Genomic DNA, 121,896 nt, shown 5'->3' on the forward strand with positions numbered 1-121,896 from the left:
CAATAACATTTTCTCAGTTGATTTGAGAGTTAGTCATTGAGGTTTTTGCAATGTAAAACAGTGATTCTCTGCTCATCAGTAATCATGATCCCTCTTGAACTATGGAGTCCGACTATTGAAGTTTAAATTCTGGTGCTGTCACTTACTACTGGAATCACCCAGGACTAGTAACATAACTCTTCTAAGAATCTTTACATAAAAATATTAGAACAATGTTCTATTTACTTAAGAATAGCCCAGGTAATGCTTCTAATGACTGTAGAAGCCAGCAAGATGGTTCGGTGAGAAACCAGTAGCCTGCCTGCTGCCAAGCCTGATGACTTGAATTTGATCATAGAGACAAACATGGCAGAATGAGAGAACCAACTTCTACAACTTGTCTACACACACACACGCACACACACACACACACACACACATACACACACACACACACACACACACCATAAAATGTAATTTAAGAAATAATATATCATGCTTATGTTGTGAAGACTCAATGCCTTTGACTACCCGCACCATTTAGCCCTTTCAAAAAATTAAAACAAAATTGAAGTTAATATTTTGTAAGCTTATTTATATCAGTAAAACTTTTTATCATGTATAACATACGTAATGCTAATAACATGCCATTTATTCATTTTTATATTCACTTATTAAAGTTGTCACTGGTAAGGTATGATTTATCTGTCTGACCAAAAAAAATATCTTTTCCTTTTTCATTTCTTCTATTAGTACAAATCTCCCAAGTTGCCATTGTTGTTTCTAAGATAAATCCATTGAGCATTGGATCTTATATGTTTTGCTTTTCATACTCTTTAGCATTTGCTTTTATTGATGTTGTGTATTGTATCGAGGCCTACAGAGTTCTTTTTGCTGTCTTTCCTATTTAAAAAATCAAATGGTGTCTTCTTTATTAGAAGAGACTGCACATAGCAAATACATTTATGAAATATTTTTATTTTGCTAACTCATATCTTCTTTTTAAAAGGATATGTAGTACAGGTTTCAGTTTGTTTTTAGAATATATTTTGATAAAATACCATAATATTACAAGTATTGCATAGTCAGCTTGACAGAGATAAAGCACTTCTGATTGAGATATCCGGTGTTTTCTATCAATCCTGGGCTTTGCCTTTTGAAGGGTCCGTGAGCCTGGATTGGCAGCATTGCTGCTGGTTGCTTACAATGTGGTGATGTGTTTCTTCTTCTGTCAGGAGCTGCTGATATGACAACTTGAGGGAGCAAATGGTGAAATGAGAATTAGATAGACCGAGCAGTTTTCTGTATGGAATTACATGCCATGTGCTCAGTATTTAGGTCACAAAGCATATTAAAAATCAGAATGAGAAGAAAAAGTCTCAAATTTATGTAAATGAATTCTTTCTAAAAGTAAGAGAGAAAATACAAACTAGAAAGCAGGCTTTTCCTTTTCTTGTCCTTTTCCTTCCCTCCCTGTTTCTCTCTTCTCTCCCTCCTCCTCATTCTTTTTTTTCTTCTTAATTTCTCTTTTTCTCTTTTTTTCCCCTTCAATAAAAATCCAGGTAGTAACTCCACACCTTGAATTAGATAGCAATAAAGCCATCACATGTTCTGAATGCAGGGCTGAGGTAGAGTGTAAAGCCTGTTGGATGGCTGATCAGGAGAGACAAATGTATATGCCAGAAGGAAATGTTATATGTTGGCCAGCTGAGGGTCATTAGGGTTTGAGGCGATCTCAGTGCTTACAAGGAACAGAATTCTGAAGCCTAAGTGCGGAGAGGCGTGTGATCCAAATTGGTTAAAGAATACACAGCCTGATGTAAGAGAGAAATGAAATCCAGTGGTTCTTGGACCCTTGTAGGGAAAGAAGGTACCCATCAGGGACTCATACAGGGGAAGATACATGAATTAAAAAACAAGCATCTACCAGAGGTAGGTTGGTGTAGTGAGCAAGAAGCGAAGAACTACAACCACATGAGACACACATACTAACTCAATAGTTCATTTCTAGTTACATCTCCTCCATTTCTGTCATCAAATATTCATGCTACAAGTTAAGGGGAAAAATCAGGAAATTGAATGCCCCAGCATTGTTAAAGGAATGGCCAGCTCAAAACACTAATGAAGATGCTTCCTCATGTCTGGGAACGTGGCTCAGTAAGAGTGCTCAGTTTGCAAACTGGAGCTTGAGTTTGAATCCACAGCATCTATCTAAAAAGCAAGGCATAGAACCAGCTCCGGTGTCCTCAGAACTGGAGTTAAGGGTGGAGAATCCCTGAGGCTTGCAGGCCAGCCAATCTACCTGAAAAATGCAATCACTGGCGTTAGTGAGAGATCCCACTTGAGAGGAATAAGGGAGAGCATTAAGGAATCTGAATGGATTCCTATGAGGTGAATAAGTAACAGAGCCAGACACTGAACATCCTCCCTCCTTTGCACACATGCACGTGAGCACACATATCCACACACATGTGTACACATACACATGTACAACACACACACACACACACACACACACACACACACACACACACACACACACGGGCACACACATACTAACACAGACACATCCAGAGAATGAATTATTCCTCAGTAGTCGAACTAAAATATTTTTATTCTTTCAGTTTTAACAACATATTAACAATGCAGAGGAAACTTCTAGAGAGATGGCATTTGATAGACATATAACAAAGGCAATGAAAGTTATTTACAGATGCAAAATGAAATTTTATAGGAGTCACATTGAAAAAGTAAAGCAAAATAGGTGAAAATAATTGTAAGATTATAATTTGCCAATTCCAATACAGACAAACATCATTTCAAGTCATAGTCAATACAAAATTATAGCTGATATATTTCGGCTGTATATATTTTAGGAACGCTGACACCTTGTCTGTATTTTCACATATAATGTCTCTCAGTTTGGAATAACACATTCCACATGCTTTACAACTCCGTGTTTCAAGTGGTCACTGTACTAGACAGCTCATCTCAAGGGAAAATCCAGACACTGGGCTATAATTTTTTTTATGTAGAAGTTTTGTGAAAAATTGGGAAATAGATTTCGCCATTGCCTTGTTAGCCAGATACTTACTGACACAGGCAGGACAAAACACCTGATATTTCCTTTTGTCACATGGGTAAAAACTGTAGATGAACTGGAAAGATATTCTATTGTCACAGACTGCCACTTCCAGGGTAACAGCTCTTATAATGTTAATTAATTAACTCAAAATGTGTAGAAAGCATAGAAACTAAATTTTCCAAATATCTATCGTAGAGGGACATTTTCATTTATATTATTGGCTGTGAGACTAGCCTTTAACGGCTGAGCCATCTCTCCAGCCCGAAAATTTCATTTATAAACAAACCCAAAATGTCTACCATAAAAATTCATTAGTGATATATTTATATAACCATATATTTATATTGATATATCATGTATGTAAATATTATATATAAATATTATATGTATATATAAAAGGACATTCCAGTGTAAGCTAACCCTCTCCCACACATTTCTATTACTTTTTCCATTCTCATGACACTTAATTTCATGTTATTGAAAGCACTATCTTTTCCTAGTAGATTTTCTAGGAAAGAAATGGCATGGAAAGGTGCAGAATTTACTTTGAGTTTGTTTAATAAAGACAAGTATTGTTGGCCATATAGGCAGACATATTGAAATATGTACTAAGCCCATATTAGTATGCCAACGTTGATTGCTCACATCTGGAAATCTGCCTATTCAGAGCCAGATACTCCTATAGAAGCACCTGTTTCCATTCATCTCTGTATATACCCACTGGAGGCCACCTTCACCCATCTTCACTCAGGCTCTTCCTTTACCCAAACTACTGGTTTCTTAAATGACAACAGCTATTTTCTTTTTCAAGGGTCTGGAGATATTAAAATATTTAGTCAGAGATGAATGAACCTTTAAGCAATGTTATAGAATGTCCTATAGAGCAAAAGAACTGTGTTTGATTCAGGTCCAATGTATAAAATGCAACACAAGAAATTAAGACCTAATTAGCTGCATAAAAGTAAATTGATGGGTTTAGCAATTCCAATTTCTGCCTCACATCTTGTCTACGCTATTTGTATTTCATAACCTTTCTCTATTATGTGCTCATTTTATTTCCTGATACTTTGATGAATGCCTTTCTTAGCTGTAGGATATTTCTGGTAGTTTCTTTAGAGTTGCAATGTATAGAATCTTATCATCTGGAGATAAGAATCCTGTGATCCTTTTTCTCTTTCCTAGATGTATCTCCTTCACTTTTTTTTATTGCTGTAGATAAGACTTCAAGCACTATAATGAACAGAAAGGGGGAGAGTGGATATCCTTGCCTTGTTCTAAATTTTAGTGGAAATTCTTTGAATTTTTCTCCATTTAGAAAGATATCTTGTTGGCCACTGGCTTGTTGTATGTAGAGGTACGTCCCTTCTATTGGTTATTTTCCAGAACTTTTATCATTAAGGGATATCAGATTTTATTAAAAATCCTTTTTTGCATCTAATGATTTGCTTGTGTCGTTTTCATTCTTGAGTCTATTTATGTGGAGTTTCATTTATCTAATCATCTCTGCATCTCTGGAACCAACCCAATTTGATCATGGTGGATAACCTTTGTTTTTCATTTTTAAAGATTTCATGCAAGCCGGGCGTGGTGGCGCGCGCCTTTAATCCCAGCACTCGGGAGGCAGAGGCAGGCGGATCGCTGTGAGTTCAAGGCTAGCCTGGTCTACAAAGTGAGTCCAGGATGGCCAAGGCTACATAGAGAAACCCTGTCTCGAAAAAACCAAAAAAAAAAAAAAAAGAAAAGAAAAAGATTTCATGCAATATGTTTTGTTCATATTCACCAGCCTCTCAAGCCTTTCCAAAATATAAGCCGTCTCCTATGCACACCAATTTTGTGTCCTTTTGTGTTTTTTTAGACCAAATCATGGTGCCCAACTATTCTTGGATGTAAGGTCTTCCTCAGAAGTATAGTCATCCCACGAGGTCCTACAATCTTAGAGAAAACTGTCACTCCCTCTCTCTAGAGCTAACAGTTGTCAGTAGCTTTATATCTATGGCTAGACAGTATTTCTTATGTGTTCTTGAATTTGGTTTGCAAGTATTTTAGTGGAAATATTTGTAGCCACATTTGTCTTTACTTGTTGTTTGCATTCTGGTTTTGGCATCACAATAATAGTAGACTATAAATCTAATTGGAAAATCTTCCCTCATTTTCTATTTTGTGGAATAATTAGAGGATTATTGATATTAGGTCTTCCTTGAAGGTCAAGTAGAATTCAGCGCTGAATTATCTGGTCTTAGAATTTTTAGGCCTGAGAGATTTTTAATTGCTGCTTTTACTTCATTGGATTTTATGGGTCTATTTAAAATATTTACTTCATCTGATTTAGCTTTGGTGGGCCATATTTATCTACTTATCATTCATGTCTTTTATTTTTCACATTAGTGGAATATGGACGTTTAATCTATGTTCTTATGATTTGGTTAATTTTTCCGTATCTTTTGTAATGGTTCATGTTACATAATGATATTGCTTTATTTCTGATTTTATTAACTTGGATTCTCTCTCTTTTGGTTAGTTTGGCTGAAGGTTTATTAGTCGTGTCAATCTTTTCCTAGAGTCACCTGTTCATTTCAATGACTCTTTGCATTAGTTATTGTTTTTCTAAGATTTCAGGCCATATTTGAAAAGCATTTTAAAGAGTTTTCCATGTATTGTTTGCATCAGTTTCTGTTGTACAATAAGGTTAGTTTAGGATTATGACTTGTATTACTTGCCACTTGTTTCTAACTGGACTGATTTATTTTTGTTGTTGTAGAAGTAGTACAGGTGTTAAGTAGTGTTAAAGTAACTTTTATTTGCCAGATGTAATTGTTGTCTTGTAGCCTTACTGCTCCACCAACTGACCTGCCAGGATCTTAACTCTACTGCATTGCCTCTCAACTGATGTCCCACTCTCTGCCAACTGACTGACCACAGCTCAGCTCTCTGTGCCGAACTGCCTTTCCTTGTGTTCTTTTAAAACCCTCTTTTTCCTATGCTGTTTCTCCTGAGAGTTGGGAGCACACAATCTTGTCAAATCTTTCTCTGATTTGTCACTTTGTCTATCCCTCAATTAGACCTCATTGGTTGGGATTAAAGGTGTTTACTAAGAGCATGTCTATATTCCAGCCAGAGGGGTAAAAGGCATGTGACATGCCAGATCCCACAGATCTAGGTCTTTGGGTACAATTCCTTTCCAGAGCAGCCATGTTGCTGTATTAAAATTCTTTTACAAAACATTTTTAAAAGTAGGTAACAGTTGCTTGCTAACTGTGTTTTCTACACATACATTTCCTTAAAGCACTTTTGAGTAGATTAGACTGAGAAATCAGTCTAGTTCAAAAATATTTATAAAAAGTATTAGTTTTACCTTATTATTTTCTTAATTATTCTAACTTTTCCAAAAACATTAAACCCTTAATAATATAAAACTACTAGAAAACTAATATACTAAAGAGGCCTGAGAGCTCAGTACTAGGTTATAGCTCGTCTTGTTTTGTGTGTCATTTGTCTACCCATATGCATAGATCTATTGTACCTATTTAAAGACTTAATTTTGGTCTCTGGGACTTTTATCTCTGATCTGCTATTTTGTGCAATTTTTATGGTTCTATAGCCAATATTGACCTCTGCTTCATGTTTATATTCAGAATTCTATTAGCAAACGTCAGGTGATATAGTTATCATTGCTACAGCTAATATAAAGACATTTACTCCTGGCATTTTTTAAATGAGCTTAAAGAAAGAATAATCACATTGTCATCACTTTTAATTATCTTAATGTATGCCTCCTACACAATTAAAATTCTCCATTTTATTTTTATCTTAGTAGTATTCTATTTAATTTAAGCAAAATGTTAAAGTGCACAAAATTTTAAAAAATATTTCTCTCTTTTTTTTTTTTGTTTGTTTGTAAGACAGTTTCTCTGTTTAGCCCTTGACTGTCTGGAAAGTTTCTTTATAGACCAGGAAGTGAAGGTCTCTTAAATAAAACTGTGTGAGTCTGACCATTCCTCACCGTAACCTGAGGAATGGTGTACTGGAATTAAAGATTTCCTAAGTCTGTGTGAACTGGCTGAAATGCGGACACACCCTTAGTACACCTTTAATCTCAAACAATGAAGGTAAAGTTAGCCAGTAGAAAGAAGCAACAATATTTAACAATGATGTCTAATTGAGAGTCAGACAAAGGGATGGATCAGAGAAAGATTAGACAGAATAGGATATGCTCAGCTTTCAAGAGAACAGAGAAGAAAGAGGTGACTTAAAAGAGAGCAGGACTGACTAAGAGATAGATGAGGTAATTTTACCAGGAGAGTTTTATAGGGACAAGTTATAAAGAGAACAAGCTAAGCACAAGTGAAAGACATATGAACCAGAGAATGAGGAGGAGCCAGAAAATTACAACAGAATGCTAGAGTTAGGTTGAGGCCAAGAAGAGCAATTTAGTCAGAAGGTGAGAGAAGCAGTTTGAATCCATCAACTTAGAGAGTAATTTGATCCAGAACAGCTGAGGTAAACTAGCCAGTCAGAGTTCAGAAAGAACTAGAAAGGATGAGCTTATTCAGCAGTAAGTCTTAGAGGTTAAAAACATTCTAGACCTAGATTAGGTTGTTCAGAAGCTACGAGATTCCAGGACTAGGCCTAGCTTAGCAGATGGAGGCAGTAAGCCTCTGATAGGGCAATTACATCATATGAATGTAAGATACTTTTACAGCCTGGGATTGGAATCAACTCAAAGGCATAGACCCAAGAAATATGCAAATATTTAGACAGTCCTAGTTATTAACTGATAAATATTATAGGAAAAGTGAATCTTTTCCAACTCCCACAACTTTTGTGGATAAAAAACTAACAAGTAATTTGGCTTTTTTGTTTTGTGTTGTTTTGTGTTTGTTTTTGCTTTTATCATGTCAATCCTCAGAGTTATTGTTCAAGTCAGATGTGGAGCTATGAAAAGTCATGCATGAGGCTGGAAGCTCTGTCAATAGGGATCATTCACATGCTATTTAGTGATAACTTGATGCTAGTTACTGTGTGGAGAATTTTTTCTCTATATATAAATCCACTCCTTCACAATGGCTTGAGTTTTTCACAATCTGGTAAAATATTTCCTCCAGAACATGATTATAAAGTCATTAAAATTTAATGAATGACAGTAAGCCATCATATTTTTATTATATATTATTTACTTGGTCACAGTGATACGCATAGATTTATTGTCAGTGGTTATAAATACTAAGAGGCTGGAATCACTGGAGAATCTCTGTGGCTGGCTATCACACCTAATGTATGTCTTCGATAAATCTGTAGAATAGAAACAATTTAAGCTTAGCATTGGCTACATAACAAAGACACTGAAAATGTAGATCAACTTGTAAAATGCTTTCCTTACATAGACCAACCCTGAGTTTGATTCCTGATACTACATAAACAGAAAGTGGTTGTACATACCTATAATCCCAACACCAAGGCAAGTATAGCCAGGAAGTTCAGAAGTTCAAGGTCATTCTGTCAGTTCTTATTAATTTTTATGTCCTTGCAACATACATGTTCCTACAGGTATATTGGAATCCTACGGGTGCATTGACTGGATCAGAACTTCCAGTTGTAGAAACAACTTGAAAACAACATGATCACAGCTGTCATAGTTAAGGTTTCTACTGTTGTTATGACACACCATGACCAAAAAGCAAATTTGGGGAAAGGGAGGTTTATTTGGTTTACACTACTGTATCGCTGTTCATTATTGAAGGAAGTCAGGACAAGAACTCAAGCAGGACAAGATACAGGAGGCAAGGGCTGATGAAGAAGTCATGGAGGGATGCTGTTTACTGCCTTGCTTCCTGTGGCTTGCTCAGGCTGCTCTCTTACAAAACCCGGGATCACCAATCCAGGCATGGCACCATCTACCTTGGGCTGCCCCTCCACCATTGATTACTTATTGAGAAAATGCCTTACACTAGATCTCATGGAGGCATTTCCTCAATTAAGTCTCCTTCCTCTCTGATGACTCTAGCTTGTGTGAAGTTGACACAAAACTAGCCAGTACATCTAGGCTAGGTTCCTATCTGTCAACATAGCAGACTATTGTTAATGGTGTTAGAGGTTGGCTCTCTCACAAGAGGTAGGTCTCAGGTTGGACCAGGCATTGCTGGTACATTTCCTCAATCCCTGCTCCATTTTTACCCCTGTACATATTATATGCAAGATAAATTTTGGGTCAAAGTTTTTGCGGGTGGATTGTCGTTCCCCGGCCTTCACTAGGAGTCCTCTCTAGTAGGAGAAGGTCTCTTTAGGAGCCTAGAATAGCTGTCCTCAGATAAGCTGCACCCAGCAGCTAACAGCCAAACACTGAGCATCATGCAGGTGATCTTGTGGAAGAGTTGGGGGGAGGGGGTAGAAAGACCAGAAGGTGACAGGAGCTCCACAAGAAGACCAACAGAGCCAACTAACCAGGTGCCAAGGGGCTTATGGAAATGGACACACCAACCAAAGACCATGCATGGACTGGACCTAGGCCCCCTACACATATGTACTGGACAAATAGCTTGGTCTTCATGTGGGTCCCTTAGTAAGGGGTGTGGGGGCTGTGTCTAACTTGGATTTTGTTTCTTGCTTTTCAGTCACTTCCCCATGGCCAGGCCACAGGGGAAGAGGGTGCATTCAGTCCTGTCACAACTTGAGGAACTGTGGTAGGCAGGGAGGAGAAGAGCTCCTCTTTTCTGAGGAGTAGGGGTGAGAGTATGGGAGAAGAGGGAGGGAGGGCGGCATGCGAGGAGAGGAGGGAGGGAGCTACACCTGGCATGTAAAATGACTAAACAAATAAATAAGAGAAAAAATTAGCCAAATACAACAACTATGGCAACTAAACATATGCTTTATACATTTTCAAATATGCTGGTTATGATTAAGCACTGAATGACCTTGATGACACCAAGATTTATTTTGCTTAAACGATAAGAACGAAAATAGCATCATTCAGGGGCAGCTATAAATGTTACCGGGTTTTCAGTTTGAGCTTTTGGGAGACTATGTAAAATTGTATTTGGAATTGGATTAGCTTAGATCACAAAATGAATAACTTGTGTACAAGTTTATAGCCAAATTATATTAGTTCTCATTAAGAGGAACAATTCTTGGAGCTCTCAATACGACATTCTTATGTAAATCTTTCCTGTCTGGCTAATGATTTCTTTGTCTGCTTTTTAAGGTGCTAAGATATCAATTAGTTATTCTATTGTTATGTATCTCGTCAGTGTAAGAGCTGTCTTTATTTTGATTATGCACTTCATTATTTTAAGAGATAGAAAATGATTCTTAATGCCTTCCTAGCATTTATTTATTTTTTTACTCCGATTCTGTATGAGCTTTCTTTTTTCATAATAAGAATAAACTCAAATTTTTCAGAAAGCAAGTGTGAAATATAAACAAGAAACTCCTGGAAGAATAATTTAAACACAAGGAAGTTATTTGTTGTGTGTCAAATTTTACAGATAATTTTGTTAATTATTCTGTGTAAACTGTCAGATATTAAGAATTTTTAAAAAGAGAACATAAATTTGGCAGGGTAGGGGGTTGAAGGGACTCTAGCGAGAGATGGAGGGAGGAAATAGTGGATGAATATGACCAAATATGAAATTTTCAAAGAGTAAAACAAAAAGTTATTAAAATGATTGAAACCAATGAGACCAAAGGCTACTTAAGAAAACAACAACAAAAGAAAACAAAACAAAAACCAACCAACCACCAAAGAATCCACAGCACACAGAAGACCATAATGCAATTTTCAAAATTCTTTTGTGGACAAACTAATACATACCCCTCTTCCACATCTAACATAAACCTTGTGTTTAAAAGAATTCAGCTGAATTTAAATGTTTCATTGCTTTTATTTTTCTCTCTTTTTTTTCAAGCCTTGCCTCTGCCCATTTAAATTGCCTGCCTTATTTAATGCAATTAAGATTTTGGCACATTTACAAAGAGTCTCAGAAACTGCTGTGAACAGAAAAGCATATGTAAAGATGTAGGCATTATTTTTTTTTAGTGAATTATAATGCAAAAGAGCTAAAATCTACCAATACTCTCTTGGAAAAAGTGGATGCAGAGAGGTATTCATGCAGCTCTAATTGGAGATGCACAGAAAACAATGAAGCTTGAAGCCGTGCAACAACCATGCCTAGCCTCAAATAAATACATTAGAAGTGAATAAACAGAGGGATGTGCCTGTGAAAGGTGATAGATGAGCACTTTATAGAATTTCACATTATAAGCGATGCTACGGCTGAGAAAAGGCCATTATTTAATGATGTTCTATGAGGCAATGTTTTGTTACCCATTCCATGCACATCACTAGAATTTGCTCATATGATGTCACGGTGCTTTTCTGTGGCACAGTCTTACTGTTGCTTCCAGATTCAGGGCCCTCATTTGGACTTGCCAGTAGACATAGCTCATCATATATACCAAGGGCCAAACAAACAGACAAATTAGACTCCTGGGCACCTCACAAGAGTCTCTATACACAAAAGACCATATTAATAATTAAAACAGAGATAACTGTCAATACAGTCTGATAGAATATATTATTATGACCAGATCTCCCCTAAGAGACAATTCTTTATGGTGATTTTATATCTTTTGTGAAATGTCTTTTAGGAAGATTATTTCAGTCACTCTTAGACTTTTGTTTGAATGGGATGGATTTAAAACATTAGAGTAGAATCAAGAACACTTTAGTAACAAAAGAAGGCAAATAATTTTATTTTAATTTTTTTCTTCTTCTTTCAGGGTACTCAAAGTCTTCTAAGAATCAATTCTAAGCTGCATATCAGAAACTTCGTTCTTAATATTTATTTTTATTTCATGTTTGCATATATGTATGCATGTGCACTGTGTGCAAGCCTGGTGTTTGTGGAGGTCATAAGTAGTCATAAGTAGTCAGACAGTTGTGAGCATCCATGTGGGTACTAGGACCTCAACTCTCGTCCTTTGTAAGCGCTGTTAACCACTGAGCCATCTATTCAGTAACTCCCCACTTTAACACACACGAAAAGTTTATTTACTTTTATGTATACATGTGTGTGCCTGTGGAGACTAGAGAAGGGCGAAGGATTCCTAGAAACTGGAGATACGCTTGGGAAAAGCACTTGTGAGTCACCTGATGTGGGCTCAAGGAGCTGAATCTGGTCCTTTGCAAGAGCTACAAAGGTTCTTGACCACTGAGCTTTCTCTCCAGCCCATATTTTTAGTTTTTTTTTTTTATATGGATGCTCCATCTAGTCTGACTTTAGTTAATTCCATGATTAAGAATGCCCCTCATCTCCTAACTCCTGTGCTTTTTAGTCATTTTATACCATGTGTTTAAAAGCTGCTATTGGGAAAACCAAACAAAACAAAACACCTCACTAGGTCCCACAAGGTAACTTAAAACACATGAACACATGGTTGTCTGTCTGCTGTGCCTTGTGAAGGACTTTTGCCTCTGCATAGGTATGTTTATCATTTAAGGAATGTCTGTGTTCTCATCTCTGCCATTCTGCATTAAAGTTGATAGGTGCATAGATGAACCATTGCCCTAAACGTGGAGTCGCCATGGATTCCATGCAGAACCCTTCAGAGACAAGCAACAGAGCTACTGTAACAACCACCTTGTCCTTCTCAGCAAGGTGGACATCATCAGACCACTTTGTAGGACCACCCTTAGTACTGGGACTTATTAGTTATATATATTTCTTGACTATTGCCTAATTATTCCTTTATATGAATCTGAACCTAAAGCCAGTATCTCAAAGGATGAATTCAGGCTTGGCCTCACTGGAACATCTATCATTTCTTCATTTCCTAGTTTCCACATTGAATTAAACACTTATTATTCATCTCCTTAGTTATTATATAGTCTATTAAATTAGTATATAGTGAATTAGCATATAGTATACAGTATATTATATTAGTATATATTATACTGAATTAATATATAACATATTAGCATATAGTATATGGTATATTGATTTAGTATATAGCATATTGAATTAGTATATACTATATTAGCATATAGTATATAGTATATTGAATTACACTGTTATGGCAGTCAGAACTTGCGCATTTATCCTAAATCTCTTATTGTACCGTCTCTATGTTATTCTATCTCTTTAGAGCTCACACATGAATGTCCATTCTTATATATGTGTGTATACATACATAATCTGTGTAACTATACGTATATGTACACATTATCTCCCTAAATATGTATATAATATGTACATGTATACATACATGCATGCATACATACATACATACATATATACATAATCTGTTCATTGCTTTATCTTCAGGACCTATGATATCTGGCATATACTAGAAATTCAATGAGAACAATATTTTTAGCAAGTATCTATTGCCTGAATAAATACAAATTAATTTAGAACAAGTTCAACCTTTTGAGAATATTTGATTCTCTAGAAATTTCCCTAAAAATTTTCAGTATTAACAAATTTCAAAGCTACATGTGATGGCACTTATCTATAATCTCAGGACTCTGATTGCTGGGTCAGGAGGATCACGCATTCAGTATTATGATTAGTTACGTAACAAATTCTGTTCTAGCCTGGGCTATATAATGATGTTTCAATGCAAGAAAAACCGAACCAAATACAATCAAAATGGGAATCAGGTTATTCATATTACTCACTTGTAAAACTCAGTGTTACCAACTTTATGGAAGAAGTAGAATAAACAGTTGTTTCAACATTAGTTGTCTTAACCTATTTAAGCTCACAAGAAAATGCATATATATATATGCCTCCTTAGACTGCACTGTTTAATTTATAGTCATATTGAGATAAGTTTTCTTCAAAAGATATATTATCAGTAGCTTAACACTATTCACAAAGATATAAATTCATACTCTCCCAAGAATAAACACTTGTTTATTTCCTCCCAAAGCTCTAGTACATAGCTTGGCCTTTGGCTTGAGAGATAAATATAATTAATATCATTATAGCAATTAAATTAATTCTAAAGTTCCATAGAATCCTAGAGAAAAATATTGGTTTTTATTTACTCATAATAAAGATTTTACAGACATAGTAAAACTATACACCATGGAAAAGAACTGAAAGGCCATTTAGTGACAGAATTTATAGGACTGTGTACAGTTTTATATTATGGGATCCCTGTTCAATGTCATATTTCACTGTTACTTCAGGGTTTATTGATTTTTAAAAAAATTTTTTACTAACCATTGGTGTTACCTCCAGAACCCATTTCTTGACTGTGCCTTCTTTGGTTAACTGCTTCCGATCTTTGACTCATTTCACTTCTTTTGGACCCATTTACATTGTAGTTTTCTTTCATCAAAGCCCTACTTATTTTTCAGTGAATAAATCCTGTCTTCACAGTAAGCCTCTATGTGTGGTATGGCTCCGTGAGGGCATATCATGATGTCTGTTTTGTCCAACGTTTTATCTCCTATTATTATCAAGTTGAATCTATTTATACTAAATAGTTATTAAATTGAAGAAAGATTGAGCGCATGATAATAGACATCAGTTGCCCCGACATGAATCTTCAGATTTGGTGTTTGCAAACCCATAGGCTTCATATTGCAATTGTTTTTGCATATATCTCTGCCCTGAAATCTTCTGCCGAAGTTACTGCTTTCTAGATGGCCAAGTCCACTTGTAAATGTCTCCTATGCCTTCCTTAGATGTAGATCTTTTATCTTTCTTCCTCTATCCTTTCTCATTTGACTTAAGAGATCTAAGGGGCATGATCAAGTGACTGATTTTTTTTTTGCTGTAGAGTTTATGAAAATCTCTTCACCACTACACAAAAGAATGCACAACATGGCATTTCCTGGTCATAGAAAAATTGTCATTACTCAAAATAAAAGATCCTGTTTCTCCCATATGATCCTTTAGAGTTCACTAGAGCACAAACCTGAGTTCTGTGCAGTGTAAAGAATAATTCCTTTACACAGATCCTGATTTCCCAGGACAGTGGTAAGCATTTAGTTGAATCCTGGAAACACTGTATTGAAGATGCTTTGTCTTTTTTGTTGACATAAAAATGTGACCTATACTAAGCCTGACACAGGGAATAGAAGAAAACAAAACCACAAGTGAGCCAAAATTCCAGATATGACAAATTTGTGCAGGGCTAAACATAAAGCTGTGATCTCAGAAAGATGGTGTGAATCAGGGGATGAGAAAGTTGTTGTGAGACTGTGTGCCCTAGTAATTTCAGGCACTACACCCTTAGTTTCACCAACAGGACTGCCCAGGCATGATCGGAACAAGGACAAAAATAGACAGGAGAAAGCCTGAGTGGGGGTTAACCCTATACAGAGAACTGTGGGCAACTAAGGAAAACTGAGAGTCGAAGCGACAGTCTTCCCCAAAGAGGAGCACATCAATTGACTACCCAGTCAGTACCAAGTGGTCAATCCTGGAAGCACACACACAAGTATCATTGTATAGACTTAGTAATACACACACACACACACACACACACACACACACACACACACACACACGGATATATATGTGGGAAGGGCGTATGACATATACTATAATCTCAAAACGTAAAATATATAATGAAAGAAATCAAGATCTAAAACAATTGTGGACTCACATGGCATTGGAGGTTATGCTATCATGCCTTGAATTAGGCCAGGGAAAATGAAACTGCAACACCAGTGAGATGCTAGGTGGAAGGAGGTGGGAGGTGTGCGGAGGTCTGTGGATCTCACCCCCTACTCCTGCTTGCAGATCAAACTCTCTTTTTAAGAACTATGAAGATTGTTAGACTCCTCATATTTTCCACTTTAAAAGTTTAGGCAAAATTTTGATTAGTGTAGCCTTGTTCAGGGACTTGGAGAACAATAACAAGTAGGTAACGCTGATGGCGGTTGCTAAAAATTGATGAGTGTTAGGAGATAGGAATTTGATCAAGTCTTTTCCATTTTTTATATCAGTTGGTATTCTGAAGGAGGGCTATTATCCTCATTTGCAAATGAGTAAGCTGAGAAGATGCTAATTAAACGTGAGTAGCAATATCAGCATTTTTTTCAGCAAGGCCCTCGATGCAGAGAGGAATCTTTTAAGCACAGGCATACAGGAAAGGGCTTTCTGAATGAGGGACACCTGAAGAGAAACCGGAAGTTAAGGCAGTGAAGGATCTGTGCTAAGAGCAAAGACTACATTAAGATAGTAAAAAAAAATAAAGTGGAGAGAACAGAGAAGAGGGACTGGGGGAGGTGTGAACCAGAGATAGAAGGAAGGCAAGTCGTAACAAAAAATTAGGACTTTTGGTGTGCTCACAAAATGCCAAGAGAAAATGCCTAAATTCAATTCCCACACTTGAAAAATCGCCAGGGCCACAGATGTTGCCTCAGTCAGTATTACAAAAAACAAACACTCTTCACCATTCTGGACAACTGCAAGGCTTTGGATTTCAGAGACTGTACTAGGAAATATAGCCTTCCTTTGCTTGTAGTTCCCAAAGCAGGAAGGGAATTTGCATAGAGACATATTTCAAAGACAGTTAAAGAACTTTCCATGGCACTGATAAAGTGGGGCTTCTCTGAGTATTATGTTTCAAAGAATGTGAGACACTTTAAAGTGCACTGAACAAAATCATTGAATGTCTTAAAGAAAATCTTGTCCATTGCATATTTTGGTGGCTATCTATTTTTAAAAGGCTTGCATCTTTATCTTTGATTTGTTTTTTGTTCCTTGGTAAATGAGAGAAACCTGCAGTTTAGCAAATGATTGACATTCAACGCTACTGTGCTGGATTTTGTAGAAAGATTTTCAGTACTTAACTGCTCTATGACCAAATAACATTATGGCATCTTACAAGTTCATTTCAATTATACTGCATCCATCTAATTCTGATTTCCATCTTTGGTGATTTTATCTTGCACATTTTTTATCTTATTGTTTAACATCATAATCCTGCTGTGCACTCATCTTGTATTTCCTTAAGATTTTAGCTCTTCAGTTTGCAGCTGAGAATTGAAATTTTGCTTATTCTCAATGACATTACTTTCTTTTCTTGTTATTTCTGGCTTATTTGCTCATGATGTTGGTCACTATAACATTTACATTAAATAAAAGCCAGTGGCCAGAGTATTATCAACTACTATCCTCTGTATGTTTTGCCAGGGTGGTGTTGAGCCATTATATCATTTTATACCTACAAAACATAATGGGAACTAGTATACCTACCTTCTGCCCCAAAATAAGAGTTAGGCAATCCAGAAAATATGGCAATATGTATGAAATGGGAATCAGAATTTCAGTTTAACTCTTGTAGTTGGAAAGATTTTTGGCTTAATAAATAGACTATATCTTCTGTGGGAAGTTTACTTAAATCTTAATCCTCAAAGCCTACTTTTAGGGCATGACCACTATTAATGGAATATAGTGTGTGTGTGTGTGTGTGTGTGTGTGTGTGTGAATAATTGATGATATCTTTTGATTAATTCAATAAATAGGTCCTATAAACTAAGTGAAATTGTATCAGCTATGAGAGCTAAAAACATAAGCCAAAGCACTTTGGCCTAGAAGAATGTAAAGAAATTTCTGGTTTATTATGCTGAAAAGTCAATGGCATCAACCGGTTACCACAGTTGATTGATAGGGCTGAAAGATTTTGGGGCCTTGTCTTTCTATATTCAAGGCTCAGTTTTTCTGCTTGCCTCCTTCCTTTCAGTTTGGGAGAACCAAGCGATTGCCCCAGGGAGGAAGTGTCTCTGCAGCCAGAGCGCACATCAGCTTTATAGCCTGCAACTCTAAGAAAATACAGGGCATCTTTGCCAATAATTCCCAGAGAACTGTCCTGAAAGGCTTCAGGCAATATGTTCCGCTTGAATAGATTGTCACATCTACTTTTGCTACATTTTCAGTTTTTGTAAATCACTTAAGTAATCTCCTCCACCAGCATCAGCTCACACAGGTAGAAACAGTAGTTTACTTATCTCCTAGTCTTCTGGTTCTTTCTCATTTTCCTCTAATTCTACTCGGTGGTCTTTGGAACAGCCAATTCATTCATACCAAAGCAAAGCAGAAGTAAAAAGAGCAAAACCCAGATCATGAAACAAACAAATAAAAGCTTGAAAACTTAACCTTTCTTGGTCTATTATGCTTTTGTTTCTCCAAAGGAAACATATAGATGAATCTGTTCCCAGACAGGGGAGCCATACTGTTGGCCCGGACAAATCGTCCAGGAGAATGTGGACATGTGTGTGCTGACAATCTACAGTTCTGCTTTTTGATTCAATATTAAAAACAAGTTGATGTCATTTTCATTTGCTTAATTTTTAAAACTAAAATATAATTATACAATTTCCCTATGTTTCTCTTTTTTACTACAACTTCTCCCATGCTGTTGACACCTTTTGCAAAGGCATTTTTTTCCCTCATAATTCTGGTTTAGCTCTGTTTAAAGTTTTACCAAAGTCCTTCGGTGTAGGGTGAGCAGGTCAGCGCTGGTTCAGGGATGTGAAGGTTTTTTTTTTCACCTTGATCAGAAGTTAATTCTCACATTTCCAAGGAACCCGATCACAATCTGTATAAACCTTTCAACACATATAGTTTTCTGACACAGAGTTGTCAGAATTAAACAATGTGAAGCATCTTGATTTGTAAGTCCTCTGAGTTAAAACATGGAGGCTCTATTGTCTGACTTTGTGAATCTTTAAACACATTGGCCCAGGTAAGAGGTATGATCGATGTTGTATTTCAGGATGAGTACTTGAAATATCGGTTAGAAGGTTGGCCATGTCAAGACAGGTGAAATGTCATGTCTCTCTCTCTCTCCCTCTCCCTCTCCCTCTCCATGTTGAAGAAGAATGATCAATATTAGATGTATTAGTGGTAAAACTGTCATGTGTTAACAGGTAATGCTTTAAGGTTACATGGAAAGAGAATAAAAGACAATTTTAAAAGTTTGAGCTTAGGTGACAAAGATATATGGTGGTTTCTTTCATTACTGGTTTGAAATGCAGCTCCCTGATGCAAATTTTCTGGAGTATAAAATGTGGCTATTGGGTAAGCAAGCAGTGTAAAAAATTTTTTCAAAATATAAGGTTCTTGCCATTCTCAGTTGGTTAGAAAACTGTGCTTTGCTGTTTGATTGCAAATCTCTGGGCAGCAGTCAAATATCCAGACACAGCAGCCATGCATATAGAAACAACATGGATTAGCAGTGGGAAGACTTTATGAACAAGAGCCTCAGTGTATTTTGCTAGAAAGCTCTAATAAATCAGTTCTGTAGGAAACCTCTGTCCTGATACAACGCCTCCCCTCAAGGTAATGCAGCTGTGCTCCACATTTATCACTTGTGTAAGTTTTAACCTCTGTAATTCCCCCAAGTCAACTTTCAATACATTTTAGCTTGATGATTTATTTATCATGTCATTAAATATTTCATGAAAAATATCTTCTTACTCAATATCCCCTAAAGTCAATTTGGATACAATATTTTTATTCCTTCTTCAAGTAGTTGTTCTTTCAACCTAAAATTAAGATGACTCATAATAAGACAAAAGAGCAAGTTTTTTTTCCTTTTGGATCTTGAGAGCAATATGATATTAATGTTTTGTTTATAGGAAAAAAAACCAGCCACACCATTTTTATTTAAATGCAAGTCAAATTTTCAGTTCTATCAGGCATCCACAGAGAGTTTCTCATCCTGACCTTGTAGCTTACCTCTTGATGTGAATTCAGAAGGAGGGTTGAGTAAGTTTATTGTAAATAGCATGTTCCATTATGCCATTAGATATGGCTTTACTATTTAAATAAATGCACTATTTAAATAACCCACATCAAACTAATCTCATTCAAAACAGCCAAAATGAGCAATCTTTCAATTAATTTTATGCTCATTCCTGATAAGGATTTTTGTCTGCACCTGATCTGAGAATAATTCTGGATTACACTAAAAATGGCATTTGCTTGGAGTTAGAGTTTGTTATTGTTACAAATTTTACTTAAACAATTAGGCATAATATCTCCTTTTTTGCACAAAGGCATGTGACTTTGGCATTCATTTTAACATCAGTATTTCAAGCAACTATACTCACAGAACTGAACCTGTTCAGGGGTCCATCTCATGGTGCTGGTTATGTCATTAACTATTATATTAAAATTACTTGGCAATGCCTTTATTTTTTCCTGATTCCAAAGTGTGAGCATCAAAATTTATACTTTGAATGAAACTTAGATATTCTGGTTTATTTTAAAGCTCTTTATGTGTATTATCCTATGCCCTGTTTATGCTCCTTTTGGCTCATAAATGACTGTTTGATTCATTCAAGTCAAGATGTCAGTTTTAGGATGAATTGAGTGGGTCAATAAAAATGTTTTTATTTAGCTTGGAAAATTTCATCCCTAAGAAAATAATATTATTTTAATGGAAATTTATTGACAAGAAAGATAAATTATTGGGGAGAAAAGCAAATACTGCTTCTATAAAGGCAATATTATAAGGACTGCACTGCCAATGATCTGTCAAGCATGTTTATGAATGCTATCCTTCTTCAGAGGAGAAGAGAAAGCTCAGTATTAGCTCAAAAGCATTCAGTTTGAAATACTGATAACAGGCATCAGAGTAAGAGATTTATAACTGCCATTATTTTCTGGGTCTGAAAAAGACATTACACATCTAAATATATGGTAGACCATGAGGATAATAGTCAACCACAAAAGGACACTTTATCAATTCTTCATTTCTAAGCATCACTAACAACTAACACAAGCAAAGTTGCATGTGAATGACAGAATTGGCCCCTCTCAGATATGTGTTACATACTACAGGCATCTGAAGTAAAAAAAAAAAAAAAAAAAAATCAAGGTTCCAAGATGGCAGCACACATCACACACTGTATCTGATCTACTGCATGGAGACCAGGGACCTGACTGGCAGCCATAGTCTGCTAAAACCAGAGAACACTAGGTAGGTGGGATCCTGCACATTGCAGACCACAGGTGGGCCTGGCCATGGGTCATGCAACAGCCCACAGAGGTCCTGAACCCACTCTACAGATGCTGGAATGGAACCCACCTGTGGACTGCAGCCGGCTAATAAAGCCCAAACTCAGTGTGTGGGATGGTGGAACACTGGAGCTCTTGGCCTGGGGAAGTCTCGGGGAAATGGGTAAATCTATTTTTGGACCCCCCACCCCACGCCAGTCTGTGGAGGGCCCTGGGGCCACATGGAAGCCCAGGTGGCTGGGACCACCTAGCCTAGCCAGAGTGCGCGCAGCTCAAGGTCAGAACGGGTCCAGATCAGAGCGGGACACACAGTGGACTGAGGCTGCAGACTTGGGCATATAGAACCCAGCTTGGACAGTTCCCACAGCCTGGCAGGATCTCTCACACTCTAGAGGGGCTGGAAAGCCCTGAGGTGTCTATACTCTGGTCTGAAAGGCGGCCACAAGTCAGTGGGTCTGACTCAGGCAGCAGCTTAACTGCAGGGCCACAAGGAAGAGCAGACGGCTGGAAGCAACTTGGCCAGCCAGAACGTGCACTGCCCATGGTCTGAATGTTCCTCGTCTGTGGGCCGTAGCCGACCGAGCCTGCAAACTTGGGCAGATAGAAGCCAACTTAGACAGTTCCCATTGCTCAACAGGATCTCCCACACTCTCTGAAGAAGCTGGACAGGCCTGAGATGTCTAGACTCTGGTATGAAAGGCAGCTACAACTCGTTGGGTCTGATCTGGGCAGGGACTTGACTGTGTTTCAGAGGGGAAATCCAGGTGGCTGGGACCACCTCCCCAGCCAGAGCATGTACTGCCTGTGGTCTGGGCCCCAATACAACTGTGCTGTCGTCTGAATCACAACAGTAGTGTGAAAGGGACCTGGCAGAAGCCTACCTCTGCTGACCCAGTCAGGAGCCTAATGTGTAGAGCAAAGTCTCCAGGAGGGGAAACAAGGTTACTTGCCTGTTCCAGGGAAGAACTCCTTGATCCCCACAGGCAAGGACATGCACCTATAATCACTCACCAACTATCCACTCTTAATGACCAGTAAAGGATACCAGAAGCTACCTCCCAACATCAGAAAAAGCAAAATGACTAAAGGACAGTGTAAGAAAGCAAAAAACAAAAACCAAAACAATTCAGCATCTCCAGATACCAGCTATCCCAAAGAAAGCAACCCTGAGAACCCACCCACAATCGAAATACAAGAAAATGACCTCAAATCCTTAGTAATAAAGATGATAATGGAACAAATGAATAAAATCTGTAAAGAAATGTAGGAAGATACAACCAGACAGGCTGAAGAAATAAAGGCCTGGAAGAAACTCAGGAAAATACAAACAGATGAGGGAAATCAATAAGGCAGGTCAAGATCTGAAGATTAAAATGGAAACTACCATAAAGGCACAGACAGAAGAAAAATGGGATCGAGAGGCCTTAGAGAATAAAGCAAGCAACTCAGAGGTGACCTTCTCTAACAGAATCAAAAAAAAAAAAATGGAGGAATGAATCTCAGGAGTAGAAGATACAATCATAAAACTCGAAACAACCATCAAAGAAAATGTTAAATCCGAAAACTTCCTGACACAAAACATCCAAAAAATCAAGGACACCATTAAAAGAAGACACCTGAGAATAACAGGCATTGAGGAAAGAGAAGACTTCTGACTCCAAGGCCCCAAAAATAACTTCAACAAAATCATAGAGGAAATTTTCCCCAATTTTAAGAAGGAGATGATATAAACATACAAGAGGCCTATAGAACACTAAATAGAATAGACCAGAAAAGGAAATCTTCCCACTACATAATAATAAAAACACAAAATATAGAGAACCAAGAAAAAAATATTAAGAGTGGCAAGAGAAAAAGGCAAAGTAACATACAACCATCGCAAAAACATATCCCACAAATTCTCTCACCAACATCAAAAATTAGGGACTTAATAGTCACTGGTCATTAACATCTCTCAATATCAATGGTCTCAGTTCTCCAATAAATGTCACAAACTAACTGAATGGATGCAAAAACAAGATCCAGCATTCGTTGGCATTCCAGAAACACATCTAAACCACAAGGACAAACATTACATCAGAGTAAATGGCTGGATAAAATGTTCCAAGCAAATGGTCACAAGAAGCAAGCTGGTATAGCCATTTTAATATCTAATAAAATAGCCTTTCAACTAAAATTAATCAAAAGGGATGGAGGGCACTTCATACTCATCAGGGGTAAAATCAACCAAGATGACATCACAATTCTGAACATCTGTGCTCCAATTACAAGGGCACCCATATTTGTAAAAGAACTATTAACAAAACTTAAACCACACATTTATCTCCACACATTAATAGTGGGAGACTTCAACACCCAACTTTCACTGAAGGATAGGTCATTGAAACAGAAACTAAGCCAAAAATAACATCATTAACTATTGTCAGGAATCAAATGGATCTAACAGATATTTACAGAACTTTTCACCCTAACACAAAGGATTATACCTTCTTCTCAGAACCCCATGGAACCTTCTCCAAAACTGATCACATAGTAGGTCACAGAGAAAACCCCAAAAGATACAAGAAGATTGAAATAATACCTTGTATCCTATCAGATCATCATGATCTAAGGCTGGGCTTCAACAACTACAGAAATAACAAAAAGTTTACACACATATGGAAACTAAACAACTCTCTACTCAATGACACCTAGGTCAGGGAAGAAATAAAGAAAGAAATTAAGGGTTCAATGAAAATGAAGGAACAACATACCTAAATTTGTGGGACACATTGAAAGTGGTGCTAACCTGAGCTGTTCAAGTACTCTGAGGTGCTGGACCTGCGCCGTCTCTACTCCAACGACATCCACGCCATGGCCAACACTTACGGCGTTGAGGCTGCACTGCTAGTGATAGAGAAGGAGATTAAGAATGTGTTTGCTGTGTATGGCATTGCGGTTGATCCTCGCCATCTCTCCCTGGTTGCTGAGTATATGTGTTTTGAGGGTGTTTATAAGCCTCTCAATCGCTTTGGGATCCAGTCAAGCTCCTCCCCTTTGCAGCAGATGACATTTGAAACCAGCTTCCAGTTTCTCAAACAGGCCACCATGATGGGATCCCATGATGAACTGAAGTCACCTTCAGCCTGTCTTGTAGTGGGGAAAGTCGTCAAAGGCGGGACAGGCCTGTTTGAGCTCAAGCAGCCCCTAAGATAGCAGCATTGTCTGCCCAGCCTGGAGGATCTGGGGGTGGGCACAGCTGGCAGTTCAGTGACATAGCGAAGCGATGACCTTGGGCTCCAGAAAGCTACCGGCCGGGGCTGGCCTTCACGCAGAAAAGGCTCGTCCTTGCCTTTCCCATCTCAGGATCAGTAAGAGGCTTCCCAAGCCCTCCAGGATGGCTGTGGCTTCACTTGTGCTCCAGGAGCCCCCAAGAAAACCCTGACAGAACACCAAGGACTGCACAATGGGACAATGACTGTACGCCACGCTTGCTGTAGGATTTCCAGATGCCACCATTGCTATACACAGCTAGTGGCTAGGGAACATTCCTAGGGGCCCCCGAAGAGCCAGAAAGGGCACGGAACCTGTTTCCCCATGCCTGTCCTTCCTTGCTGAAGCCATTGGAGGAGAGTTGTCAAAGACAGAGTGGTACAAAGCACTGGTCCTGCTGCCATTGCTGTATGGTGGCATGTAGACCAGACTGGCCCCACAGCCAGAGCCATCTCTCTGGAAGCCCAGCTGCTCTCTACCTCACAGAAAGCCCTGATTTTCCCACTGGGGCTACTCAGCAAGGCCAAGCAGTCTGTTCTTCATGCCTCTGCTCTCCACTTAATGTCAAGGTCATAGTCACCCCATAGGCCCTGTACTTGTGGGGTCTTTGAGGCATGCAGTGGCGGTCCCTGTCTGGGCAGGAGAGGCGGAGGGTTTGGAAAGCAGGCCATTTCCGGTTTTGTCCACTGTTACTCCAACATGCACTGAATAATACACATGACTGGGACTGGATGTCAAGAGAGAATCAAAAAAGAAAAAAAAAAAAAAAAAAAAAAAGAAAGTGGTGCTAAGAGGAAATTCATGCACTAAGTGCCTTTATAAAGAAATTGGAAACATCCCACTAAAGCAACTTAACAACGCATCTAGAAGCCCTAGAAAAAAAAAAAGAAGCAGAAATACCCAAGAGGAGTAGACGTCTGGCAATAATCAAACTCAGGGTTGAAATTAATAAATTAGAAACAAAGAGAACAATTCAAAGAATCAACAAAACCAGGAGCTGCTTCTTTGAGAAAAAAAAAAAAAATAGACAAACCGTTAGCCAAACTAACTAAAAGGCAGAGAGACACTATCCAAATCAACAAAATCAGAAATGAAAAGGGAGACATAACAACAGACTTTGAATCAATAAAAAGAATTGTAAGATCCTACTTTAAAGGCATATATGTCACAAAATTTGAAAATCTAGGGGAAATGGACAATTTTCTTCATTGATTCCACTTGCCAAAATTGAATCAAGATCAGATAAACAAATTAAATAATCCTATTTCTCCTATAGAAATACAAGCAATCATTGATAGTTTGTATCAAACTAGTTTGAATCAAAAGCCCAGGGGCAGATTGTTTCAGTGCAGAATTCTACCAGACGTTCAAAGAAGAGGTAATATCGATACTCTTCAAGCTACTCCAATAGATAGAAATGGATGGAACATTACCAAATTCATTCTATGACATCACAGTCATGTTGATACCTAAACCCCACAAAGATCCAACAACAAAAAAAGAATATCAGACCAATTTCTCTTATGAACATTGCCACAAAAATAATAATAATAAAAAAACCTCACAAAACAAATGAAAAACATATCAAAGATATCATTCACTATGACCAGGTAGGCTTCATTCTAAGCATGTAGGGATGGTTTAATATACAGAAATATATCAACATAAGCCACCATATAAGCAAACTGAAAGAAAAAGAAACACATGATCATCTCCTTAGATGCAGAAAAAGCTGTACCAGTACTATGCTGTTTTAATTACTGTTGCTCTATAGTACAGCTTGAGATCAGATATCGAGATTCCTCTGAATGATCTTTTATTGTGCAGAATTGTTTTAGCTATTCTGGGTTTTTTGTTTTTCCATATGAAGTTGAGAATTGATCTTTCAATTCCCAGTCTTCAAAAAACTGGGTAGGTATTTTGATATGGATTGCATTGATTCTGTAAGTTGATTTTGGTAAGATGGCCATTTTTACTATGTCAATTTTCTGATCCGTGAATAAGGGGGATCTTTCCATATTCTGATGTCATCTTCAATCTCATTCTTCATAGATTTCAAGATTCTTTTCAAACAAGGCTTTCACTAGCTTGGTTAGAGTTACTCCTAGATATTTTATGTTGCTTGTGGCTATTGTGAAGGGTGTAGTTTCCCTAATTTCTTCCTCTGCACTATTGTCTTTTGTATATAGGAAGGATAATGACTTTTTAGAGTTAATTTTTTTTTGTCCAGCCATTTTGTAGAAGGTGTTTATCAGCTGTAGGAGTTCTCTGGTGGAATTTTGGGGTTCACTTATGTACACTGTCATATCATCTGCAAATAGGGATACTTTGACTTCCTCCTTTCCCATTTCGATGTCCTTGATCTCCTTTTGTTGTCTTATTGCTCTGGCTAGAACTTCAAGAACTATATTGAAGAGATATGGAGAAAGTGGGCAGCCTTGCCTGGTCCCTGATTTTAGAGGAATTTCCTTGAGTATCTCTCCATTTAATTTGATGTTGGCTATTGGTTTACTGTACATAGCCTTTATTATGTTTAAATGTGTACCTTGAATAATGAGTCCCTTTCTTTCCTAAGCTCTCTGATTAAAACTTTTGCTGTCTCTATTAAATTCATATCTGTCTATTCAGTGAAATTAGTATATGTATTGCATGGATATCACTTGCTAAGAATGCATACGTGTTTATTCAGTAATAGTTATAGTTTTCTTATATTAAGTTACTCTAATTTGAGATATCGGTTTTAGTGTGGAAAGTTATGAGGCATGTTTCATGAACCCTGCTGATCAGTCATCTTGAAAAAAATTCAGTTACAAGTATTTGGTTCCTATTTGAGCATAATACAGAGAAAAATGTTCATGTGGTTAATGACCTTAACATATCAGCTCTTTAATAAAAATCAGAAATGAATATACACAATTATAAGTTTCTATAAGGGAAGAAAATCTCCCAATAATTACAGTAACGTACAGGGAGGTAAAGTGCCCTTGCTATGCTTATATACATTTTAGTGGCTCTTGCAAAGGAAGTTTGCTAAAATTCCCTCAAATACCCATGTGGGTAGAATGTCAGGTGGATTTATGACATGAATCTATGTTTCTTTAACTAGTATATTGTTTTAGTTTTAAGGGTTCATGACTTTTGAAAATCACAAATTTAAAAAACTATAATTTTATATTTTCTCACGCACCCATTTAAATAAGTTGAAAGTATACTTTGCATCTACTCTATTGTAGGTATTTAATTAGGAATGTATTTTTTGTGACACAACGTACTGGTATGATTTGTGTTGGTGTTCTGTTTTAGACTTTTCCTTTATAATATGAGAAGATAAGCTTTTTTGACTGTTTTCATTGTTAATTCACTTACTGTATGCGTCTGTCTCCTTACCTGTGGGGGCCACACACACAGGGATACCTATGTGGATACCTATCTGAGAATTCCCATGTTAGTTCTCACCTTTACCCTCCAAAACCATCACAGTACCCCATTTTTAAAAATATCTACTGCTGGTTTCAATTTATATTTCTTAGCAATTTTCTTCATTAAGGAATTTATTTAATCACTTTACAGCCTGGTCACAGGCTTCTCCCCACTCTCCTCCCAGTTGCACCCTCCTATACCCAACCCTTATTAAGGGGAGTCCCCTCCCCCCACCCATGAATACTAACACACTCTGGAACATCAAGTGGCAGAAGGACTAAGCACATCCTCTCCCACTCAAGTCAGACAAGGCAGCCCAGCTAAGGGAAAGGGATCCAGAGGCAGGCAACAGAGTCAGAGACAGCCTCTGCTCCAATTGTGATGGGACCCACATGAACATGAACACCAACCTGCAAATATATATACTTTTCAATTCTCACAGAATAATTTCGACACATTTTTCCTATCTTTCCTGTTATTAAAAAAAAAGGTGTCTGCTTTTCTTATAATACTCACTTCCATGATTACTTCAGTGACCATCTTCTCATTCATTATCAATGTTCTGTTTATTTAGCATTAGAAAACAATACATTTAATTATCTTGTGTCTTAGTCACTGCTCTTTTGTTAGGTCAAGAAAGAGTTGCACAATGGTTTACTATCATGTTAATATCAATAGTTCTTCAAAGGAAGGGCGTGCTTTACAAACATGTATAATTCTAAGATAAAAGTTGCCATTCTGTTTTACAGTTTCTTATTATTACATCATATACCATATAAATAAACTAAATTGGAAGCTAGAAAACAAGGAAGAATTGTTTATGACCTAGCCAGATAGACACAAGAACTTCTATGGAAAGTGAACCTTTACACAACACATGGACATTTGACATAATTTAACATGAAGAAATATAAAGAATCTTTTCATTGTGATTCATAACATTATCTAAATTGACAACAAAAACTAGAAGAAAAATATGAAGAATGATTTGATTCTAATAAATTTAAAAATGACTTAAAATTAATGTAATACTTCTTAAAATTCAATGATGTATAGAAATAGTTTTAACATGTTTTATTTCAAGCTAGATAAGCTTTAAGAAAAAAGGAATGTTAGCACAACACATAATATTGATACTTTACTCAGCTATTACATAATTTTGAAGCATGCTTGGAACAACTTGCACACATGAAACTATAAACTACAGATACTATTTTGTTTTGAAAATAATCTACTCAAACTCGTTCATTAAAAAAAAAAATCGGAAAACTTGGCAAAACATTGTCTTTGACTAAGCCTTTGAATTGGATGTAATTTAGGAGAAGTGTTTCTTTCTGATTCATAGAAATTATCCTTGAAGATCTTGAGGGCATGTCACATTTTTCTTTTACTTGAATAATAAAGTTTGGTGCAGATATTTTCTATTATAATAAATTATTGAAATGTGGCTTTGAAAATCTGATCAGTTTGAATAAAGTCGAGATCCTACTTATTTCATTAAATAAGTCAAAGCCACAACTTCTGTTGTTTGACACAGATAGTTTAGGAAAGCACGTTCTACAACATAAATAGCATGTTGCTTATTTTGCTCCTGTTATTATTCTGTTAGGGCCTTGGTTTCTGTTCCTATACTGCAATGCTTACTAGAGATGGCTGAAAGGGGGGGGAAAGGCTTCTTTTGATTGATAGAGTAGGATGACTCTGGTCACGGTCATTTGGCTCTCTGGATGTGTGGTGAGGCTCTTGTTAAGGTGATAGGACCGGCTAGTAAAAGAGAAATGTTCCTGTGAGGAGACCAGAAAGCAAAGAAACTGCTTTCCTTTGAAACAAGTCCTTCACTGAAACCCATTAGGCTGTGCAACATAACTGACTAAATATAATCATGGACACAGAGTCTTCATGACCAAGTCACATCACAAAAACCTTGTCTCTGAATATTGTTGCACTGCGCAGCAGGCCTTTAAAAAACAGGTTTTATTTTATTTAAACTACAATCCAAAACAATGCTTGAAATAAATGAAACTCATATGCCTTATATATAGATGTATTGACACACTCTTTTCTAGGGTAAATATGTACTTGGAAGAATATAGACAATTATTTGCTGGTGACAAAGTATAAGGGTATAAGGAAAGTGGTGAAATATATCAAAAAAGAGAGAAATATCTCCTTAGTTTGTTTTAGGTTTAAGGTAGCAAACTAAGAATTTATTGGATTGCTATGAAGGCCTAAAAATTAACTATGGTAGCATGCCAGCAAAGGTGGGTGTCAGTGATTCTTTTTTGTATTGCTATATATGAAAATTTCACCTTTAATCAAGGAAGAGTTTGTATCTTTTATTTTTGGAAATGGGTCTTTGTATAAGGATTTGTGGTTCTACATAGGAGGCTGTGTGTAGAGAGGGAAGGCTAATGAGGTTACAAAAAATAAAACAGGTCCCTGGGACCTACGGAAGGCAGCCTAATAAAAACTTAGCATGAAGATCTTATTTGAAGAAGTGATGCTTTATGGAAAAGTCCGTCAATCGTCCAATCATTCAAGACTGCAACACTGGCGGCCAAGATGAGTCATACAACCCTTTCAAGCTCTCAGTGTGGTAGATGCAGGAGAGGCAGGTACCTCTTACTTTTAATACACAGATCTTTGCCTGTGTTGGAACTCTACTTCCAAGCCTGAGGCTTAAGGCAGGATATATAACATCATATTGGACTAAACTGAATGGAACTTCGGGGTGACAGAAGGTAGATGGTGGTATTCTGACTGAGTGGAAGGCTGTAAATTTGCTGAAGCTCCAAATCTCATTACTGAAAAGATAATTCTGCTTAAAGCCATATGTGTATGACATTTTCTCACCAAGAAATGGAGATTATTTCCTATCCCTGTGGGTTTCTTTTGTTCTAGTGGCAGGCCCAACTTGAGACCAACTCAATGGGAGAGAGTCAACCTCTGGCACTATTAATAATTCTTTGATATTCTTGAAGACAGCATCATAGCATAACTGTCTTTTGAGAGGCTTCAACCAGCAGTTGATGGAAACAGGTATAGAGGCTCAGAACAAGTAGGCTGAGATTGGGGAGTCCTGTGGAAGAGTGGGGAGGAAGGATTGAAGGAGCCGGAGTGGTCAAGGACACCACAAGAAGATCGACAGAGTCAACTAACCTGGCCCCATGGTGGCTCACAAAGACTGAAGCAATAGTTACTAAAAAGCACATGAGAGTAGCAAAGACACTTTATCTCACTGTATGTCCTTGTAATGGTGAGATAACTTTTTCCTTATGGAGATTTATAATCATGTACATATCGTATATCTTTTCTGATTTTTATTTAATTTTTAAGATTATTAAAGAGTTTATATGCTAAGGTAACTGATCAGATCAACTTAATTTTTCTCTTTATTAGCTCAAATAGAAACCAAATACTTGTGACTGAAAAAAATTTCAAGATGACTGATCTGCGAAGATTATGAAAAAAATCCTCATAACTTTACACATTTAAAACACCCCAAGTCTGGTGCTCTGTGACCTTTCCCGGTGTGTTGTTGTATACTGTGGCCTGTGGCCTTGGTCCGCGGAGGTGCTTCAAAGCCTTATTAAGAATGTCTGAGTCCCAATGAAGCCCTACTAGACCCAGGTTTACCAGGAAATTTGGGTAGGAATGGGGCTAATGACCTTCATCCTTTATAAAATCAGGAGTGCTGATAAAAGAACTAAAGCTTTGAAAGGCTCCAGCCCTGCACTTGCCCATGGCCCTCATTAACTGCTCCATGTGTCCACTCAAGATGAGGCATGTCGACTAAGCTTAAGCAAACTGTGTTAGGTGGACATGCCCCATCGCTGTACACTTGTCTAAGTACCACTACAATGTGGCATTAATAAATGTGAGAAGCACACACACACACACACACAAACCCAAGTCTGTGTAATTTAGTATAAGAAAACTATTATTATGACTGAGTAAATGCATATAAATTCTCTACGCATATGTTGGAGATGTGCAGCATGGTCTTCATGTGGGTCCACTAACAGTTGGTGGAGGCGCTGTCTGACCCTGCTGCCTGCCTTTGTATCCCTTTCCCAAAGCTGTGCTGCATTGTCTGGCCTTAGTGTGAGAGGAAGTGCTTAGTCTTACAGTGACGTGATTTGCTGGGGTCGGTTGGTACCCTTCTTTGTGGTGAAGGGGAGTGGGAATTGGGGAAGCGGATGTGAAGGTGGGGCTGTGAGGAGAGAAAAGAGGGGTCCGTGATCAGGCTGTAAAGCGATTAATAAATAAAGTAATGAAGAAAACGGTGAAAAGACAGAGATCATCTCCCAGGCTAGGAAGATAATATCCGTAAAAACTAAAAAATATTTTATGCAAACAGGAATGCACTGTGCTATTTGAATTTGATATGCTACTCAAGGCAATGCTAGGTGTTATGAACTGAAAAAGAATACATTAATCAAGATCTGTCCAATCGTTAAATGTATGTAGAAAAATTAGACACATAGTAAACACTGATAAACCAAAAATGAGAAGTAGACAATTCATGTCTAATGATGGTTTTAATATTATTTTACTAGTAACAAAACAAATAGTTGGAAAAGTATAAATTATGCAATATTCCTGCATGATACCATTAACCAATTTAACCTAATAAGAGCTATAACATTCATAGGGACAATACAGAATATATAAGATTTTGAAGTGTTCAGAAGCATTTTTATAACATACCATATGCCTAACCACAGAATTCTCAACACAATAACAAAATCGAACTAAGAGTATACAGAATACAGAAGCCTGAAATTTTACATATGTGAAATTCCAAATTATTTGGAAACATCTCACATCATTTATAAGCAAGCTATGTATTAAAGGAGAAAATAAAAAGATGTACAAGATATTTGACATAGTAGGAAAATAAAATCCTGGTCAATTCAAATGTGAGCATTACAGCAAAAGAAACATTTATAGAGTTTTATGATTTCGGTACTTATATTAAGGGAAACTGATGTAATTTTCTGGGCTTGCATCTTAAGAGATGAGCAAAATAAAACCACAATGAAAAAAACTATTTGACTAAAAAGTAGAAAACAATAAAATAAAATAAGTAGACAACTTTGCAAAGATAGAATTAATGAAGTAAGCAACAATCAGGTAGAAGGACAGTATAAACGACCATCAAAATAACAATCCCAAATATTCAGGATATTAATGTACCCAGACCAAATTGCCTAACACCTCAGCTTTCACTGATTTTTTTTTTCAACCATTTGGCTTAAAATATAACCATCATGATTGGGTCTAATGTGTTATGGGAAACGTTTTATTTCTAGGAATCTCCAGTTACATTTCATATTTGTATTAGGAAAAGAAAGTGTTATTTTGGTGTCAGGTGCTTTCTCACAAAGAGGTATTGGAGAGGAAGTTGGAGATGTGAGAGACGGTACCTCTGTTGGAACATTGTATCACCCACAGGTCCAGAACACAATCGCTATGTGACCTTGTGCTATCAGCACAGATGTCTTAACTTTGCTGCTATTGTCTAGAGACAGAATTGGTATACACTCTCAAGACGTCTGTAATTTTCCTTCTCCAGCAGATGCAATCTCATAGAGCTCCATCACGCAGAGATTCACATGGCTAAGTATTTTTTATCCTATAAGACCTCCTTGTAGACTGCACAATCAGGAAGCGCGTAGCTAAAACAATAGAGCCCTGCTACCAGGTGCTAGTCCTGTGCATTACAGAGAGCGGGCAACTCCCTAGGCAACCCCACAGCAGTGATGTATGTAAAACCAGCAACAGAATCTGCTCTCCGATACCTGGATGATACTATCTCCATGAGCTCTGAGGTGTCTTGCCCATCTTTAGTGTTCCTTATACACATTCCTATTCCATTTTGTTATACGTTATTTTTTTATATTGAACTTTACTGTATTGAATGATAATGTATTTATCATATTCCCCGCTGCTGGAATTCTAGCACCTATTGAAATCCAACTAGGGGTCATTACAACCATCTTAGAACTGTTACAAAAACTTTAACAATGCTTCATTGGTCTGCTGAGATTTCTTGACGTCCTGTTCCTACAACAGTGCAACAGAGACATGTAGCCTGTTGGTAGAAGCCAAACATTTAACACATATAGACACAGAATGGCAGTTGTGGCCACTGGTTACCACAACTTATCATTTCCACTTAATACTAATATTTTAAATCTTTCCTATTTTCTGTAGAAGTCTTTGGGATTATATTCATTAATTCACCCAATGATCCTGGAGAATGGCACTTAGAGTGAGGATAAATCAAATACTTTCTGTTTCACTGGTTGTTTCTGATAACTATATTTTACTAGGCAGTGAAGCTCAGTATGAGTTTTTCATAGGTATTGGTATCCATTTTGTGTATCTGTGCATAAATAATGTCAAAGGATGACAAGAACTGACCAACTGCATCAACATCATCTGGAAGGTTTTTGAATGCAAATTGTCATACAAGTTCCTGGCCCTGTGCCAATGAATCTGTGTGGTAATAACCAGTGCAGTGATTCTTTGTAATGGTTTTATTAATTATTTGGCAGCGTTGTAGCTGAACATAATGAATTTTGGTCAGTTATTATACCTTATTACGCTCTTTCATCTCCCTCCCTTTCATGATAAAACCTTTCTTCTCTCTGACAGTATGCTTCCTTTGTCTCTGTCTCTCTCCCTCACACACATCTGTGTGTGTTTGTTTAGCTGATTTTAATTATAGTCACTTGCATGAATATGAGTGGTGATTCATTACCGAGGAAGTAACTTATCATCGAAGAATATGGCTCCTCTCTCTATCAACATTAACTGCCCATAGTCCCTCAGGAATAGCTGGGTCTTGCAAAGCTCTCTCCCATGCCTGACGGGATGTTGATGCTCAATTTTGTGCAGTCTGTGTGCTGGCAAGAGTGAGTGTAGTACATGCATGCATTCTAAAGCCATATCATGTCCAGAGGATACAGTCATCCATCCTCTGACTTTTATAATCTTCCTGAGCATTGAAAAAGGAGATGCAGGTGCACCATTTGTGGAGGATCACTCACCAATCACTTACTCTCATCATTTTGAATCATCATGAATGTTGTCATTAACATCTGTCCACTGCAAAAGGAAGCTTGTCCGAGGAAGACCGATAGAAGCACTCATCAATGGGTGTACACACACATATTTAGAGTCCTTGACAACGTATCCATTTTTTAGAGCAACAGTAGTGGGTATTATGAGCTCCTCAGCCATAAAATTGTGATTATGTTTACCAGTCATGTGTTCCGTTATGTGCTGTGGGCTTCAAACCTAATCAGAAAGCAATTGGTTGCTTGATAATATCCAGCCCACTATTATACCAGCCGGCATATCTTGCCACTGGATGATTATTGTTGCTGACGGTGTCCACTGCTACAAAGTATAGATGATGACTTTCCCCAAGGCAGCCTGCATAGCACCTTCTAGCACGGTGGAATCTAGCCAGTAAGAAAGAAACTTTCAGGTCAGTTTTTCTAAGTCCTGCAACCAAACTGTGTGGTGTCTTTAGCAATAGGGCTCTCACGTCTCATTCTGGTAGACAACAAGTAGCAATGACAACATTCAGCATTGGGAACCTCTAGGGCCCTACTGACCCACACTTCTGGAGATGTAGTCCATATCTGGACATCGATGGGGTAGGGAGAATTGTGGTGAATAGTCAATGGTTTCTCCCAGTCTCATTATCTGTTCAAGTAAGGTGCATACTTTGAAATAAAATAAAAAAATTCCTCTGCCCTCTGAAAGCACCAGGAACACATTCTGTGCGCACACATTCATTCATGCAAATGCTCATACTCATAGAATAAATAAAATCCTTCTAAAGAGAATTCTTCATACATGGTGGCAGTGAAATATAAGAGAGTAATTTCTTTATTTTTCAAAATACAAATAGAGTTCCATTTTTCCTCTCTGCCATGCCCCTTCCATTCTGCTTCAACACTTCCAGTTCCTGGAGAAATACTACCCACAGCATGACAACAAAAATGCCACTTTCTTCTAATCCAAATAGAACATGTTATCTGCGAATCATAAAAGTAGCATGTCTTTTCTCATAACAGTTTAGCATCTGTCATTGTCAGAACCTTTTAAACCAAATGTCTCATAAACAAAACTAGAGAAATTTTACTGATGCATAAATTTCATGCACTGCTTTATGAATAGGCTGTGCATGCATGTGTATCACTTGTGAATATACCTTTACTTTTATTTAGTACATATTTTAGGGTATGGAAGATCAAGGAAAATGAATATTAAGAACTCATATATATTTGTGTCTAACACTCTGTGCTTTCATGATTAGCTTAGTTCAGTGTGCGGTGTGTGACAAAGTGAGGAGAGAGCTCACTGGGACTAGTCTAATGTCTCACACTTTCATCAGACTTAATGCTTAGAGCTGTATTTCTTACCCATGCCTAGGAAAATAGAAAATATTCTGGTGTGTATCAGCGTCGCTGAAAGTAAAATAAATTAGTTACCCAGCAAAATGATTTCCCAAGTATGATTTCAGTGCATTGTATTACTAGACTCTGCATCTAGGCAAAAATGATTGTCAGTTTATAAGTAATTTTTTAAATGTTAGATTCAAAAATAGAAAAAGGCATCAAAATGATAATTATATAATCAGCAAGAACAGGATTTCAAAGCAGCATTTAGTGACAGAGCTCTTCTCATTTCTGCTCCACTGTATTCATTACTCTTTGAATAGAGTGGCTGTGGTGATTCCTCTGGGAGGCAGAGGGTTTCATTCTGCATGGTTTGTACTATATGGAAAATAAAATCAATGTTCCCTTTCCACAAACTCCCTTTCCACCCAGTGAGGCAAAGTGTTTTATGCAAAGCATCTGCGGCATCCCACTAAGGAAATGAGTTCTGTGTACTTCTCAAAAAACCATCTGTAAGGTGAAGAATAAAATGATGGCCATAGGAAAAATAGTGGGTTTTCCTGAATTCAGGCCTATTACATTGTTTGCAGAATTTCTTCTCCTAATCAACAATTGTGTGTGTGTGTGTGTTTGTGTGTGTGTGTGATGTATGTATATATATGTATGTATGTGTGTGTATGTATGTTTGTGTAAGCACGCATATGTGGTATTTGCTGGTAATACATGTACATAAGTGTTTATATGTGCATGTACCCATGTGAATTCATTAGAGGCTGGAGCGGGATGTCAATGGCCTTTTGGATCAATCTCCTTATTGTCTTGAATCTGCTTTTCAGTGAACTGGAATCTTACATTTTGGGATAAGCCAGTGAGCTTTTGAGATTCATCTGTCTCCTATCCCTGATGCTGGGATCCCAGGGCACATGCAGTTATGGTTAGTTTTTAACATGTGTGCTAGGGAATGGAACTCAGGTCTTCAGGCCTTCAAAAAAATCACAACTAAGCCACTTTCACTGGCCCTAGTTCATTATATTTCCATGTTTTGGAGGACAAAAGATACGTATACTAATGTGCAATTATGTAAGTTATGTATATTGTCTGTCTTGAAACGTTTCTCTGTTCTCAGAAAATAAGCTGTTCTAGAGTAGAGAAATTGTTCAGTCAGTAAAGTACCCCAATTTAATGCCCAGAACCCACATACAGAAGCCAGGCATGGTGATACTTGGAATCCCAACCCTAGGATGGTGGAGACAGGTGGATTCATAGCGTTCATTGGGCAACCAGATTATCCAACCCAAAGAGCCCCAGGTCCTAGTAAGAAAACATATACTTTAAGAAAGTAGCTGTTTCTTCTGAATTGACCTCTGAATTTCATTTATCCACACATGCAAATCTGTATAGTCTTTGGTGAGCCTCTATTCTCACTTATTTGACCCTTCTGACTGAAAATCAGACCAATCAGTTTAGTTTTATTATTCTCTTGGAATTTCCAATATTGTAGGCTTTTAAAATTAAGATGTATAATTCATGTTTTAAGTGAGTAGAACTCTTGGTTCACAGCAGACTTTCAAGTATCCAGTGTTCTGTTCAGGTACATAAGAATGGGTGACCCACGACTGGGATAGTCCTACCTCCTGCTTAGCTTAGTTTTTACCTTCTAAAAGGAGACTTCTTCATAAACAGTCTCCACTAGGGGAATATCTGAAGACTCTAAGTAGCAATGAATGTCAGCACAATTTGATCACTGACCCATTACCAGCCGCAAAGATAAATGGGCACTATGGGAGGGAGGAGCAGCTAGCTTATCACAGTGGTTCAGAAAAGGCAGCATGAGCTCATCCTTGGCAAATGCCAGGCTAATCATCTTTTGATTATATTGTATGAGATCTTGAGAACTAAGTTTTTCCTGACTATAATATTCTGCAGTGATTTCAATTTGTTGCAAATGCCTTATATTTATTTCTGACTGATTAGGAATTGCCAGTGGACTCCTGTCAGTTAGCCTGAACTCTTTTAACATAAGATTTTAACTGTTGAATGAGAAATAGACACCTGGCTTGCTGCATGGATGTTTTCATAAACTGGTTGTCACTTAAACTTCAATGATGCATATTGGATTTAAAATATGAGATAATACGAAATGAAATAAAAAGTCTTTGGAACTCAGACCATCACTGTAAAGCCATACATGTACATGCTTTAAAATTCAAATGGCATCTAAGGATTTGAAAGGAGTTATCCTTCCTTGAAAACAAAACACAACTTGAAGTGTCTTATGAGGTTCTCCAGTGTTTCCAGAATGTTTATGCCGTTGTCTACACCAAAATATCAGTATTCTCATCATCTTTATGTGCTTTCTCGGCTTTAAGTTAGCATTCAGTTCAATCTCTTTTGTCAGTGGCAATGGAAGCATCCATTTTAACTACATAATTTTGGGAATTTAACAAATGAATAAACTCATATCGCAACAACTTCAGTCAAGTATTTTCATTATACCACAAAGTTTCCCCATTCCCATGAGTCCCTCTGTGGGTTTCTGAGTAGAATGTATATAATTTGTGTCTGGGCAGTTTATCATGTAGATATGTGCTAGGTCTTTTCGAAGTCCATCAATGTCTTTGTAATTCTGCTAACTTTGATATTTTTGTAGGTGAATAAAATTCAGTTGTGTATACATACAACATTTTCATTATCCATTCATTAATTGACAGACATATAAGCATCTTCTTTTCCTTGGCTATAGTGAGTAGGACAACAGTGAACATATATTGGTAGATGTGCCTGAGAAGGTGGATAGAGTAATTAGGATATGTTCCCGGGGTGGGTAATAGCTGAAGAATAAGATACTTATCGTCAATATAATGCTAATGGAGCAAAGTTAAAAGGTCAGGAACAAGACAAGGTTGTGCACTTTCTTCACTCCTATTTAATACACTGCTTGATTTCTGTCTAAAGAAAATAAAAGGATTAAAAAGGATATGAACAGGAACAAATCCACATGTCCCCATTAGCATGTGACATGATTCCTCTATAATAGACCCCAATGAATCCACCAAAAACTCTTAGAGCTGATAATCACTTTCAGCAGAGGTGCAGCGTTCAAAATCTACACACTCAAATATTCTTCCTATACAGCAATGACAAACACAATGAAGAAGAAATAAGGAAACCACCCTATTCACAATAGGCCCTAAAGTAGCACATTAAGAATAAGGCCCCAAAAGCAAACGAAAGATCTCCCAAATGAAAACTTTCAAACCCTGGAGATAAATGGTGGAAGACACTAGGAGATGGAAAGAACTTCCATGCTCACAGGACGTGAGAATGAGTGTGAAATGGCCACTTTACCAAACACAACCTAATGATCCAATGAAATTTCAGTAAATACTCAAGGGCCATTTTTCATAGATATAGAAAAAATGCTTAATAGTTTTATGTAATTAATAAAGGCCAAAGAGAGGTAACATAATCTTGAGGAAACGGATTGGTAGAAAGGATAACCACACCTGATGCCAATCATTCAGTAGTGCCATAATAATAAAACCAGTGTAACATTGGCAAATGACACATTAGCCAATGGAATTGGTCAAGTATAAGTCTATTCAACTACAGGTACCTGTGTTTGACAAAGATCTCAGGATATACATTGTAGAATACAGCCAGCATCATAAAAAATGCTGCTGGGAGACCTGAATATTAATGTGAGGATGAATGAAATTAGATCTTTATTTTTTGCCCTGTAGAAAACTCAAATTCAAATGGATGAAAGACCTAAACATAATGTCTAGTGTAGTTCCGTCTATATCCGTAGTTAATGACTCTGCACAGGATTTCCCTGTCATAGTAAATGAGATCAACAACCAATGAATAGAATTTTTGGAATTAAAACATGTTTGAAAAGCAAAGAAAACTATCAATCTCATAAAAATACAGCCTTCAGAATTAAAAGAAGACTCTTGGCCAGTGATAGATCTGACAGTGATGTGAATATATAAAGAGTTCAAAAAACCAGACACCAAGACAACAGCCCTGTTGAACTGAGAGACCTATTAACCCCAACTACAAAACAAAACTTAGCGTCCTCAAAGGGAAATAGAAATGTCTAGAGATAAATTGAAAAGAGTTCAACATCAGTAGCTAATTTTGAAATAAAGACTAAAAGTATTTTAGGATTCCATTTCACCCCAGTCAGAATCTGTCCCCAAGAATACAAGTGAGAACAGGTACTTTTATGGAAGTTAGGAAAGGTCAGTTCTTTTATGTATATATGTATATATATATGTGTGTATATGTATATACATATATATTTTTTTATTAATTTATTCATATTACATCTCAGTTGTTATCCCATACCTTGTATCCTCCGATTCCTCCCTCCCTCTCATTTGCCCCTTATTTCCCTCCCCTATGTCTGTGACTGAGGGGGACCTCCTCTCCTTGTACTGCTCATAGGGTATCAAGTCTCTTCTTGGTAGCCTGCTATCCTTCCTCTGAGTGCCACCACTCAGTGAAAGGTCAGTTCTTATATTCCATTGGTAGGAGTGTAAGCTAGTGTAGCCACTTTTGAAATCAGTCAAGATGTGTCTCAGAAAACAAAACCTAAAATTACAACACACTTCAATTACACCACTCCTGTGCATTTACCTGAAGGACTCTGTACTCTGTGACACATATCTGCACATTGATAATTTTTGATGAATTTGTGCATTTCGATTATGCAGTACCCCTGTGACAATAGTCTCTCCTGAAACCTACCTTATCTTTAACTCACACAAGCTTGCTAGCTTTCCTGTTACGTATGTATAATAAGCAGTTTCCTTCTGTTTGCTTTTAATTTATTTCTGGATTTTCTGTGAAAACCGCCCCTTGATAGGCAGCTTAACCTTTGGCCTCATGTAATATTCAGCTTGGCAATGTCTGTTTTAATTTGTGCTTACATAGACTTGTTTCATAAAATGCACCTTTTACTGAGGCAAGAACTCAGTCTCTCATCTTATTTGTTCTCTCCTGATTTTCTACTGTTCCTTTATATTCAGACTCTTTTGGTCAGTCTCCATTTATGATGGACCAAGTTCTTTCATAAATTTTTTTCTCCTTGTTCCTGCACATATCCAAAATCATATCCATTTTTTTTTGACTTCTCATTGAGTCAGTTTCTCACCGTAGAGCCTTCAACTTCTAGAGATTCACGTGTCTACGCCTCCAGAGTGCTGGAATTAAAGACATGAGCTATTTTCTTCTGAAAAGTAATTCTCTCAGAGGATAATCTTATGAATGATTTTCATTTTTAGTTGTTTCCAGGTTTTAGTAATTGACTCTAATCTGGTTTAATGCATACATGTTAATGACAAGTTTTCAGTAGTAAGGAAGACCTGTCACTCTTCAGGATGGTGTGGTAATACAGAGATATAACTTATTGGTACTGGATATGTCTAATTCAATATCTATAGAAAAGAAAATGACCAGTGTTTAAAATATAGAATTTATACATTTAAATTTATGCATAAATTTGCATAATTTAAAAATTATAGCCAATTTGTGCAAATAATAGCAGTTTCTAATGAACTAAAAGTACTAACAATGACAGTTGTGTTATTGTGTTCATCTTAGCTTTATAATTTTTTAGTAGCTTATTATTTTATTTTGTTTCCTTAAAATTATTGCCACTGGGATTTTTGTGTGCTTTTATTTGGCTACACTTCTTTCAGGGGGTGGGAGTTAGTGTTTTATGTTGTTTTCTTGATTTTGAAAAGTTTGTTGTTTTTTGGGGGGGGTTTTATTTGTTTTTTGATAAAGTTTGATAAATAAAGTTGAAAGCATAGGAGGGAGAGAGGATAAGAAAGGACTTGGGGTAAGGAAAGAATACGATCAAACCATATATAAAGATAAAATTTGCTTTATAAAATAAAAAATAAAACCTCAAAAATTAAAAATAAAACAAAATCCTAATCTACTAATGTCACAGGATTCTAGTCTGACAGCTTTCATATACTGTTAAATATTTTAAAATGTTAATGTTTAAGGAAATGTTTGCTAGTTTGTACATAGATAATATATATACATATATGTAACATATATGTATCTTAAGTTTCTTTTTTAATCTTTGTGAGTTTGTAGGAAATACATCTTTGAGAGGTGTGGACTAGTGGAAATCACGTCATTGGGAGTGAGGTCCTTGAAGAAATTAATGTAGTTAATTTACATTAGGTACCATTTGTTTATATTAATTTGTATTAAGAAGTTGCCCCTTGTCTGTTTTGAGACATTAACACAATGGAAAGTGAGACTGATTCCTCTCTGCTCCTGCTTTGTCTCTGCTTCGACTCTTTTGCTGCATTAATAGTATTAGGACATTTGCCCATAGGACATTACTTAAAACAAGTAACTAACTAACTAACTAAAAGCTGCTAGGACCACACAAACTCATCTTGTCAGATTCTAAAACTCCAGGAAATAACCATTCTTCTTTACACAGTATCTATTTTGTGGCAACATTACATAGTCAAATATAATGGAGAAAATCATAAATGTACTCATAGTAACTATAGGGAATCCTATATTCAACTTGCCACTTGTGGCTGTAGGGTGGTTATTCAATGCTGAATTTGCAGTTTCTGTGAAATGAAGCAAACTTAGCACGAGAGGGCTCATTCTCAAAGGATAAGTTCAAAGTTAACATCAGAGAGTGTATCTATATCACTATTTAGTGAGCATGGTTCCATGTGCAGACAGTATAATACCGTAGAAATTAAATGCTTTGTCTGAATAAGCTTTAATAGAATGTTTCCATACCTCTTTAGACTTCTGTGACCTATTTTTGAGTGTATATAATTTCTTAGAACTTTCCACGTTAACTACAAAATCATATAATAAAATACTTCTGTATTTAAAAAAATCTAAACTTCAAAAATGAATAACTAAATTATGATTGATCATTAGTATTTTAACTGTCTTACCTATCAGATTTCTCATTTCATGTATAATTATATATATATATATTTCACACATTAAGATCAATCTCTGCATTTTATAAACAGTAGAAAAAGATGAGGGATTTAGTATGACAGGTGTTGATTCAGTAAGCTCCAGTGGAGAGAGGATTTTCTCCTTGACTGTGTGCCTAATGTTTTTGGAAGGCACTGAGCATTTGCCTGAGGCCTGCAAACACTGTACTTTGGGTTCACAATGCTGAAATACATATTATACAATACTTCATGTGTACTTGATTTAAAGTGAAAGAAAATCTGTAGGCCTTTTCTTTGTTAATATACAACCTGATTCAACAAACTTTGACTGAGAGTTTTGAAATGATTTGCTGTCATAAGTAGGTCTCGTGGGCACTGATAGCTGAAACAGGAGGATACTTTATTCTTATTTTATTTATAAGTTATTCTAGTAATCTAAGATAGCATTTCCTGAAGTGAGAGTTGCTTATTAGTTTCATTTATAATTTTGCTTTTTATCCCCTTATTCCATCACTAGTATTATGTTTATAGTTTTAATAAGTAAGAAATATTTCCTGCACAGCGCATTAAAATATCTGCAACAAGCAACTTCTATTCTTTCCTCAAATTTTATTTTGTTGGCTTAATAGGAGCCTCTTTGGCAATAAGGGGTTTTGTTGTCATGCATGTATGTGATGGTTGAACTTATAAGCATGGTGGTATTTACCATCGTTATGGAAACAAACCTCTGGACTTGGTTGTGTTGTCTAGAAAGGTTCACTGAAGTGGAAAGATCAACCCTAAATGTGAGTGTTACCGTTGGATGGACCAAGGTCCAAGCCGGAAAAGGAGGAGAAGAGTAAGCTCAAGGTCGTCGGTGTCCATTTTTGATGATGCAAATTGACCAGTCACTTTCCATTCCTCCCAACACGTCACGCCTTCTGCCGTGATGGACTGGGAGCAGCAATGAGCTGGTTCTCTTTTGAGTGGCTTCTGTTCACTGTTCTGATCTCAGTGTGTACATTGAGCTAACCCTGCTCTCATGTCAGTGTCAGTCTTCGTCTTTCTGTGTCCATGTGAAAAGCTATGTTCCTTTTCCGAGATCACATGTATAAAAGCGTACTTTTAATCACTGAAACTTGACAACACGCTGTTTTTGTTTGTTTAATTCTCTTACTTTATCTTTCTATATGGTTATCTTTTTTTTTAAAACTTCGGACATTTGAAATTTTTGAGCCTTGATGCGTCCTACTGACTGACTGGCCTTTGCTACTTTCTACTTGGGACTTTTTACATAATACATATTCTGCTTCTGACCCACATTTGAAACTGTTTCCGAACTGCTTACTGAAACATTGAGTTTAGATTGTATTATGCTCCGAAAAAGCTTTCAGTGTCCCCACATTACTGAGTGAGAGGCACAGTAAACTTCCCTTTGTCCTAGACAGTAGTGGAGGAAGGAACATGGGTTGGGGCGGGGGGGGGGGGGGGGAAGGGACATGAGGGGGATGGAGAAACAACTGGACAGTTCTGTTCCACAGTCGGCTTGCCAGTCAAAGCAGCCTAAAGAAAGTATTTTTTATAGAATTAGAGCCTGCAGGTCTTAAGGAGAACTATAACTAAGCCAGTTATACCAAACAGGGAGTAAGATACTGCTGATTTTCTACATCTTTAAAGGGAAGCTGTGCTCAGAATGCCTAAGATGCCTGGGCAAAGAAAATTATCTTCATCTATAGACTCATCACAATAATTTGCTAAAATACAACATAGATAAGTACTCCTGAGTTACTGGGCAGCGAATCAAACAGGTCTCTTCTCAAATGGTTTCAAATAGTTGTTCTTTAAAAAAAAAAAAAAAAAAAGCTGCTAACCTGCACTACTAGTTCACTCAGGCATTTAGGTTTTATTCCTTCTCAAGTCTCTGATGGGGTTGAAGACCATATAGTTTGGCTTTATAATCAAGTTCAGTTGGTTAGTGGATAGAATCTTAGATTTTATATCAAGATAAAGGATTTAAGCTAATAGAGATGAGATATGATATATATTGAATTTCATTCAGAAATGTAGACCCAACAAAATAGGAAAGATGTTTACTTCAAGTTTGACAAATACAAATGGCCAAATCACTATGAATGTAACACTTATATAACTCATGATTGCCTCATGGTTCTCTCTGTTGTATGTATTTTGTTTTATTCATGTGTAATAAAATAAATATATATGTTTAAAAATACATAAATCTTTAGAAATAAATTTAACCAAGTAGATCAAGAATCTTTATATTGAAAAATACAATATTAATGAAAGCAATTGAAGATTTATTTTACCAAACAGAAATATATCCTATATTCATAGGTTGAATAAACAGATTTTATAAGTAGACTGTTCATGTAACCCAAAGAACTGTATAGATTAATATAATCTCTACATAAATTCCACTGATATATAAATCACATAAATATAATGAAAAAACATTAAAAGTCACATTGATCCATAAGTTTCCAAATAGCAAAGGCAATCTTTAGCAAAAAAAAAAAAAATCTAAAGGCAACATATTATCTAGTTGCAAAATATACTCCAAATCCAGAGAAATGAAAATTGTAAAGTCCTATTATACATAGTGACAAATTAATCTATTCATCTGTGAAAGCACCTAGAATTAACAGAGACATTTTCATTTGTTTGATTTTCAACGAAAATACTAATAACAAAGTGAGTAAGCATTCCCTTCAATTAATATTGTGGAAAAAACATCCACATATAGAAGAGTGAAGTTGAATTTTTAAATTTTAATTAAATTTATTTATTCAAATCATAGATCTGATAAGTAATAAACATCTAATATATCTAAAGAAGTTAAGTAATGACAAACATAAAACACAATAAAAAATGATCCAAGATGAGAGAAAGCCTGTCTCAAAAGAACACATACAAATAGCCACCAGGAATGTAAAAAAAAAAAAATGTTACAAATCATCAAGAAAGGCAACATTGTTATAATTAAAACGCCTAATTTTATATAGATGACAGGTGTTTATGTTAGCAGAAGTGTGGTTAAAAAGAAAACCATTCTATGCCCTTGATAGAAAATAAGTAAGATGTTTATTATGAAAAGGTAGTCAATGAGTAAGAAAACATATTACGTGATCCTACTGCTGGAAATAAAAAAAAAAAAGTGTAATTCAGAATACTGAAGAAACCCATCTCAGCTATGGGTTCACCATAGCCAAGATATGGAAGTCACCCTTAGAATGTAAAACAAACAGATATGCGTATAATATGTAGTAAATGTAACAATGATCCTCAGAGAATCCCGTATAGTCATCAATATGACTAAATCCTGTTACTTGTGAAAATGCATATGGATGTGTTTTACTGGCTGAATTGGGGTGGACTAGTTTGTGAATAAAGACAAGTATATTTGCAGTATGCAGCATCCATTTGGACATCTTCTAATGTTACCATGTGCCATGATTAAGACTCAAGAAAGTTTTAACAAGTATCTCTCAATTGGTTTACTCAATAGTCCGTCATGAAGTAAGGTTTGGGTGACTACCAATTAATGAACCAGCTGAGCCACTATGTGAGGGCAAAAGTAATACAGAAGACCACTCTCCAAAATGCCACCAGCTAACCTCATGACAATCTTTCATTCAACTGAAGTATCCTAAAAAATATATTATCTAAAGTAATAAGGGAGGCTGCAAATTGGCATCTCATGTATTTTTGAATGTTAATTCCCTTTGCCGTTAAAGATAAAATTGCTTATATGATAATACATCTGAATTGTATATATGTTAAAATTACATATTTATAATTTTTATATTCTAGCCTTACATGTGACCTCATTGATAAAGAAATTTTTATTAAGATTTGAGGAAGTTAATGAGAGAAATATTTGGAACTGGTAGACACGTTTAGGTGAACATTTGATAAATTATTTTGATAAGCAAGTGGTTTTCCCATCTGAGTGACTTTTAGGCTCAGAAGGGAGCAATTTGCCATAAAAAGTAATCTATTGTCCTAAGAGAAGACTATTGTTCAGAAGAATGGATTTTGAGGAAGTTCTTGGAATCAAGTTATTCACAGAATTTTCTTTAGTATGAGGTCTTGTTTATAACAATTGCTGAGACCATTCTGGGTCCTTATTCAGATTGGCATGGGGGAAATGCAGGCAGGCTGTTTTCAGCATGGCTAGAAGATTATGCTCCAATTTGAAGTTAATTGGAGCCAATATTATGGTTTATTTTCTGTTTGTATAGACATGTAGAGAGACAACGATTTTTTAATGAAATTTTAGTTTATTCTCTAAAGCTATCAATGGTTTTCATTTACCAAAATACCTTTTTCAATAATTATAATTTCATAAAATGTTAAATTTTATACTGTACCTTGAAACACACCACACATGTGCAAAAAATAAAGTCAATAATCCAGTTGAGGAAAAAAAGCCCTTTTGTTTTTCATGATATAGAAAATTTCAATTTCTATGTCAATATATTTAGTTGAAACATAAAAATATAATGAATAGACTATAAACATGCATTTATAAAAGGCAACCTTTGACATAATTAAAAACAAACCAGCATTGTACAAATATATTCTGATCTATAAGTGCATTATTACTGAAATAGGACTGTACGTGGTGATAGACTCTTCTGAGTCAGAACATTTATATCAGCAGCCACAAATATTTTCAGTACAGATGATAATCCGTGGAACTATTAAGCAGGTATATGTGACAATTGTATATTTAAGATGGGTATATAGGGATGTTTATTATAACTAAAAATGAGAATGAGACAACAGATATGAATATGGAGGGTTTTATTTGAGAGATAGATAGATAGATAGAGAGAGAGAGAGAGAGAGAGAGAGAGAGAGAGAGAGAGAGAGAGAGGTGGGGAGGAGGGAGGGAGAGACAGACCTGAGAGAAAGTGCAGAAGAGAATTACAAGAGTAAGAGACAAAGTGAGAGCAATGGATGGACACCTTTTTCCTTTCACCCTGGGCCTCTGGTACACATCTAGTGGTGAGCAGGGAATGATGTCAAAGATTGATGAGCCCTTTATGCCAACAGTGTTTTTTATATACATTTATTTTTCAGACAGTATCCCACATTCTAAGCAGAAAAATGGAAGACAAGAGGGCCAGAGCATGCAGGAGTTGTCTCTTATGGACAGATCTACAGGCTTTTTATTTTAGCTTTCATTTCAGGGATGGTTGGCAAATGTTTTCACTTTACACATCATCCAGGCACCTGGCTCAAAACATCACTCTTACTAAATATGAGAACACTCTTTTTTTTGTTTGTTTGTTTCGCAAGGCAAATTAACTCCAGTGTGTTTCAGCTGCTAAGATCTAGTTGCTTTTTTTTTTAGATAAAGAAAAGTGTTCATTAAAAATACTCCCAAACAAGAATGTCTTTTTTTTTTAACATAATCTGTTGCTTTTATAGCATTTAAATGTATGTGCCCAGATAGTTAAAATATTCAGTTTCACTAAAAAAAAATGTGACTAAAAAATCATTTGTAGAATGCATGTGGGTATAAGAATGAACTCAGAGAATAAAGTAAACTGCGAAAGATGTTTATTTGCTCAATAAATGTACAAAAGATTACTTCAACTTGTGCTTATATTCAAAACAACTTTTTTACTTAAAAGTTGAAATACAAAAATTTTTACCAATTGACTGACTTTCCATTCATTTCTTGAAATGTATTTGGTGATTTTATAGCCTGTGTATGAAAGATAATAAATGTTAGGCCATCATTTCTCCCACCAAGTTGTCTGATATGTGTTGGACACATTGGCTCACAGGTGTTTTTCAATTTCTAATTACTGAAATTTTAAGGCCAACCGTAATTTGCCAAAAAAAATCTACATTTTGAAATGTGCCCAGGGATGTGCTTTAATGAATGTGTGAAAACTGCTGGTCCAATAAGTTAGCATAGTATCAGATCTGTTATGATGTGGAATGCATATGTGTGCATCTATGTGTATGATATGGGTTCATAGGATATATTAAAAAAGGCTGGAATAAAACTTGGGTAATTTCCAGAAGCTTTTGAACAGAGTATCATACCTTAAGGTTTTGATTTTTTTGTGAAAGGCTTATGTAAAGATTGAGTTTCCAAGCAGGGAAAAATGTCATCAGATTGGGCTTCTATGAAGTGATATCTGATGTCTCCTTAAATACACTAGGTCTTCATGTGGCACACATGTATGGCATTCTCATCATCAGACTCTCAGTGTATCTCTTAGGTCCAGCATTATATTAATGCTACATTCACAATGATTTGGCCATTTGTATTTGGCAAACTTTCCTATCTTGTAGGGTCTAAATTTCTGAGTAAAAATCAATATCTATCATATCTCATCTCTATTAAGTTAAAACATCTATCTTGATCTAAAAACATCTTAACCCCCAACCAACTAAGCTTAACTGTACGACTAAACGATCTGGTCTTCAACCAACCCCATCAGAGACAACTGAGTGAACCAGAAGTGCAGGTTAGCACTTCCAAAATGAAAAAAATGACAGAGACAGTTTTTTGCCTGAACTGTCACCTAAACCTCTCTATAATGTTGAAGCATCATCTTTAGCCTTCTAGCTCAATATCTCTGTCAGACATATTTGCAAGGCAGGAACTGTTGAGGACTTGCTTACCCTGTCTTGGCAGAGTTTGGCCATCAACTCTGACTGCATCTAAGCTTGCCCATTTTTAGGCAGAATTCTGTCTGTGGCAGTAATGAGCACATTTTGCCCAGTGGCTGGTTTGCCACATTTAAAGAAAACTACATGAGGAGGTTCTTTGATGCTCATCATCTTCTTTGAGGTAGGCTGAGGGTTGCAAGGAGTTAGCTTGTCTTGTTGTGAAAGAATCTTTAGAATAATAAAAAAAACATCTTTAAACGCCATATTCTGTCGGTCTCTGAGGCTTTTGAAGACCTTATTTAACTATTTTACCTTATGTATCTATAGAATCATTTCATATGTCTTACTTCTACGCACACAATGCAGAGAACTGTACTTAATTGCTCTGTACATCCTGCACACCACATCAATTATAATGTTAGAACTGTATAATGCTTGTGAAAAATTATGTTTTTATTAAAAAAAAAAAAACCTGAGACTGATGCTGGATCAGACCTGACAGGATTCATTCCTCTCAGTATGCTACATGCTGACATATGCGTCCTCCATGTTTCAGCCCCAGGCACCTCAGTTGCTGTTACTCAACAGAAATGGACAGCTTCCAGGACAATGTTGTAGAAAACATCTGATCCCAATTTGTCCAACATTTTAGACTGTCCCACACAGGACTCCTATTAAGCCTGGAATTTTTCAACATTTAGAAATTGGACCACAAATGCTATCCCTGGTTTACTTAACGATTTTCCTCAATTTTGGAGGGAGGGGCCCTTCAAAGGTATTATTTGCCCTAAGTCAGCCTGAAGAAACCTTAAGATAACAATGTCCCAGTTCCTCAAAGAGGGGTGGGGGTGGGTTGGGTAGGTTTCTGTTTGTTCTCTTCAGCTACAGATGCTTATTTTCATTGGGAGGTGGTTTTAAGTTATTATTGGTCTTAGACAGAGAAAAAACTATGTTGGACTCAGGGACATCTCTCTTTTCCTTAATCTTTCTTTCATAGGTTAGGAAATAGGAGCTTAAAAGAAAGAAAGGGGCATATAAAAATATTGAGGGAGAGTAGAACAAAATGTAGGTTATTGAATCTACTCTTCAGCTCAGTGCCTTAGTTGTTACTCACAAATAAGGTTATTTTTAATACATTGGTATAGAATTTTGTATATTGGGCTGGAGAGATGGCTCAGAGGTTAAGACCACTGACTGTTCATCCAGAGGTCCTGAGTTCAATTCCCAGCAACTACGTGTTGGCTCACAACCATCTATAATGTGATATGATGCCATCTTCTGGCCTGCAGATGTGCATGCAGGCAGAGCACTGTATGTATAATAATAAATAAATATAAAAAATTTTGTATATTGATGCAAATTAAGGTTATGTCAAATACTAGTCTAATTTTATCACAAGAATATCTACCATTCTTTGTTTTCTAAGAAATGATGTAATCCTAAATAGGACCTAAGCTTAGTGACACATAATGATGCAGAGGAGTATAAGATTGTACACAGAGAGAGAGAGAGAAACTTCGCAGAATACAAACCTTGGGATAGAAAATCATAAGGTGAATTGAGTATAGATAATATTAATATTAATACAATGACTTTTTATATATCAGTGGTTTTTTTTTTGCTTTTGATTATCTTATATTTAAGACAATAATTTATCATTTTCAGAGGAGACTCAGAGAGCAGGGTTGCACAAGCTTAGCTTCTATAGAGTTTTGCATATCTTCTTTTATTGTAGGTGAGCATTAAAATATAAGGCAAACCCACCCTAACAAAACAAGAGCCATTCGAACGCTCTATTAAAAACTCTCACTCTCTGTGTGACTCTGATAATCCATAAAGGGTATCCTAGTTTCGATTTTATTGCTGTGAAGAGACAGCATGACCAAGACAACTCATGAAAAAGAAAACATTTAGTTAGGGCTGGCTTACAGTTACAGAGGCTCAGCCTGTTGTCATCATGGTGGAAGACACTGAGGCATGCAGGAAGACATGGGGTTGGAGGAGGCAAGAATTCTACATCTTGATCCAAAGGCTGAAAGGAGGGAGGAGACTGTATTCCACAGTTGGTGGAGCTTGAGAATAGGAAACTGCAAAGCCATCCCACATAATGACAGACTTCCTCCAACAAGGCCGCACTTCCCTAATAGTGCCTCTTCCCAAGGGCCAAGCATTCAAACACGTGATTCTATAGGGGCCAAGCCTATCCAAACCACCACAGAGGGCAGTCATGTTTTCTGTCTATTCGCACAGGTATTGCCTGTTTTTTACTCAACAACTTGAAGCTCAGAGCAGGCGAATGACTTGGCTAACTTAATACAAATACAATATGTTAGAATCAGATAAAACAGCTTGATCCTATAACTCTATGGTTTGTGGTGTAGGCATTGAAATAAAAATAACACCTATTATGTTCTCATGTGTGGCTGAGATATGTTTAAGCAATCCATATGGAGGTAATTTATCTTATGTGGGGATTAAATATGAACTGGAGATCCTGAAAATCAGATTTATATTTTTCACAAGTGTTGATGTTTCAGATATATTCCTGGAATAGCTTATAAAGCCACTAAATACAGTGAGTATAAATACTCTTCTTCTTATTTATATTTTCCCTTTCTATTTCCTTAGAGGCATATGAATTTAAATTCTATATACATCTAGTAAAAAAAGTTTTAAAATAGTTCATCTTGGTTAGAACTATATTTTACAATCTTCTGCAACCAGAAAGGGAGAAAAAAAAGTGTGAATTTCCCTTGGATTCAGAACAGGATCCCAAGAGGCTAATCATAAATGTGAGAACTCTTTTTGGTTTCATCCTTTGTCCTAAATTATTCATGTGGATTTTGCATTCCATTCCATACTATATCCTTGCTTGTTTTAATAAGAGCTGCTTTAAATTATTTACTATTGAGGAAACAAATATCCCTTTGTTGTTTTATATACATGGTTCTATTGCCTTCTGTCAGTTGAGGGAAATAAAACTAGTCATGGTTACCCATGCAGCTGTTGACAGAGAATATTGTGAGACTATTATACGTTGCCAAACAATTTCTGGAGAATTACCTGAGTCTGAGTGGCAATTCATCATTTAAGTGAGAAAGGCACTGCATTAAGTTATTGTCACATTGATTTTTGTTATATTTTCCTCTTTTTCATTTCAAAGAAGAATGGCTCAATTTTAAGTTTGAGAGCTCTGTCCTGTACATTTCTTACAGTAAGCCCTGCACAGTACGGGGAAGCGGAACATCAGAAACTTTTTTTTCCTGGAATATGATGTTATAATTGAAGAAGTTCAGTATGATATATTTGGATATGGCCTTTATCAATGTCTAAAGGGCCATCTGTTAGAATCCTGGCTCCTGGTATTGTTCTTTGGGAACTAGTGGGAATTTGAGAGTTAGAATTTGTGAGAAGCCCTTTGGTCAATCACAAGTGTCGCAGGGAGGCCCTGTGTGAACACAGAGGAAGGGGGTACAGGTTATCCAGATGAGACTGATAATCTGTGGTCGGATGGTGGGGGAGAAGGACCCCAACTATCAGAGGTCTAGGGGAGGGGAATGGGGCAGAAGAGGGAGTGTGGGTGAGAACAGGAAAATAAGAGCAAGGGGATTACAATCAGGATGTAATGTGAATAAATTATAATAAAACAAAATAAGGTAAATGAAATCCACAATCTGAAAAGACAAAACAAACCAAAACCAAAAATGGACTATAGACTCTCCTGTCACTCCTTGGGCTCCTCAGTAAAGATGTGACATTTCCCTGCCATTAAACTCCTGTCACTTTGGTTCCCAGTTGACCCTCTCTTAAAGCCCTGCATATTCTGATACCAGCCTTTGAATCTTGAGAGCTATGAACTAAGTGAACTCTTTATTACTTACTTACAAATTCATGAGCTTCTGGTATTTTGTTATAGTAATGTACTAATGGCACTAATCTCATCAGAAACTATGTGTGCGGGTGCCATGATAGACAGACATGATGAAGACGTGATGAAACTATGTGTGCGGGTGCCATGAAGGAGATAGAGAACAAAGAATAGCTGACTTGCTACAATTAAGACTTAGGCCATCAAAATGATTTCATCTTCTGAATGGGAAATAAGAGAATAATATAACGTCAAGAGATTTTAACCATTAATAGATGTGACCAAAAATCTTACGTGAGAATGACCAAGTTAAGTGTGACATATGACATGAACTAAGACATAATACAAAAGCAGAGGTGTGGGTTCAATCCCACTGTCACAAATAACTGGGCTGGGAGGCACACGCCTGTGCTTTAAACACTGGGAAGTAAGGCAGTAGATCCAGAAATTTACTGTCTGCTTTGTCTGTGTAGCAAGTTCTAGGTCATTAGGAGTTCAGGAGACCTCTAACACACACACACACACACACACACACACACACACACACACACACACACACACACAAACACACACACCACATATACGTGTGTACGGATACAGGAGCTACAATGATGACATTAGTGTAATACTGAGTCTTTTAATTGCTTACATATTGTTCGAAAGGCCAAGTTATATTCTTAAGACAGTTTTTTCTCTTAAAACATTATAAAATAACCTGAGGGAAAGGTGGTTCACACTTTTGATCCTAGCACACAGGAAGCAGAGGCAGGTAGATCTCTGAGTTTGTGGCCAGCCTCGTATACAAAGTTAGACAAAGTCTACAAAGTCAGGAAAACCAAAGGATACACAAAAAAAAAACTCCATCTCAAACAAACAAAACTACTCAAAACCAAACCAGACCAAACAACAACAACAACAAACAAACAAACAAAATAAAAAAAGAAAGAAAGAAAGTTATTTTGAAATAAGTATTACTATGTGTGGGAATTGTTTGCCAAACAAAGGAAACTGTGTTCAGTGAAAAATGAGAAGTCCCTAAATTGCTGTCACTTATCTTTTATTTTGCTTTGTTGCTCCTGTCAGTCATTTAATCTGATTCCCTACTTCCTCCACGTAGGAGTATTATCATTTGCTTATCCAGGGCCATTGTCTCTTACAGGAGGAAAGCTGGTTATTTACTAAGCTACTTCCTTAAATGTGCTGCAAGGGGACGATTTTTCTCAAATATAATCCTCTAAAGAAAAACAAACAAACAAAAAGTAATGTAATGCCTAATCTCATTTCCTGAGCCCATGAAAATCTATTGAGCATTTTACTTCTAACTCCAGGGATATCATAATACAGGAAGAAAAATACATAAATAAATGGAAGTAAAGGATTCCGCATGTGTCTGCACGCGCACGTTCAGATACCGCTCAACACTTGTGGATGCAGAAAGCAGCTTTGAGAGGCTGCTAAATAATGAATCAGGATAGAGAAGGAAGCTGGGAGCAGAGCACTCTGACCTGCTTTGCAAAAGGTCACAGTGTTCTGGGTACAGAAATTGCCAGCGTCACAGACATTAAAATGTAAAGAGTAAGGCAGGATCTCTCAGGAGTCTGGATATGGTAGACTCATGCCAGTGAACTGGCCCATGCAGAATTTCAAGCCCCACTCCCCCCTTTTTGCTTCTTTTCAACAAATTTATCTCCACACAACTAAATGAAGCATGGATGTAACTATTTTTTCCCCCAATTTGTTGTCTAGTTTCCTGGCAAAATTGTACATGGCCCAACCCTTACTGGTGATTTCTAGAATATTTTATGCTGTACTGACTTCTGTGCCCACACATCAATGTTGCTGAAATATTGAAGATTTATCATGCATTTGAAGTGCTCTAGCTTATCCTTGGAGCTATACACTTTGAGAGATCTTATGGGTATTCTTACTTAGGCATTTCTTTAAACTTGAACTCTTAAAAACTATTTATTCACATAGAAACAAACCACAAAAATTGTTTTTATACTCACAGATTCTGTCAAGTTTATAAATTGCCTAGAAAATATTGACCACTAATCAGATACTGTATTTCTTCCAGTTTTGTTTTTTTTTTCAAAAACAGTGTTGGAGATGGCAAAAGGTGTGCTCTAAGTTGATAGAAACTTGTTACTCGAAATTCAAGTTTGAGGATAGAAACAAGTATCTGCTGTGATAAGGTCTGATAAAAGTATAGATATGTGGTTACAAAGAAAGTTCAATTGCCCTTATTGCAACTCTTCAATTATAAAGATCGTAGGAGTCAGGAGGGATTGAGGATGACATGGTGCAATCAGTCAGTTAAATGTGGCTCCGTTAGGCCCACAGAGACTGGAACAGCAAGTACTGGGTCCGCAGGAATCTGCGCCAGCTCTTCTGCTTATGGCTGTTAGCTTGCTGCTTTTGGTAGATCCCAAACAGTGGGTGTAAGTGTGTTTCTGAATCTTTTCCTTGCTTTTGGGACTTTTCCCCTCCTTTTATGTTGCCTTGTCCATCCTTAATTTGAGGGATTTTGCCTTGTCTCATTGTATCTTGTTTTGGCCCGTTAGGCTGTTGTCTCTTGGAAGCCTGTCCTTTTCAAAAGAGAAAAATGGAGTGAGAGTGTGGATCTGGGGGAGATAAGAGAATGGGAGAGAGACTGAGAGGAATGGAGGCAGGAAACTGTGGTCTGGATGTATTGTATGAGATAAGAATATATTTTCAAGGGAAAAAAAAACCCAACAAACTCATGGGAACCTGCCAGATTGTATACCACTCCCTCGTCACCTCCCGATCCCACCCTCCCTCCCCATATTCTCTCCTAATAAAAAGAATAATGTACAACAGTTCAGTTGATCAGCTCGGATTTTTCTATCCTATAGCATACCAGTATTTAACATACATTAGTAAAATGTATATTCTTTAAATCCAGGACTCAAGAGTGATAAGAATGCCATTTCCCTTGCTGTCTATTTTCTAATCTTCAGCTGGTGGAGATTTTGTAAGAAAATGCACTCACTGCATTTGCTATATTAACAAGAATACTTTGGTACATCAGTAACATGCAGTAACATTTGAAAACTAAGATGGATGGTTTCTTAAATATCTGAACATCATTATCTTTCTTATTTAGCTGAATATCTTTCCATGTTGGTTAATCACAGCAGTTAGTATTTGACTTTGGTAACCATCTCATTAGGAAGGAGGAAAGAGAAAAGAGAACCCTACACAGTTTATATAAAACACCATAGAAGGCAGACTAAAAATATCAAATTGGTTTTGTGAAACTTTATCTGAAAAGTAGTATTTTTTAAGTTAACTTCCCTTGGAGCTTTCTTCCTATAGCTCTTGGCAGATTCACAGCCTTTCAGAACCTGTTTTAGTTAAGAGGTAAGGTGGTGGGGCTGCACACCTGAAAGGCAGATGACCCACGTACAAATGAAAGGTGGGACACCACAGCATGAGAACAAGCCAATGGCCAGGGATCAAGGCCTCAGGCACCGTGAAGAAAAGGAGAAAATGACAGAGGCCACAGAGACAGGTGCCTCAAGATTTCAAAGATGTCACTTTCATCATGGTATACAAGAGAAAGAAGAAAGGACGAATGTTCAAAGCATCTTAAATTTTTTTTGTTGCTCATACAGCCCTGCCTCCTATCCTTTGATTTGACTGCTACCAGCAGTGCACTTTCAGGACCATGAGTGGCTTTAAGATCACAAACTCAAGGTAGTTACAGTAAGTTTCTTAGTGCTTAAGAACATGGAAAAGAATTTCAGTGAAAATCATTGGCTTTTGTATTTCTTTCCCATCCTTCACATTTTCTATTTGCCAAATTTTTTCTTATAGATAAGGAAGTATTGCAATAGAATTGAAGAATAAAGATGAAAGTTGGTAAGATGAAGAGAAAATTCCCAGGCAAATGTTCTCTGTATCGGTAATATCAGCAATTCATTTTGAACTTAGAAAAGAAAACTATTTTTATACTATAATTTAATCATAATATTTATCCTGTCCCTTTCCTTTCCTCAAGCCCTTTTATATACCCTTCTCTACTCTTCCTTAAATTCATGCCCTATTTTTAACAATTCATATTACGTGCATATATCAATTTGTATATATACAAATAATCTAAATATAACCTGCTTGGTCAATATAATGTTAAGTGTGTGTATGTGTATGTATGTGTGTGTGTGTGTGTGTGTGAGAGAGAGAGAGAGAGAGAGAGAGAGAGAGAGAGAGGGGGGGGGGAGGGAAGGAGGGAGGGAGAGAGAGAATTTAGGCCTAAGTATTTGGCACTGGACAAACAATTGGTATGCTCTTCCTTGGGTATGACCACCTCTCCACCTCCTAGTTTTAGTGAGTTGCCTGTAGTTCTTTCTGTAGGATTGAGGCCTAGTGGGCTCACCAAAAGACCTGGTTCCTCTCCAAGTTTAAATCAAGAAAATAAATAGCTGACGCGGGGCTGGGATGCCTAGTGCATTTGCTACCTAAGGCTAATACTATATCCAACTCATCTAGTCCTTGTCAGTCAAAAATTTGCACTTATTCGCATCCTTTCTTTTAACAGGATGATAACTTCTGACATGAGTTAAGAAAAATTAGAAGGTAAAAATATGTTTAAAAGAGGGCACTAAATGGTGTGAATCTCCAGTCTCTAATATGCAGGGTTGTAGCTTTGGGAAACCACTGTGAAGGAACTTAATAATTAGGCAGAAGCAAGAATTGTTAGCCTTTGGCCCAGCTCAATACACCAGATTGTTGTGGCCCTATGGATGAATTTTAATCTAGCAACATGGCTGCTCTGGCAAGAGATCACATCCAAATCCTTCTAGGTTTATATGATCCAGGTGGAATACAGACATGCCCTGGTTTACAGTATGATCTGGATGGGATACAGATATGCCCTTAGTGCACATCTTTAATCCCAATCAATGACGTTAAGGTTAGTTTATAGAAGGAAACAGCCATGTTTTAAAGTGACATCTAATGGAGGGACAGACAAAGTGAGGAATCAGAGAAAGATTTGACAGAATGAGTCAGAGATAGGATACACCCAAGTCTCATGAGAACAGACAGGAATTAGAGACTATTTAAAAGCAGTGCAGAGAGAGAGAAAGAGAAAGAGAGAGAGAGAGAGAGAGAGAGAGAGAGAGAGAGAGAGAGAGAGAGAGAGAGAGAGAAGAGGATATTTTTGTTTTTGTTTTTTTATTTGTTTGTTTGGTTTTACCAAGAGTTGATTATGAGGACAATTTAATAGGAACAGGTTTCAGAAAGCACAAGCTAGACACAGATGAAGGCAGAATGAACCAGAGAATGAGAAAGATCCAGAAGATTAAAACATTTTGCCAGAATTAGTTTGATATTAGCAAGAGCTATTCAGTCAGAAGCAAAAGAAGCCAGCTTAAATCAGTCTGCTTGGCAGGACATTTAGGCCCACACAGGTGAATTGAACCAGCCAGCACAGAGTTCAGACAGAGAGAGATAAACTTGGGAACAGCTCTCATTTCATTTCCTCTCCTGAGGAAATAAAAACGACATTTACATCTGGGACCCAATGTAGTTGGAAAGGAAAACACAATGTGACTGGAGAAGGAGAAGAAAGCCCACTAACAGTGCCGGAAGGAGAGGACATCTGACGGAAAAGTCTCAGAGGACAAGAGATATCTACCGGCGTGCTTACTTTTTCAGATCCTGTAGAAAACAACACTCTGGGAAGCTTGAGAGATTAATTACTCTCGTCATTGTGAGTGAAAATTTCCTCAGATCATCCCATTCTCATTCTCACTCAGTGCTTTAGGGGCTTCGTTCACTTGTGTACTTCACCATCTCATACAGGAAGATAACTGAATGGTGACCTAGTTTTCTTTTCAACCTATAGAGGACTGCAAGAAATAGATAAAAATCAATGGAATCAATCCTATTATTAACTACTTAATCACATACTTTCTATTTATTGAGCCTCTTATACAGAAAGCAATTCTGATATTAAATGGCCTTTACAATTTAGCTCTACTTATCGGTATGATTCATGTTACAGAGTATGTTTTAAAATGAAGAGCAGCAATTTTATGGACAACCTGGGGTTTTATTCCTCACAAGGTTTCTCCTGTGATCCAGGTTACAGTCCACCAAGAAATCAGCCTGTGCTTCACCTAAAAGTTAAGATGTAAAGGATGGTGATTCTGAGAAGATAACGGTCATCATATGCAGTGGTAGGTAATGCTCATCACTTGAAGTGTTAGACAGTGGCCGCCATATGCAATGTTTGATAATCTTGATAATCATCATTAGATACAGTGTTAGATAGTGACCATCAGATGCAGTGTTAGAGAAAGACGATAGTGTTCGATCATGTGTTACATATTCATTGTTAGCTCATGGTCAATCATATGCAGTGTCAGACAGTGGTCATCAAATGCAGTGATAGATAGTGTTCATCAGATTCAGTGTCAGATAATGGTCATTAGAGGCAGTGTTAGACGATGTTCATCAGACACGGTGTTAGAAAATAATTAGAAGCAGTGTTAGATAATTGTGCATCTTATACAGCACTGGATAATTATTACATCAGATACGGTGTTAACGGGCCTCAGCAGCTGGTACATCCTCCCATCAATCGGTCCTGACAGTGAACAGAACTATTACATTCGTCACCAGTGGCTTCATAGCGCGCTTTACAGAGGAAGCCATTCCTGAAGAGCACTTCATGGCTGCTCTCCCTCCTCTTTTATGCCACTTTGATATCTAGTCAGGTATAAAAGTTTCCAAGGGTTTTCCTTCAAGCTTTAACCTATGCACACAGTCTAGTGTTTCAATTGCCATGATCAATGTCATTGATCCTTCAACAGCTACCTCTTTTAAGGCTGTACATCTTCAGGTCTTCTATTTTATATTGAGACACTTATAGAAACTTCTTTTTCGCATACTTATAACAGTACTTGCTTTCATTCTGATCCTTAATTGAGAGGGCTATTACATATTGATGCCAAGTAGGCAGGATCTAAAAGCTGTGGTTAAAATATTGGATTATATTTGACTATCTTTGAGGATATTAATTGCTCCTTTGTCAGTGGTACACTAAATATTCATTAAATTCAGTGGCAAAATAGTTTTTGTGCTCACCATAGTCAAATACCTATTGAAGGCTTGTCTTTGACAATTACATAGAGGCTTCTCCTGAAAATTATAGAGGAAGTAGTAACACTAGGACTGTGCAGCTGATTTACTATAACTCTGTTGGAAAATTTGTAGAAAAGATATGATCAACATATTGGTTGACTTTCCAGCTCAAGACCATAGTATACCTGAAAAAAGTGTCTGGAATTATCTAAAATTATGTATCTTCTACAACTAAACATTTGTAATTTACTAAAATATTAAAAAGTCAAATTTTTTCTATTAACAACTAAATATCACAATAATACAAATAACTGTGCAGATTCATATTAAGCTTTGAGTCATCAACTTATAAAATTCTCCTCAATAAGAGAATAATATAATTGATACAGCATTAATAACTATCCTTATAGATAGTTATTTCCTCATTGTTGTTATATAATAATATCTGAATCACCAGTCCTTGATTGCTAGACATAAGTACATAGCATTTTATTATTTTACAAACCCTATAATTTGATATTTTAACTGCTTCTATAAAAACCATATCATTTCCAAGGGAACGGTTCATTTCAACATTTTGCTTATAATGAGATTTAGTGGTAGATTTTTTTTTCTTATAAAGTTTTGTGGGTGTTTTTTTATGTTTGAAATATTCTGTTTCTGCTGCCTGGCATTTCATAAAAGAATTACCCATCAAAAACAGTCAATGTTTATATGAAAGAAATACATTAGGAAATAAATCTATATATTTAAAAATATGACTTTACACAACAAAGCTTCCTGAAGAGTTTGCATTTATTAATCCCTCTCCTCTCCAGAAAACAATGGGCCTAAGCTTCTTCTTTGAACATTGACAGGAGAGCTCTGCTTGTCTTTGATATTTTCATAATGCTGGCCCTACTGCATTTTAAGAGTTTTGCTTTCATAAAACTATCTTGGAGAGTAATGTGCGCAGCAAAGGTCATGACATCAGATGTGCGGAGTGGAGTAAATGGCGAAAGCCAGTAGGTTTGAAAGCATAATGCAAGACAGCGAACAACAAGGCCAATCACCTCGTGTCCACATGTGGTTCAACACAGCTGCAGTCAAAAAGTCACAGTGCTTGGCTGGTGTTGGGCAGCTGGGTAATACGTAATAACAAGAGAGCAAGAATCATCCTTTTAGAAAATCATGGCATTCCCGCCCTAAGCAAAAACATAGAGTAGTGGCATGTTGTAGGCCAAAAAGATGATTGGTAGGAATTCATAAAAGAAATACAGGGATGGAATGCAAAAGCAAAGGCGTCTCCTTAAAAAAAAGGACATAGGAGAGTCTGAAGTGGCTGCTGCTAAGTTCTGCTTCAAGCTGAATTCAACTTCCTCTATATACCAGCCTTTGTGTTATTCCCATCCGAACAAACACAGAGCTTTTCCATACTGGTAACTGAGACCCACTCCTGAGTGGGATTGTCGTGAAGACGCTGGTATTTGCCGTGGTTAAATGATGCCCCTTACAGGAAATGTTACAAAGCAAGATTTATTTGTGTATGCGTTTAGATCTGTATGTGTTTACCTGTAAATCAAGTTGTGCTAGTACATGTAACTGAGAACGGGTAAAGTGATTCAAACTCTAAGGCACAGAAACTGTGAGGCACAAAGAGTCTGGTTAGGCTTATGGCTTCAAATGTGACAAACCAGCCACTGGACAAAATGTCCTCGGCCACAGACAGAATTCTGCCTAAAAAGGGGGGAAGCTTGGATGCAGGCAGAGTCAACAGCCAAACCCTGCCAAGACAGGGCAAGCAAGCGCTCAATAGCTCCTGCCTCACCAATATGTCTGTCAGATATACTGGACCGGAAGGCTAAAGATGATTGTCCAACGTTATAGAGAGTTTTGGGTGACTGTTCAGGCAGCAAACTGTCCCTGTCACTTTTTTCACTTTGGAACCTGCTAACCGGCATTCCCTGTTTACTCGTGTCATTAATTTTATTGCTTCTCAAGTCTCTGATGGGGTTGAAGACCATATAGTTTAGTTTTACAATTGAGCTTAGTTGTTTTGGGTTAAGATGTTTTTAGGTCTAGATAGATGTTGTAATTTGATCTAGATGAGATATGATAGACATTGATTTACATACACAATTTTAGACTCACCAAGATAGGAAAGATGTTTTCTTTAAGGTTGCTAAATACAAATAACCAAAACACCATGAATGTAACATTAATATAATACCTGATTGTTTTGTGAGTCTTCTTGTTGTAGTTTATTGTTTATATTGTAATAGTATAAATATATATTAAAAAAGAAAAATAATGAAAAAAAGAAGCCTGAGCTGTCAATTATGATGGTGACTTTTCCTCTTTCTTTTCTTTCTTTCTTTCTTTCTTCCTTTTTTAAAAATTTATTTATTTTTATTTTTTTTTCTGAGGCTTCCAAAATCATTAAGGATGCAATGTGCTTTGGTTTCTAACCACGACTCAATCCTGATGACAGAAAAGCAAAATTCTCACTGACCTCCTTTGAAAGGTTACTTGCACTAACAGCTGACGATGACCTGCCGACAGAGTGTTTGCTTTTAAATCAAATCATTTATAGTGCACATGTCTTTTTCAAGGAAGTAATGCTAGTTTGAACCCACAAGCCCTGGTCTTTGTACTTGTCTGGGGCTTTAGAATCAATTATAGGAGCGTTAAAGTGGAGCAGTGCTCAGCTAATGATGCTTAATGTTGTGGGCGAAGCTTGTTGCTTCTGCCTTTTTTGTAACAGTTGCTTTCTGAAGTGAAAAATCTATTAAGATGACAGGAAAACACACCACAGACATTCTGAAGAGGTCTTTCTCTTCTTTTAAGTATATACAGAAAAAAAATTATATAGAGAATGCTTGCAGTCATTAACTAAGTCATATCTAATATTATCTCTCTTGTTTCTATTTTGCCTTCATGGATGAGGCAATTCTTTCATTTTGCAAAATGCATTTGTCTTTTACCAGCGGGCACCACATTTTGATACATACACACACACACACACACACACACACACACACACACACACACACACACACACACAATCTGCCTTAGTCAGTGTTCTACTGCTGTGAAGAGACACTGTGACCAAGGCAACTCTTAGAAGACCTTATCAGAGAAAGCATTAAATTGGGACCTTGCTAACTGTTTTAGAGGTGAGTTATTGATCGCCATGGTATCATCATGGTAGGGAATGTGGTGGCCACAGGCAGGCATAAGGGTGAAAGCTAGCATCCTAATCTGCAGGCAGCAGGGTAGGGACATGGAGAGGGAGGGTTAGTGGGTAAGGGGTGAGAGGTGGTATGGGGAGGGAGAAGGGAAAGGGAGTAGTGGGAGGGAGAAGGAGGGGGAGGGAGGGAGGGAGAGAGAGAGAAGAGACTAGACCTAGTGTGGGCTTTATAAACCTCAAATAAGTGGCACACCTCCTACAATAAGGCCACACCTACCCCCAAAATACTATATCCTCTAATCTGTCCCAAAGAATTTTAGTAACTGGGGACCAAAAATTAAAATATGAGAGCTTATGGGGACCTTCTCAAAACACCACATCATCCATGCCCTTCAATCTTTCCATCAGAATAGCAATCTCATGTACAAATATTTGATAAAACATGAAGTTGTCACTTCATGTTGATGTGTTAAACATTACAGCCATAGGTTAGATCTCATTGAATAGTCTCAGGCAAAGGAAGGATTGGAGTGTATTATTCTCTTCAAAGTGTAGACTGAATAACTGTCTGATCACAAGGAAACAGAGCTTATCATCTCCACCTTAAAGCAGTTTATATTTTTTATTTGGAGAAGAGCAACAGTTGTGTAGAAATGAAGTGAAACAAACTTATTTTATTTTGTGGAAAATTTTTAGGGATTAGACTTATCTTTCACCCTAAAGAGTTGGTATTCCTTTACTTACCTCAACAGTGAAAAACCCACTGATGGGAAGTAGAAGCTATGATATAAGTTCATGGTTTATGCAGTGGATTCAATCTTGAACCATTCATCAGAAGTTTTCTTTAAAAACCCATGTTTTATTTTCTACACATGTCTGTAATTTTTATTAATTCTTATGTTACTTATTTCTTAGCCAAACACAGTTTATCTCCACCTTTGGGTTTGGGTCTATTTTATATGATATATAAAAAGAGACAACTTTTAAAATATGAGTGGCATCTGCCTTCCCAGTTGATCATGGCAAACACAGGTAGAATCTATCCTTTTTCCTCCTTCGTGATGGTTACTTTAAGTGAATGGATGGCTTCCTTATAAGAAAGCAATCCATCAAGTGAGATATTTAAATCTTTACATATAAAAATAACTTTTTTTTACTTCAAATGATTATGTTTATAATGAAGGTCCTTAAAAAAGGTTTTTTAAAGTGGTGTATAAGACTTCAGACACTGAATAATTGTTGGAGAAAGGCAAAGAATTTCTCAGTAAGGCTGAGGTCTGGTTTACTCGGTGGAGTCAAACTTGAACCAATCATCAAAAGTTTCCTTTTAAAAAAACCAATTTTTCATTTTGTAGTGAGGCACCATGCACGGTACCGTGGAAGCATTTTAGATACACAGAATCTGAGGTCTTCTGTCTCCTGAGAACCATAACTTCAGAAAGATAGGCTGTGCGTTCCCTTAGCTGCTGGAGTAATGAATGTCAGGTAAACTTTCCTGATCTCATTCTGTCTTGCAACAGAAGCCAGATTTCAGAGATGCTGTCAAGCTGCCCAAAGGTTTGCATAGCCTTGTTCTCTGTAGGTGATGTCTTTCCCAGTGAGAACTGAAAATGGAAAAACATATCTAAAAGCGGGTTGAAAGAGATGGGGAATGCGATAATTGAGGATTTCTGATCCTCTAGGCCTTGCCAAGGCTCATTGGAAATGCTTCAGAGTGTTGAGTCATAGCATATGGGGAAGTACCACTGTGGAGCTGTATTGTGCTACTGATATGTTTTATTTTTAGTTCGATTTGGGAATTGTAGACTCTAAAGTACAATCTGTATTTTAAGATTTGTAATGTATATTTTAAATGTATCGTATAATTAAAATTGATGCAATTTGAGGTACTGGCTAAAGAATTTGGTATAATGTCACTTTTTTTGCATTTAAAAAATATGTACGTACTTCTACTTTTTAATTATGTGTCTCCATGGGTCTGCTGTGGGTATGTGTATAGGAATGCCAGTGCCCAAGGAGATGAAAGGGAGGTGCATGGTCCCCGAGAGCTGGCATTCTATGTGTCTGTAAGCTCTCTGTTGTGGGTGCTGGAAGCCAAACTCAGGTCTTCTGCAAGAGCAATAAGTGATCATCAACACAGAACCGTCTTTCTAATCCTCCTATGTTGCCCATGGCTTTTATGACCTTTTAAAGTTCTGAATTTTTGAATAAATATTTTGTCTTTTCTGTGTGTTCCTTACATAGCAAAGACATTCCTGATGTTTTGCAGCACACTGCTTGACTTTTTGTCCTTTTTTCTTAGTAGCTATGGGACTACGAACAGTGTGTCTCTATTACTTTTAGTATGTTACTGTTTCTGTTTCCCACTCTTTATGGTCTTTGTTTGTATAACCATGGCCCGACTCTAACTGGAAGAAGAATGTATGTATGTCTGTATTAAAGTTTAGGTACCTGTGGAGAACGTTTCGGCATAGAGTGAATATGTGAGCAGAGAGGCAGACTTACGCTATGAAGAACAGCGTGTGAGTCCAGCTGAGGGCTTTGAAGCCCCTGCGTGAACCGTAAGTACTCTGGAGGGCTTCAGAGTTGAAGCTGGCAGCTGGAGCTCTGCTGTCTTCCCATGCTGATTTCATTCCAACATCAGTTATAGGTCAGCTTTGCTGTTGCCAAATAAAATAAAATAAAATAAAAAAAGAAAATGTTCTCATTCAAATAGAAAAGATAAAAGTTTTAAATAATTGTTGCAGAAAACAAAAACAAAAAAAAAAGTGGCAAATAAAAGACTGTGGAAGAAATTTATTAACACGACTCTGTGGTAGAAACGTTAAAATCTTCAATTTCAAGTCTTTGATGTGTGCTCTTTTATTTACCTCAATTGTGGAGTAATGCTTAGTTGTGTTAGGTCTTTGTGAAGGAGGCTGGATACGTGAGGCCAGTTTCTAGACCATCTGCTGCCACAGCTTGTGCCCTGGCTAACCTTAGGACTGTGAACTTCACTTTGCCATGAGACTATTGTTCAGTACAGTTTTAAAGAATGTACACACGCACACATACACACACACTTATGCTGATATTCTAAGATGAAGTCTCGCTCTCCTAGACATATGTCAAGCAGAGCAAAAGTGAGAAAGTATTTAAATGCATTACTGAGCTCTGCATTTTGCAGCAGCATCTTTTTTTATACATTTATGTACTCTTATGTGATTTCTTTAGGAAAGCCATGTTTTCCTTTTTAAGTAACAGAGGCAGCGAATAAGAATAGCCACAAAGGTGTGCACATTGTTACGGGAGAAGCCTGGCCGATAGTAATGCAAGGTCTTAGGAATACAACTCCTATCCTGACTTCACACAATGCCCATGGTTCCTTCCATATCCTGAAACTTTGTGTGCTCTGTCAGGGCGGGTCCTAGACAAGCAAGACTCCTTCACGTACAGTCGACAGACATGGATAACTGGTCAGCATGCGGAGACTAAGAGTCTTCTTGCTGCTCAGCCCTATAAAACACGTTTATACTAACAGCACGCACCCGCCTGCAGCAAAGCACAGGAGCCATGGAAGGAGAGGAGACAGAAGGAACGTAAGAGCTGACAGTGGGGAAGGGTGCTGTGAAATCTTGTCCTCGGCACATGGCTGTTACTCTCATAAATGCACCCCAGCTATGGCCAAACTTGGAAAAAGATCAAAGCAGCCCAAGTCCCAGCATAGATGAAGCAAATGATCTTGGCCCCACTTCTTACTTATGAACTATCAGAAGTAAGAGAGTTGATTAGCGATACATATGATCCCATTTCCTTGTGTTCGTATTGACAACTATCAAAAATTTAAAGAGTAATTATAAAAAAAGAAAGGCCCCTGTCTTGTCACCAGTAGGTGCAATCTCTCACTCACATGCCCTGGAAGTCTTGGATACTTGTTGTTTATTCAAAGGAACAATTTTCCAGTGGTACGCTGTGCAGTCTTCACTGCATTGCAGACGAGGAAACTGAGGTTCACAAACACCTCCTGTGACAGGAATAGACAGGTTTCCTGGATCGGACTTCAGTTGAGATTCTGACCTGGAAACTCTTCGGCTATTTTTGCAATAGGAATTAAATAGAAAGGAACTATTCTGACTTTCTAAAACCAGAAGAAGAACCACTTGATCATAACAAAACCACAGCCAAGAAGCCTATGAGAATGACCTGAGGGAAGGATTAAAGAGAGAGTCTTCAGGTTTAAGTTGGAGATGGTACAAACACAAATACACACTAAGACTTAAAGTAAAATTCTTATCACTGCTTTCAGTGACTTCACCATCACTAGTGCCTACATGGATAAATAAAGTGAGTACAAGTTTGTATTCTTTTGGGGGGGTGTGATTGTTTTGTTGTTGTTGTTTTGCTTTTGTTTGTTTGGTTTTTTTTATTTTTGGTCTGTTAGAAACTGAAAGTCCTTTACAAACCCAAACTGCTTACACAGCAAACAAACTACTCCAATCCCACAGAAAGCTTAAGCTACATTGTTTGTTTCAGAGGAGCTTTCCCACCATAATAAAACCAGTAATTCCATTTATAATTTATCAGTCTCACTAGTTTCAATGCATAAACTGCCAAAGACTTAATACAAGTAAAATTGCCTTAAAGCTTTGCTGAATATTTAAACAGGTTTTGATGAGGAATATTAAATAAAAATATAGTGTACAGTCTGCAGCATAAACTACACAAAAGGCCTTTAGGCTCAACATAGGTAGAATTACAGATATTTTAATTTGCAACCCCAAATAAATCAGCATTTTTATGTTAAAAATGGCCCCTTTTTATTTTTCTTTACTTTAATAAAGGTATCCCAAGGTTTCTTACAAATATGTGAAGGCAAATATTAAATATTTATTTTAAAATTCAAGCTCAATTTAAAACATAAAATCTGTAAGGAAGTAAATAATACCATAGTCTCTGAATACAGCAAAGCAAAGATTGTATTTTCATGGAACCTCAGAATCTTATACCTTATTAAATCGTTCTGAGGTCAACATTGACCTTTAGAATATGCTTCTAGAAAAGCCCAGTGATGTCCTGTCCCTGGAAAGAACTTGCAGCGCTAGTAGTGCTTGGCACACTTTTAGTGTCTTTTTTATTTTCATAAAAGTTTTAAAATAAAAAAATTCTACCTTCTCTGTTAAGTATTGAAATGCCAAATTTTCTTTCTGTAAAAATTCAATTTTACTATCCAAGACATAGTTTTTGGTTCATAATTGTACACCAAAAGTCTCTTGGATTACAACAGTAGAGACTAATTAGTGATCTTATTAATAAGCATGCTAAGTTTGTTTTTCATAATCTAATACAGTAGAGAAGGTCAGCAAGAAGGCTCTAGATACCAAATACTTTAATTCTGGAAAACAGAATATTTCAAGAAAAATGTCAACATTTCCTGCATGCTTCTATTCCTTCAATATCTTTCCTCCACCCATCGTGTGTGTATATGTGTGTGTGTGTGTGTGTGTGTGTGTGTGTGTGTGTGTGTGTGTGTGTGTGTGTGTGACTTTAAGACTACATGTATTTTGTCCAAAGCCTGTCCTAAAGTTTGGTCACTGTACTAGTTATACTATTTAGGAAAACTGCCTTTCCCTCCCCAAACAGCAATTACTCGCCAATAGGATGTTCTACTTTTTTTCCTCCATGTTACCATTTTGTCTGATTTGTGTATAGTTTCATAATTTCTTTTAATTCTTACGTGCATCTTTGTTGTGTTTTAAAAAAAAAACACTGTTTACTTAAAATCACGCACCACCTCAGGCTCTCATATTTTTTCCCCTCCTTTCTGCCTTATATTAATCAGTTGCAAGTGTCTGTGTTAGTTGCCACCTTCTGAAAAAAGTAACTACTGGAGTAAAGAATAAGTGATGCACCTTTCTGGATAGGTGCGGCAATAAATCATAGAAATCATTCTAATGCTACATCCACTTAGCAGGATAAAGTGTTTTGTAGTACGTTCTTTCTTCGGACCCGTGAACTATGTAGACACAGGCTCTGGGCTTCAGGAACAATGTTCTGCATAACTTTGGGATTAAGCTCTGGCCCCATTCTTATAAGGCAAGCACTTTGCCAACTGAGCTAACTCCCAACCTCTGGTAGTTTACATGTCAAGCATTTCTTTGCCTTCCATGTCCAATCTTACAATAAAAGGATGCATTACAGGCCTTAAACTTTACAGTGAAAACCGGGATCCTGGCAAACTGATTTTCTCTCCTTTATGCTAGTTCCAGACTGGCAAGATGTCCAGGTGCCACCTATGAAAAGAGACAGGTCTTTATTTGTGGCATTTGGATAAAGGATATGAAATTGTAGACACAGTACATTTGAAATGTATATCAGGTCCACCACAATTTGATTCATTATTTCAAATTCTATGTTTTATCACAGGAATAAAGCTGGCTCTTATGTAGTTAAACTGTGGTCATTAATAGGGTTGGTGGATGTTAGAAGCCTCAAAGAACTGCCTACTCTCTCCTTTTCCTTTTCTTTCTTTTCTTCTTTTCTGCTCCTTAACCCTATATGTTATGTAACACATTATGATCTTTATCTTTCTGTTTTCATTTTTCTTCTTTTAGATAAACATTCACTCACTTGACGGATCATGGCTTAACATTTTTTTTCTGGGATGCTGTGAGAAGGAGAAGCATTTATTCCACTCCATATAATGTCTTCATTAAATAATACAAGAAACTAAAGCTATAAATATTGGCTGTATAAGCAATTCTGAGGATAGGAAGAGGCCATAGAAAGGTATGGTCAATAGATGGCATCTTAAAAAAAAACAGCATTTATACATAGCTGCTGGGAATAGCGTGTTTACTACTACTGCTCTTGCTGAACCTTTTATAAACTACTACTGATATAATAAATGCTGTCTTTATTGAGCAGTGAAATTAGCTCAAAAGTGCCTTCCCAAGATGCCTGGGACTTAATCCACGAAATGAGTGGACATACTATTTACATAACAAATGGAATTTTGCAGATATAACCAAAAAATTTGATTGAGATTATCCTGGATTTTCTGTTTGGATCTGGTGTGATTGTGAGAGGCATCATGAGAGAAAGAAGATGGTATGAACTTGGGAACGCAGATCTAAAGAGTGACACTGCTGCCTTTGAAGACAGAGAAGGGCACTAGGAGACTGAGAATCAAAGCTTTTATCTGTGAAAACGAAGAGAAGCAACGGAAAGGATTCTTTCCTGAGGCCTCCAGAAGGAAGAGCCCTGCTGACACTGTTACTTGGCCAGTGACATGAACTTCAGACCATAGCCTCTGGGAATATATGAGGATACATTTATGTTGCTGTAAAATAATACTTTCGTGATAGTCAATAGAAAACAAATGAGTCCACTTTCTGTATGCCAAACTTTGGGCTATGGACTTGGTGTACAATTTCAGCATATTAATGACTGTGTTTTCCTCACTCTAATGGCAGCACAGTTAGGAACACAAACACACACATAGGCGCACGCGCGCACACACACACACACACACACACAGAGAGAGAGAGAGAGAGAGAGAGAGAGAGAGAGAGAGAGAGAGAGAGAGAGAGAGAGAGAGAACATATATTCCTCATTGAAAAATACTTATTTATGCTTTAAATCATCTGAATTCCCTTTAATCTCTTAGTGTTTGTCCTATGAAATCAAGACAAACATTTTTTTTTATAAGACGGGAGTTAAAAAATGATGATACCTGTTAGTCCTTAGGATTGAAAGTATCATCGATGCAGAAAGATGCCACAGGAAGAGATTTTTTTTTCAGAGTAGATAAAGATGGAAATAAATGCAAAACTGCCAACACCAACATGTGAAAGGCCCAAGTAAGAGACCAGTTTCAGAAGAAAAAAAAAACTGTACAGGTTGCAGAATTCTATTTTGAAATTTGTAGACTGTTATTATGTCATGAAATATACATCTTTTACATTTTCCTTTTGACACATGCATATGAAGAAGTTCCTGGTGTGATTGCATTTATGGAAAAGTTGATAGCTCAGTGTTAAAATGTGAAAAGTGACAGCAATTCTTAAAGAAGGAAAAAGCCCTTCAGAATACTGATGAGAAAGGACACTGTGAGCAAGGAGTGCAGACCTGATCGGCATAGACTTTATTTTCCTATCTTATCTGACAGAAAATATCACATCCTCAAAATATCACCTACTCTGAATAGGAAAAGGCCAAATTTTGTGTTTTTGTGACAGACGATTACATGCAAAATAATGGCCTTTTCTACAGCTTCTTGGTTCACTGTTAGTTTAGAGAAATGCCACACACATCTCATCAATATACGCATTTTTCCCCATAGATATCATCTAATATACTTTTTAGAATTACTTTCCATTGCTATGCCTGATAAAATTCATTTAGGGCATAACTTCAGACATTTTCTTTTTCTTTCCTTTCTTTCTTTCCTCCTCCTCCTCCTCCTCTTCTTCTTTCTCCTCCTCTTTATTTTAATTCTTTGAAACAGGGTTTCTCTATATAGCCTTGGCTGTCCTAGACTCCCTTTGTAGACCAGACTAGCGTCGAACTCACAGTGATCTCCCTGCCTCTGCCTCCTTGAGTGCTGGGATTAAAGGCACGTGCTGCCAAGTGCTGCCGATGTTTTCCTTTTCTAACCTATAAATTCTCACTCAATATTCTTAGCTCCATTATGCAAACTTTTTTATTTGAAAGGTGGGGAGATGGCATGGTTGATAAAGTGCTTGCCTTGGAGATTTTAATTTTTCAGGAATAACGAAAACCCATCAATGAAATGATTAGGCAATAGAATGGACACTGAAATATGGAATTGTCCAATTATTCCATCCACACACTTTTCCACCACAGCCAGTTTTGTTGCTCTTTAATGTGTATCCTTGGGGTGCACTTGGTTCTAATTAGCTGGCCTGTGACATCCATACACATACTAGGATCCTAGTGGAATACTGTGACATCTTTAACAATGGTGAACTATTATTAGGCAGCAGAGAGTGTTGCTCACTTCTCAAGCACCTAATGTAGAGGAATATAAAACACGCTTCACTTTTGATAGTGACCTAGCATTTCACCTAATGCTCACATCTGAGTCAATGGCTATTGTTCCTTTCCTACACTGCCTCTTTTTTGAAAATAATTTTTATTTTTTATATATACATTTATATTATTACACATGTATAAAATAAACTACATATAGCAAGAAGAACCACATAATATTCAGGATTTATATTAATCTTACATTCATGGTGTTTTGGCTATTTATATTTGGCAACCTTGAAGAAAACATCTTTCTTTTCTTGGCACTTCTAAAATTCTGAATGGAAATCAATATCTATTATATCTCATCTCTATCAGCTTAAAACATCTATGTAGATCTAAAAACATCTTAACCACTAAATGACCAAGCTTAATTGTATAACTAAAGTATCTGGTCTTCAATCCCATCAGAGACTTGAGAAGGAATAAAATTAATTACCAGAGTAAATAGGAAGTGTAGGTTAGCAAGTTCCAAAGTGGGAAAAAAATGACAGAGACAGTTTTCTGCCTGAACAGTCACCCATAACTCTCTACAATGTTGGAGCATCCTCTTCAGCCTTCTGGCCCAATATATCTGACAGACATATTTGTGAGGCAGGAATTATTGAGAACTTGTTACCCTGTCTTGGCAGAGTTTGGCCGTCAAATCTGCCTGCATCCAAGCTTGTGTATTTTTAGGCAGAATTCTGTCTGTGGCAGAAATGAGGACATTTTGCCTAGTGGCTGGTTTCCCACGTTTGAAGCCATCTCCACAAGGAGGTTCTTTGATGCTCATCATCCTCTTTGAGGTAGGCTGGGTGTTGCCAGGAGTTAACCTGTCTCATTGTCAAAGAATTCCTAAAACAATAAAAACAAATTTAAATGCCATATTCTGTAGGATTATGAGATTTTGAAGACTTTAAAAAAACTGTTTTACCCTATCTATCTATAGGATCATATGTATTTGCTCCACCTAGGATGTATATTTTTGTGAAAAAAATGAGACGAGTAATTGATATGACCATGATTTGATCAACTAATGATTAACTTGTATAATTTACTATCTTAAACAGCCTGCAATAGCACTTTCAGAGTATTGAAATGAACCTTGTGTTCTACTTAACTTGTATGGGCACAATACCTCATATTAGAGTATATATATATATATATATATGTGTGTGTGTGTGTGTTTGTGTGTGTGTGTGTGTGTGTGTGTGTGTGTGTGTGTAGAATAATCTTAAATTTGAATTCTATACCAATGTATCAAAATTAAACTTATTTTACATCAATGCACAAAATTCTATACAAATGAATTAAAAATAGCCTTGTGAGCAACAATTAAGGCCTTAAGTTGAGGAGTAGATGAAATAAATAATCTACTTTTTGTCCTATCATACCTATGCATTTCTATATTTCTACTTCTTTCTTTTCAACCTCTATCTCAAAACCAAAGAAAGAAAGATAAAGGAAAAAAGAGACATCCCTGCTGACTCTTAATTCCTACTTCCACAGATGCCATAGGCTATACCTCTCTTGGCCTCTCTTCCCAATAAGCACACACCTTCTCTGGATGTTCAGACTGAAAACAGTGAGGTCAGAGAGGCAAAATAAACTCATTTCCTGGAAAGCATTTCTTTTCTCTGGAACTCGTTTCTGTATCTCACACTCAGATTAAATTAGCTCTTTGTGCTTCATCACTAGGAAGTGTCATTTTAAGCATATTTGTCGCACAGCTCGTTCCTTCAAAAACCCTCAGACTGTTTTGTCTGGTTTGCCTTATTAGAAACCCCACATTTTCCCTATTTGCAGTGTTTCTTTGGTAAACAAATTATTCTCTGTAATTTCGAAAGAAAAGGAGCAGTTCAGAATGGTCCTTGTCTGACACAATGTAGTAAACAAGTGCATAACTCAAGTGAGTTTGAAAAGACAAAATTCTCTTGACTCATATCAAGTGCTTCCTTGGCTTTCATATTAAGTATTTGTATTCCTTTTATTTTCATTATCAAGGATCTATGTATAACAGTTTAGCAAATAGCCATGTTGTGTACTAGTGTATTAATTTTAACCATAATTTTATTTTGTTTGAAATTATTACTTTTATTTTGCATATACTATTTCATAAAAAACAACCACCAAGCAAACAGATGGTCAGAATAAGAACTATGTATGATTTATTTCCAATATATTTGAACTGATTTTTAACCTTAAATCTGAAATACTGAAAATATAAAAGGAAAAATGTCTTGAATAAAATCTACATATAGAAACAACTGTTTGATGACACTAATATTTTAAAAACTAAAATGAGATTTTCTTAACCGAGTTTCTTTATTAGAGGGAAGCCTTATTTCAATTCAGATCCAACATTAACCCTTAATGGCTATGATAAGTACTACTTTTTTCTTTCTCTATGCTTCCTTTCCTCAACTTTAAAGTGGATATTTAAAATCAATAAAGATATCAAGTCATTTACATAAATTAACTAAGGTAATTCCCGTGCAAATGGCATTGAAGATCTCATTTCTACATATACCCAAAAATTATAAAGAGATTCATCTCAGTTAAAAAACCAACAGCTTCATGTTGGAGGTGGGATGACATTTGACAAAACAGTACACTCTTTTAAATATTTTACTATTTTTACTTTTTAATATGTATATTAAAATTTCATACTATATATTTTGATGATGTTCTTCATTCCTCCAATTCCCCCAGATTCCCCTCACCTCCATACCCATCCAACTTTCTCTTTCAAAAAATAGTCATATATAACATCAAAACAAACAAGAAAAAGAAAACCCACCCAATGAGATAGAAAATTCCAAATACAAAATCCACATAAATAAATGACAACAGCAAAATTGTGTAGCTTCTTTAGTGTTGCATAGCTATTCCTGAGCCTGCCCTGAAGCATGGCTTATATACTCAATAATAATAAGCTTTATGCTAGTTTATGTATATGAGCCTTTTTCCCTGACGTAAGTATATGCACCATGCATGGGTTTGGTGCCTGAGGAAATCATGACAGAGTGTTGGATCCCTAGAACTGGAGTTCAGATGGTTGTGAGCCTCTATGTGGGTGCTTACAGCTGAACTTCAGCTCTCCACAAAAGCAAGAAGTGCCCTTGACTGTTGAGACAACACTTTAGCACCCATACATTCTTTATTTTTAATTAGCTTATTTAGACTATTTATAAATAAACAAGTGTGCTTTTGACACCCCATGTAACAATAATACCAACACCAATAGCAAAGGTGAAGAATTATACTCTTCTAAAATTTTCTTCATATTGGATAAAAACACCTTCCATTTGATATTATTCTGTTGAGAGTTCTGTTTAGCTCTGTACCCAATTTTTTATTGGACTACTTGATTTGTTGGTGTTTAATTCATTGAGTTCTTTATATACTTTCTATATTAGCCCTTTGTCAGTTATATGGTTGGTGAGGATCTTTCCTCAGTCTGTCGGCTGGTTCTATTTAGAGTGCTCTTTACTTTACAGAAACTATTCAATTTCATGAGGCCCTGTTTATCAATTGTTGATCTTAGAGCCTGAGCTGTTGGTATTCTGTTCAGGAAGCTGTCTCCTGTGCTAATGAGCTCAAGGGTATTTCCCACTTTTTCTTCTATTGATTTATTGTGTCTGGTTTTATGTGGAGGTATTTAATCTACTTGTACTTTAGTTTTGTGCAAGGTGATAAATAAGAGTCTATTTGCATGATTCTACATGTAGACATCTAGTTAGACTAGCATCATTTGTTGAAGATGCTATCTTTTCCCCACTGTATCAATTTGGGCTCCTTTGTCAAAAATCCTGTGTCCATAGGTATGTGGATTTATTTCTGGGTCTTCAGTTGAATTCCATTGCTCAACCAGCCTATTTATATGCCACTTCCATGCAGTTTCTATTACGATTTCTCTGTAGCATAGCTTGAAGTCACGGATGGAAATACCTCCAGAAGTACTATTATTGTGTAATATTGTTTTAGCTATTCTAATTCTCATTCAGAAGGGCAAATTGAATAAACCCTGGAAGTGGTTAAAGAGAGGCAACAGGATGGAGCCCCTCCATAGTCCTCTGGAAAAGTCCACCCATCAGGGGATTGAGGCAGATGATGAGATTCACAGCCAAACCTTGGACAGAGTACAGGAAGTCTTTTGGAAGAGTAGGGGGGCGGTATAGAAGGACCCCGCAGAGTCGGGAGCTCTACAGGAAGGTGAACAGAGACACGAAATCTCGGCCCAAGGGGGCCTTCAGAGGTTGAAGCACCAACAAAGGACCAGGCATGGAAAGGACCCAGGCCCCCTGCTCAGATGTTGCCTATAGGCAGCTCAGTCTCTATGTAGGTCACTTAGTATAGGACCAGGAGCTGTCTCCCGATGAACTTTGACCTCCTTTCCATGGTGAGGCCACTTTGCCAGGTCACAGAGGAAGAGGATGCAGACAGTCCTGAGGAGACTTGATAGTCTGGGGTTAGTTATTAAGGAGGAGTTCTCCCACTTTCTGAGGACTAGGGGACCACGATGGTGGAGAGAGAGAGAGAGAGAGAGAGAGAGAGAGAGAGAGAGAGAGAGAGAGAATGAGAGAGAGAGAGAGAGAATGAGAGAGAATGAGAGAGAGAGAGAGAGAGAGAGAGAGAGAGAGAGAGAGAGAGAGAGAGAGAGAGAGAGAGTGAGTGCAGGGGGGAACCATGAAAAGACAAGGAAGGGACTATGATTGAGATGTAAAGGAAATACATTAATAAAAATAAAAAATACCTTTCATGTTATAAATTAGTGATTACCTTCCCAGCTCTAGTTTCTTTACAAAGTAATATTTAATGGAACTGTACATACCCTTTTAAAACCAGATTTCCTAAGCCTGAGGACATTTCTGAAATTTTAAATTATTGCTTATATTCAATACTGAAGGAATTAACTAGTTTTTTAATCTCTTAAGAATTATTATAAACACAAAAAAATTATCATAATTTATTCAGATTGTACCCTGATTGTTGTGCCCTCACTTGTATCTTCCTGGTCCCACTCTGCCTCCCTTTTTTGCCCTATTCCCCTCCCCTGGACCTCTGAAAGATGGGGACCTCCTCCCCCACCATATGGCCACATCCTAGCCAGTCTCATCCAGATAGCCTGCTTCCAGTTTTTCTGTGTGCCCTCAAGCCTCCCCACAAAGGAGAAGTGATCAAATTGGGGGCACCACCATTCATGTCAGAGGCAGTTCTGCTCTCCCTACAACATGGAGGATGAGCTGTCCATTGGTCCCTGAACAGGGGGTCTAGGTTTACCGCATGCATTGTCCTTTGGTACAACAGTTTGTGCAGGCCTTGGACACATTATAAAACAGAAACAAAGAAATGTTCCATTTGTAAGAAACCACTAAAACTGACCTCTGAGATGTTATTCCACTGTGTTTCTAGTACTTCTATGAAATAAACTCTCACATTCTGAACAATTTAGGGAAGATTTTGTAAAGGCAAATGTAGGAGTTTTTTTTACAGAGTCTGTAAAATTACAAATATTAAGAAAATTTTACTTCTTGGTGCCTACTTGAAACATCCCATGACACACTCAAATCAGTCTAATTCTGTGACTTCTCTCTATTTCACAATCATAGAAACAGTAACTGACAGGTAGCAATAAACAATAACCTGATTTACCAACCAAGAGGTGGTAAATTTCCTTGCATTTGAGCTAATGTGATGGTTGCTGCTCCTTTTCAATGATTTAGTGCTTTGTGTGTGTCCATGTGCGTTGTCACTGCCGCACAACCTCATCTTCTTCTTATTGCTCTTCCTCTGCTTGTTAAAATTAGCCTCTGATTGACACCACTTAATATCCTCGGAACAATAAAGACCCAAAGCTCTTTATTTTCGATTAAAGTAACAATGCTTTTCGAAGAGCTCAGAATCACTCTTCATTCCTTCTCTATTTAATAACGGATATACTATTTTCGTTTTGTCTTTTTGTCTACAGACTTTTTTTATTTTATTTAAAAAAATGTTTTGATTGTAATTTAGTTATGTTTTCTCTCATTTTCTTTTTTTTAAATTTGTTTATTTTTTTTAACCCAAATTATATCCCAATTGTAGTTCCCTCCCTTGTCTCCTCCCAGTTCCACCTTTTCTCCCTCTTCTCTCTTTACCCCCTCCCTACCATCTGACTCCAGCCTATCAAGTCTCATCAGGACAGCCTGCATCCTCTTCCTCTGTTGACTGGTTGGCTGCCCACCAGGAGTAAGTGGTCAGTAAGTGGGCACCAGAGTCCTGTTAGAAGCAACCCCTACTTTCCATATTATGGGGACTTTACATGGAAGCTGTTCTCCTTAACAGCTACTGAGCAGGGGGTCTAGGCCCTCTAAGGGCGTGGTCCTTGGTTGGTGCATCAATCCCTTGTAGGTCCCCCTGAACCCAGATTTGTTGGCTTTGTTGTTCTTCTTGTGGTGCTCTTGTTCCCTTCACATCCTTTGATGCCCCAAGTCTTCCATAAGTCCCCTTGTGCTCTGTCCGTAAATTTGGGTGTGAGTCTCAGCATCAGGTTCAATCCCCTGTTGGCTGGAATCTTTCAGAGGACCTCTATGGTAGGCTCTCATGCTGTTCTCTCTCTTTAAGCATGTTCTATTTGCCCTTCTGAATGAGAATTAAGAATCCTCCTTGTAATTTAGCTTCTTTATGTCTGTGGATTGTATTGTGGTTATCATGTAATATATGGCTAATATCTGCTTATAAGTGAGTATATACCATGCATGTTTTTCTGGGTATGGGTTGCCTAACTCAGGATGATCTTTTCTGGTTCCACCCATTTGTCTGCAGATTTGAAGATTTCTATGTTTTTAATAGCCATTGTGCAAATGTATCACAATTTCTTTAATCCAGTCTCCAGTTAAGGGACATATAGGTTGTTTCCAGTTTTTGGCTATTATGGATAAAGCTTTTATGAACATAGTTGAGCAAATGTCCTTGTTGTATGGTGAAGCATCTTTCTGGTATATGGCCAGAAGTGGTATCGATGTGTCTTGAGGTAGAACTACTCCCAATTTTCTGAGAAAGTGCCAGATTGATTTCCAAAGTGGTTGTAGAAGTTTGCACTCCCGTCAGCAATGGAGGAGTGTTCTCCTTTCTCCACATCCTCACCAGTATGTGCTGCCACTTGAGGTTTTTATCTTAGCCATTCTGATGGGTGCAACATAGAATCTCAGAGTTGTTTTGATTTGCATGTTCATAGGTGTCCTTTGCCTTACAGAAGATTTTCAGTTTCGTAAGGTCCCATTTATTAATTGGTCATCTTAGACCCTGGGCTGTTGGTGTTCTGTTGAGGAAGACGTCTCCTGTGCCAATGAGTTCAAGGCTCTTTCTGCTTCTTCAGCTAACAGATTTAGTGTGTCTGGTTCTATGTTGAGGTCTTTAATCCTGTAATCCACTTGTACTTGTGTTTTGTACAAGGTGATAATTATGGATCTATTTGCATTTTTCCACATGTGGACATCCAGTTAGACCAGCACCGTTTGTTGAAGATCTTATCATTTTTTTTTCATAGTATGGTTTTGGCTTCTTTGTCAAAGTCAAGTATCCCTAAGTGTGTGGGTTTATTGCGGGGTCTTCATTCCATCGATCCACTAGTCTGTTTCTATGCCAGTACCATGCGGTTTTATATTACTGTTGCTCTATAGTACAGCTTGAGACCATGAATGACGATGCCTCCAGAAGATCTGTTATTGTACATGGTTGACCTAGATCTGGGCTTATTTTGTTTTTTTCTATATGAAGCTGAGAATTTTTCTTCCAATGTCTGCAAAGAATTGCGTTGGCATTTTGTAGGAAGTACATGATTGTTTTTGGTAAGATGGGCATAAATTTTTATGTACATATTTGTATTTTCAATCAATATATAATAAATAAGTGAATTCTAAAATTATCTTTAAGACCTAGTTATGAAGAATAGATGTTACTTTAATAATTGTGAATGCTTTTTAACAATTAAATTCATAATACAAATGTTAAGACATATTGTGGTTTAAATAAGCATTAACTTAGAAAAATGTCTTATCATGGATTGATTAATATTTTTTTCAATTTTTAACAATGCCAAAAGCAAAGACACAATGGAACAAAGTACATGCATTTGGTTAGGGATGGGGAGATAACTCAGTACAATGCTTGCTTCCCCAGAATGATCATCTGTGAGTTTCATTGGAAAAGCTCACATGAACTTGTAATCACTGTGCTAGGGAAAGAGACCGGCAGGTATCTGGCCAGCATGCTAAATCCCATTACAGTGAGAAACCATGTTTCAAAAAAATTGAGGGGGATGGTATGCAAGAAATGACTCTTAAAAATTCGGTTTTGGTTGCCACATGTATATACATCCGTAGATAAAACATTCACACGTGAAAACACATGATCAATTAAAGTTTAAAGTTCATATATATATGTGTGTGTGTGTATAATATATACTTACTAATTTTAACTATAAAACATTTATTATCAAAATATAAGCATACTTATTGCTTGGAATTATTAGTAAAATACTTTTAATGACAGTGTCTTGGTTAGTATATTTTCTGGCAATAAGAAATTTTGATTAATGATTTGGCCCTTTTTATTACTTTAAAATGTGTCTTTTCTGTGAGTTTTGAAACATTACCCAAAGAGATAATGCAATTGAAATGTTGCTAATATGATTGATTTCTTTTATATTTATATGTATACTCCTGAGAAACCTAATCATGGTTTGGAGGACTCTAAATACTTACTTTTTAAAAAGCTCCCTTTTCCTAAAATTACTTTGTAATTTTGTGCAAAGAGAATTTCCATAAGAACAGATCATAAACTGTACTACCAAATTAGATTCCATTTCTTTAGCTTTATCTCCATCTCAAATGCTGACATTCATCCCTATCATCAAATTTATTCCTACTGCCTACAGATGATCTTGAGATATTTTAAAATTAAATCTGTTCTCAAGTGGAAGATACTTCTTGGCATTGTGGATATTTTAATATGTGCTGTAGGAAGGAGAAAAAAAATCTCAAGAGAAAAGTTATCTAAATATTTTGAATAATAAAATCTATGTCAATTATAAGTTCCTTTAACTGAATAGTTGCAATGAAAAAAAATCTATGAGATTTGAAAAGTATTGGTTTGCTTCTTAAAATTAAACTAAATTGTACTGTTATACAAGGCTAATTTCAATTGTGTAATATTTCAGTCAGAAAATTTACCAGCATTTGGATTTAATCTATTGTGAGATTATGTTAAAAATAAAATATAATATAATTTATTAACATGTTCTATTTGACCAAAGAAGCACAGCCAGCGTAAGTGTTAATTCCTCAACTTCTAGTCAGTATCTCCTAAAATAAGTAGCCTCCTAATATTAGTGAAATTGCTTCTGTTCATTAAGTTGTCCTTGGTAAGGCAGCTGATAGTATGTCAATTTCTTCACGTTTCTACACTGACAGGATTATAGTTCTTAGGTAATTTGTGAAATCACACAGCTCTTATAATTCTACCACAGGTTAATTTGATTTTTACAGTGAAGATAATTTCTAATGATAAAAGCTAAAAGGCTCCATCTCCTATGACAGGTTGACTTATAATAATCATAGTTACATTCTTGTTAAATAAATATTAAATTCCAGACTTCAGTCATTTCTTTTCTTACTCAACAGGACACACACACACACACATTTACAATTCTTAATAAACATTCCAGACTTATCTGTGCTTAAAATGCAGACATATCTAATCAAATATACACTATGATAAGACACAGACATATCTAATAAAAATAGAATATAATAAGAAAGTCAATAGAAAATTTTATCATAATAATGTACAGAAATGTCTTATGTATCGCTAATACTGGCTGAAATGTGACATAGAATATACATTGAAAATAACCAAAAAAAAAAAAAGCCGGGTGTGGTGGTGCACGCCTTTAATCCCAGCACTCGGGAGGCAGAGGTAGGCGGATCGCTGTGAGTTCGAGGCCAGCCTGGTCTACAAAGTGAGTCTAGGACAGCCAAGGCTACACAGAGAAACCCTGTCTCGAAAAAAACCAAAAAAAAAAAAAAAAAAAAAAGAAAAGAAAAAAGAAAATAACCTACCTTAGTTAAAAAATATCTTAAAACAACAAAATGTAATGCATGTTTTTATAGATGTATGTATCAATGTATGACAGCAGAGTATATCATTGTGTAGAAAAGAACATATTTAAAGATAATAGTTTGAATACAGTTAATCAAAGTATATAAATATAACTAAAAAGACATCACAGAGCTAAAATATTGAATTATTACAATAGTTAGCTTTCAAATATCTACAAAAAAAACATTTTGTTTAAACATTTTAATGATTTTCCTATTTAAACTGCTAAAATTTGTAGTTGTGACAAAATAGAGCAGTACCCACAGGACTCTCTCTACTGAACCCCAGTTTTATTATAGAAAGAACGGTTTTGTGTGAGATGGAGTTCACACAGGAAGTGAGATTGTGATTTCGAGTCCATAGTAACAGAGAAAAAGCATGCTGGATTTATCTGTCACAAGCCTTAAGTCAGGGACTCCTGTGCGGGGCTGTTCCTTTAATCATTTGCAAAGTATTTTGCGGTAGTGTTCTTCAAGGCATCTCTTCAAAGGGACTGAATTCAGAATCTCTTTAAATGGAGCGAGGAGGGAATCTATAAGCTCAGGATTCCCACAGGTAACCCTGCTGAGGAAATCACATTTCCTAGATAATTTTGCCAGGAACTGGCAGGGGTTTGTTTCGGGGAGAAAACGTTTTTACCTTCCGTCACAAATGCGCCGCTGGCTCTGCCAAGATTTCTAAGAATCATCTAGATTCTTTGCCTGAAGAAACGGCTACACTGAAAGAGTAACTGATTTATAAAATTAGCAGACATGCCCAAAAGGTATGGCTTCCCAGAATTCCTCACGCATTGGGGTTTAGTGTATTTGCTTTATTTTGTTTCTAACGAGAACCATAGGCAGTGGAACAGACAATACTTAGAAACTTTCAGGGAATCAGGCAAGTGTGGCCTAGCACAGCAGGCTAGCTGCTATTTTTCAATCCAGTTCTCTCAGGCTTTTAAGCAGAGGGGAAAATGTCCACATCCTGGCAATTGGCTAACTGTCAGGCAGAGTTTTCTGCAATGGGAAATTTAAATCTGAATTCTGCTTTCCATGTATGCATTAGTAAATATTAGAGGAGTGTGCACCAGGGATTCCTAGCCTGATCAGTTACCTCTAACTTCTGTTTCATTGACTTTTTTTGCGATAGGAACTACTTTTTAATGTTATTGTCTTTTGCCTAGAAGAATAGATAGAGGGCAAGACTGTTAATGCCATATTTATTTGGGTAAATCTTTGCTTCCATGGTATGTATAAAATCAGGACAAACTTACTGTTCTCCTGGGACCTTAGCTAAGTGAGGCTAACAAGGAAAGTTGATCAAATGACTACTTTGCATTTTGCCCTGACAAGTCCACAGAATTTCTCTTCACATTGTTGCTTATTTTGAGGCCGTTCATCATTCCAATTGGTCCCTTGCTGCAAGGAAGATATAGTGATATCTTGGACTAGATTAAATAACTTGCACACTATCACAGAATGAAGAATTCAATATACCCCCCCCACACACACACATAAGCCTTTTCCATAGAAGACTCTTCTGAAATATTTTATAATGGTTGAACTAAACATAGATTACATGTTAAGATACTGTCTTTGTTTTCTAGGCTTTTTACATACTACACTGGATATGTAGAAGAGAGGCTTATTTTCAGTCATAGTTCCGGCCACAGGTCAAGGGTACTGCATCCTGTGACAGTCTGTGTAGGTAGAATGCCAGTGTAACACAGTTATTATCTCAGTGAGAGACAGGCGGTGTCTGTATATGAATATCCTCATCCCTCTTGCTCCTCTTAGAACACCACCTGTATTTATTCCTGAGCCTAAACTCTGGTAACAGTATCTAATCCTAGTCAACTTTCAGGAGCCAGACCTGGACTTAACATAGATTAAGTTTTCACCTATATCATAAAATATTGACTAAAGTTTACCTAAGTTTTCAGAGGGAACGCAATCTGTTCACAACATAGTACTTTTTTTTTTTCAGAATATGAATATCTCTATTAACTGATTAAAAAAGAATATTTAATTTCCAGCCCACAGATGGGCAAAAAAATCTTTACCAGATGTACATCTGACAGAGAGTTAGTGTCTAGAATATAAAAAAAAATCTCAAAAAACTAAAACTGAGCAAACAAATAACTTAGTTAAAAGATCAGCCACAGAACTTAAAGGGGAATTCTTTACTATATCCTACTTCCCCCATGACTATGTATTGAAACATTTCACCACAATTTCCTGCCATACTGTCCCTGGCACGATATATTGTGTACATAGCACCAATCCTGTTAACAGTTACAGACTCTCGCCCACACACATTGACTTCTTCAGTTATTTTATAGATTTTGAAAGGAAAATCCACACTTGTTTATTGACATAATTTTGTTACACATAGCTCTAAAATATCTCCACTTCAAGATAAAATATAAATAGCACCGGATGTTAATATTTAATGTTAATCAAGTTCATATATTATTTTATTGAGTTGCCATTGAATTATTTTAATTATTTCAAGATAATTACTTTTTGTCATCTTATATATTTTATTCAGTGAACTCAGATGGTCGTTCTGACAAAAGCTAAGTCCAAAAGCATTATCAACCTTTCAAAGCGATTTATGATAAAGAGAATTATTAAGAACTCCTGTTTAATTAATCAGGCTCAGGATGTGAATTCGCTTAAGACAAAAAAGTTTTTCCCTTCAGGCATAATCATTTGTCCTGGAGTATTTCCCTTATTTTGAGAAAAAAAAAAAAGAACAAACTTCCAAGTTAATAGTCTAGATTTAAATCTTCCAGTAAGGATTTCATATATGTACAAATCATTTCACTAACATAATTTATTATGAGATTAATTCTGTATATGTGTACTAGATAAAGCATCCTAGGAGACTACTTATTCAATGAGGCCTAAATAAATAAAACCACCAAAATAAAGATACTATATTGGGCATGTTTTGAGATTGATTGATATGATTCTAAGTCACTGATCTGGGGAATTTTAAATACTGCACATTGTACACTTTCTTTCATTAGAAGATTTACTTCCTCAGTGTTTATTCTGCCTGCCAGGTACCCGTCTAGGCTTATCGCCATATGTTTACTTATTTAGCATTTGTTTCGCATCTGCTTTGTGCCAGGTGTTACGATACACGTTGACTTCTATCACAAAATAAAAATTGCACATTACTCATGAGCACAGAATGAAGTCAGGGCTATTTATTCAACATCTCCTTCCCTGTTGTTGTTTTGTTTCCGTTTGGCATCTTCATACACAGTTGCCTGCTAAATAGACTATACTTGGATATCCTACTAATTGTGTTTATAAAATATTACATTCACATTTTAAAATAATGCTTGCATAGCCATAGCTTCTCTGACAGGATGGAGCTAAAAAATAATCCTTTAGGATTATAACATGGGGCAAAATATCATTGGCCCACTGACAAGAAGATGAGATTTCAGATGGATTCCAAGATTCCAAGACAACTTATAAACCTGAACAGCTTTTGTGTAAATTTTTTTAATCTTTATTTATTTTCCACCCAAATCTAAGAATTTACTGATAAAAACTTATACTAAAAATTGGCTTCAACTTTTTTAAACGTACAGATTTTGTTTTTGTTTTCTATTTGTATTTAGGTTTTGAATCAACATGAGCGATAAACCAAATGAAAATCTTAGTGATGTTCAACTTAAATATTAATTTTTAGCAATATAGAAATATGACACAATATGTAATACATGTATTTTCACATCTCCACCCTATTTAATCCTTGCCTTACCCCCCCCCCCCGCCACACTCAATGCTCTCTCTTCTATTTTTAGGCTTCTCTTCCACTTTTATGACTTTTGATTTGTTGCTGGTTCTGTATCGTGATCCATGGAAGTTAATCAGACTAATCTCACTGTGGTTGTGGGTGGAACTGTGGACCAGGGCTCAGGGAACTCACTAGTACATCACGACTGAATCCAGTGATGTCCTTCATTCCCAAGAGCCTTCAGCAGCCAAGAGACCCCAAGACAGAGCACAGACATGCTCCATGATCCCATGACTGGATATTGGTAGACTCAGTCTTGTGTAGGTACTATACTAACAACTGCAATGGCTGAGAGTCCATGAGTGTAAGAGATATGTTATGCCCAGAAGACATCACTTCACTGCATCCCTCCCCATTATCTGAATGTTTTGCTTCCTCTTCTGAGATGCTCCTTGAGCCTTAGATATTATAGTATGGACATCATACAAAGGCTGAACATCTAACAATTATTTATTTACAGAGCCTGAGATAGCTATTATATATTCTTACAGCATAATCGTTCATTATTTTTTCAAATATTATTTCCAGTTCTGTGAGTTGTTATTTTCCACTAGACTGAATTCTTTAAGGAGCAGAGTATTTTGATTTTGGGGAAAATAAAGATAAATCCATAATTTTAAAAGTGCTATGGATAAACCTCATTATGAACCTTCTGTTATAGCTAATGTAAATATCTACATCTGGACCCACTAGATTATTCTTAGAAAGATATACAATCTGGCTGATAGCATTTGTCCTAAATCGGCTATATGAGAATATTTGAGAGTTCTTTTGCTGTTTTAAAATATGTTTTAAATGCAAGCCATAAACTTCAAACCCTTACTCAGATCTAGCCAATGGACAGGACATTCTCCACAGTTGAGTGTAGAGTGGGGTCTGACTTTCACACGTACTCTGGTGCCTCATATTTGACCACGTCCCCTGAATGGGGAGACCTGGTGGCACTCAGAGGAAGGATAGCAGGTTACCAAGAAGAGACATGATACCCTATGAGCATATACAGGTGGAGGAAGTCCCCCTCAGTCACAGTCATAGGGGAGGGGAGTAAGGGGAAAATGGGAGGGAGGGAGGAATGGGAGGACACAAGGGGGATGTAATATGAATAAATTAATAAAATAAAATAAAAATTAAAACATGAAATTGATTTACAATATCTTCCTCCACTCCTTTTCTTCCCTCCAACCCCTTGTAGGTAAACTGCCTCAACCTTCCATGCCTCCTCACTCTGAAGTTGATAGTCTCTTTCTTTATTAATATTGCTACATATATGTAAATATATATGTATATGCATATGTGTATTGTGTACATATACATACACACCTATACACAATTTAGTCTTGTTTGGTGATGACATGTATATGGTTTCAGGGCTGATAAGTCTTCTTTGGACAACCAGCAAGGATGTTCATGCTAGGAAATGGCTAAGATTCCTTCCTTCTGCAGTCATCAGGTGCCTGCCCTTTTACGTCTCAGGGAGGGACCACATGAAGTTGTCATCCTTTTGTGCTTGCACTGATGTCACTGACAGTTTCTATGCATCTTGTCTATGCAGCTATTTCTAAGAGAGACTATTTCACAGCAGACTTCCGGGCATTCTGACCTTTTCCATCTTTCTGCTTCCTCTTCCGTAATGTTTCCTGAGGCATAATTGCAAGGTTGTGATGTATGTTGTGGCCGTGCTCTGCTGTTGCTTTGTATAAACAGAAATGTTGCTATTCATACAATATTGGTAATCCATAGCACACAGGGATCATGCGATGAATATCCCCAATTTTCATATACTCACTCCAAGGATGGTCTTTCATGATTTTCTCATACCCATTGGATTGATAGGCAGAATTATAATTTTCCTTTTTGGGGGGGGGATATATTGAGGGAGGGGCAGAGAAAGACGGAGTCTCTCTGTGTAGCCCAGGATAGACTCAAATTCATGATCATTTTACCTCATATTTAATAATTCTGGTATTACAGATACATGCTACAAGTACTAGCATAGTGAGAGTCGCTTGATAGAAGGAGAGCTAATAGACAATTTAAAGAGTTGTCCTGCACAGATCTATCCCAGAGTCATTGAGAGAATCACCAGGACCGCTGTGTAATGTGATATGCTGCACGAAAACCAATTCAAGTGAACTGAAAAGAACTGAAAGTTCTATGAAACTGACAGTTTATGATAACCAGTTTCTTCTATCTCCTAAGTAATATATAATCATTTTTAAATTTCTCAATAATTTTTCCATTACATAAAGTCCCGAACAGAGGTTTCATGGAGCAGCACCTCAGAAAACCCCTCTGGGGGGTTTTATTAACTCTATTTCACTCTCAACTGGAGCTCTGAATCATAATGTTTCTTATCATGTCCCAGCCTTGCACCTGCTCTGTAGTCTACTGTTATGTTTTCAGATATGTAATTGAAACTTGGTTCTCTCCATGCCCCAAGTGTCTTGGGGTCTACACATAAATGAGAAATACAAGAGGAAAACTGAGTGTTATATTTAGCCACATTGGATCCTCTTCATAGGAAGTCACAGCATATTTTATCTCTGCACGTTTCTTCCAACACAACTAAGATCTATTTTGTGAAAATTGACCACAAATTACCATTAGTAATAAAATAAAATGTACGTAAGTATTTTTCTTTTTTTAAACACATTTTTATTGAAAAATAAAATAATTCACATTACATCTCATTTTCTATCCCATCCCATGCATCCTCCCATTCCTCCCTCCCTCCCACTTTCACCCCAATCCCCCTTCCCTATGACTGTGACTGAGGGGGACCTCCTCCCCCTGAATATGGTGCTAGGGTATCAAGTCTCTTCTAGGTAGTCCGCTATCCTTCCTCCGAGTGCCATTGGGCCTTCCCAACAAAGGGACATGGCCAAATATGGGGCACCAGAGATCCTGTGAAAGTCAGTCCCCAGTCTCCACTTAACTGTGGAGAATGTTCTGTCCCTTGGCTAGATCTGGGTAGGGGTTTGACGATGACTGCCCGTTTTGTCCTTGGTTGGTGCTACATAAGTATTTTTTCATTCTCAGCACAAAGTACATATATGCTTTTATGCATTTGCTTCAAAATTAACAAAAAGTTATTTATGGCTTACCACTTGTCAAATATAACACTGGAACAGGAAATATAGAGCTGCTAAGTGTAAGAGAATAATGAGATCATTGGTTGCATAACCTTGAGCTACTTCAGCATCTCGAGACAATATAAAATTGCCCTTGTTTTCTCCCAGGATTGAAACTGGGCAATGAGTCTTTTGGGTCCAGCTGTGACAGTTCTTAACTATGATAATCTTCAATTCATAGCTCCCTCAGCGCTTCTGCTCCTTCCCATAATCTCTTCTGATACCATATAGATCTTGTGGCTATTGGTCATTTGTCTTTATTTGCATATAATTTGGCCTTGTGTTATACCTTGCTATGTATGAACAAATACTCTTTATGATATTTTATCTTTACTACATATCTGTCTGCTTCAATATGGGTAATAGGAGACATTAAAACATTACAAAACATCTTAAATAGCCAGAATCATGTTTTAATTAATATCTCAAATTCTTGAGATTTTAATTATGTATTTGCTCAGCTATGTCTGCTTTGCTCCATCCTTTGACATTTTCTAGTATGCCTTTCTGGGATTTGGATTTGCTTAGGCCTCTTATTACCTTTACCCCAACTTGGGATTTATTGGATAAATTCTGACTGATGGAATTAAATTTTGAAAATAAAAAAATATAAGATGCAATTGTAGACTCAGTAGAATGAAAGGACTAAGTAAATGACAGAGACAATGGCAACCATGGTTATATTAGGAAAGTTATAGATTTGGCTGATAGTGAGGAGCTGAAGTCTTAATGCTTTTTATTTTACTTCTGGTAAAACTTAGAATGAGTTACTTTTTTAATACTTGAAAACATAGTTGGCAACCTCAGGAATTAGTTAAAGTAGAGAGATTTTTGTTCAGGTATTCTACTTAATCACAACTTAAAAATTAGAGGCTTTAATTTGTCCCAGGTGCAGGGTGGTTGGTTATTCAAACAAAAGTTTCTTAATTTATAGTCAATAATTATATAAAATATGTCATAAATATTTTGTATGGTATGGAAATGCATTCATCATACAAATACAATAAATTATTTAACAGATGATAGAATTGTTGAAAATTATCATTGTGTCATTTATTCATAAGATGCCAATCCTTTGTAAATTAAACACTTAAACAAACAAACAAAAAACCTACAAATTTTGTACTGGAATTTGAATTAGAACAGGAAACTAGTGACTCTCTTCTTTCCTCATCCATGTTCTGAACCACTTGAGAGAAGTAAAGTAGAACGTCCAGGTAAAGAGAGAGACTAGAGTTCTTATCATTGAGCATGAGATACATGGACATATAAACATGTAACATTAATGAGAGGCCCTCATTATAAACTCCAAATTATTACTAAATTCTGTATCTAAATTCTTTTGCAGTCTTTACCTATATCCAAGCAGGAAGAAGCAGAGGCCGATTATGTTCCTGAAGATGGGAGCCAATGGAAAAGGAAATTGACCTATATATAAACAGTTGGAACAGACAACTTACTGTCCTTTGAGAGAAGTGAGGTAGGTAACTCAGACAGCCAAGAGCACTTCTTCTGGTGTCATCAAAAGAAACACATGCTGTATTATTTTGCCGAGGCTCCAATATAGAATCATCTTTAAAACAAATACTACACATCATGACCATTACAATTTACTTTAAAATTAGATACTTTTGTAGTTTGACCTAACTAGATGGATAAGTGACCAGGTGAATGATTTGAGGTGTTTTGCTTTGGAAATGACTTAATCTTTTATTGCAAATGTAGGAGAGGAGAGTTGAGTGGCTATTTTTTTCCCTTAACATGTCTTATTCTATTACCAGCAATAGCATTCCGAAATTATTTCATTGGCCTTGAACCAACTTGCAGTCATAAAAGGAAGCGTAGCACGTAGTTATTTTTGTGATAATTTCTTCCCATCATCTACAGAAAAGTATATTTTAAAAGTTTATGCTGATCCAGAGGTTTTACCTTTACCCTCTCCTTGCCTCTGTAACTTTTTAAATCTCTGCTAGACTTCAAGCTCTCATAAGATTATAAAGACACATCATGTGACAGACTTCAGAGCCCTTTACACCTAAATGGAGAAGGTAAAAAAAAAAAGGCAATTATCATATAGTGCAGGAGCTGTTGGGCAGACCTTTGGTACATACTTAGCCAAACAGCAAAGGCTTAGAACAGCATCCTTTCTCAACCCAAACTGTTATTTTCTCCCTGCATCACACACTAAAAATATGTTTCAGTAACGCAGAGACACTAAAGACCCACAAATCCATCTCCTTATACTACTGAGGCCAGTCCAGAGAAAAATTCATGCCCAGCTATTTTCCCAGGATACCTGTGGCATGTATTAACACTGTAAGCCTAAGAGTGTGTTTGGCTTTTGTAAGCACAACTCCAGGAAAAGGAGATTAACGCAGGCAAGAGTCACCTAGATATGAACAAGATTTCCTAGTCCTATATGCGAATTGAGTATGGGTTTGGAAGTTACTGGTTATCAATATTAATGAGGCATCTGTCTACATTGACTCTAGGTAAAATGTAACTCAGTTCTATAAAACTGAAAGCATTAAAACTAAGCCTTTGTAATGGGCCATCTTTTTCATCATCTACGTACCAGAATTTGCAGTCTACCTTTCATAAGACTGAATACTTCATTTTTTTTTTTATAAAAAGCTACTTCTTTTGTCTCTTATTGCCACAATAGATATTGTGTTCATGTAAAGAATAAAAATTCATGTAGATTACAGAGTTATAAGAAAAGGAATCAAAATGCAATGAAATAGGAAATATTTGTGTCACTTTATGTTTTTGATTGTGTCTATAAATATTAATGATAGCATACAAATAATTTACAGATTGACTCAGGAGCTGTTATATATTGAATATTGATTCAGAATTGGTTTTATGCATAAAATATCACCAATCTGCATTCTCTTGGAGCTTCCAATTTAGTGGAATGAAGCATACAATGCAAAAAGTTACCAAGAATGCTGTATTTCACATTAGAATAGGCTGGGTACTTTAAGGAAGAGTAAATGAAATGCGTATATATGGAGAGTATACTGTTTAGACAAGAATAAGAAGACGACGGTTAATACTTACAGATGTTTACGGGAATGTATTTTAAGCAGAAGGAGCAACAAATGCAAATTGGCTAGTCCTGAGAACATACACACAGGTAACAGTATACAGATGGAGCAAGTCATACTTAAAATATATATTTATATACCTACATAAATGTTCATGTAATAGCAATTAATGTAAAAGAGGCAATACATTTGAAACATAGTGAGGCAAGGATGGGTATGAGAGAGAGTGTAGAGTGTGGGAGGGGAAAGGACCTTAGTATAACCTCAAAAATAATAAAACTATAAAGAATTCTGATTTTAAAATAAAGCAAGAAACGACAGTGTAGCTTTGGCATATTACATGGACAAGAAAGAGAACAAAAATATGAGGTTAAAAAAGGATGAAGTAACAAGGACATTTTGTAAGTAACACACAAGCAATTGGGTTTTGTATATTCCTGTTTTGTTATTTTTAAAATATTTTAAAATAGATGTTGAGAAATGGTCATTTCTGAAGGGTTTCTAATAGATGAGTAGGTGCTTTTCCTCTCAATTGACAAGTAATTATAGAGGATCAAGACCAGAAACAGTTCAAAACTAATTACAGTAAAAATAAAATATTATTTAGAACTAAATAATTAGTGATTAAAATGTAATTATTCCTTTGTGGAAGGAAAGGGAGGAGGAGTGGATAGAGGTAGAAGGCCTGGGAGGAGAGGAAGGAGGGAAAGCTGTCCGGATGTAATGTAAATTAATTAAAAATGTTATGGCCCATATATGAATACTCAGATAGTGTGATTGTTCCCCTAGAAGTTTTGTCCACATTCTACTGCTTAGAAAATACAAATGTTATCTGATTTGAAACAGGCGTTGGAGCAGTTGAAGCTAACTTAAGGAATCTGAGCTGAGGATATAATCCTGAGCATTAAACAGGAAAAGGCATTATGAAGCCCGAGACAGGTACTATAATGTGTCCATAAGTCCAAAACTCTGGTTGACCCCTGAAAATCAAAGAGCTAAGGAACAGCTCCTGGGGCTGACTGAACACTTTATTTTACAATGTTGACTTCTCTAAAGGTTATAAAGGTATAAAATTCTGGTCTTCTCTTGAGATGGTCTGAATGTAAAATATTACTTCACCCGAAAATCAAATTTTGATAGATGAATTATCTTCTGTTATAACATCCCAAAAGTGTCTTATATTGATTTGTGAAACATAATGCCTTAAGAATTTAAGTAAATTTCTTAGTACAATATGTGATGACTTTGCTGAGTCCATACAAACAAGCTAAATATCTATACCCTCACCTGGGGTTATGGTTAAGGTCTTAACACATCAAATGAAATTTTAGAAATCAGATGAATACATTCTTTCCCCCCTCATTTGTTCTCTCCTTTTTTCTCTGAAAAGTATAAAAAAAAGTATTATTGTACATGTAAGTGTGCATTTAAGAGTATTTAAATATAGCATAATAATACTAGAGTTGAGCTACCACCACCAATATCCATCTACAGAACTGAACTTTTTTGTCATTATAAATTGAAACCCTGTACTTAGTTGACAATAACTGTACATTCTCCCCCCCTCCTCCCATCCACAGTAGCTTCCCTGCACTGTTCCAGCAACATTCCACTCCATATATATATATATATATATATATATATATATATATATATATATATATATATAAACTTGTTTCTTTTCTGTATATCTCCTTGCTGTTTCATATAAATAGGTAACTGAAACAATATTGGCAAAGAGCAGGCTGACAATTTATTAAGCAAATGAAGTATTTTTGTTATGGTATAGAACAAAAGTGAGCATCTAAGTGCTCTTAATTCAAATGTAGAGTAGTAATATTTGTAAAGTAAAGAAAATATCCTGTGAGCATAAATAGTAGTTTAGAAGGGCATTACTTTTCATACAAATGCTATTCTGGTGCTTAAAACAACTGTACACCTGATAGGATAGAATGACATTAAGAATAAATGGCATACCTTTGGATTTATTATTTACAAAAAGCTCTTGACAGCAAGAGGGTGTACAACTTGCATTCTCTAAGCAATTGGGTTTTCTAGTCTATCTCAAGTATGGCTGTGGCCTGATGTCTCCAACCCACTGAAGTTTACCCCAACAATACCCAGAAAAATTAATATATTAAATGCAATACATATATACATATATTATATAATATATATATACACAAATATATGTATACACACACATATATATGGGATGATGTTTAGCTCATTTAAAGTATTTGAATAACTTTTAAAAATATTATACATGAAAAATTCCTGTTGGATTCAGAAGACACACAGGGAGGAAGAATATAGCTAAAACCATAGAAACAAAAAAACCATATTTTTGTTGTTGCTGTATTATAATTATTATTATTATTATTATTATTATTATTATTATTATTATTATTATTATTATTATTGTTATTATTATTATTATTTTATTCACCATACATCTGGATTGTAGTTTCCTCCCTCTTATTTTCCTACTCCCACCTTCCTCAACCCTCAGACCTATTCCCCTCCCCTAGACCTCTGACACGTTGGGTCCTCCTTCCCCACCCTCTGACCACAGCCTATCAGGTCTCATCCAGACAGTTGGCATCTCCCCTCCTCGGTGTTCCCACAGGACCTCCCCACCAAGGGCCAGTGATGGAATTCAGGGCACTGGAGATCTTGTCAGAGGCAGTCCTCTGCTCCTCCCCACCTTTGCACGTGTGGAGAATGAACTGCTCGTTGGCTACACCCAAACAGGGGGTCCAGGTTGTCTGCTTGCTCTGTCCCTAGTTGGTGTATCAGTCCCTGCAGGGCCACCTTGGGTCCAGATCCCTCAGTCTTGATAGTCTCCTTGTGGAGCTCTTGACAACTCCCCCCCACCCCCCACGGTCCTTCAATCCACCCTGTCTTCCATACAAATCTCAGCACTTTCCTCAGAGTCCTGCTGCAAGTCCCAGTATCTGTCCTGATCTCCCACTGGGTGGAGTCACTCAGAGGGCATCTATGTTGGGCTAATATCCACTTATAAGTGAGTATATACCATGTGTTTCTTTCTGGCTCTGGGTTACCTAACTCATGGTGATCATTTCTAATTCCTTTCATTTGTGTGTCAATTTCAAGATTTCCTTGTTTTTAATAGCTGAGTACTATTCCATTATGATACCACAGTTTCTTTATCCATTTTTGGTTGAGGGACATCTAGGGTTATTTCCAGATTCTGTATACTACGAATAACGCTGCTATGAACACAGTTCAGCAAATGTCCCTGTGTGGTGGAGCATCATTCAGGTATATACCCAGGAGTGATATAGCTGGGTCTGTCAGTAGTTTTATTCCCAAGTTTCTGAGAAAGCACCAGATTGATTTCAAAAGTGATTGTAGAAGTTTGCACTCCCACCAGTAATAGAAGAGTGTTTTCCTTTCTCCACATCCTCACCAGCATGTTCTTTCATGTGAGTTTTTGATCTTAACCATTCTGATGAGTGTAAGATAGAATCTCAGAGTTGTTTTATTTGCATTTCATTAATGATTAGAGGTGTTAAGTATTTCTTTAAGTGTTTCTCAGCCGCTCGATGTTCCTTTGTGGAGAATTCTCTGTTTAGTCATGTACCCCATTTTTAATTGAATTATTCATTTTGAAGGTGTTTAATTTTTGAGTTCTTTATATATTTTGTATAATAGTCCTTTGTTGGATGTAGGGTTGGTGAAGATCTTTTCCCAGTCTGTAGGCTGGTGTTTGTTTTCTTTGACAGTGTCTTTTGCCTTACAGAAGATTTTCAATTTCATGAGGTCCCTTGTATTAATTGTTGATATTAGAGCCTGAGCTATTGGTGTTCTATTCAGGAATTCTTCTCCTGTGCCAATGGGTTCAAGGCTCTTCCCCACTTTTTTAAAAAACAGATTTAGTGTGTCTGGTTTTATGTTGAAGTCTTTAATCTATTTAGATTTCAGTTTTGTGCAGGGTGATAAATATAATCTATTTGCACTTTTCTACATGTAGACATTCAGTTAGACCCACACCATAACCTCATAGATGAGTGGCTATAGGGTGAGATCCGGTGCCTGCAGGGACTAGAGGAATCCTTCTGTGGACCAGCCAGGTGGCCTGAGGTCAGATGCACTTGTATTCCACATTGTAAGATCTTCTCTGGCCTGGGAGACCCAAACACTGGTGTTTTTGGCCCACAGTTCAGTCTAAGATACTGAGTACAGTGAACTGTATGCAGGTCTGTGGTTAGGTGCTGGAGACCCGGAGCATACCTACAGGGACCCTGGGATTTTTCTATGGATTAGCTGGGTGACATGAAGCCAGAACCACCTGTGTTCCACACTCTGTGGGCCCATCTCACCTGGGCAACACCATCACTGGTGTTTGGGAATCTAAAGTTTGTTCCTTTGGTCACTGTGCAGTCACTGGTTTCCTGCTGATCAGACACAGTGTGATTGGTGCTGCCATCTTGGATCCTTCCCAATATATTTTCTTTCCCTGGTGGTTGTGGTGGTTGTGGTGGTTGTGGTAGTGGTGGTGGTGGTGGTGATGGTGGTGGTGGTGGTGGTGTGTGTGTGTGTGTGTGTGTGCGTGTGTGTGTGCGTGCGTGTGTGTGTGTGTTTAAAGTGCCATATTTACTTTGCAACATATGATGCATGCATGTGAGTTCACACAGGGTGCATTCTAAGAAAATAAGCAAATATCTTATATTTTCAGATCAATTCAATTTTCTAATTTTAGACAAAATTTTGATTTTTAAAAAATTGTCTCCATTACTGATTTGAGGATATATAATAATTTGAATGGAGTCACAAATACAGATTCACCCCCTTCATAATTCAGGAAAGAATAAGGAGCATCGAAAATAATAAAATCATCATAGCTAAGTTTTTTGCAAGACTAAAATAGGGGAATATTTGAAACAACTGTAATGGTTTCCTAAAATATCACTCAAATTACGGTGGGGCCCTTTGAGCTTTTGCCTAATAAAGGATCATTATGCCATCTTTTGCCTTTACATTGGACAATATGGGTTACAGGAATTTTATCCTTTGGTCCTGTGGTATTTGCACATGTTCTAAACATTACACAAATACTTAATTTTATCCATTTACACTGATTTTCTTCTTTATCCCCTCCAAAATGAGACACTATGTTCTGTCACTTGGGTGTAGTTATAATGATCACACGTACTGATATTGCCGAAGGCAGAAACAGAACTGGATCAAGGAAATGTGACCCCACGTATATGACTTTAGACTTCAGTTGTGACAGCTAATGTGATCTTTGCCTGAGGAAAATGAGTCCCTTGACAAATCTCATCCTGCTTCATAATCTGATTAGAAAATGCCTGGTGGAGTGGGAAGGCAGCACGTGTGGATCCACTCACTAATCTGATGAGAATTGCTAAGCCTCTCAAGAAACTTTACTGAGTTGGCTCCTATGCACAATTTAAAACATATTACACCTTGATGGGAGGCTGTTAAAATTTGGTATTTTGTGCAATAAATGAAAACCATGGGTGCAGACTGCACAAAGTCAAAAAAATGCCATAACTAAGACCTTTTCTTTGGGATGTACACACATTTTTTAGTGGGCTTCACCATGCCCTATTTAACTAACTAGTCAAGACAGTGAGATTTTTAGTTTTCACAATTAAAATCGAAGGATACTCTCAAATATTGCCATAAGATCAGTAGACAAGGCGCTGTGATTTCGGGAAGAGGGTCCAGTTTGACAAAGGGAGTAGAAGATAGGAAAGGAACAAAAAGGCTGCCTGAACTTTCACTGAGGACACATAAAATTGGTTACACTGGTCTTTTAGCCTTCTGCCAAGAATGCCAGGTCATTACAGAAGAGTTAGTTGGCTTCTTAGTACACTGGTGGTTGCTTAAGAATTCTGTATATAATATGCAAATTAGCAATGTTCACTTTAACAATGAAAACTCAACCAATTCTCTCTTAGCTATTAGGTTAGTGTTATTCCGACCATATCGCTTTGGCAGGAAAGATAGATTTTATATTTAGTGTATGGGTGATTGATAATCACATGAGTATATAATATGTCAAATTTATTCAGAGTTAAATTAATTTCTCAAAAATTTTTTGAACGATTAAATAATTGACAAAAATCAAATGAACATGCATGCACACACACAGTGCTTTCTTTCATCAGTTAAAAGTTAATTACTGTACACCAAGATTACTAGAAAATAAAAATTTTTAAAAACACTATAGGTTTCAAAATGCTCTTCTCTATAAATTTTTCTTTAAAAAAATAAGACATCAGATATCAAATCTCTATTGTGAAGACTTTTCCTGAGAGACATGCAGATATATTTCGTTCATTCTACACATGAGCATTATAAATTGGTTTTCTGCTTCAAAGTGTATAATAGGAAGTAGACACAGATGAGTGAAATATGGCCCCTGACCTAAGGAGTTCTGTAACCTGCAAAGATATCTTATCACAACTCTGATACAAGGAGATGTACAAAGTACACTAAGTTGTGATTAAATATTTTAAGATATACAACCTAGAGTACACAAATGTTGAAAACGATGTATCTATTCTATATATTTAAGGCATCAACTAAATCACCACACAATTTTAAAGCCTTCCTTTTACACTTGACAAGATTTATTTTTATTTAAATGCCTGAGACATCACTTTAAACTTTCAGTGCTTTATATTCTAGAATACAACATGCTTGTGATGCTGGAATAGTTTGTCCAGTTTGCAAAATAAAACAATAATATGCTGCCTTAATTTGGCACGGTGGAAGAAAAAAAAAATAAAGATCCAGGTGCCTATAATTTTCCAACATTATAAGTATATAAGAATTAAAATATGCAACCTGGTGGACAGCTCACAGGTGTTTGACAAAAATGACAAAAGCTGACTTTCCAAGATGGGGTAGAGAGAAGAAAAGCAAAGCCTGCTCTACCTAGCAAGTTGCCTAGGAGACCAGTCCATGGTCACCAGACAATGAAAACACACAAAATGTCAAGGAGCTTTAACCCCTGGTTTCAGAAGCCTTTTAAATATTTTCTTAATTCTATTTTTTTAAAATAAAAGAAAATATTGAGCAGATAAGACTTGTAATGTGAAATGTATAAATGGTAAAAATATTAAAAAATATAATAACACAGGATATCCTTCGACTGTGCATTCTGAAGCAACACAGTATCTAAATGATTTAATTGTAAGTAAGGAGTGGCAATGAGTTTCCTCTTTTTGACTTTAAAACCTGTCCATGTGAGACAGCATTTGATAAATCAGGGCTATTCACACTCTCTTATCAGGTCCTGCCAGGTTCCTTCTGGTTCTTATCTTTGCTGACTTGCAGTGCCTCCTGGGCCCACATCCGGACTCTCCGTGTAGTAGTAGCATCCCTGATCTCATCTCTCCATGACCAGGCATATCCCCACGCAGAATCTGTTGATTCCTATGGACAGCTTGCTGAAACTCTTAGCACATCAGGCCAAAGTTGCAACCCAGGCAGCCATGCACAATCAGATGAAACTAACTTTCTGCTTGGAAACTATTTTTCCCACTCTAATGACTGCTATCTTGCCTATTATTTATTAAACAATGGGCACTCAGCTCAACTAATCTGGAAAGTGGCTGTTTTATGCTACTAGGTATTAAGTAAGGTTTTTTTTTTTTTACTACACATGATTGTTTGGAAACATAATTTGCTACGAATATCTTAACTACAAACTATATATCTATTTGGTATATGGGTGCAAATCTCAAACAAATGCTTTGTAAGACTTCTTTTACAAAAGATGAAAAGGGGTGGGAATGAACTGAATAAATTAATGAAGCTCCCTGTTAATGTTTAACTGAATGAGTAATTGAAGTATCTTGATACATAAGTAGTTTAATGAGAAAATCATTATGTTCCACAGTCCTCAAAAAGGTCAAACTGTTTCTATTACTAAGGATAAAGAGCCATTTTACACTGGTGGAGTAATCATGTGCATTTACATTAATATCTACTTGTATCTATTTTATTAAAAATAGATACTTTCTCATACAGCACAATATATCCTGATTATAGTTTCCTTCCTCCTCTTCTACGCCTCCCACTTCCTCCTCACCTCACCTCACCTCTTCTCCAAATCCATTTCCTCTCTGTTCCTCATGAAAAGAACAGGATTCTAAGAGATGATGACCAAACATAACAAAATAAAATGAGATGAAGCAAAAACTGTCATATCAATGTTGCACACAGCAACCCAACAGGAAAAAAAAATGACCTGCAGGAGCATAGAAATACTAAGCTAATAGCCATAATATCTGCACAGAGGACTTGATACACACCCATGGAGGCCCTGTTGTTTCTGCTGCCGTATCCGTGAGCTCATGAGTGTCTTTCTTAGATGATTCACGGGGTCCTGTTCTCTGGGTGTCTTCTCTCCACTCAGGCTCTTACACTCTCTCTGCCCTTTATTCCTTCCTGTTTTCCTGAGCTCTGAGGGGAGGAATATGATGGAGATCTTCCATTTAGACTCTCTTGCCACATAATGTCTGGCTGTGGGTTTCTGCATGTCTTCCCATCTGCTGCTAGAGGAAGCCTCTCTGATCATGACTGGACAAGGCACTGATGTAAGAATATAGCTTAATATCATTACGAGTTATTTTTTTTAAATGTATATATCCATTTTACATCCTGATCATAGCCCCATCACTCCTCTACTCCTGGAACCTCAACTCCCACACTCTTTCCCCTATTTCCTCTCCCTATATCCTCAGAAAAGGGGGACACCAACCCACCCTGGTACATCAAGTCCCATCAGGGATGAGCTCCGCTTCATCCACTGAGGCCAGGCAAGGCTAGGGCAAAGTGATCAAAAGAAGGCACCAGAGTCCGTGTCATAGACATCACCCACTCAGCTTACTTGAGGACCACATGAAGATCAAACTGCCCATTGGTTATGTATGTGTATGGGGCCTAGGTCCAGTCTATGTATGCTCTTTGTTTAGTGCTTCGGTCTTTGTAAGCTCCCATGGATCTAGTTTAGCTGAGTCTTGCAGCATTCTTTTCCCTTGGGTCCTTCTATTCCTCTCTACAACTCTTCCATAGGCCTCCCCAAGATCTGTATAATGTTTGGCTGTGAGTCTCAGCATCTTCTTTGATCAGCTGTTGTGGAGCCTCTCAGAGAATGGTTAAGTTAGGCTCCTGTCTGCAACAGTATCGTTAATTGTGTCAGGGGTTGGCTCTCTCCCATGGGGTGAGTTATTTTCTTTATACTTTTTGTTTTGAACAGTAGTGCTTGTTTTTATCCTAGGCATCTGGGATTTCTAGTCTCTGATTCTTGCTTATACAAGAAGTACCAGTTATGGGTTCCTTCTCATGGAGTGGGTGTTATGTTAAATCTGATATGGGTTGTCTACTTGTGCAAGTTCTGTGTTACCAGAAACCAAGCATAATTTGCAGGAAGGACAGACTGTAGGTCAAAGGTTTTGTGGCTGGGTTAGTTTCCACATTTCTATTTTAGCCTGCAGACAACCTTCACACACATAAGGTGATATATAGTCACCTACTCAACTTCTCCATCTTCAGTTAACTGTGTGGGTGTTGTCCTCTTCAATGGGGGCAGGACTGTCAGTGTGTGGAAACTAACCCTTTGGTTTAGCAACAGCCTGGAATGTTTTGGAGTTTCCCTGAGACCACCTTCAACAATAGCTCAACTGGCTGCACAGAGGTTCTCCACTGGAAGCCATGTCTGGCAAGAAGACATAGCCAGATGAGACCCCGTATCCCCAAATATTAATAGTCCTCATCAGGATCACCTTCATGGATTCCAGGAAGTGTTCACAGCATTAGGTTCTCACATCTCTTTCCTAATGCCCCTCAATTCCAGCTGACTCTCCTTGAGCTCCCTCCCTCCACCCGGTACCCTGTGTCCTGCATCCAATCTCCCTTTATACCCCTGTTCACCCCTGAGTCTACTCTTAAAACTTATTCTGCTTACCCATCCCTGGGATATACATGTGTCCCCCATAGGCCCCTCCTCTTTTCCTGACCTCTCTGGGTCATTAGTTTGTAGCTTGGCTATCATTTACTTAACAGACAACAACTACTTATAAATGAATACATACCATATTTATCTTTCTGGGTCTGGGTTACTTTACTTAGTATAATTGTTTCAAGTTCCTTCCGTTTTCCTGCAAATTTCATAATGTCATTTAAAATTTTTTATTTATTATGTATACATGGTTCTGCCAGCATGTACACCTGCACACCAGAAGGGGGCACCATATCTCATTATAGATGGTTGTGACCCACCATGTAACCACACAGGAATTGAACTTAGGACCTTTGGAAGAGCAGCTAGTGCTCTTAACCTCTGCACCATTGATCTAGCCTCCATAATATCATTTTTCTAAGGGCAGAATATAAGGCTCCATGTGATACATAAATGTACCATATTTCTTTATCCATTCTTCTGTTGAGGAACATCTAGATTGATTCCAATTTCTGGCTACTACAAATAAGACTGCAATAAAAATGTTTGAGCAAGTATCCTTGCAGTAGGACGAGTATATATTCAAGAGTGATATAGCTGCATTTTGAGGTATATTAATTTCCAATTTTCTAATGAGCCGCTATATTGATCTCCCTAGTGGCTGTCCAAGTTTGCACTTCCAACAGCAATGGAGGAGTGTTCCCCTTCCCCTACATCCTTGCCAGCATGTGCTGTCACTTGTGCTATTGATCTTAGCCTTCCTGACAGGTGAAAATGGAATCTCAAAGTAGTTTTGATTTGCATTTCTCTGGTGTCAAAGGGTGTTGAACATTTCTTTTAAGTGTTTCTCAGCCATTTCAGTTTCATCTCTTGAGGATTCTCAGTTCTTATCTGTACCCCATTTTTAAAAGTTGGGTTATTTACTTTCTTAATATCTCATTTCTTGAGTTCTTTATATATTTGGATATTAGTCCTCTATCAAATGTGGAATTTGTAAAAATCTTTTCCCATCCTGTAGGCTGCTGGTTTTTTTTTTCTGGTTGACAGTGTCCTTTGCCCTACAGAAGCTTTTCAATTTCATATGGTTAATTTATTAATTGTAAATGTTAGTGCCTGCACTATCAGCGTTTTGTTCAAAATTCGTCTCCTATGCCAATTCATTCAAGGTTATTCCCTCTATTTTCTTTCATTGAGTTCAGTGCATCTGGCTTTATGTTGAGGTCTTTGACCTACTTGGACTTGAGTTTTGTGATAGGTAATGAGTATAAATTTATTTGCATTCTTCTACATGCATACATCATGTTTCTCCAGCTTTTTTTTTTCTGGTGTGTATTTCTGGACTTTTTTTTTTTTAAATAAAAAAAATCATGTGTCTCAAGTTGGGGGACAACATCTATCAGAAACCAGCATATGCTCTTGTGAGGGTTACACTATGGCTGATTCAATCACTTCTCTATATTCTAGAAGCTCAATTATAGCATGATAGAGGACAGATTTCTTCTTAAATGCCTAGACTAGATTTTCTTTTCTTTTCCTCATGATCTGTCTTGTTTTGTTTTGTTTGTTTGAGTCATATGCCATGAGGGAGAGCCCACCACTGGCACTACTAATAATATTCTGCTATACTTGCAGACTTGAGGCATAACTCTCATCAGAGTGGCATCAGCCGGTAGCGGATGTAAACAGATGCAGAGACCCACAGCCAAACATTAAAGAGAGCACATGAAATGTAATGAAAGAGGGGAGAAAGGCTTGAAAGAGCCAGAAAGGTCAAGGCCGTAACAAGAAAACCTACAAAAAGTACTGACCTTGGACCCATAGGGGCTCACAGAGACTGAACCTCCAACCAGGGAGCACCCATGTGATGGGTCTCCCCACACATACAGAACATGTGTACAGCTTGGTCCTCATGTGGGCCCTCTAACAACAGAAGCAAGGGCTGTCTCTGACTCTGGCTTGGATTTGGATCCTTTTCACCTAACTGGATTTCCTTGTCTAGCTTCAATAGAAGATGTGCAGAGGCTTACTCTATATGCCAAGGTAGACTGATACCCACGGGAGGTCTCTCCTTCTTTGAGAAGTAAGAGAGGGGGCCTAATGTAAGGTGAGGGGAGGGGAAAGCAGAGGGACAGACTGGGAGGAGAGGAGGGAGAAGAGGTTCCAACCAAGATGTAAATTTAATTAATTAATTAATTAATTAGTGAAGAAACGTGTGTGTGTGTGTGTGTGTGTGTGTGTGTGTGTGTGTGTGTGTGTGTGTGTACATGCATGCACTGATTTATGCCTGGGTCTTCAATTACATTGCATTGATCAACTTGTATGTTTTTATGCCAATTCCATGAAGATTCTTGTTATTATAGCCCTGCAGTACGCTTGGAATTTGAAATAGACCTTCAGCAGTTATTTTATTGTTCATGATTGTTTAAAATATTCTGGGTTTTTATATTTTCAATAAGAAGTTGAGAATTGCCCTTTGAAGGTATATAAAAAATGTGTTGGGATTTTTATGGGGATTGCATTGAATCTGTAGATTGCATTTGGTAGGAGGATCATTTTTTTCTATGTTGATCCAACTGACCTATGAACATGAGAGATCGTTCTATCTTCTGATGTTTTTTCAGTTTCCTACATCAAAGGTTTTATCATGCAATCTTTCACTTGCTTGGTTGTTATCCCAAGATATTTTATATTATTCGAGGCTGTTGTGAAAGGTGTTGTTTGATGTTTTCTTTCTGTGTCTGTGTGTCATTTGTATGTAGGACGTTGATAATTTATGTGGGTTAATAGTGTATTCAGCTACATTGCTGAAAGTGTTTATGAGCTGCAGGAGTTCCCTGGTGGAAATTTTAGGGTTATTTGTGTATAATATATCATTTGCAAATAATGATACTTTGACTTCATTTCCAATTTGTATCCACTTAATCTTCTTAAGTTGTCTTATTAATATAGCTTAAACTTCATGTACTATACTGAATAGATATTTAGAGAGTGGAAAACCTTTTCTTGTTGCTGATTTTAGTAGAATTGCTTTGAGTTTCTCTCCATTAAATTTAATGTTGGAGATAGGCTTGCTATAAACCACCTTTATTATGTTTAGGCATGTCCCTTGTATCCCTATTCTCTCTGGGACTTTTACAATGAAGGAGTTTTGAATTTTGCTAAAGACCTTTTCTTCATCCAAGGAGATGATATTGTGTTTTTGTATGAATGTTTGTTTATATGGTGGATTACATTTAATGATTTTTGTATATCGAACTATCTAACCCTGCATGTCTGGGATGAAGTTTACTTGACATGGCAGGTAATCCTTTCAATATATTTTTGGATTCCATTTTTTGATTTATTGTTTTGATTATATGGTAAGGGAATTTTCTTTTATAAGCTATTTGGTGTTTTAGATGATCCTTTTACCTTTATAGGCATCTCCGTTATGTTGGGAAATTTTTCTTCTAAGATTTTGTTAATAACATTTACTGGGCCTTTGAGCTGCGATTATTCTGTTCCTTTGTTTTTCTTATTCCTAGATTTTGTCTTTTCAAAGTTCCCCATAACTCCTGAATGGTTTGTGTCAGGAATTTGTTGTGTTTAAACTTTCATTGACCAATGTATCCATCTCTTTTGTCATGTCCTCAATGCCTGAGCTTCTTTCGTCTAGCTCTTGTAGTCTGTTGGTGAGTCTTGCCTTTATAGTTCCTATCAGTTGCCTAATTATCTCATAAATTAATTTAAGTTAATTAAATTCCCTGTTAATGTTTAATTGAATGATTAACTAAAATATCTTAATACATATGTAGTTTAGTGGGGGTGTGCATTAAGTTCTATCTTCCTCAACACAGTAAAAAATGCTCCTATTACAAAGGATAATTAAAAAAAGACCTTTTATAATAGCAACAAAATCATGTATGTCTACATAACACCAGGACCTCAAAGCAATTAAGAACTTAATGGACTGAAAACCTCACTGTGTGCGTTTGACTAAATTGAAGGAATACGCTGTTTCTACAAAGGCTTGTTTATGTGTAAGTTATTATAATGTGAACACTTGATGTCTTGAATATCTATCTATCATTTATCTCTCTGTCTCTCTGTCTCTCTCTCTGTCTTTCTCTGTCTCCCCCAATCTCTGTCTCTGTCTCTCTGTCTCTGTCTGTCTCTCTGTCTCTGTCTCTGTCTCTCTGTCTCTCTGTCTCTCTGTCTCTCTGTCTCTCTCTGTCTCTGTCTCTGTCTCTGTCTCTCTCTCTCTCTCTCTCTCTCTCTCTCTCTCTCTCTCTCTCTCTCTCTGTGTGTGTGTGTGTGTGTGTGTGTGTGTGTGTGTGATCTGCAGTTTACTTAATTACTTATGTGTGTTCAAGACTCAAAGTATTTGACAAAAAGTTTTGTCCTTTTAAGGATTTAATGATGCTGGAGACAGTCCAAGTCCTGCATAATTTTTAAAAATAAATTCAAGCTTACCACTTATGTTAAATAATGCACATATCCTAGGATTTAAAATTTTTCACCAGATACCAGGAGAACAGGATATATATCTTGACATATCTAACACTGGTTGGAAAAAATGCCCCAAACAGACACAATGAGAATGAGGGAGAAGGGAAAAGCAGAGGTGGGTGAAAAGATTATGACATTCCAAATACCAGAGAACGTGCTATAGTACAGCTTCTCCTAGAAAATGGCTGCATAAATGTGACTAGAAGAATAGCAGTATCAACAGGCCTGCTAACTTCCAAGGAGGCCTACCTTACAGCTTGCCATTCCTAGACAGAGACCCACTGGCCACTAATAATAACTCCTGGGAGAGGAAGACTTGTTTTCTCCAAGTGGTCAGCCCTGAAACCATGTACATATAAAAACTGCATCCAAATAATTTAATAGAAATATGTGTACATATGTATGAGCGTATGTTTATGGGTTATGAGAGAGAGTATACAACAATAACTATCAAATAAAAGAGGCTTTCAATATTTGAGTAGGGTTTCGGGGAGAAGTCAGAGTGTGAGGACCTGAGGGGGCTGGGGGGAAGAAAGAGAGGGGGCTAGCCATCTATCTATCTACTATCTATCTATCTATCTGTCTGTCTGTCTGTCTGTCTGTCTGTCTGTCTGTCTATCTTTCTTTCTTTCTATCTACCCAACTACCTATTTATCTGTCAATCTCTCTATATATTTAATTTATAGATTTATACACACACACATTACTTCAAAACACAGTAAAAACACTTCTTTAAGTTTTGTAATTATTAGCAATTGTAGAGCCAATGCTATCTTGCCTAAATTACTCAGCGATAGCTTCACGAGCATGATCTTGTCTGTGCAGAAACTGTAGCCAGAGAGTCTCTTTGAAACACCTGCCACAGTAACTGGACACTAAAGTATAGACCTGTCCAAACTACATTTCAGAAGTCATTGGTGCTATGAGAGAACTCTATTCCCATTGAAAGAAGTTAGCTGTACTTCAATGTAGCTTTCCTCTTTCACCTGCGTTGCCTCATGACACTTAGACTCTCTGCTGAGTAGCACCTGTTAGAAAGAAGTGCCAAAGTATAAATATTTGAACAGACAGAAATGTCTTCCTTTGCCAAAACATTAAGTTGCATTGCAACAGCTGGCAGTACCATCAGTAATGGAAAGTCATTTAGAGTAGTGAAATTTGCTCCACTGTGGAGAATGTTCACAAGCAAACCACTGAATGTTCTCTCATAAGGCCAAACATCAGGTTAGTAGAGAATGGGATGGATTGTCTACTATTCCCGTGGCTCCAAGCAGATAGGATGTGAGAATAAAATATCTTGCATCCTAACCTTATTCCAGGATAAGTTTTATTCTTCTGTTATATCTCCATTTTATGTTCCTCATTTACCATTCAGTCTTTAGGGGAAACCAAAACGCAATTGGAAAATATTTTCCTAGTATGGTCGTTCATCACCGAGCATCTAAGACACATTCTGATAAACACACACATACCATACATTTTAGATATGGTAAATAAATAAATAAATATATATAAAATGATAAAAACATACATACATACATGTTATACAGTCATTGCGTGAACATTATAGAAATGCTTATAAAAACCCAAATAGTATAGCACAACTCAAATGCTGATAATACTGTCCACTGTTGCTAGGCTACAAATATATGTGGCATGTTCTGACTGTGCATAGTACAGGATATACCATTTGTATCTTTAAACACAGACAGTGTACGGAAAATGTGGTTTAAAGATTTGTGCCTAAAATAGTGCTGGAATGGTATAGGAAACTGAACACAAATGGAATTTAGTGCTTGGAGGTCATTCTAGTGAGTCAGTGATTGAATGGTGAGTACATGGCTTGTGATATCATTGTCTACGACCCCATGGACACCATACACTTATAAACACTAGACACTTAGGCTATGATAAACATATTAAAATAATTTTACAATAAAAATTAACCTTAATTCACTATAAATTCACCTCAATTTCCTCCTTTTATTGACAACAGTTTTCTTCATTTACTACAACCTGATTGTGGTTTCTTCTCCCTCTATTCCTCCCAGTTCCTTCCCAACTCTCCTTCCATCTGGATCCACTGCCTTTCTGTCTCTCAATGTAAAAACAATCAGATTCCTAGCAGGTAATAATAAAATAAGAAAACAAATCTAAAACATTGGGATTGGATAAAACAAACAAACAGAAAGAAAAGAGCCCAAGAAACAGAGATCCACTTGTTCATACACTGTGGAATTACATAAAAATATTAAACTGAAAGTCATAATATACACAGAAAGAACAGGACAATATTCTCTGAACAGAACACCATAAATACATGTGTGAAGATCAGCAATTAGTAAATGGGGCATCATGAAACTGCAGAGCAAATGACACCATCATTTAGACAAATGAGCATCTCATAAAATGGGAAATTTTTTGTTGTTGTTGTTGTTTTGTTTTTGTTTTGTTTTTTACCAGCTATACATCTGATAGAGGGCTAATATCTTTAAAAAAACATAAATAACTCAAAATACATGTGAAGAGAACAATATGTCAATTAAATTGGCATATAAATCTAAAAAAAATTCTTCAAAGAGAAAATTCAAATGACTGTGAAACTTTTTTAAGCTGTGAAATTCTTAAAGAAATGTTCAACATCTATAGCCATCAGAAAAAAAATGCAAAACTACTTTGAAATTCCGTTTTACACTTGGCAGAAGGGCTAAGATAAAAACCAAAAGTGATAGCTACGAAGACAACGATGTGGAGTAAAGGGAAGACTCTAACACTGTCAGTGGGAGTGGAAACATGTATACCTACTTTGGAAATTAATACAGCACTTCTTTAGGAAGATGGGAATTAGTCTAGCTCAAGATCCCGATATACCAATCTTGGGCAAATAACCAAATGATGCTCCAAAATTCCACAGAGACATTTGCTTAACCATATCCATTGCTGTTTTATTCATAATAGCTCTAAATTGGAAACAACCTAGATTTCCCTCGACAGAAGAAGGAATACAGGAAATGAGTTACACTGACAAAATGGAGTATTACTCAGCCATTTAAAAATCATGAAATCATAAAATTCATACGTAAAATGGACAGAACTAGAAAAAACATCATCCTGAATGAGCCATTCCAGACCCAGAAAGACGAATATGCTATGTATTTGCTTCTATATAGATATTAGCTGTTAAATTAATGATAATCAAGCTATAATTTCTAGAACCACCATATATGTTTAAAGTAAAAGACTATAAGGATGGCAGATTGATCTTCTTAGGAAAGAGAAATACAAAAGATAGTTATGGGCTGAGGGGGCACGTATCTGACACAGAAGGATCAGGTGGATAGAAAGATGGATGAGAGGGAAATGGAGGAGGAAATAATGGGCAAGAGAGTTAAAATTGAGTCATTTGAGTAGTAGGATAGACACCTAATACTTACTAAAATATAAACATTTATAAAGAGGGTCTAAGTGAAACTGTCAAATAATACTGAAGATCATTTCCAACTGTCCATTTTTGTCACCAATTTAATATTCTAGTACTATAATTGGGTTTCATCTAATTGAATTGTTTGCCAAAGGATCCCATGGGAATCTCCAAACAACACAGTCTTTTGCAAAAAAATAATAGGTTCTTCCCACATTCTAATAGCAAGGTCCCATAACTGAAGATAGCATGTACCCAGCTCATCTATGATAGTGAAGTTCAGCTGGTGGCTAGAGAAAGCCATCATCTCTACCTGCTAGCATCTTTGGTACTGGATAGGACTCTGCATGCTGTCAAAGTGAAAGCATGAACGTCAACCTAACTGCAAACCCTTTGGTCTACAATGCTTCCCTGCCTGCAAAATATCTTAGGGCAATGGTGGAACAAAGGTCATGGGATTAGCCAACCAATATTGTTTTGACTTAAGGCCCACTCCATGAGATGGAACACATACCTGGCATTATTTTGGTGACCAAGAATCTGAGACTAGACAGGCCAGGAGCCTAGGGTACAAACAAATATATGGGTTGAAAAAGAAAAGTAGCGATAAAGTGACTCCTAATGATACTCAGCTATACTCAGAGATCACCACCTTATTTAGCCGTCATCACAGAAGCTTCCTCCTGTAGCAGATAGGAATAAATACAGAGTGAGAGACCTTGGTCTACTCAATGCTAAATGGATGTATCCATCAAATCCCTCTTTCTCAGTCTTCTCAGAAAGCAAGGTCTTCTAAATTAACATGATCAAAGCTCATATGAACTCACAAAGACTGAGGCAGACTGCATGCATATGCATCAGGTCCTCTGCGTCTGTATAAATTTACTTTTTGGTTTTGGTGTTTTCTTTTCTTTTCTTTTCTTTTCTTTTCTTTTCTGTCATGGGCTTTCTCTGTGTAGCCTTGGCTGTCCTGGATTTGCTTTGTAGACCAGATTGACCTTGAACTGTCAGAGATCTGCCTGCCTCTGTTTGCCTGAATGCTGGGATTACAGGCATGCACCACCACCTAAATTTACTTTATACACTTTCATGCATTTTTAATGTTTCTAGTAACATAGCTTAAAACAGAAATAGGTTATACAGTGCTCATATTTGTTACTTGATCATGACAGTATTTATTATCTAAGTGTTGTTAAACATTAAGATAACAACCTGACCTTAAGTTGAGGTTGAGTTTATAAATAGCACCATTTCCCACCTACATACTGTGTTTGGTGCAGTGATATGCATGGAACCTCACCCCCTATGTTGATGACTTTTTAAGAATAGTGAGAAAGATTTACCCTAGATTCTTGCTTCTTATGTGTCATGGTTATTTGTTTTTCCAGAAATAATTTCATTGTGGTTTGTTCCATTTGTTTCTTTTATATATTTTTAAAACCTTGGATTTGTTTCTGAGAACATTGTCTACTAATGACATTCTTCTCTTTCAATTAAAACCTTTGTTATCCAGTCCATATTTTAAATTCTTTATGAAGTCTTATAAGCCCAGCTAGTTTCTGCTGAAGTTTTCATTTGAATTAACAAAATATTCTTTCTGATTCTATTCTCCACCATTTTCCTTGATCATACACTTTCTTCTATTATACATCCTTATTCCTCTTCTAGGTCCTGCTTTGACATCTCAGTCCCACTATTGTTATACACATACACATGCCTACATGTATACTAAATCAGGATCATGACTACCATGGAAAACCCTCTAAAGTGACAGTGTGATGTCCTGAATATCTTCTTCCGTATGACACCTGCAATTCTGCAGTGATGTCATACTATGCCCTAGAAGAGGTTCATGAGGAAGCAATACAGGTAGAAGTTGTTTTAGAATTGCAAGTGTGGTTTTTCAGTACTTTACTGAGTTTCAGCAACTTTCTGAGACAGTGTTCCTGAGCAGTAAAGTTTAAAAGCTGCTTTAAATCTTTGGTCTTTTAGTTGTATTAAATAAATGGTGTCCAGAGGGAGCAGTATCACTTTGACATACGGTTGATATGACCAATAAAAGACAGAGGTGTGGGTCATTAACAACAACAATCAAAATCTTGAAAGGTGTGTTCTTCTTTATAGCCAGCACTGAACCTAGGGGATGCCTTAAAAAGAGGGCCTGGGTCATTTATGCCTTCAATGCTCTCATAACTCCCTAGAAGTGAGTGTGCCTTGATGTGATTGAAGACTGTAGGTTCTCACTATGTCCGAGCACAAAGGGGTTTCCATTGTTCCCCAGGAAGACTTACCCTGTTCTTAGGAGGCTTGGAACATAGTGTTATCTTAGCTCATTAAGGATGAAACTTCTTACAAGCATCTATTTACATTATAAAGAAAGTCAGTCTACACTGAAAATTTGCTCTCTCAAGTCATTCTCCCCGCCCCACCAACAGCTTATCTAGTTCCCAAAATTCTTAGGTTGCTTTTGTACCAGCACTCACAGCCTCTTGCATTCACCACATGGAATAAAGTGCTTAAGTCTGCCATGGCTCACAATGAGTTCAGCATCACTGTTAGTGTCAGCCTGTCTTTTAAATGTCAGCCACATACCCCATGCCTTGGCCATGAATGTCACCGTGCTGAAAGCAGTGTGTTTCTCTCTGTGGTCTTCAACAAGGTTATTACAAGTTTCTGTTTGTCTGATGTAAGCTAGTTTTTTGGAGTTTCTCCTAATCTCCTTGACTCCAATGAAGCATAAACTTCAACAGCTTCTGTCAGTTTTCTCTTGTACGTTAGGATCATAGCTCCAGTGGAATGGAAAAATGTCTTACCATTGCATAGCAACCATCACTGATGTTTCACTCTCATAGTTCTTAATCACTTTTTAATTTAATTTCCAGGAAAATTACTTCATGTGACCTGTTACTGACAATGTGAACAGTAGAGGTTTTCTACTAAGGATCCATGATTAATAAAATGACTGAGATCAAATTAAGTATACAAAGAAAAGATGCTGCCAGAAGATTCAGTAAGCACAAGATAAATGAAGCTCCTAGCCATGGAACACAGCATACCTTGTTACTTCTTTTGTTAATAAATAGAAAACAAGTTCAATAAAATGATAACCATAAACTTCTATAAATACCTAAGCCAGTAGCATACTAATCTATTATTATAGTTGAGTATAGGACTATAGATTATATTATATACAATATAAAGTTACATGTCAGGAAGTAAATATATTTATGTTTATCACAACATATGAGAAATATATTGTGATTATAAGCAAAAGCTATGACATCACTGGGTGTTATGGATTTTAAATTTCATTCTAATCTTTAATATGTTTATCATACAGAAGGTCTGTCACTGACTGAAAAGTTGACGAGTAGTGCATGACTGCAAATGCATCTCTATCCTGTGTATTCCTTTTCCTTTGCAAAAGACTAATGACAAATTAGTGACATGAATAGCCCTTACAGAAAATACACTAAACCATAGATTATTGAATCCCAAGCAGACTTTTAAATTGTCCTGTTCAGTAACATTGGCAACACTCCCAATGCCATCTGGGGTAGGAGTGTGTGGTGTGCCAGATTGACTAGTGCACACACTTAAACTCTGGAACTTTCACTAGACTACTCACCATCAGTGATACCATTAATATCTACTTCTTAAAATATCATCTAAAGCATAAACTTTTCTCCCAAAGGCTCAGGGTTTATTATGAAAGAAGAGGTAAGATGGCTTTAAGAGCTGGATTTGGTGGGTGACTACAGGGAAGCGTTGTTTTCAGTAACAATAGCGCTGTTGCAGATATGAGTGAACAGTGGCTGTGACAGCGTGCACAATGCCTGATATGATACTTTCATGGAGTGGGAGGAGGGCACAAGGTTTCATTGCTAGATAAAGAGGTGTCGGCCACTGATAGCTTTGGGAAGAGGGAGAGTCCATTTCCTTTCAGGTTGCAAGCACTGAGTGGTAGGAGGTTGGCTATATATTTAAGATTATAAGGAGATAAACTGGAATCAGCGGATTAAAAACAAACAAACCTACCAACCAACAAGCAAATGCAACATAAAGTTGGGTGAGTAGGAAAGGGGGAGGAGCTGGGAGAGTGGGACATGAATAAGATCAAATTACATTGTTTAAAATTGTCACAGAATTATTAGTAAATATAAAATAAAATTTTATTGTCTACATGCTGTCTTACAGTTAAATGGTATCTATTGCCAAAATTATGTTTTCAGATACCTATCATTTGGTTTGAAAGGTGAAGAAAATTCTGTCAATGTCAATAATATTAATTCCATTTTTTAAATTTATTTTCGTTTCAGATAATAACCAGTGGCTACTGTTCACTCTACTATGTCTATCACAGCCTCTGACTCCCTGTTTTCACTTCGTATATTTCAAAAGAGAAAGAGTTTATTCCTAAAACGCCTCCCATTTATTGAATGGATGTGTCTGTGAAGTATTTTGGGCCATATTGAGTGTCACGTTCATCAATACTTGAACTGGAGTCACAGTTAATCAAAATGTATTCAGAAACCGTGTAAAACTAATCAATATTGCTGCCAACTTCAAAGCCAACATGAAACTTGCTTCAAGAGGGCATGGCACCAACATCTCTGGTATGCTCGCTCATGAGTTCAGGAGAAACATTCTTTATTTCTCTCTGTCTCGTGCGCACGCACGCGCGCACACACACACACACACACACACACACACACACACACACACACGCACACAAGTCACTGAAAAGTCCACTAGAGAACATTGAGTACCAGGAAACTTGAGAAATGACAACTGTAGTCCTTTGCAAAATCAGTATATCAGCTGAACTACACCATCCCTGGCTAGGTATTATAAATTCTATCTCAAAGAACAGAGAAGCTGCACCCTGACAAGTCTTTCAGCAAGGCATGCTGTCAAATCTACATCCATGTTTGGTTTGGTGCAATGTAGGAACGCGATGATAACACAGTAAGCTGGAGGCACCGCTACTAATGGACATTTGAGGGGGGGCAAAAGGTGAAACTTTCCATAGACTTCAGAGTAAAAGTAAATCTTAGAGACCAAGTTGACAGATAGAGAGATGTGACTGGGATGAGGAACAATATGAGTGGGCTGCAAGGCCTCCAGTTTTACTACTATGAAAACAAACACTGAACCAGGCAAAGTCAGATAGGCAATGAAAACTTTATTCCAGCTACTTAGAAAAGCTTGAGCCCAGGTCCTACTGAAATGAAGCACCAAAGGGGTTTAATATTGAGGATGAAATTTAAGGAAAAGTACAGGGGCTGTTAAGTGGGTATTCATCAGTGGCAATGTGTGATGTATGAGTGCATCTGTATTTAAGCCAATTGTACTTGCTCGTTGGCTTTATAAAGAAAAAGTAATTTTTAATTGTTTTGTGTTGAATGTTAACAAAGGATCTTGTGACCTAAGCTGACCTTGGCCTTACACACATATTCCTCCTGGCTTGGGCTCCAGTGTTCTGGGGTCTAGTCTTTTCTGTGATCACATAAAAGGTTATTTTATAGTTTGGAGCAAAATTCCCTAATCCAAATCATGATTCACCAGTCTATCCCAAAGACTGGGAAAATAAAGATGTTATTTTCTGTGGTTTCACATGTGCAAATGAATATTCTCAAATATTTGAGGAGAGGCTATTGTAATGACAGTAGTTTGAAAGAACTTAACGTGCCCTACAGGACTGAGAAAGTTGCACATTGACATTTTGAGCTTAATGCTTAAAAGGAAAACCTCGGAGGAAGTTAAGAACTTACTGTGAGAAGCAATAGATGTAAAGCTTACTCAAATGGAGACAGATTCCCTTTTGCCACGTAGATGCATCCCAGTCCTTAGGCATGTTGAACGTGCTAGCCTAGGTATTGTCTTCAAACATTCTAGTGTTGTGTTCACAGTGAAGAGAACATTCTAAGGAATGACACTTCCCATGGCATGGAAGTTCGGGGTGTAGGCTGAGAAGGAGGCAAGTCATGAAAAGTCTTCTGTTTCACAGAAGTTTGGGTTTGGTTGTAATGTGGATTTTAGTCTTTCGCCCAGTATTCTGGGAATGATGTGATGCCTGCATAGACATCACAGAGGATGCACACATGTCCAGTTTCCACCGTTTGGTTTTTACAGTTAATTATATTACTTTATGCCATCATGTATACAAAATTTGTATATTTCACCATAATAATTTTAGAAGTGCATAATACCCCCTGTTGTTAGTTATTTTAAATTATTGAGTGAGTTTCTTAGACCTAAAAGTTTTTTTCCTAAGTTTCTCATTTAGAAATAATGCTTTAAGGAATAAAATTTCACAAAATTTAGTTTTTCATATTCGATAGTGCTTCTTGGTAAAGCTCACAAAATATAGGGCTAGTGAGTTAAAAATGAATATTTATAGAAATAATGACTTTTAAATTTTCCCATGGCAGGCTACGTAAATTTACATCCCTAATCACACTGAATAAAACAAGCCAGGAAAATAAATGTTTGCTGGTATTTAGCTTTATAGTTACAAAATATTTTCATCTTATGATAGCCTGTTACTACATTTGATTTACTAATATATCATATTACTTATACTATCTTTTCATTAATTTATTAAATAAACTACAATATATGAATAAGCTACTTTTCTCACTGCTCTAAGAAAATGTTTGATGAGAGCAGCTTGTAGACAGAAGGGTTTATTTTGGTTTGCAGTTCTAAGGTATCTTCCAACAATGGTGGAATGGTATGGCCACAGGAGCTTAAGGCAACTGGTGTCCTTGCATACTATTGCATGTATTACATCCACAGGCAGGAAGTGCAGATGGGGTTGGAGTTCTGGTACTCAGCTAGCTTTCTCTTCTTTGCAATCCAGGACTCCGGCTCATATTGGTCCCTTATTGATGCTATTTTTATATAACTTTTTGTTTCTCAGTTTGCCAGATATCACACAAATAATAGAGACTCTTTTATGTTTTTTTAATAATAAGCTTCACAACAAAATAACTGAGTGGTTATTACTCTATTCTTAACCCTCTAAGCTAATCTGATTTCTATCCAGAATACATCTCAGTGATAGAGACATGTTGTAGCTTTCCTTGCTCCAGATTATCTCCTTATAACTCTTGGACTTCCGCCCTAAACTCAATACCCAACTTCCTCTTCTAACTCCTCCTCCCCTGGCTGGCAGGAAGTCCGGCCATATTTTATCCCCAGTGATTTATAGCTCAATGATTGGCTGTAAGCTGCTTTATTGATAGCTCAGGGGACAATTGGGGAGCAGTGTTTACATAACTTTGAGACAGGAGATTCTTAGAATAAGGGTTAGATGCAGATATGGGAGGGTACAGAAATCAGCATTTGAGTTACACAATAACCTCATGCCTACAGTGCCTACAGAATGGGTCCTCCCTCCTCAGTTATTTTATTTCTAGAGACAATCTCACATAGACAGTCAAAAAGTATATTTCCATGGCTTCTGTAGCCCATTAAATTTACAGTCAACATCATTGCTCTTTCTTATTTTTATTTAAAGGAATTTGAGTTTTTTAAACTTGTAAAGTGATGTTATTGTGCTCTTTCAGACACATTTCTCCTTGGGCTTGAGTTTCAGGTAGATTCTTTGTTCCTCCAATATCCATCCCTTTCAGGTTGGCTTTGTAAAGCCCCAAGGTACTGACCTTTGCTACCATAGTGCAGAACATGCTTTTTCAATTTCCTGTATGTGTTTTATTTGCTATAATTCTAGAATTTTTGAAACACTGGTATCTTAACATGTTTTTAAGTTCTTGAAGTAAAGAAATATTTACTTCATGTTTTTGTATTTAGAATATATTGTGTAGTCTCTCTCTTTCTCTCTCTCTCTCTCTCTCTCTCTCTCTCTCTTTTTACAGCCTCATGCTTTTTCTTTTATCTGAGTATTCTTTCTGAAGAACTGAAGCACAGAGTGACTGCGCATTTAATGCATTCCTTTTGGAAATATCGCCACCAGTCATAGCAAGAGGAGGAAGCCCTGAGCAGGTGACGTCCTGAGCATACTATTGCTGTGGGCACAGCCACGTCATGGAATCTGATGCCTCAGCCTCATGGGTGTGGCAAAATCTTCCCTGGATGAGGTGAGGAATGACCGAGTTTCCTCAAGTCTCCCAGTTCATATCATTGACCAGCATATAAAAACAAACAAACAAAACACAACAAAGCAAAAAAAACAAAACAAAACAAAAAAAAAACAAGCAACCGCTTCTCATCCTCCAAGATGATCTCAACCTGAAACTTCTAGACTAACGTAGACCTCCAAGCCAAACTAAGACATGCTAACCTACTCATATGCCATAAGTAATCAACCTTCTCATATGACTTCTCTATTTTCTAATGTCCTGCAATGCTTCAGTCAGAGACTCTAGAAAAAGTGAACTAGAATTGCTCCTGTGCAATATAGTTTTAAACTCCATAGAATTGGCCTGCGAAGAAAAATTAGAATCTTCCAGATTTAATGTTTCCAGAACTGCCACTTCATCTTAGTGAGAATGCCCATTGTAAACAAACAAACAAACAAACAAACAAGCATAAAGACAATAAGTGCTATGGAAGGTGTAGATAAAAGGATGTCTTTGGGCCTTGGAGTATGTATTCAAGTTAAGACACCCATTATGAAAATAGTACGGAATTTCCTCATAAATTGGGAAGTTCAAAGGCCATATGATTCAGTAATTGCACTGTTGGATAGATATTCCAAAAGAAGTGAACTTGTCTGTATTGTTACATTTATTGAAACCCTATCTGCAGTAGCCAAGAAGGGGAAGCAATCTAAATGTCAGTCAGCAGAGGAATGGATAAAGAAAATGTGCTACATGCACACAGTAGAATACCATTTAGCCACAGGAAGATTGAAACCCTGTCATTTGCAGCCGTTGGATGGAATTAGAGATGTTTAATCTGAGTGAAGTTATCCAGACAAAGAAGCAACACCACATGATTTTATCAATATGATGTCTAAGCCCAAAACTGATGTCACAGAAGTTGATGGTAGGACAATTATTAACACATGCTGGGGGGCAGAAAAGGAAGAGGATTAGGAAATGTTAATTTATGGATAGTAAATTACAGTTTGAAGCAAGAGGCAGTGTTTCTTTTTCTGGTTGTATATACAGAGATGTATAAAAAGAAAACAACTATTTAAAAGTTTTAAGAAATTTATTGTGGCATATCCGCTCCTCATAACCTAAACATTATAAGCTTTCATAATTTGTTTAGCAGTAGTTTATGCTTTTCCTCAGTTTGGGAACTGGAATATATTGAGTATATTTCATCATTAAATATCTCTGCTGCTATCTAATCTGGTTGTTGAGAGAAGCTAATAAGTGGGTAGTTTAATTAATTCAGGCATGATAGTAATCAGGCTATGTATCTCAGGGAGACTACATATGATGATAAAAGTGTACATGGTGGTAGCTCTATAATTTCACCAGTATGTACTTCCAAGTACATGTTTTGAACACATTCATGGATTGCTTTGTGTTGTTAAAGCCTGACTTTGTCATAAGTTGATACAAATTTGCTGTATAAATTCATAATATGGGAATTAGCTATTTGATATAAGGTTCCTGGTAAGTTTTGGGCTGTAATTTGCAGATATCAGAAGAACAAATATCTAATAGAAAAATGAAAGTTACAGGTCAAAACTGGTCATATATATTTTTCTAAATTGATCATTGGCAAACAAAATCCAGGAATATATTAACACACACACATCCATAAATTATTTATTGACCTATAAATAGTTAAATGTTTTATATTAGAGCATCACTTATATAACTAAATAGGACACTTTGGAATAAATGTAAATGTTTTAAAGGAACAAATGAAAATACTCCTTGAAAATAGCCGAAATTCCAACAATTTTATAAATAGATCTTTAACTTTTACAGTAGTTGGTAAATGCAAAGATTATTGAATGTTCAAATTACTAAACCTTAAAGCAATAATAAAGCTTTATTGGTGCTTTGACATTATAGGGTCAAATCTTTGTGGCACTAGAATGATCCAAATTTTCCTTTCTAAGTCATTAAAATACAAGTTGTAAGTTGAGATGATTAATTTTTAACTCTGTCAAATGAAATAGAATTATGAAACAAGATACATGCTCAAAATTAAAAGTAATGTAAATAGTGAAATATTTACTATAAAAAATGTTATACCAGCAAATACTTTCATGTTCAGAGCTCAGCAGTAGACCCACACCAATTCAGACATGATAAAGAATACAATATAAAATCTATCACATAATACAAACAGGTGGTAGGTATGTAATATAATTTTATTAATTACATTTGTTCTTTGGCATTATCACATGTTAGTAAATACCTTTTAATTACTGTCACCGTTTATCCCTGCCCATCTCCCCTAACTATATAACCATGAGCTTGACATCATACCTTGGAACCTGGTGAGCTCATATGTGGTTACAAAATCCAAAGCAACGATATAGATATAAATATTGATGCATGGTAGATGATAGTATTGATGACAGGTGGCCAAAGAGAGACAGATAGATAGTAGATAGATAGTTGCTGGGAAACTCATAGACATCAGCGGCACACATACTGCAGTTGTTTTAACATAGTTTCAACCTGTCTCTTAAATGTTTTTGTTTATGTCCCTAGACAAATGCTACTTAGTCTTAGTGAAATTAACTTCTGTGAAAACGTAACGTAGATGTAATGTAAATGTATTATAATTTTAAGAAATGCAGGCTTATGGTTGCTCAAAGTGCTGAAAATAAGTGACTACTGAATGCTTGTACCCCACATAGAAGAAAATGGAAATTTTAATGGAAACTAACAGTAAGTGCCTGCTTTTCTAACTGTCTTATACCAAATGGTGAGAATGATATTTTGATATGAGAACACGTATAGTTGTTGTTGTTGTTGTTGTTGTTGTTGTTGTTGTTGTTGTTGAGACAGGGTTTCTCTGTGTAGCCTTGGCTGTCCTGGACTCACTTTGTAGACC

At 36.8% G+C, this 121,896-nt stretch overlaps 1 long non-coding RNA gene across 3 annotated transcripts; it reads left to right on the forward strand.

The window, feature by feature from the left end:
• Positions 1-59,715: 59,715 nt before the first annotated feature.
• On the forward strand, positions 59,716-114,170 carry LOC311605247. Of its 3 annotated transcripts, XR_014781859.1 has the most exons (7): positions 59,716-59,812; positions 65,244-65,373; positions 66,331-66,449; positions 67,975-68,211; positions 70,479-70,653; positions 91,324-91,455; positions 113,781-114,170. It is a non-coding gene; the product is annotated as an uncharacterized lncRNA (long non-coding RNA). The 3 variants fall into 3 exon arrangements; XR_014781860.1 differs by lacking the exon at positions 70,479-70,653; XR_014781861.1 differs by lacking the exon at positions 70,479-70,653 and having other exon boundaries at positions 66,336-66,449.
• The last annotated feature ends 7,726 nt before the right edge of the window (positions 114,171-121,896 follow it).

Source organism: Acomys minous (genome assembly GCF_964271855.1).
Source record: "Acomys minous genome assembly, chromosome: 9".
NCBI classification, from domain to species: Eukaryota; Metazoa; Chordata; class Mammalia; order Rodentia; family Muridae; genus Acomys; species Acomys minous.